The following is a 121,896-nucleotide window of genomic DNA, read 5'->3' on the forward strand; positions in this document are numbered from 1 at the left end:
AGAGCAGTTTAAGCAGCTTAAACTGCTTTATAAGCTTAAAGTGTCTAAGTCTTCAAATCTGCTTAAAGCTATTTAAGCTGCTTAAGACACTTTAGGCTGCTGGCATGTGCTTTGGACTGAATACAGCATCCTGGCCTACTAACCAACCCATTTGTCTTTGGGTTTTCAGGCCTGAGCAATGAGACCACTTCACTGAGGCTGCCATAAGCAAGCTCAGCTGAGATGAGATTGGTTCACTTAGGTCTCTTTGTCTCTCTTCACTTCAGGATTTAGCCTGCCCTTGACACCTGACAGGCTTGCCCAAGGATCTTTGAACTTCTGCAAAATTTTGCACTTCTGCAAATGATTCAACAGTAGACCTGAAGCTAGCCAAATTTGTTAGACCAGTATTTACCCATTCACACAGCAAAATTCACAAGTTCTGCTGTTTGTCTTAAGAGATAACCTTCTTGTGCACTATCAAACTGTTATTCTGATGTCTGAAAGTCATATCTACTTTTCAAAGAACAAAAGGCAAGCAGACATATGCTGAAGCATGGCCTAACCAGTGAACATTAAACCCAAATATTTCTGAATGTCTGGAAGGTTGCGTTTGTCCAGACTTTGACATTATACTTGGAGATAATGACTGTCTTCTACTAGACTGAAGCAATGAAAGCAAAGAAAACTGTGAGCACTTTGGGCTTTCACAGCCATGTTTGGATCAACACCATAGTACTTTGTAAAAACACTTTTCTGGTAGTTTTTTTTTTTGTGTGTGTTTGTGGTTGGGATTTTTTTTTTTTTTTTTGTTGTTTATTTATTTGTTTTTGTGGCTTTTGTTTTAATATGAAGCAGTAACTAGAGCTTATCAGAACTTTTACATGGGTTTGACTTTCTGCATATTTTCTGCAGGGCTTTGTTCTATTTAGTTTTCCTCTGGGAGTACAATCTTCAGATTTATTAGGAGGTAACACAAAATGTATCATACTGCAGGATGCTACTTTATTTGCACTGTAATTCTGTTTGGCATTTTCTTGTGTATACTAGGGTCCTTGGAGGGCTGTGGCTTACATAATGTTCATCATGTTCCCTTGCCTAAGATATATATGTGGTGTACTGCAACATTTTGGTTTTTGAATGTTGAAGTGTTCAGTTGCAATGCAAGCCTTTATGATTCTCTACCTTTCCAAAATGCTCACATTTTTTTTCTCATTCTCATTTGTCTAATTTTTCAAATTAAAAGAAATTTTAAAATTTTGAATAAAAACAATTACTGAAATTCAGAATTTCTCACAGATTTAGAGATCCTCACTTGATAGTTCTACTGAGCTCTATATCTGTGCTGTTGTTTTGCAGACTCACTGGCATGAAAACAAGATTTTGTCCTTTTCCATTGGCAAAGACAATTTAATCTCTGTTTATTTTGGATATGTTTGTTTAATTCCTCATTTTAGCACTATCATAAATTATTAGGTCATAACTGCCCTGGGAAAAGAGCTAGTTTAATAATTAACTTGTGCTTGCAAAGCTCTTCGGCAAATGAAAAAAATACTGTAGATTACACATGAATCATAGAAATATAGAGTTGGATGGGAACTCAAGGGACTATGTAGTCTGTTATTTCTCAGAATTTTTAATCAACACTGTAACTATCCATCCTGAGATTAGTTAGAACAAATCAACAGCAACAAAAAATCTGAGGAAAAAAAAAGTCTGGAAAACAATCTGTGCAGTCCTAATGATCCTATCTGGTACTAAACGTGGAATTTTCAAATGCTTTCTAAACCCAATCTTGCTATGGATTACCTTGTAACAACTTGAACGCTCCATTGTAGTTCTAGGGATCTCATCCACCAATATGAAATATTCATCTGGTCCATCTTCTCTCTATGAAGAAAGACCACAATTATCTTGATAATGGTAGTTGGCAGTCCCTCTGATTTATACTTAAAAACATTAGTGACATGGAATGTACAACCTTCTTGGGTAATATATTTTGGTACTAATCTTTTCTTCTAGTTACATCATGTTACTACACATCATGTCATATTAAAAAAAAAAAAGTCGTTCATATTCTGTCCACATATTTAACAGACATGAAAAATGATATTATCACTCTCTTTGTAATAGTCTTTTATGTACTTGAAAACTGTTGAATCCCACATAACCTTTAATTTTCTATATTAAAACAAATAATCCTTCAGTTTTTCTTTAGGAATCCAGTTATTCCAAACAATGTCCTTGTTGATTTTCTCTGATGATTTTCTCTGTTTCCAATGTGTCAATGTTCTTATTAAATTATGCTGCCTCAGATTAAGCTGAGTCCTCCCCAGTGCCAAAAAGAGCATGTTAATTATTTTCTGTCTTACATACAGTGTTGCTAGCAGACAACTCAAGAGAATCTAGGATTACATTTATCTCTTTTCCTCAACGACATCACACTGTTGACTCATTCATGGCCCTCATTAATCACTAGATCTTTATCTGCAGTGACATTTTGTGGTTGTGCTTCTGTTTTTGTTCTCCTTGGTGTAGTCCTCTACAACTGTCTTTGTTCAATTTTTCAATGCTAGATGTCAGAACTTTTCTAAATATATTTTTAAAAATTGAATTTTAATTCTGTCGAGCATATTTTACAAATCTTTACATGATGTCATCTAGAGGTTTAGATGATGGAATCTGATACATGCTTACAGTTTTTATTGGAATCTTTAACTTCCTGTCTTCCTATCTTAGGATCAGTACAAGACTTCTCTTCAACACCCTCCTAGTGCAAGTACCAAGAATTGAGTGCAAGTTCCTCTTTAGGAGTGGACTGATTTAGAGGTGATTATAAATGGGACAGTTTTCTCCAGCCCATTTATGACCACATCAGACACTACCAAAAATCTTACTTAGATCAGGATACATCTGGAGTCAAGATGCAGCCACTTCTTTCTGCTTCTCCTTATCTGTTGAACTGGTTGTCTTTTTCAAGAAGAAAATTAGATTACTTAGACAAATTCATATTGGCTATTTCTTATCACTTTATTATTCTCATGTACATGTTCATTTTTAGGTAATTCATCCCACTATTTTTCCAGGTATTGAAATTAGGTAGACTTCTTTGTAATTCCCTAGGTTCCTCCTTCCTCATTTTTAAAAGCAGAAATGGTTATAACCATGCAGTCCATGGCCCACAGCCAACGACTCTCTAGTATTGCCCAAATCTGAGCCTGTAATGAGCGTCACACTGAAGAAACCTTATTGAACAATTTCCATTAGACTTTTCTCTTTTTTAATTAATTTGTGCCACAATGGAGAAAAACGTAAGGAAAAGCAAAGCTTTAAACTGAATGGGTGTTTTCTTTAACATAATTTGCAAAACATGTGTTGCAATGTCAGATCTCTCATCATTACCAAAAATCACAACTGTGATCACCACCGCATTGCCATATCAGGCTCTTTTGTTGCTGCAGGCTCCTGTGACTTAACTGCTCTTCCAGGAACTTTCAGAGATAAGTTGAGAGTTCGGTATGTATTGAATGAATTTCAACAAGCTCTAGAGACTTGCATATATCTCATTTATTCAAAAATCCTTTTACTTTTTTTTTTTTTTTCCATTCTGGCATTATGCTCATTAAAAAAAAAAAAAAAAAAAAAAAAAAAGTGTTGTTAAATATCTATCATTAATGTTTATTTGCATGTAAAGGATGTAGCAAAATAAATAGTAAAAAATTTTCACTCTAGTCTGGGTATCCATTATTTGTGCCTCTGCACTTCTCTTCCTCTAAATTCTTGGTATTTATAAAACCTTTTTTTCTTCCATTTTATGCTGAAGGAGAGATGTAACTCATTTTGTGACTGAGTCTTCTCGGTTTCATCCCTAGATGCTTACACTACTGCTTTATTACTCATCTCACTTGTATGCCCTTGCTTTCACTCTTTGTAGGATTTCCTTTTTGATATTCAGGTCACTGGAGAATTCTCGAGGCAGGCATCCTGGCCTCTTACCACTTATCTTCTTTCCACATCAGGATGGTTTGCTGCTGTGCCTTCAGCACTGTTTCCGCTATTAACAACAGTTCCCCTAAACAGATTTATTTTCCTAATAACGTCTCCTCTTGGGACAATTCCTAGCAGCACCCTCAATGACCGTGTTAAATCATGGACATTATTTTTTAAATGATGTCTTAAAACTTCTAAGAAAAAACAAACAAACAAACAAAAATTACATTTTTTGTACATTTCATCTACACTTTTCACTCACACAAAAAAAATAGTTTTAAAGTAGATAATATGCGCCCTAAGCAACTTACTTATATCTCATTTTAAAGAACTATTTTGCCAATGAAGAAAGGGCACGTTGGGATTTCAGCACAGTGATTTACGATTCTGTCATAGTGACAGATGCTCTTCGTGTACCTCTGACATCGTGATCTGGAATCACTCTGCTTTTTTTTCCACGCTTGCACTACATAAACACTACCATTTATCCCCAAGGCCCTGCCCTGTGTTGGCTCAGAAAACTAGTATGCTTCTGAGTTCTGCAGTAGAAGTCACACTACTGGTGAGACTACAGCATGGAAACAGCACTGCAGACCTGGTTGGGCCCCTTACTGGATGCTTACCAGGCTGATATGCTCACATCCAGAGAGGGTCTGGCATGCTGCTCTGCTCCTCTGAATCTTGGCAGACTTCAGCCACCATCTCCACCTTCCACTTCTCGGTTCATCCTGTGGGCTGAGATTCCCAATCCTACACACCCTTTGTCGGTGTTCGGGATTTATTAGCCACACAGTTTGGCTGCTGAGATGCAAAATTTAAGCCTAGTGGGACAGAAAATAATTGAAGCAGTAATATAGAGAGGAGCTGACTCATGGAGGAAGAGAGATGTAGAACTGTACCAGTAAGGAACTTCTTTTGCAAATCACCACCTCAGCCCCTTTCCATGTCTTTTCTAGGAGCACAGGATACTTCTGTATCACCTCTCCTTCCTTTATACCACTCTATTTCCTGCCCACTAAGGTACAACCAGTCAGAGCAGACTTCGTCTTTCGTTAATTTACAGCTGGCAGGGGAAGGAGACTATGGCAGCCTAATGAGGCACTGGCAATTTGCACAGTTCACTGCTGGTTTCCTGGGGAAAGCTTCCCACTAAATGGCAGATCAGTCCAATTCAATAGCCTTCCATCTCTCGCCCTTTCTTGGTACAAGAATTGTTCTCAGCACCCATGCCTCTGCCTAAAGGACTGCTGAGAGAAGCTGAATGTTCAAGACATTTCTTCAGTAAAGCAGTGAAGTGACACAGATATGTGATATCTATATACTTCATGAAGTTTTGCTGATGCAGTGATGTTACACTGAGAGTTTCTACCAGCACAGCTGTATCAACCAGGCTTTGCACATCTTCATAGCCTCAACACAACCATGTTGGTGCCAACTTGTGGGATAAACATAGCTGAGGTTCAGAGGTATCTCAAAATGCATCCTGTCTTGGTGTGTCAGGGAGCTTGCTAACAAAACTCTGTTCCTGTTGATATCTTATTATGACAACATTGTTCCGCAGTCTACAGTTTTGTTATGCTATCTTCACCAGTTAGTAGTGTTCATGTTTGAGTTCTTTGAAAAAAAGTTCAGACTGGCATCATACCACAAAAGAAAGAAGTTCTGCTGGATATGTTACAAAGCCATTTCCTCACTAGAGGAAAAAAAAGAAAGCAACCAGATACATTAAGCGCTTTGAGAAGATGTAGCAAACTATAGATCTTGTAGATTAAATTTATTCTCCCCAAAGTATGTTAGGCTGGTATAATTCCCTTTCCAAAATGATTATTTAAATAGTTTTTATTCAATATTGTTCTGGACTTTAGAGACCATACCTTGAATATTTTATAATTACCACCATTTTTCTGTCACTCTTTATCCTTTGTTTCTTACACACTAAATCCTTGGTCTTCAGCCACATAGCTGTTGGGGCTTTGGTGTTTGGTTTTTTTTCTTCTTTTTAAATTTTTCTTCTTTTTTAATTTACCTTGCAGTCATTTTTCCAGGGCATAGTTCTCTCTCTTTTTCCAGCTGTCATAGCCAGCAGAGGAATGGACTTCTGGGATCCCATCTAGCTTGAAAGATCTATAGTCACATACTCTACTGACCCATTACAAAGTAATAAGTGGAATAAATGTAGTAGCCTTATCTCTTTCACTGCTGGATAAGACTCCAAATCACAAACACTACTCTGTAACTGAGAAGCCTCAGAAGCTTTTCAGAAAAGTTCAGCTGTGGAACAGTATAGGGCAACAGATTTTAAAATGGAAACATAAAGTCTTGCATGTTCATTTCTTCCCTGTGCTCTGCTTTAGTCAGCCCTGTTAACAGCCAAATGATTTTACGAGCTATAGATTCAGCCATTGTACAGTGATGAAATATTGCAACAAAGAATACTTATTCAGTTAACTTTCCAGACTGGAGCCTTTTTTATATGGACAATTTGAAAAGCACTGAAAACTGAGCCAAGCTCAGATTCAAATAGAGATAATAGTTCTGCACTCAGGGTGCAGAAGATATTAATGCATCTTTCTCATCTCTAGTTTCTATGAATGAGCTAGCAAACAGGTGTAATTATCAACAAGCAATCCAAATTCTGAATTTGAAGGTTAACTTCCTGATGATTAGCAAGGGAGATTGATTTTGCTGCATTCTGGGGCTTCCTGAGTACTACATCACAGGTAGAACTACACCAGATCTGTTCTGTTTATTTTTACCATATGGCTAGTAGTAGTTAAGATGCTCGACAAATAGAAGGATATCCACTGCAGATGATGTTTGAAGCTTTCATGATGGAGTTTCATAACAAAAGACTCAGCTACTGGATAAAGACTGACAGAACAAAACTCAACTGCATGCACTCAGGATTCAGGCCAGACTGGGAGCTACAGATGTGTAAGAGTTGCTCCTCATTGCTGCTGATATTCCCTAGTTTTCACTTAAACAGCCACATGGCTTCCAGACCATGGCTGGAGTACAGAATGGAGTGCAGAGCAAGGTCAGAGAAGCTTGCTTCTGCCCATAACTGCCCACGAGAACTTGGTTTGAGATATTCAATGACTAGATAAACTTTACAAGGTTGGAACACAAAAGAAAATAACTTCTATGAAAGCTACAAAAGTGCCTGTTTACAAAATGGTGAACTCATGACTATCAGTTCTGCAGAGCCTGAGATATCAGTAAAGTTGAAGGTTTAGACTCTATTCTTTAGAGTTTAGGAAATGAACAGGAGTTAACCTTCAGGCAATAGACATGCAAATAATTCAGTACTGTGGTGCATCTATGGAAATTAAATTTCACAGACGGTTACCATTTCTTCCCTTCCTCAGACCTGCAGATCTTTGAAATTATTTGGTCTTTCAAAAATAAAAAAGCAAGTGACATTGCTCAAAGATTTATATTTGCAAAATCAATTTATCTGTCAGCTACTACACAAACTTATTTGAGCCTGAAATATTTACAACATGGCAGAAAAGCTAAGTATGAGTGGAGTTTGTTATGTTATCACAAAAGTGCCCTCCTTCAAAAACGGTTTTTTCCTTTTCACTATTTTGGAGAAAGCCAGAAATGTAATACTAGAAGCAGTATCACGTTGTTCTTTCTTAAACATATACCTTTAATTAAGGAAAAAAAATCATCATCTGATAAAATTTCTTGATTGTACTCAAGAGCAGATACTGTTCATGTACTTTTAAGTCACAATCATTCTGCCTACCTTAGCAATTGGCTTCACAAACAGGGTAACTCTCCGTCCCTTTCCTTAGAAGAGGATAAGATGGCACGTCAATGTCTTGGGAAACTTTTCTTTTTCATTCTTCTCATTATAAGCATTGCAAAAAGAATTTACTGTTTGATCACTCTTTGTTCCACTCTATGTCTCCTAATGCCTAGTGCAAAAGAATGTCCAGGACACCACTGCTTTCCTGGAGCATCAGTAATCACAGAGATAGCAGGAGGTAAGGGGCATGCATGCAGCTGCCATGGAAACTGGTCTCTACAGGTCAGCTCAGATGGAAGGGCTCACCTGTACTCACCTGAAGTTCATACAAGGCTCAGAAAACAGCCATAACTGGAGATTATTAGGAGTGATGGCATCAAATCTGTTTGGTTTGCAAAGCTCATCACCCAGTAGCAAGGTCTCCAAAAGGTCCACCTAATTCCAGTCTATGGGCAGAAAAAGCAAAGTTAAACCTTGAAGGAGCACTCTTTCTGTTAAAGTATGTCTTTATGATCAAACAACTTAGGGCAAATGGTTTTTCCCACAGAGAAGGAACACCATGAATTTTCCCTTTTTGGTAACATGGTAACCATATCCCCACCATGCCACATGCCACGTCATGAGTCCATTTGCTGAATTCTGCTGAGAAATCTATAAAACTTATTCAGAGGTCAATCAAAGCCTTACAGTGTTTGTAGTTGCATGTGCAACATGCTGGAAAAAGGAGAATATGAAATTTGTCAGTCACCCCTCAATTTAGGAATCAAGAAAACCAAAGGCTCGGAAAGATCTGGAGTCTTGGGAAGGTCTAGAGGATAAAATCTCCATCATCTCTTTGCCCATGGAGGACTTGCCCTACCCAAAGAAAAAAGTGAGCAAACAGTGAGAGTCAGTGGCTGCAGGCTATAAAGGATGGTAGCTGCTCATTTGGGCAAGGCGATGGTTCATATGGGGCACCAACTTGCAGAAGAGGGCCTTGTACTTCAGCATCCAAAGGTCTTGCATATGCACTGGTTATCCTACCTGCCAGTCAACGTAGTCCCTCATGCTAAATTTACTTGAAGATTCCTATCCTAAATTTATAAAATGTTGTAATATTTGATTTTTGATATATTTGATGTTTCTTGAGGAATAATGCATCATGGAAGGAAAGAGACGTTTTTATATTTTTCCAGATCAAGTGTTTAAATGAGATCTCAAGGCAAGCTCTCCTAGAAAAACAGAACTTAAAATGTTGTCATTACAAGACAGGATCAGACCCATGACTGATCTGGTCCAGTAGGTCTGAGAGTTCAAATATCCATGAGTGAGTCTTGTGACTCAGCTGCTGCTTAGATAACTGGAGGTGGGTGAATACATGTTTGGAAATTAGTCAGGCAGCAATGATGTTTTAGCACACATCTGTAAACTTGTTAGCTCTGACACAATTGAAAATATTAACAACGTTATGCCAAATCGTTCTTTCAGCTACAACAGCTCAAATCTGTTACTGCACTGAAGCCCTGCTGTTTTCCTTTTTAATTACATTTAACCTATCAGCTGCTTACTGTTAACAAAATCTGAGAAAATGGCTACATTAAAGCTTTGTTTTTTTGCCTTTTGAACTCAGATGATGCTAATTTAAGAAGACAGCACACAGCAGCTTACCAACCTTCTTCTTTGATCACTTCTATATTTGTTTGTGGCTTCTTTCTCTGGAGTAATGGATGTGTACATTCACTGGAAAGGCTACACTCTACTCCAGCCCCGCTCCAGGTAAACCTTCCAGTTCAACAGTTACTACAGATACAAAAAAACATACACAGAAGATGTGTAACTGAGGCAAAATGACAATTTTTTGTTTCCCTGTAGATTGATATTTTTCAGCTAGATCTGAATCTGAGACATTTGGAAAGGGAAAAGAGATTTTTGTTTATCATTTGTGTCATTTTAAGAATATTAATATGTCCCTCCTCTGTCTTTCTCTCACCTTTATCATTTTGTGATTATGAATGAGTGGAAAAATAAACACTTCACTCTGAGATAATTAGTGCCATTTCCCAGCCTGATTCCTTTTCAGGGCTCTTCATTTCCCTTCTACCTCAGCCAGCCTCTGCACATCTTGTGCCCCTCATCAAAATGCAATTTTCTCTTCGTACCACCCTACACCTGCAGTATATTCACCCTCCGATCGGGGTATTACACATTGCCTCAGCAACCTCTTCTGTATGTACTACCCATATCTACAATGAAGTCCGCCATGCTCTCTGCATCCTTTTCTTTCTCACCTTTTGTTGAAGCCTGCGTTTATTTTCAAAGACTTCTCTACTCAGCCTTTTATGTGCTGTGCTTTAAGCCCTTTCATTCCCCTGAGCATTCCCAGCCATCCATTCTTGCCCTGAGAGGGAGGTGGGTCTTCCTTGAATTTATTATTCAGGGAAAGGAGACAGGCCCCATTATTTGAAAGGCTCTGTTTGATTTCACAAGTCATTTAAATGAATGGTACATATGTGCAACTAGACAGTGCTTGTTAAAATGGTTAATTTGATTCTTTCTTTTCAGAGATGGTGGGAGAACCTAAAATCATAAAATGAGTAACTGAGTAAAAAGGCAAGAATTATGTTTTGTCCTGCTTTCTTTGTAATAATATTCAATAATAACATAAATCTTACAGAAATACTTATAGGGTATCACTATATCTACCAAGAGTTCATTATGTCTTACTTTATCAGAATGAAAGGCAGAGAAATGAGTGATTAGATTATGACATTAAAGCTGCGCCATTTTTATTTAAGCAATTGCATTACTTGCAGAGCAGTCTGCCAGAAAAATGACTGGTTCAGTGACAGATCTCTTTTTCTATCACAAAGCCCCTTTTAAAATAATTAGCAACGGGACAAAGTAAAATACAAAATATAGGAAAAATGGGAAAATATTCAGATGTTCTAAGTTAACCTTTCTAAAGCATCTACTCAAATGACAAAATCCCTGCAATAATTAATCTAACGTTGTGATCTTCAGGCAGGAGAGGCTGAACACTTGCATAGGTGTCAGTTAGGACAGGAAGGACAGAGACAAAGCTCTTCAAACAAAGTCTCCCCAAGATGTGCCTCACCTCTGGTACTGACTGAAGCAATATCTAAGTCCTACACTTTACAGAGAAAATATTTTTTTCTTAAAAATAAAAGTATCTACTATCAACTTATTGAAAATGTAAGCAGCAACTTCCTGATTATAGGTCAATTAAAAGACACTGGAGAAATTGCTGCATTGGCTTCAAGGGAACAGAAGGCTGAGTTTCTGTTGCCAAATAGTTGGGAATGATTTCCAACGGTTTTATTGGGAATTACAATCATTTAATGGAAAGAAAAATATGGCAATAGCAAACAGAAATTCCATAGTTATGTCTTTTAGCATCTCCAAGTAAGCCTGTGGCAAATGCTGAAGTATGACTGGAAACCACACCACTAAATTTTACCATTCAAGTGTACTGGTGACAAGCATCCTGTGTTTGGAGATTTCTTCTAGGCATATACATATTTATTAATATGAAGGCTTTAGTCTTAATGTTTTGATTTCTTATCAGTTTGACATCTGTTGGGCTCCAGCCCTGGTACCAACCTTGTCTCCCTTCATTCAAACAGAGGAAATGGGTTGCACTTCTCCATGGCCAAGGATTGCTCTCCAACACATCTCCAGAAGCATTACACTCAGTGTAGTACCAAATCATTTACCATCACTTTTTATAGTCCTGTCCAGGGAGTGCTTCAGGGACAGCTTCTATACAGAAGTCCTCAGCTGCCAAAATTCTTCTAGAAGCCACATGCAGAAAAAATAGAATCATTTATATTGGAAAAGACCACTAAGGTCATCTAATCCAACTGCCAGCCCATCCCCCCCAGTGCCCACTGCCCACGTCCCTCAGTGCCACATCCACATGGCTCTGGAACACCTCCAGGGACGGTGACTCCACCACCTCCCTGGGCAGCCTGTGCCACTGCAGCACCACTCTCTGAGAAGAAATGTTTCCTAATATCCAACCTGAACCTCCCATGGCACAACTTAAAGCCATCTCCTCTCATTCTATCAAAGGTACAATATTATTTTAAGGATGAGATGGACATTTTTCTGAAGTCATGTTGCAGCGAGCCAGAGACCTGGAGTGCCATAAGTAAACCCTGTTTACTAGCATAAACTTGATACCCATGAGGAACTGATCCTCTGTAGCTGTTAATTCTTTGATGATGTACTCTCTATGTCTGTAATATTTTATTTATATATATATATATATCTTTCTAACAGAGATTAGGAAGCACCTTCAAGCTGGCTGCTATTAAGCCTGTGTTTATGTGCCATATTGCCTTTTGCTATCACCTTTCAGACCAGACAGCAATGACCCTTTTGTTTCAAGCTAAGCCTTGAGCTTGTCAGAACTGTGGTAATGAGTCCATCACACGTGTGCTTGTTCCTTAGCTGAAATTCCCTATTTTTTTCTGAGGAGTGCTGGAGATAGTGTCTGCAGTGAGAGCTCAGTCTTACTGAAGTCTATAGGAAACAGTGATTGCTGCAAAGTAAAATCCCTCATATCATAAGCACCTTCCATACACCAAGCAACACCAGCATCTTATATGCATGCAGAGATACGCTTGCATGGCTTGTATTATTTATGCTCTTAAACCTCATCAGTTTCCCATATTAAAATGTAATGATTTAATGTTCACTCTGTGGCAGCATATGCTGATCATCTTGGAAAATATTAATCATTTTTCTACATTTTCAATTCTAAGGAGTCATTGTTCTGCCATTTCTATCTTCACAGTGGATGAAGACTTACCCACTGGTGTCATTGCAACATGATAGACTGTTATCAAGTCCTTACTAGGGGCATAAAACGTGTTTAGAGAATTAAGTTAATAAAAAAATAAGAACTCAGTGGCAGGAAATAGCATTACAGACTTCAGAAAACCAGAAGCATAATTAGTACTGTGGCATAATGATGAAAGAAGGCAATAAAATTATTTTACTTCATTTTGTATTTCTTGGAGCAATGCAAATTAGTTTGTCAGCAGGGAAGAGTTGGTTTCTTTAAATTTCATCTGTATGCTGTCTTAATGTTGTTTTCTTTGTAAAAGATTTTGCAGAACACAGTGAATCCTATACAGCTGAATTTTGAATTTGCATGATGCATGAGCAATTCTCCTTTTTCAGGTTGGGAATCTCATCTGCAACACAATTAGGAGAGCTCACAGTGGCTGGAGAATCAGTAGTGCTCTGTTCCCAAGAAGAACAGAAGGGTATGAGCATTTGATCTGTGAACTCTGCAGAGCCATGAAGGCTCAGGATAGCAGGGATATTTCTCTGGCACTCCTATTCAAAACAAAGAAATATCATCTTGGTGGCAACCTGGAGAATTCAGTGAGGCCAGAAAAACCAACATGTTTAATTACATATATTTTGTGATGCAAGAGCAAGAGTCAAAAGACACCCAATTCTTTCTTTACATCCAAATGATGCCCATGACAAAACTCCTACACTACTTGTTACTTCTCCCATATATTAAAAAGTGATTTTACAAAGTACTGACTAGAGAGGTAAACTGCGGTACTGTTGATTTTTTTCTTCTCTTCCAGTCCTTAAATTTTTTGTCTCAGGCAAAACATGCGGAGCAAAATTCAGCTGGTGTGTGCTAAGCTGTAAACCTCAGAACTGCATTTGGTCTGTAACCATTTTACTATTGGAAATTAATTTCCTATTGACTGTGTACAATTACAGTACAAAATTGAAAAATATTTGGTTTGTCTTTTTAGATTGTAACTGAATGCATCTTACAATCATATAATCATTAAGGTTGGAAAAGATTTCAAATATCATCCAGTCCAACCACCATCCCATCCCCACCATTCCCACTGACCACATCCCTCAGTGCCACATCCACACGGTTCTGAAACACCTCCAGGGACAGGGACCCCACCACCTCCCTGGGCAGCCTGTGCCACTGCAGCACCACTCCTTCTGAGATGAAATTGTTCCTAATATCCAACCTGAACCTCCCCTGATGCAACTTAAGGCCACGACTTCTCATCTTATCACTGTGACCTGGCAGAAGAGGCCAACTCCCACCTCACCACAGCCACCTTTCAGGTTGCTGTAGGGAGCAATGAGGTCTCTCCTGAGCTCCTCTTCTGCAGATCAAACAATCCCAGTTCCCTCAGCTGCTCCCCATAAGACTTGTGCTGTAGATCCCTTTGGCCTTTTCTAAGCACGCTGCAGGGGCCCTGATGTCTTTCTTGTAGTGAAGGGCCCAAAACTAAGCACATCACTTGAAGTGTGGCCACACCAGTGCTAAGTGCAATAGAATGATTCCCATCTTGACTCTCTGCTTTTTATTTACGATTCCTGACTTCAGCAGTGTACTGGATTTCAGATTTCTTGAGGAAGAGAACAGTCACTATGAGTTTCCATATATAGTACGTTAGTTTGCTACTATTTCATTAAAACCTGATTTAAATTGAACTGAACGCTTCTCTGAACTAATTAGTCTGACATGGAAAATTGCAGAATATTAAATCACTCATGGTCTCATTTTATACTAGTAAGTGGAAGCAGATGTACTGGTATGTTACAGATTCACCTCTGTAATGTGAAAACAGACAGAAAAAAAAAAAGAGAAGGAAAGGCAAGACCAGGTGGGAGCATAAGTTTAAGAGAATCAAGGTTGTCAAGAAAAAAGTACTAAAAAAAGTACTAATTCTTTATTGGAAAAGTAGACAGGAATCACAGGCCCAAGAGACAGGATTTGGTGATGAAACTGAAAGTAACTCAAGAAGCCATTTAGTTTGTTCCAGGCAGCATGGGAGAAGGAGCTTACTGCCAACTGTGGTGAGACAAGTGGGAGATAGATAATATTTAAATGATTTCTATTGAATTACATGAGAAGCCTACCTTAAAAGTGTTAGAGTTGCAAAGTTAAGAACTCAGAAGATGGGAAATGCCTGATTTAAAGTTTCCCAAACAACTAAAACTTGTAACTCGTGTAGGCACTGTACAATCTTTAATTACAGGATCACATATACCTTTTTACACAAGACCTTTGGCCTTTGTCTGTGCATGGAGGGCATACAATAATGAGCAACTATTCATTACTTTGTTTTATCCTCATTGTTAAGTGTGTGGCCTCATGCCTTATTTACTACATGGTATTCAACCTCTGCCCTGAATACACAATTAGTAATATCCTCACAGGATCTGCCATGTAATTTATTGCTATAGTACTTAGTGCTTCACAAACGTTAATTAATGTTTCCAAACTCCTTGCACAGACAGGTCATTTTTCTTATTTTTATGGTTGGGAACAGTATGAAATGACAAAGTCTTTGGGTGAAGTTTTTTCAGGAAACTTGCATTTCTGTGTATCTCCTTGAAGAAAGGACTGTTCACCATTTTCCCTCTCTGTCCTCATGTCCCTTCCATATATTCTGCAGGAATACCATGCCAGCTCTTTGACATGCCACTGAATCTCCAGTCTTGACTGTTTTGGACCAAGTCCATCATGCTGGGCTGCCTGCAGTATGAACTCTGGGCAGTGGGGATAGGCAGCCAACAACAACCTATCCAAACTTGCTGCTTGAAGGAAAGAAGACCACATTGTGACAAACATCAGTGAAGTGGTCCTTCAAAATGAACCAGCAGCACCATGGGAGATGCCACTCTCACAGCTCCTCCAGCTTCCCACTTTTCTCCATGCATGAAGCACGACTGCTGCATGTAGCCATAACAGTATTCTCATCCTTCTAGTGAAATAAGCCTATCATGCTTATTTGGAATGTGCCTATAGACCTAGAACTGAACCTGCTGCTAAGAAGGAAGCTTCTCACTGTGCCAAGGAAAACGTGTCCCTCCAGCAGTGGCTGTTTACTATGGCTTTCCTGGATTCACCAATCTGGTAGAGTACCAATACTGATATATTCACTGGAATATTGCTCGTGGCGTGGGGAGATGCAGGCAATCCGCCTGATTTCCCCACACTTCTAGAAAGATGAGCAGCAGTACACAGAAAGGAGTTTGATCTCTCCTATGGCTCTCATTTGAACATTCATGGCCACCCCAGTGCATGTATACACAAGCTCATGAAAGTTATAAAGCTGTCCTGGGTATCACAGAGGTATGAAGCTCTAAAGTTGTTTTGATGGACTCCTCACTACAAATACCCTAAAAGAGACAGGTGTACTGAGGTCCTGTGAATTCACACAAGCTTTAATTTTACAAGTTTATACTGGCTTTATTCCCTGTAAATGAGTTAGAAACATGAGTTATTTCCATAGCCAATAGGAAATTATTCCTGTGGGAAATTGCATCAGCCACATTCCTATGTCCTCTGCCTACCCAGCCCCAATAGTTTGTAACCTAGGAAGATCATGGAATCCCAGAGAATCCCAGCTTTGAAGAGAGTACAGATTTTTGGATCATTTTCCAACTTTGATCAGGGATCAACTCTTGGCTCCACGCAGGACTACCCAAAATTCAAACATCTTTGTAATGGAAACAGATAAAATGTTTAATCTTCCACTGGAAAATAGGGAGCATTGTTTATGTTTAATCAACATGAAGGTAGAATTCTTTGATCAAATACTGTTTATACTAAAGCATGGAAGTCTTGGCCACTGATGTTATCTGATTAATCAAGTAATATTGTTGTTCATGGAAAGGATCGAGGGAAGTTGACAAAAGGAGAACTTTCAGCTTGTACTTAGGTAATGTGTGACCATATTTGGATAAAAGGAGAAACGGTGCTCCACTCAAAAGGACCACTAGAGACACTAAAGACTCCCAAAGAAAGGAGGAGATGCACTTAAATGCTTGAAGAGGCCAAGTTAGATGATTCTGCAGTGTAGATGGGGATAAATAGGTATTAGATGAGTGGAGTACGTGTAAATTTAATGTTTAAATATGCTGAAGAAATTTGCATTGTGTGCTTATTTTGTGGAAACTTCCACCAAGCACCCAAGCATGAATAACAGGCATCTCTCCTGAGTGTGTGGGAATTGGCTCATTGCACACTGGGTAACGAATCCACTTTATGGACAACACTATGTCTGAGAGTGTTGTCCAAATTCTCCTTGAACTCCTGGATAACATGCTTGATCACATGAGGAATGGGCATGTGATCTGAGGCAGCCAGCACGGCTTCACCAGAGGAAGGTCATGCTTGACAAATCTGGTGGCCTTTTATGATGAAGTGATGGCATCGATGGACAAGGGAAAGGCGACCGATGTCATTTACCTGGACTTGAGCAAGGCCTTTGACATGGTCACGCACCACATCCTTATCTCCAAACTGGAGGGATGTGGATTTGATGGGTGGACCACTCGATGGATAAGAAACTGGTTGAAAGGCCGCAGAGGGTGGTCATCCATGGCTCTATGTCCAGGTGGAGGCTGGTAACGAGTGGCGTCATCCAGAGGTCTGTCTTGGGTCCGGTGCTCTTTAACATCTTTATCAATGACATCAATGACGGAATCGAGTGCACCCTCAGCAAGTTTGCTGACGACACCAAGCTGAGTGGTGCGGTCGACACGGTTGAAGGAAGGGATGCCATTCAGAGGGACCTCGAGAGGCTAGAAAGGTGGGCCCGGGTGAATCTGATGCGGTTCAACACGGCAAAGTGCAGAGTTTTGTACTTGGGCCGGAGGAATCCCAAGCATCCCTACAGACTGGAAGGAGCGGTCCTTGAGAGCAGCCCTGTAGAGAAGGACCTGGGGGTCCTGATAGATGAAAAACTTAACATGAGCCAGCAGTGTGCCCTTGTGGCTCGGAAGGCAAATGGGATCCTGGGCTCCATCAGAAGAGGGGTGGCCAGCAGGGACAGAGAGGTGATTGTTCCCCTCTACTCTGCTCTTGTGAGGCCCCATCTGGAGTACTGCGTCCAGGCCTGGAGCCCCCGGTACAAGAAAGACAGAGAGCTGTTGGAGAGGGTCCAGAGGAGGGCCACAAAGATGATCAGGGGACTGGAGCACCTCCCCTATGAGGACAGGCTGAAGGAGCTGGGCTAGTTCAGCTTGGAGAAAAGAAGGTTGCAGGGTGACCTCATTGCAGCCTTTCAGTACATACAGGGAGCCTATAAATGGGAGGGGATTCAACTCTTTGCAAGGGGGTAGATAACAGCAGGACAAGGGGAAATGGTTTTAAGTTAAGGGAGGGGAGATTTAGGTTGGATGTCAGGGGAAAATTCTTTACTGAGAGTGTGGTGAGGTGCTGGAACAGGCTGCCCAGAGAGGTTGTGGATGCCCCGTCCCTGGAGGTGTTCAAGGCCAGATTGGATGGGGCCCTGGGCAGCCTGGTCTAGTACTAACTGGTCTAGTATTAAATGGGGAGGTTGGTGGCCCTGCGTGTGGCAGGGGGGTTGGAGATTCATGATCCTTGATGTCCTTCCAACCCTGCCATTCTGTGATTCTGTGATTCTGTGATTCTGTAATGGCACTTAAGTTAGTACGTTGTAAAGTTCCCAGCACAACTACCTGTAATCTCTCTAAACATCCGGATTGACAAAACAAAGGGCAACCTAAATAGGACAGCCTACACCCAGAAAGAGAGACAAAAGAACAATGAGTTAATCAGCTATTTTTGCCTGACTCACAAAGGTAGGACAGCTGTAGAGACAAACGATTCTCAGTCAGTGACTACTGGTACAAAAGGTGCAAGAAAATCCCCCACATTTAAAAACCAACATGGTTATCAGCAATGACAACAATCCAGAAGGCACTGTGAGAACAAAGTAACAACGTTCCCTCATTCTCTGTGTCACAACAAAGGATCGTGGACAGACGATACACAGGTAAATCTTTGAGCATCTTAGTATCTTTGAGCATCTTAGTGAGTGAGCAAAATCGATCAGAGAATGCCTGGGATTGAGTTAAAATACAAAATAAAATTACCTTTCTCTCCCACATTGCCTCTTGTTGAGATTTGCTCCACTACTTGAGCTTTGCTGAACAGTTCCAGGTGTTGGGCTGCTCCTGTTGTCAATCAAGCAGGAATTAATCTCTGTACAAGTCTTACATACAAGACATATGGGTACTCTTACAAACAGCAAACGTGTTTTTGTCTACAACAGAAGTCCATCTTGAAACTGTTAAAAGTGGTTAAGTAAGGGAATTCTTAATCGCAATTTGACTACTAAGCTTGCCCTTGGAGATGGGAACATCTTGGGAGTATGTGAAGATGAATTTAATCAGTATGACTAGAGTAGTCAGGAGAAAGGGAGATTAGCCCCCATATTTAATAGAACTCCCTCATTATAATATTAAAAATCACACCCATTGGCTTGAAGACTCCATCCCATCTGGAGATCCTCCCCAGTGAGCATGCACGATATCAAAAAGTATTATAACATGCAGACTATGTAACCAATCATAGAGCCAGAGCCTGTATCAAGCAATGGTCAAGTTATATGAGTATGTATTAAAAGCATCACAGAAAATCCCTAGCACATAAATTTGTGCAACTTTGCAATAAATCAGTATTTCATCTCTGTGTTTGAGACTGGCTCATTACATACCAGGCAAGGAATCCATCTTTTGGACAACACTCCCACCAGGTTGGTAAAGCTTCTCCTGCCAGGCCCCTGCATGCTCTTGGCCACTACTTGCAGGTCAGCGGTGAGCTGTGCTGGCCAAGAAGCAGCATGTGTTCCCAGGTGTGATTTCCTGGTGAAAATCAGTTCTGAGACCCAGGTGAGTTGATGAAGGGCAGCATACAGCACAGGGCTTTGAGGGCAAATGTGACTGGCTCTCACCAAGGGACAGAATGTACTCTGCCCTCGAGTCCAGCATTGGAGCACTGCAGTAGGAATACTACACAGATTGCTGAAAAGGATCTCACCTGTCCACCGTCCCTTTGGCACAGTCCTCACTAACCACAAGGAAGCTGTGTCTGCTGTCTATAGAAGGGTGCTATCTATTTACACTGCTACACACCCTTCTGTTGCAAGAGAAGGCTGTTATAGGCTATCAAGCACTCCTACCCCACTCAACTTCACAGAGAAGGGAGGAGATCTTAAATACCACAGCTAACACAGCTTTTACAACTGAGTCACTCCCCCCATGCCTGTTAATGGTTTTGCAAACTCTCACAGCATATAGACAGAGAACACATGTTTACATGTTTTATGAGCTTGTGATAGCCACCCATTCATCATTCATGGTAGAGCACCAAAATATTTTGCAAGCAATTGTATCTAATTCTAGAAACTTAATTAATATCAATTATGTTCTAAGTGTATAAGAAAGTTGTAATTCTTGTGTTTCAGCACAGCCAGCATTTGAATTTTCAAAGCACTCTAAACAAGCATGAATCTGTAAAGAATTCTCTTTGCAGAGGAAGCTGCTGCATAGAAATTAAATCTACTACATTTCTGTGCAGTACTGATAGCATAAAGTTGGGTTACAGTCTCATGCCACCACAACAGGAATCTTTGCTGACATGTACATAAGTAGTATATTCCATAGTTGTATTTTCTTGTATACAGTACTCTGCTTTCCTTACAGGTGATCTTTCAGTTTGGACTAGGTCCATATAGAATCGTAGAATGCCTTGGGTTGGAAGGGACCTTAAGGACTATCTAGCCTCAATCCCATGCCATGTGCAGGGCTGCCACCCAGCAGCTCAGGCTGCCCAGGGCCCCATCCAACCTGGCCTTGGACACCTCGAGGGATGGGGCACCCCCAGCTCTCTGGGCAACTGTTCCAGTGCCTCAGCATCTTCTGGGTAAAGAGTTTATTCCTAATGTCTAATCTGAATCTACCCACTTTAATTTAAAGCCATAATTCATTATCCTATCACTACGCTCCCTGGAAAAAAAGTCCCTCTACGCCTTCTTATAAGCCCCCTTTGTTATTAGAAGGCTGCAGTGAGGTCTCCCTGCTAAACAAGTCCGACTCCCTCAGCCTATCTTCATGTGACATGTACTCCAGCCCTTTAACCATCTTTGTGGTCCTCCTCTGGACCCAATCAAACAGCTCCACATCCGTCCTGTGATGGAGGCTCCAGACCTGGCCACAGTACTCCAAATGGGGCCTTACAAGGACAGAGCAGAGGCAAACAATCCCCTCCACATGCTGCTGCTACCACTCTGCTGCTGTAGCCCAGGATGCAGTTGGCCTTCCAGACTACAAGTACATGTTGCCAGCTCATGATGAGTTTTCCATTCACCAACACCTTCAAGTCCTTCTCCCATGTAAGAGTAATAGGATGAGAGGGAATGGCCTAAAGCTGCATCAGGGGAGGTTCAGGTTGTACGTTAGGAAACATTTCTTCTCTGAAAGAGTGGTGCTGCAGTGGCACAGGCTGCCCAGGGAGGTGATGGAGGCATTCAAGAAACATTTAGATATTGTACAAAGGGACATGGTTTATTGGAGAAATATTGGTGGTAAATGGACAGTGGGACTGGATGATCTTGGAGGTCTTTTCCAGTCCTTATGATTCTAGGATTCTATGAGGCTATCTGCAAAAAACATGCTTGGTTACATAGTCAACATTCACATAGAATTAAGTTACTTTCTACTTCTAACAATTCATCTTTTACTGTAAAACTATTCCTTGCCATCATTCCAAGCAAAGGGAGAAAAGAAATAACAGTAAAGTAAAAATATGGGGCTGGTTTGCTTTCTCTGCATCAATGCAGCAGTGCAAAGGGACTCAAATGGGAATGTTAATCCTGGCCAAAGCCATTACACAGCACAGCTGTAAAATTAGAAGAACAATCTGAGGCAACAGCTACACATGTCCAGCACGCCTTCAATAGTTATTTTTCAGCCTAATTAAATCCCTGATCTGGTTCACTGCACAAACAACTATCCGGGAAAAAAAAAAAAAAAAAAAAAAAAAAAAAAGAATAGTGGGAAAAAAACTACAGAGTAAAACTCTTCCTAAATCCTCATCACCAGCAAGTGAAGGTGCTTGGAGAGACAGCCTTGCACATGAATTTCTGGGGAGTTCATCTTCCAGTAGCAGTCTGTAGTGTCCTTCATAATAGTTGTTAAGATGAAATAGGTTTAGAACTAAGTAGGCGAGGGCCTGTGATAATACATTCAGGAGGAGGTCCAATTTTATGAAATGGTTGACAAAATGTAAACATTAGGTAACAGCTGCTCAAATAATCTATTTACACAAATCTAGTATCAATTCAACTACCTGTGATACAGAAAAATAATACTAAAATAGCTTTCTAGCATTATATAGCCACAGCTATCAACTAATTTCTGCACACACACAGTAAATGCATACAAAATTCAGAAACTGTGTGCTATTCAGATCTAAAATGAATACTCGAGCTATTTTTTCCAACCCTGAGAGTGACTATAAGAACAATGACTTCAAAAGTTATTTTGGTCTAATCAAGGAATCACAAGATGGTGGCCATTGTTTTCCCAGAGGTAATTTTGGTCTCACTTCTAGAAAATAGATTGTCCTCTTTTCTCCCAAAGCTGACTGAAAACCAGTTTATTTTTTAATGAACAGTTTGGGACCCATCAACCTGAGGATTCCAGGCAAAGTGTAACATCAACAGTCTCTAAAGTTCAGGTTATTACAACATGGCTTAGTCTTTTTCCACAGATATCATCAGATGAAAAGCTGAATTAATCGGCTTTATTTTGCAAAAGTAAATAACTAAAAAACCTACACAGTGAAGACCGGATACATAGGAAAGTTTGCCCACAACTAGCCAGGCTGGTGAGCCTAGAAAGCCATATTTACTATCTGATTATATCAGTGAGGCTACAGAGATTCAGATTCCAAATAAGCTGATATGAAAATAGATCGGAATAGCTATTTTGTTTTCTCCCAAACCACTACATTTTCCCTTTGAAGTCTGGAATTTTAATAATTTCTGCTTCAAGTTTCACTATAAGATTTCAGATGTGAGGTAAGCAAACTGTTCTGCTGCGTATTTGTAGAGATTTGAAACTACATACAGCATAGTTCTGATACTTGTAGAGAATTTTAACTCAGTTTTGCCACTTCTTACTTTATACTGCTTGATCTGATGAACCATCTCAATGAACTTCTCTATCAGCCTTTCAGCAGCTTCCATTATGACCACAATAATTACTATTACAACACTTTAGGAGTGCTTTTTTAAAAAGGTACTCAGTTCCTCATTTGTGATTTCAAGCATGGTCTCACATCAAGAGTTTGCAGATGATTGTGTGGTCTCTCCTTGGGCAGGCAGCCTATCAGTATTGCTAATTCTGTAAAACACTTGACGAAAAAGCCCTGAGTTTGAACCAGTTGAGTGAATTTCCTGAAAAGATAAAGGAGAGAGGAAACAGAATCAGGGTCTGTTTCACTGGTACTCTATCATGGAACTTTTACACTAAAATGGCCCTAGGAGCTACCAAAGAGTCAGAACATGCTGAGCCGTGTGGATGCAGAGCTGGAATGCTTTCCAACATTGTGCCAATACACCTTGTTGTTCATGAGATGCCTTGAGGCACACCTTGCTGGCAGATGAAGAGAGTAGACTGCATCATCAGAGAAGAAAAAGGTCCTAGTCCTCTGCTGTATTCCTATACAGCACAGGCAGAATTACACAGAAACCCTGGGCAAACACACCACAGCCACAACTGTGAATCTCTGACTTGAAAATTAGCAGTCTGTTGTGTACTGCGTTAGCCTTGGAGTAGAAAAAGAGTGTTGTCAAGCTTAGTGAAGACAGCCAAGAAACCGGCTGCAAATGTGTGGCACAGGGCATTGGCTCTTCTTGCCCATGCAAGGGATGGAGTCATGGCACAGAGGCAGTCAAACAGAAGATGCCATGGCTGGCAACCACACTGCAAACACACTGCTCAGTCACGTGTAAATGCAGCTGGAGAAATGTGACGAGATAAAACCAAGCAGGTCTGTCACATGACTGGCAATAACAAATATCCTGTTCTATAACCCCATCCCAGGTCCTCTTCTTAATTACAAGAAAAGCAAATAAACACTGGAAAGATAAGGCAGATGTGAACTAAGTTTCTAATGTCATGCCATCCTCAACAATTCCTGTTTAAACCTTGGCCAAAGCTCTGCTCATCTACCCAAAAAGCTACACAACTCCAACACCTACAGTTTCCTCCACTCTCCACGTGGGATGCTCCTGACACACAGTGCAACATTTTCAGCATATGTAGGTCAGCAAATGGAGGCACACATTGAGCTTGAAACATGGATGATGCTACTGCAAATGCGAAGGAGGGCATCTGAAGCAACTGAGGCTACTGACTGCCAGGGACAGCAGCTTTCTCCAGGCACCAAGTGTTTTCCTGGTCCTGCACAAGTTGAGCTATAATATCTGCTCTTGACCTCTTTCTTTGGCTGCTCATTTGTCAAATCTAAGCTCTACAGAAGCAGCCAACTAGAAATATTAATTTCTCAAATAAAAGAAGAGTTTTTTGATGATCTAAGATCCCAAGAGGCAGTTAGTAGCCCATCTCACACTTTCTTGCCCTCTTGCAACATCATCCCAACTGTTCGGGTTCAAGGATTCTGTTCTGATTCTGTTCAAGGATTCTTTGGGAATTTTGGATTTAAAATATGGGTTTAAAACAGGTTATTTGGTAAGAGGGTTTGTAAGAAGTGGTTCTGGCAGTGTCTGGGGGGACCAAGCTGAGCTTTGCAGAAGACGCTGCCAAGAAGCACTGACACGTTTGTCCTGGATGTACACATAGATGGAAGGAAATTGCCTGAAAACAAAACATGAAAAGCCATAAAGGATGTAGCTACACCCAAAAGGCGTCAGAGATGAGGCAACTTTTAGGTTTGTTAAGCTACAGGGGGAGATTTCTTGCAACAGAGAGCCTACTTGGCCAAGTGACTGAGTTCAGAGAGGCCCAGCAGGACAAACCCAGACAGACACATGGGAAAACTCCTCCTGAATCATGTTGTCTTCTGCCGAGAGTGCAGTATGACTTGTACCCCTGCTCCTGACCCCTGGCAATAAGGTTGCATAACCAGTAATAAGAAAGATATCCATAATATGTAAGTGGGCTGCCAGTGTACACCTTTGCTCCCTTCTCCCTCCTCTCTGGCACCAGGGCACAGGGACTCTCATTGTCAGGATGATAAAGGACATTCGAATCATAGGATCACTAAGGTTGGAAAGACCATCAATATCATCTTGTCCAGCCATCAGTTCATGCCTGTGACCACTCTAGACCATGACCCTCAGTGCCACATCCACACAATTCTTGAACACCTCCAGGGACAGTGACTCCACCACCTCCCTGGACAACCTGTGCCACTGCAGCACCACTCTTTCAGAGAAGAAATGTTTCCTGATATCCAACCTGAATCTTCCCTGACACAACTTGAGGCCATTACCAATAGTTACCTTGGAGAAGAGGCTGACCCCCATCTTCCTACAACCTCCCTTCTGGTCACTGTAGAGAGAGATAAATTTTTCCTGAGCCTCCTCTTCTCCAGACTGCAATCTCAGTTCTCTCACTGCTCCCCATGAGGCTTGTGCTCCAGACCCCTCACAGTTCTGCTGTCTTTCTCCGGACAAGCTCCAGGTCTTTGATATCTTTCTTGTAGTGAGGAGCCCAAAACTGAGCACAGTACGTGAAATGCAGCCCCACCAGAGTACAGAGGGACGATCACCTCCCTGCTGCTGCTGGCTACACTATTTCTGAAACAAGCCAGAATGCCTTTGGCCTTCTTGGCCACATGAACACACTGCCATTCAGATGGCTGTCAGCTAATACATAGATCATTTTCCTTCATGCTGTTTGCCAGCCACTCTGCCCCAAACTTGAAGCGATGCATTGACTTGTTGTGACCAAAATGCAGGACTCAGCACTTGGTCTTGTAAAAGCTCACCCCATTGACCTCAGCTCATCAACCTAGACTATCCAGTTCCCTCTGTTGGGCTTTCCTATCCTCAGGCAGATCAACACTTCCTCTCTTTTTGGTGTCACCTGCAAACTTACTGAAGGTGCATTCAATTCCCTTGTCCAAATCATCAGTAAAGACATTGAACAGGACAGCTCAATACTGACCCCTGAGGAACACCACTCATGACCATTCACCAGCTGGATTTAATTCCATTCACCACCACTCTCTGAACCTGGCCATCCAGTCAGTTCTTTACCCAGCAAAGAGAGTATCTCTCCGAGCCATGGGCTGCCAGCTTCGCCAGAAGAATACTGTGGGAAACAGTCAAAGGTTTTACTAAACTCTATGTATATTACATCCACAGCCTTCCCCCATCCATCAGGAGGGTCACAGAAGAAATCGAGTTGGTCAAGCAGGACCTGCCTTTCATGAACCGATGCTGGCTGAGCATCATCCCCTGGTTGTCCTGCAAATGCTTCATGGTGTTACCAAGTCCTGAGTGCTGAGTCTCTAAGAGTGTATGAGAACTGAGCAATAGGGTGACTAAGACAACCAGTATTATCAATATCCAGTTGCTGGGCTGCCAGGAGACGGTGACACTCACCCTGGGACAGGAAAGTGTAATGATATAGGGAGTACTGTCTATAAAACAAAGCAGCAGCCAGCCCTTACAGCACTTAGACCAGAACTGCCAGCGGATGGCAAAACCCATGATCCGCTGGAGGCCAGGAACACACCCACCACTGTCTTCTTCCTTTGAGGACTGAGTGAATGACTTACCTTTTACTTTATGTCTGAGTCTAAGTTACAACTGTATCGCGTGGTGATTGATAAGAAATTGACCCAGTCTGCAAAGAGTCCAACCAGCTGACTGAAAAGCTTGTGTAACTCAGAATGTGACACCCAAGAAGAAGTCCAGCTTTCAAGCACATTGAAAACCCTGGCCCCAGCAGTCTCATCACATACGCACATCATCAGAGGAGGTGCTACACCACCCAGGCTTTCTCAAGTCCATCCTTGATCCCTAATGAGATCAGAAATTGGGTAAGCGGGGGGCCACTCACATAAAGGGTTAAGTATACTAAACTTAGAAAAACAGTAAGGGAAGACCAGCAGGACATGTCAACCTCTTTGCAGACAGGACCAAAGGAACTGTGCGAACATAAGGGGAAGAACAGCCTAAAGCAACTGGTTTTGACAAGTTTGAATGGAGGACCTATTGTAAAGTAAAAAGGTCAGACCAAGGAAGACTTCTGACTTCATCCCCACAACCACCTAAGGGAGACCCTCGCTACAAACTGTGCACGCATCAGAGGGGGGGACAGCATGTAAATGAGCTCCCGGAAAAAAAATGAATATGTAGATGAGCTCCAAGAAATCTTCTGAATACGTATAAGATCTGCCTATAAATCTGTAACGCTTTTGCTTATCGGTGTGCAAGATAGGTGGAATGATTCCCCTTGCACCTGACGTTTGTGCATTCACCAAATAAATCATACCTGCTTTATAAACTAATCTCCACGTTATAGAGTTTGATTCTGCAAGTCACTAACACAGCTGGAGATGAGGGCTTCCAAACCTTATGTGGGACAATGTAAGATTGGGGTAGCACAGAATGTCAGAGCATGCAATGGGAAGAAAAGAAACCCTTGGGTTTCTCTGGGAAGCACTGCTCTCAGGTGAAACAGGTTTCTTCATAAATGTGCTAATGATGGCCCATCTCTCTTCTCTCAGTAAGAAACTTCTCTGTAAGAAACTGGCCTCAGTTGCTGCTGGTAAAGATCACAGAATCACAGAATGGCAAGGGTTGGAAGGGACTTCAACGATCATGAATCTCCACGAATCTCCAACCCCAGATCCTTGGTCAAGGGTGTAAGAGACTATTTCTGCACCTTTGTTGTTGGACAATTTCAGCAGGCAAGTCCTGGACAAGTCCAAGGTATCTTTTGTCTGAAGACTTGTAGGCTGGGGAAAATGAGACATATTTCAACTTCCCGTGACCCATCTAGAAGTGTGTTTTCATGCACATGACACATAAAATGAAGAGTTTTTATGGGTATATTTAAAATGTACTTTTGCAGACAAAGCAGGCATAAAAGGTCACACTTCAAGATTAGAAGATTATAAGGAAAGAGCATTCAACCTTTCAAAATGATTTCATTTAAATCGTGTTTACTGGATGCTTACAGTGCACAAGCAATGGATGGATGGAAAGATATCAACTGTACAGAACTCAGGGAAGAACCCCAGATTTTGGCTTTGGAGAGTTCACTGGAAATTCTTTCTGAGAATTCTTATTTCTGTAGTAAAACTAGAAAACAGTCACCTTCCAAGCACTCTGGATGCCCTACAGCAGTCTATGGCCACAAGTACATCTACTTTGGGAAGAGCCCAGATTACCAAGCTTCTGGGCCAAGGAACAAACAAACAGCAACAGAAATGTTTCTGGGCAAAGATGGACTCTTGCCTGGAAGACTGCAGGCTCCCCTGGCAGAACCAAGCATCCTCAAGTCATGATGTGTTTCAAGAGCATCCAACATGCCAAGCTAAACATGAATCCTTGATTCATCTCTCCTTCATCAGATTCATACTCATGCTTTCTCTGAGTGTTCCTGAGTAAAAAGGAAAGGTCTTCTGGAGAGAAAAAGGGCACATTTTCCAAAATTAACTCAAAGCAAGTGTATGAGGAAAGTGCATTGGCAGAACCACCCACTCTACAAGGGCAATTTGCTTCATTCTCCATTAGCCTGCAACTTTATTACAGAGTAAGCAGAGGAGGGCCAAAGTACAGCTAACCAAGAAACTCAACAACAACAAACAGCAAGAACTTTGCAAATTATGAGAGACCAAAACTGAAATGTTCTTTATCAGAAAAGAAAAAAAGCAAAAAGAAAATGTGTACAAATAGGACAATATTTGATTGATAGGACAAGAAGAAAGTTGAATCAGTTCAGTGGGAAGAGGAAAAGATCTGGGGGATGTTTTTCAACAAACAGTAACATTTGGGAAAAAAAATGGAAAGAGTAAGAAAATTCTGATTCGATTCAAGTAAATTCTTGGCTGAAAGTTGAAGACAGGAAAGATTATTGAAGATGGCGAAGCCTTCTATTCCAAAATTTTGCAAATAAAATTATGCAGTTTATCCATTCAGATGGCCATAAAATTGAAAAAAAAAAAAAAGAAAAAAAAAAAAGAAAGAAGAATTTAAATAATCCATATGTAAATCATTCCATTCAGATCCAATGAGGCATTTTGGTTCATTCAAGGTTTTGGCACAATAGATTTTTTTGTTTCATTTTGCCAAAGAAAACTTGAGCATATTCTGACCCAAAGCAAGATTTTTTATTTTCTTCTTTTTTGTTTATTCGGCATCTAAACAAACAAAAAAATCAACCAAACAACAAAACAGCATTTGTCTGGATTTGCTGGGGTCATGAAATGAAATTATGCCAAGGTAACATAATTTTATCATAGCAAAATGATGATGCTAAAGCATCCATTTAATCCAAAGCAGCTGTAAGCTGGTTTTATGCTTGCTGACTGCTGACAGAAATATAAGAATGACACAAAGAATTCTGCAGTACAGTCTAGAGATCAAAGACAGGTTTTCTATCCTTCTGTCCTTTGCTTTTTCCTATGATCTTGGCCACGCAGACCAATGGTCTACAGTAAGTTGGACAGACAAGAGCTCCCCAGAACTCTTAAAGAACTGACTTCATTGACAAACAGCATCTGTCTTGCTAGCACCAGATATTGTCTTGGCCTTCACAGGTTATTTATTGGTGCAGCAGAGCAACATACCTCATTTCAAAAGACATAAGTCATTTTAGCTGTAAAATTTTCTGAAGTCCTTTCAGAACTGTCTACCCTCATTTCTAACGCTGAATGTCCTTGGGGGGCATGATGGGATGGCTCATAAGACAGGCACAGCCTCCTGCTGCTCCCATTTGCACAGCTCCTGTGGCCATTCCTGCCACCACTGAGGCCACCGCTGGGACCAGTGAGCTGCTGCCAGCATCAGGAGGAGCTGCATGAGAGGAAGAATGTTTCAGTCTCTTTCATGAATTTGGAAAGCTTATATTTTAGGGCTCATTACTCAGAAAGAAAAATCCCATATTATCTTCGCCAGAAAATAGATGGGCACATAGCACAGAAAGAAAAATGAACGGGAGCTAGCAGGAAAGATATTAATGAAACAAGTGTCCTTACAGCACTCCTCTTCCAGCAACAACCTGTCCCTGCTGTGGCAATGAGCCGTGTCCAGGCCCTCTTGGGGCTAAGAGCTGCTTTGTGCCTCCTTCAGGATTCCTGTTACGACTCCATCGGAGAACAGTTCCATCTTACATACATTTACACTCATAAATAAGCACCAAAAAAGCGCCTAGTCAAACCTTCTTCCTGAAAAATTCAGTAAAACACAGTGTGAGTTATAGCTAAAGCAGAAATGGTTTTCCTGACACAATGGTAAACAACAGAAGTGAAGGAGCAATAATAGAAATGATGAATCAAGGGCAGGAAGCATTGCATTTTGATACTCGTGCAAGAATTGAGCAGTATCATTTTTATACTGGCACAAAAAAAGGTAACTAAAGTAATAGGGTGTAATATTTTCAGTGGTTATTAAACTATGAGCAGCTCATATGACATCCAAGCATTTTGACAATGATATTAGGACTTTCTTAAGACCACCTGGCAAGGGATAAAGCGACACACCGTAACCCCAACAACGTGCCTACTATCTATGTTTGGTTTGAAGACCCCATCTTGAAGAGCAGCAGCAATGAGCTACATTTAAACTGCTGCTTACGGAATTCCTGATAACAGGCACAAAGGCAATTTATATTCCTATTCATTTTGTCTTATTCAAAGTTGAGTGAGCCCAGAAGCAACCCTGGTATTTGTCCCAGGAAGAAGACAGGAGTTTTTGCTTTAACATCCTCCTCTGTCCCCTAGGATGTATTTGCTGTGTGGACAAAACATTCTCTGAATCCACAAGCTCTTCAGTGAGGGTATCAGGCAGAATAGCTATAAGGACAGGTGAGACATGAAGTTTTGGGTTTAAATGGAGCAGGCAAGAATCATAGAATCACAAAGGTTGGAGAAGATTTCCAAGATCATCCAGTCCAACCAGCAGTCCATCTCCCTCAGTGCCAAATCACACGGTTCTGGAACACCTCCAGGGATGGTGACTCACCACCTCCCTGGGCAGCCTGTTCCAAGATATCACTACTCCACTCTTTTGGAGAAGAAATTTTTGCTAATATTCAACCTGAATCTTCCTTGGTGCAGTTTGAGGCCATTATCTCTCACCCATAAAAAAAAAAAAGAGAAGAGCAACAAAGATGAGCGTGCATTGCTGGAGCTACAGAGTGACATATTCTTTAAAGCAAGTAGGTTCATCCTACTGGTACTGAGCAAGTATTTACCAAGTTAGTATCTGCAGTGCTGAGATGTTAACATCTGTGCATCAAGAAAAGAATCTTTAGTTCAGTAGCTGTGCATTTTTTTTTTTTTAAGTTCATATTTCAAACATGACAAAAATCTCTACTATAAATTATACATTAGCTTCCTGTGCAAAGCTTTTTAGGTGACAGGGGAAGCAGATGGTTTTCAAGTCATGTGTACATATGTGTCTCAGTGCAAGAGGTACATGTGGAAGCTTCTGGGCAGAAAGCATATAAAAAAGATAAGACAAAATCTTTTTAAAGGGGAAAAAGAAAGTGCCATGCCACTCTTTCAGTGACAATTAAAAAAAAAAAAAAAAAAAAAAGAATCAAAAACAAATACTGAAAAAGCTACTGGAGGATTTCCTGAAATGAATCTTGGCAAATTCAGTGGAGCTATGAAAAGAACAGCATTAATTCCAGAAGGTTCTGAATTTAACAGCTTTCTACCTTAACATGAGATGGGAATTATTATTCTGTCACTCTTTCTGGAATGGTATTAAGATTCAGATGCTGAGTGCAGCAATTGAGTGCAAAGGCTCGTGGTACTCCAAGCAGCTCCTTCTGCACCTGTTTGTAATCGATTGCCTCATTATCATTTTGCACAGCGGGAGAGAACACGGCTAAATTCTCCTTCAGAGAAAACTGAAAATTCACCAGGCTTATTAATGTCCCTTTCATCTGCAGCACTGCACCGCCCTAACAGGGAGCGTTATTGCCCTGTGCTGGATGATGACAAGATGCACCAGAGAAGCCACCTCACTGCCAACACAGTGAGTGCACATGATGCAACAAGGAAATGAGGGGCCGTGCCCATACCATCTTTCTTTTTCCCTCTGTCCTCTCCAATCTCATAGAAAGCAAGGTGGAGTAAGGAAGGGAGGAAAGCAGGAAAACTATTGCTTTTATCATGTTTACTTTCTCTGCCCTCCTGGAAAATAAAGTTATTACAACCAGAACACAGTATGACAAAAGCCACCATAGAGGTATCAATTTCTCTGGTACTAACATTCCGCCTGACAATATTTGCAGCCTCTTATCTCTGTTTGGTTATTACACACAGCTGAAAGAAAAATGTATTTGCACATAGGGAAAGCCTGGCAAATAAATGTATTCACTCCAAAGAGCTACACGTAAGACTCACATGTGTAGAGAATGGTAACCAGCACGCAGAAATAAGAGAGAAACCACATGCCCTGGAATAGCAAATACCCAGTGAAGTGGTGTCAGCACTGGAATACCTTTGCATAAATTATTCACAAATGAATTCTGAATATTTAATATGCAATGATAAGGTTGTCTGAATGCACACATGCATTTTTCTATTTTGTAGAGGTTTTTGTTTGTTTTTCTCTTTTTTACATTTGTTCTGCTGCTTAATTCCCTTTTTCCCTCACTGCCTTTGCAGACAAATGTACAGCAAAGTGTTCCTCTCCAGCAGAGCCCTCATAAGTCAGTCTAACCAATTCTGAACCGTAAGAGCAGTGGCTGATATAAGAATAACAGTTAAATGAGGATTCCGTTGTTATAGTGGCCAGTCTGCTATCAACTAATTCTGTCTTCTTTAAGGAAAATGAATGCTGGGAATTAACTTGCTTTATTCCCAGCAAGGGTTCTGCACTGGCTTTTAGTTGCCTAGATCCTATACTGTCCAGTCCATAGCAATCTGCCACTTCCTCAAGGACTGCTCAGATCTATAAAGTAAGAAAAGATGTCAATGGACATTAACACTTAAGCATTCCTAAGAACACCTCAAAGGTTCAAAAAGAGGTATCCTGCCACCATGTGTATTTCCTGTGATTGATTCAGCATTATATAAATGGTACCTTGCAACAAGTTCAGTCCTTCTACAGACTGAAAGGATGCAAGAAAAGTATGTATCCTTTGCTCAAAATTCACTGAAGCCAGGGAGGAGGAGTTTGTCAGTTTATCATGACTACAGCTCTATAAGTGTGTTAATTTAAGGCAATGCCTCTTAGGGATACAAGGCAGTTTCAATTTATTTATATTCAATTGTAAAAAAAAAAAAATAATAATTGCAGATAAAAAAAATCTATCATGAATTTTCCTCTGCTGATTCTCCAGGAGCAAGAAGAGAGTGCATGTTTTGTGCAGGGTTGTATACTCTCCTACTAATGGTGCTCCCCGTGGTATGTACAAACAGTGACACAAAGAGAAAGGAATGCTAGCTTGTGCTTGAAGGAAGAGATGGAAAATTAATGTCTGACAGGTAGGAGAGGGTAACCACAAAAGGGGAAGATGGTAAACACCGGAGGTCAAATGAAAGGAGTAAAACAACCAACAACTTCTAGGAGATTTCAGAGGCAAAAACCCTCTGTTTTTCTTTCAGTAAAGTCATAGCTTGTGGCCGCATGCAATCCTTATTTACAATGCTGAACTCCAACCAAACATATTCTTAGAACAAGTGTCTCAGGTTACTTCTACATGGCAAAATACCAGGCCACACAGAGACCCTGAATGAACTCACTCAAAGAACTAATGCAACTAAAGCCCCACTGAGAAGTGTATTAAGATGTCACTTTATCCTGGCTAGACTTCTTCTAGTCCTGAGAGGACAATTGAATATAAATCTCTCAAGCTCTAGAGAAAAATATCGCTGTGGGGCTGTCCCTCCTAATCCCTCTTAGCTTGTGTGCCATCTGCTTGGTGCAGTCATTTTCCATCCATACAAACTCATCATTGCCTTAACTGATGCTCAATGTTTCTTTTGTGTGACTGACTTACAGACTTAGTGATGCAGGCTTTATTTCAATTACTCTGGGAAGAGGAATATAAGTAACAATAAAACTTCTTAAAGAGTGAGTGGATCTACAGAAGCCAATAAAAAAATTTGCCAACGATCTCAGTATTACAAGAATTTTATCTTTGCAGCCAAAAACATCCATTCAAACAAGAGAGAAAGGTCAAATTAGCATTAGGAACCATGTAGTCCTATCTGCTGTGAATTTATGACTTCTATACCTATTAGGCATGACAACTTCACAATTGTTGGTGCATTTATCAAGAATATGAATCATTCCAGCTCCATTTCTCAGGTACAAACTCAAATGCCCCTCAGTGGATGTCAAGATACTTAGCATCTAATCTTAACAAATTTACACGGAAAACAAATAGGTGTTTATACCTTGAAGAGTCTGACACTAAATTATTTCCCTGAGGTCTCATAAGTAATCAACTGCAGAACAGAAATCCAAATCCAATTTCCCAAGTTAAAGGCTGGCGACAGAAACTTTGGACAGGTTCTCTGTCTTACGTGTTAAAACAGCAGCCTTGAAAAGGAGCCACGTGGTGCCATCGGCCAATCTCTTGACCTTGTCATGGCACAAAGGACTGGTAGAACCTCTTGGAGCAGGCTATGAGAAGAGGTCTTGCTGTTGTTGAGTCAACATCCATCATATGATCTGATTTCTCAGAAGTGTTTGTGCGAGTATTTATTGCTACCAACAGTATCACGAACACAGATTTTCTTTTGTTTCAAATCTCTCCAATCATATAACTGAGCAAATTCAGTGCTAGCACAGCTTTGCCAGGAGCTATGGTAACAACTCCATGGCCTCTGTGCATCGCAAGTACAGGCACATACTGATCTTACCAGCAGTCCCACAAGCTTTGCAGTATTGCTGCTAGGAGCAGCCACTGAAAACCTTGAAGGAAAAAGAAACTGTGCAAGAACAGATATCTTGAGTAGACAAGACCTGCAAGTTCATAGGCAGATCTATCTTTTATGCTTTTCTTTCCCCAGACCTCAGAAGATGCTTCTTCCCCACCTCTAACCCATAAGTAAGTCAGAAGTAGAAAAATATTTCAAGGTGAACAATGAGGTGTCTTCTATGCATCCTGCCCTACTTTGTAGTATGGAGGCTTTACTCAGAGTGCTGTAAAGCACTGAGTCTGAAAGGGTTTCTATAATTCCTGGGATTTACATGTCCAAATCCTATTAGGATTAGCTCTGCCTTCTTCATCTCTAAAGCAAATGTGTGAGACTTTGTGTTTGTGAACTCTAGGAATGAGTTCTTTAAACTACTGAAGCCTGTTTATTCAATGTGAACAAGAAATCTACTCCTCAGTGCATTTAGAGGGTTATCAAATAAATTCCACAAACAGTCCTTAATCTTTCATTTCCTGTTTCTCATCACAACAGGAGCTTTATTTAAATCTAATTAGCTTGCTTATTTTTAATTGAATTATTTTCTTATGAAAGGTTATAAAATCTGAATTATTACTTGACAGTAAGTTCAGAAATGACTTGAATGAGGGCTTAATCCCAAGACTAGAAAAATCAAGGGTTCCATTGAGTTTTGGATCTCTCCCTGCTCAAAATGCATCACGTATAAATATTTTAACACTAGAAATACTACTGTCTTCTTATACATTCATTGCATTACTTTCACCTGTTGCTTCCTCAGAAAGATTTGACATTTTATTTGGAAACAATACTTTCCCCATCACTTTGTTTCAATTACTACTAGCATTATTATTACTAATAAATCACAATTAGTTGCTATGGAGATAACTAAGTCTGCAAATAAAAGATTATGATTGAAATTTTCCTAGGTAAAAAAGCAACAAGGAACAGATTAACCTCAAATCTAACAATGGGTTTATTTCCAAGTAAGTCATGTAATCGTTAGAAAGAAAAGAGAAAAGAATAGAAAATAGCACTAAATCACTCCCCATATCCAGCACTTCCTGATGTCTTCCAGGGAACACCATGGCTTCTAGAGTTCTTCACTTCTAAATCTGAGTATTTATTAAACTACATTACAGCTATTCCAAGGGCCAGGCACTAAGCTGTTATTACATCTAAATGTTTACCACTGACAGTAATGGCAGTTGAAGATAAGCATTCAGTGTGCTGTGTATATGCACAACTTTGTGTATGCACTCACTTGAAATACAGCTGCAGAATCAGGGGCAAATATACTTTAACACTGACAGAAGTATAAGTTGCAGTGTGTGAAAAAAGGCTTTAGTCTTGAGCTATGACCGTGACTGCACCAGTCTGTATTCTTGAATACAAGAGTATTGAAGAAGGCTACTAACAGAGTTTCTTAATGATCTAGGCAGAAAATGGCTTCACCTCGCTCAAAAAAATGCAAGTATTTCTGAAAGTTAGGTGGCAGATGGGAGGCAATCCCTTGGGAAAAGATTGAAATCAACATTTTAATTAAATGGTTTTCTAAGTGGAACCACAGAGAATAAATTAGATGTAAACGTTATACCCAGAAAGAATCCCAAGAAACAAATCCCAAGTTCATTGAAGTATGGGTGGATAAAAGAATAGTTTTCTTCTTAGTTCTGTCTCTAAATTTATTGTAATTGTGTTGCCAGCATTTAAGCTATGTAAATAAATTCTCATTTACATTTTACTTTTATCTTTACTACTGTTAAGTGTGATTTCAGGAGCACTAGAAAGCAACAAAGTTTGGATGTAGTAACCAGCACAGGAAACTTCAAGCATTACTACAGTGCCATCCCCAGAGTCTTCAGGAGGAGAATGTGCTCTTCTGGAAGCCACAGGTTTCAGGGCCAGTACTGGACTCTCCTGGTACTCCAATATGAGCAGGTATTGGTGAGGCAGTGGCACAGGATGCCCAGGGAGGCTGTGGAGTCACCATCCCTGGAGGTGTCCAAGAACTGTATGGATGTGGCACTGAGGGACGTGGTCAGTGGGTGAGGATGGGCTTGTGGTTGGACTAGATGATTTTAGAGGTCTTTTCCAGCCTAGGTGGTTCTATGAAACATCCATCCATGCTGAGGATGGAGTGGGAGAGGCTAGACCCTATAGCAGGACATCTGAGTAAGACTGCCAGCCCCCTCTGTGAATTTATAAAGGATGTGCTTATTCCTCACGAAGCTTAAGGAAAGCAGACCTCTCTATTAACTCTTTCCTCCTTCCCAATTTGCATACTTAGTGCTAATGGCTTGAAGTACAGTCCCTCTCTCCTTCACAACGTTGACTACAAGTGGTTGTGGTCAGAATCCCATGTAATAGCACTTCAAGTGTGATTCCACTTCTGCTAGTGAGATGATGTTCTCAGCACCTCATGAAAACACAGAAGGAATTTTAAAATAATGAAGTCAACAGCTGAGATGCAACAGAGAATTCTGCTCAGCAAATCTGAGATTTTGAAGTTCAAAGTAACAAACTTACAAAGACTTGAAGAAATATCTGTAGAAACAGAGTCTTTTTCTTTCTCTACAGTCTGACTGATGAACTGTTCTGACTTCCCAGCTCATGAATGTGTTGTAGGAATATCACAACCCTGATTTTTCCAGAAATGTTAAATATCTACAACTTCGGCTAAACTCAATGGCACCTGGATTTGCCTAGCTCCTCTGAGAAGCTAAATTTCTATTTCTTCTCTTCTTTGCGAAGGCTTTGCAGCTCAAAATGAATTAAACAAATATAAAGATATATTTACAGCTGTCGTACTTTGAGAAATTCCAAACAAGGCTAAGTACAATGTTTTGGCTGATTGCAAAATGATTCCTTAGACCTTCTGACCTTTTCTGACCTTCTACTCTGAAATGGAAAAATATTTTGAATCATGGAATTTCCTCTGATTTCTGCCCAAGCCTTTTCCCTGCGGTTCTACGTGAAACCTAGGAAACCCAATCACTGGTACATTCCTCCTTTGCATCTCATGGCCTTGCCAGGTGGCTCTGACTGCGTTTTGTGCTACAGAAGAATAAGAGGCTGAGCTGCTTCTATCGCTGAGCACAAAGACTGATAGTTTAGCATATTCAGCTGCATTAGAGATTTATGATTACCTTGGTATAAGACCTCTGCTCATGGGCCATTAAGCTTCCTCCTTTATATCTAGGGCAGATAAGCAATTTTGTATGACAAAAAAAATATTAGATGAAAAAGTCAATTTGAAAGCTTAGCAAACATGTACTGTATGAGGGGAAAAGTCCAATGCCTTTTATATTTGGGTTTATTAAAAGACATGCAAATGTTTTCATGTTACTGTGACAGCAATCTCTGATTACCTGAATATCCGTGGTGTCCTGATAGAACTGATGTTCAGATAGCTGCAGTGTATTCCCAAGCACAAGCTCTTTGATTAAACTAACTCCCACAATGAACCCATTACTTGGGACAAAAACAGTGTTAAAATATTGAAAGCCCTCCAAAGATGAAACTCATTTACCCCTCCACCATCCAGAACAGCTTAGAAAAATTTTCTCTTTACTGAGATTTATTTTCATCAACCCTTTTCAAACCAAACAGGTTTGGTGGATCTTGAATAATATCTGTTTAGAGCCTCCAGCACCATAACTAGATTCCCACTATCACTACTAAACAGTTGCAAAATCTCATTTCAAGACTGAGCTTTCTTCATTACACGCACAAGCTACTTTTTTCATAGAGTTAGCAGGAAAACCCCTGAAAAATCTTTTCCAAATTTTTTACAAGTCTACACAGAACACAATCAACCACAGTACTGAGGCATAGTGAAGCTTTTCATGCTAACAGGAGCAAGTAGCAGCCATGCTTTTCACCCAGTTAATTTGAAGATCAGACTTTGAGGTACGAAGCTAAGGAAAAAATTCTACTCTGGAGTGAAACTCTGTGTAAGCATTTCTTATCTGCTTTAAGGATGCAAAAGTATCATCTGGTGGTTCAATCCCACCTGAATTTAACTGCCTGAAAACCAGATTCTGAATCTCAGCTCATCATCTAGTCTACTCCCTGATGTCTGTGGAGAGACAAGCATTTCTAGGAGTGATTCAGTTCACTTATCTGTGATGCCTAGAATACGCGCCTTAATTTTTTAGCAGCTAAAGATAGGACAAGTGACTCTGGACTAATGGAAAATTACCACCAAGCTTACTCAAGGCAACTGCTTAATGTTTGTGTGGGCATTAGTCTGTTTCTTTCTACTCTTTCATGAGTATGCAAGTGTCAGGCCTTGAAGGCAGCAACAGGCTTTAATTGCCCTGTCCGCTTAGTAACCATCTTTCTCTGTAATTCTCCTCCCTCTTCAGCATCTTCCCTTTGGGGCTTGGCTGGCTGTGGCCAAGGTCAGCTCTGGTGTATGTGGCAATATTTAGGTTGTGAGTCCTTGAGGCTAAGATGACAAACCACACACTGGATTGCATTAGCAAGAGCGTAGCCAACAGCTCAAGCAAAGCAATCCTCCTCCTGTTTAGCACTTATGAGACAACCTGTGTATTTAATACATTTGATAGCCAAAAATTAGTTGAGAGTCCTCAGCAAATTGACATTCTGTCTTTGGAAGGTTGTTTTACCTAGATAAGAAAGACATCTGGAGTCTAAAAGAAGAGTCTTGACATTCCACAAGCTGTGAGGAGGTACACTGTACCCTGCCAGGGTTGATAATAGTGGCACCATAACAAGGTCGATGTGATAATAGAAACACAGTCAGCAACCAATTCTGTAAATATATTTCTTTAACTAAATAAGGGAACAGGCCTCCTTAGCTTATGAACTTTAGGTTAAATAGCATCTCCCAGTGGAATCCAACAATCACCAAAGCTGCTTGCAAGAACCCCATAACAACACAGCACATGCGTAATATTAGATTTTATGATAAGCAATTGTCAAACAGGCAGGCACTTCACAGAAAATGTATGAATATTCACTTGTTGAATAGGAGTGCTTCAGTTCACCTATCTGAGATGCCTACAATAAGCACCTCAATTTTTTAGCAGCTAATGAGAGTTGGGAAGGAGGAAAGAGTTAACAGAGAGGTCAGCTTTCTAACCTGTCATTGGGATTGGTGAACTTTATTCCTGGATTTCAGTGATACATTCAGTCATGGTATCTCTAGTTAAAAAAAGTTACTGACAAACTGGAAACAAGTCCAGTTAAGAGCCAGCAGCATAGGAGAACTGGCAAGCTGGATCATACAAGTCCAAGGAGAGGCTGAGGAAACAGTTTTGTTCAGCCGTAGGAACTGGAAAATGCTCAGGGGATACCTAACAGTGTCTTCAACAACCTAATGGAAGAATGTAGACAAGGAAACCTGCTCGAATGTACACGGTGAAAGCATGAGAGGCAAAATTACGCAATGACGAATAGGTAAGTTGCAAGGGAAAATCCAGAGAGGTATTTAAAAAAGCTTTTCCACACCAATTGTGGTCAGTTATTGGAAAAAAAAAAAATGTTCTGAGAAGCCCCAGAACTCAATAGGGCAACAGTTGTATTGTAACAACCTGACCAAGTTGACCATGCCATGAGCAGGAAGTGGGGCTGGATAATATACCAATGTTCCCTCCACTCTGCACAAATTTCTGTGCACTTCAGACTTGACTCAGCTCAGACTAAGTTGATTCCTTTTTCCTCCAACTTCATTGTGGGTTTTCTATTCATTCCCATGTATGCTTGAAGTATAAGGATGAACTTCATGCTGACAATGGGACAGTATGACAAAAAAAAAAAAAAAAAAAGTTCCAGAAATAAAGAAATATTATTTCAACATTTCCCAAACATAATCAAATAATTTTATTTCAGTTAGCCTGTTTCTAGATGTAGTGAAACTACCAGTTTTTGTAACCCTCACTATCACATTCATTCAAAAATTAAAAATTATATTTTCAAACTTCTATAACTTCTGTGTTTCTGAAGGTCCTTCACAGAACACCTGTATACAAAACTGGAAAAAACTGGAAGGCACAAAAAAACAACTAGCGGCCCATAAACACAGTACCAAAACAAGATGGAAAACTAAAAATCAGTTTTCTACCCTGAAATAGCTCTCAGCAAAGACAGTAAGGAAAGAAGGGAAAGCTCTCTCTTGCATTCAAAGAGGCATAAAGGAGAATTACTGAACAAGCTGGGGTGGGGAGAGAAGACAGAGAAAGAAGTGAATGGGCTGAACAGCATCCAAGGCAGGAATGGTTTTGAATGCTAATGTTCTTGCTGCAATTTAAAACTAAGCCAATTTAATGTGATGACAAACAGTAATAAAACCTAACACTGTGTCGTGCTCCTACCATAATATCATGACACTGCACGCTGCAATTCAAAGATAATTAAATTACTTCATCATAAAATCTTTGCCACGCTGCCTGACCTTTAAGTATCTCAAGATAAGGAAGTTCGTCACCATTGTAGGGTTGGAGATTTGAAGCAGTTTCTCTCTCAAAACACCTTTGTAAAAAATAATGCTGATATCAAAGTACATTTTCTAGGTTTAGCAACGTTAAATCAATTGCTTTGTAGTCTTTATTGCAGCGCTCCTTTCACTAATTGAGGAAGAATATTTATGTAGTCTCTGACAGTTGCTTAGGTTATTAAATTTGTTCCCTATAGAATTTGAATTCTGCCACAACAAGAGGCACAGATTTGCATTATAAAGGTTTTTGTTCCAGTTATTCTCGCTTTGCAAGAAAACTCCGCATCCCACTCCTTTCTTCAGAGCATGGGGCTGTCCTACAGCATCTGAACAACTCTCAGCCTTCGTTCACAGTCCTCATAGCTAAGCAGGGCAACACTTTCAGTTCCTGATGTTTACAGAGCTTGGGTAAGGCTCACAGCTAAGTATCTTCAGTCTTCAGAAATGCATTCTCCTAAGCAAGCTTGATTAAAATTTGGATGATTCATGAAAGGTTCTGTGCAAGAGCAGAAGAAATTCCTTTTTAAACTCTATTTAAACTTTTTAAATAGATAAGTTGCTTGTTTCCCAGGATTATATGAAAGGGAGAAAGGATATGGTTCCTGAATCAGGATCAAGAGACAGGCAGGATTGGTTGACCTCCACTTTGTTTGTATCTATCAATTTCTCTTCTTTGCATGATTTCCTGCTCAGTTGGATTGATGACTTTGATATATATTCTTCAGAATAAAAATACTATTTTCAAGAAAAAAGCACCTGATGTTAATTCTTTTACTACTGTCCAAAAACAATGAAGATGAATCTCTCAGGTATCAATTCATCATTTCCAAAACTGTTGAAGACAGGTAGTGAACCTCAGATTGCTAACACAGGCTAAAATCTGTGCTGTTGTCTCTTAGCTCTTATGACTTAGCCATGCCAGAATAAAATCTGATTGCAGATATTTCTAGATCTGCTTTCAAACACAGAATATCTACCCTCTCTTAGAGCTCCCAAACGTTCACCTTGTTTTCATCAACCCAGTTGAAAGAACACAATTAATGTTGCAACAGAATGCCATCAACATTGTAAAGCTCAATTTAAGACCACATAGGGAGGAAAAGATGACTATTTTGAGACTCAGTGGATTTCATTCACTGAATGTCTTACCTACAAAGACCAAGACTCAGGTGCTTAAGTGTATTTGAGCACCAGGCTCCAAGAGATATGGCCAAGATTACTTGCCACTGCATGGAGAACAAAGTGTTTGGGGTTATCAAAACCTCACTGCCTCTTCAGGGTTTTTCTCGGTTTGGTTTTGGATACACATTTACTTCAGAAATGGACAGCAACTGAGATTCTCGGTCTCTTCATTCTATCTTACTTCTATGAGTGATTAGGATTTACCTACCTCTCCTTTTTGCAGAGGCAATACCTTGTTCACCCAACTTGGCTCCATGATCACATAACATCCCATAATGTTGATGAAATTTACATGAGATGTGACATTTCAATCTTACCAATTGTTGGTTTAAAACAATCATAGAAATAAACCAAAATGACAGACACTTTGTATGTACCCAAAAATATATGTTGAAGAGTTTACAGGAATTTTCATTTTGAATATGCACAAAGTCATGTAGTAATGGTGTCTAAACATGATTCACACATTTATTTTTACCTTTTTATGAAATGTATCCTCAGATGTTTCTGGAAACAGTTGTAGCTAGTACTAATTTCTCTTGAAATGAATGATTTTTTTATTAAGTATTTTTCCTGTGTCCGTCAGGGACCCAGGGTGTTCAGATTTGTCCTGTTACTGTTGATATTTTTAGTAGTTTCCCTAAGCTATTTTTTCTGGTTTACCCATTAGTTCATTAAAATCTGAATTTCTCCCTGTTAAATTCAACAAGCTTCCCTGCTATCTTTTCCTGCTCATTTATTCCATTTTTATGAACTTATGATGCTTCTATTTCCATTTTAGGCACTCCTCTGTGGTTTTATTTAAGGTGCTGACCTCAATGGTGTTATATATATTATAAATCTAAGCAAATACAGGACCAAGCCCTTTGTTCTTAATTATTTAGAGTTGGTACATTCCATTACAGAATAACAGAATCATAGGGGTTGAAAGGAACCTCTGGAGATTGTCTAGTCCAACCTCTTGCTAAAGCACATTGCCTACAGTAGGTTCCACAGGAAAGTATCCAGGAAGGTCTTGAATATCTCCTGAGAAAGAGACTCCAGCACCTCTCTGGGCAGCCTTTCCAGGTCTCTGTCATCCTTAAAATCCTTCTTCATGTTCAAATGGAACCTTCTGTGTTCCAGCTTGTGTCCATTGCCCCTTGTTCTGTCACTGGGCACCACCGAAGAGCCCGGCCCCATCCACTCAACTCTCTCCCATTACATATTCATAAACACTGTTAAAATTCCCACTCAGCCTTCTCTTCTCCAGACTGAACAGTCCCAGGGATCTCAGCCTTTCCTCATAAGGGAGGTGCTCCAGGTCCCTAAATATCTTTGTGGCCCTCTACTGGGATCTCTCTGGAAGTTCCCAGTCCTTCTTGAACTGCGAAGCTCAGAACTGGACCCAGATGTGGCCTCAGCAGGACAGAGGAGAGGTGGAGGTTCACCTCCTTTGACCTGCTGCACCTTAGGATGTCACTGGCCTTCTGGGCCACAAGAGCACATGGCTGGCTCACGGCCAACCTGTCGCCCACCAGGACACGCAGGTCCTTCTCTGCAGAGCTTCTTTCCAGCAGGTCAGCCTCTAACCTGCACTGATCCATGCAGTTGTTCCTCTCCAGGTACAGGACTTTGCACTTGCCTCGTGTTCATCTTTGCCCAACTCTTCAGTCTGTCCAGGTACTCTTGCACCAATCTTGAGCTTTGAAGAAGTGGTGCTTGGGTTTTCCTGTAGGAAAAAAGATGGATCTCTCCTAGAGGGAGTCCAGCAGAAGGCCACAAAAATGATTAAAACCTGAAGCATCTCCCATATGAAGAAAGACTGAGTAACCTGGGTCAGTTCAGCTCGGGGAAAAGAAGACTGAGAAGTAATCTGAATAATGTTTATAAATATCTAAAGGGAAGCAAGTGGATGAGGCCAGGCTCTCCCTGGTGGTGTGTAGTGATAGGACAAGGAGTAATGGCCTAAAACTTGAACATATGAAGTTCTGTACTAACATGCAGGAGAACTTCATTATGGTAATGGTGATGGAGCACTGGAACAGGTTGCCCAGAGAGGTTGTGGAGTATCCTTCTACAGAGATATTCAAGACCTACCTGGATGCCTAGCTGTGTGACCTACTGTAGGGTGCCTGCTTCAGCAGGGTGGTTGGACTCAATGATCTTTTGAGATCCCATTCAACCCCTGCCAATCTGTGATTCTATGAATGTCAACCAACTCTTTTGCCCCACCCCCCCCCCCACCTTCCAGTGATCTAACCCATGAGATACTTCCAAGTAGGTCCTTGAAGAGATCAAAGTTAGCCCTCAGGGTCACAGTTCTACTTATTGCCTTGTTTCTTCCATGCAGGACCTTGAACTCCACTATCTTATGGTTGCTGCATCCAATGTTGCCCCAAGCCTTCATGTTCCCAATCAGTACTTCCTTGTTTATAAGACCGAAGTCCAGCAGCACACTTTTCCTCATTGGCTTCTCCACCACCAGAAAGCTATACTTCATGCTCTGCATGGGCTGTGCGTGCCTTGCAGTGATGCTTTTCAAGCAAATATCAGGCGGTCTCCCATGAGAATCATTGCCTGTGATCCTGAGGCTATTTTCAGCTGCCTGTAAAAGCCTCATCAACTTCCTCCTCCTGAACAGGCAGCCTGTAGAAAACACCCACAACAGTGTCACCGAGATTAGCCTGTTCCTTAATTCTCACCTATAAGCTCTCCATACATTCATCTCTAGGCAGAGCTCAATATATTGCAGTTGTTCTCTTATATCAAGAGAAACTTTGCTGCCTTGCCAATCTGTCCCTCATGAAAAGTACATAGCCATCCATGAGAGCATCCCAATCATGTTAGCTGTCTCTATCACATTACCATGATTGCAATGAAATCATAATCCTATGACTGCACACAGACCTCTAATTCTTCCTGTTTATTCCTCATGCTGCATGTATTGTTACACAGGCACTTCAGAGATGAAAAATGAGCAGAAGATGTGGGTTGCAAGAGGTGCCTCCATGTCTGTACACACCCTTGAGATGGCTGAGCTTCTGGATCATGGCACGGGATGCAGCTAAGAAACATTTGTCACTGTTTTGGTTGACCTGGCTTATTCCCCAGTCACTTGCAATCACATGAGCATTGCCATTCTGGACCTCAATCTCCAAAAACTTCAGTTTAAAGCCTGCCTCACTAGGTTGGCCAGCCTGCAGCCAAATGTTGCCCTGCCTGTTCTGGATTCCATCTCTCCCTAAAAGGTTATAGTCTTTATGGAAAATCTCATTATCATTAAAACCAAAACTCACACTAGAACCAACCACATAGCCAGGAGCTGATATGTATTATACATGTATTTCTGGTTTCCCGCTTTCCTTTGACTGGCAAAACTGAGGAGAAGATAATTTGGGCTTCAGTGTTCATCATTTGCGCTCCCAGTCTTTTTTGATTCTGTCCATGTTCCAGCTTCGCTCTCTTTTATGCCCACATGAAAGAGCAGTAGCAGGCAGTAGTCTGTGCTCTTGACAAGTTGCAACACAACATCCTAGATCTTGGCTTCTGGAAGGCAGAAAACCTCTCAAGACTCCCATCACCCGTGAACAATTTCCCTTATCTTTGTTTATTTTGGTTTTTAAATAAATGACTATTGAATGTTGCTGAAAGAGCATCTCCGCTCTGGAGGCAAATCCCAAAGAATCAGTTTTCAGTTACACATTTGAACACATCTCCTTCAGAAAAAAAAGTAATATGAAAAAAAACAGAGTATGTGTATTTATTTTCTGTTGATCTTTTCTGGTGAATTTATTCTTTTTGTTATATTGTATGCAAAGCATCCTTCATATTGTATGTCCTCAAACTATCATCATCCCTACTTCTTCACTTGAGATAAAAATCCTTCCCTCACGTTCACAGTCTTTTTCTTAAATTTCCTTTTACTTAAAGAAATTGCACATACAATTTTTTTTAAAACTTCCCTACAATGGGCTGCCCTTTCTCATCTATTTATGCAAATGGACACGTAAGCCGATCTTCTACAAATTCATCTGTTAAACGAGTTGCAACCCAAAATCATATTTATTTTATTTGAGCTCCTCTTGTCATAGGCAATAATGAAGACCAGCAGCAGATACAGGAAATCTGATACAGGAAATGCATGTATATAACAATGCCAAATTTATTTCCCTCTCAATTGGGCATCTTTCAGAAAAAGAACATTTGACCAAGTGAGATCTCTTCAAAATGTTTTGCTATTTTTACCTTATCTTTGTTAATGCATTTTCCCCAGAACATCCATCCCAATTACATGAAATGCAAGTCTAGAAAAAAACAACAAAATCAAAACTAGACACCAGGGCAGCAAGAGAGGTTGTGACCTGACCAGTTCACATCAACAAAACCTTCCTTTCTCTTTATCGCCCCTGGTTCCTTTGAGGACTATCAATAGGTTGTTTCTACCTTTCTCTGTATCTGCTCCAAGCAAGAGGAAAGAGGAAAACCCACAACACTGAAGACAGCATTAACAATATACTTCACAGTACATGTTTTAAATTTAAGCCCATGCATGACTTATTCTGTCTACAGACAAGAATTACTGGATAAAATATAAGGTTCTGTTGACAGTGGCACTTGTTCCTCTTGCCTTAGTATCTACGAAACTTTCCCTTTGATCTTTCTTATCAGCGTTCATTGTTTTGTATGTGAGCATCATGACATACTCTTCAAGATCTTTGGATACAACCACTGGCTAATTTTAGCCCTTTTAGTTTGGTATCTTTGAATGTAGAACGCTGAATGCTAATGACGAGACTTGCCTTTCTACACAGTCTTACCATCACCTTTTCACTAGCTTGGGAGAACAGATGTTAAAAGTCTCCTCAACATCTGAACTAAGGCATACATTTCTCACATGAGCTAATAAAGACAACATCAGTGACGCAGCCAGAGTCAAGACCATAGTAGTCATAGCTGACCTCTTTATGCTCACAGAGCAGCTTATGGTTTTATGGAAAGGAATTATTTCTCTCTGTTTTTCCTTTCTTTGTTGACAGCTTCACTCAGTGACCTTTATGTTTAAAAAATAAAAATAAAAATAAAAATAAAAATAAATAAAAAATTGAGCACAAATTAAGACATCCATTTCTCGGCTTTGCCAAGACATGTCTCTGTGTGACAGGAAGCCCTCTATTGATGGTCTCCAAAGGCAGATGCTTTGACCATGATTTGCAGTGGAAAACAAGAGCAATAGTGAAGTTACTCCACAGTATAGACAGATGTTAGAAAGTAACACAGTAATTATGATCTAGGGGTCCAAAGAGCAAGAACTACCTTATTCTTCAGAATCACATTCTGTAGGAGAAGACACAGGAAGCAAAATGACATTGAAAGGGAGAAATAAGTTAACCACTATCTCAGCTAACATCTCTTCCTTTATGCGTAGTACCAGATTTATTTTCAGTCTTCATCAAGAACATCCGTCCTACCAGTATTACAGAATGAATGTCAGTGCAGCTGGATGGAGAATAATTGTCTTACCACCTTTGTATCTTGCAATATGAAAATAAGCTGCATTGTCTCTTATAAGTACAAAGGTAAATATCTTCATCAAAATACTCCACATATCTGGTGTATTTTCATAGTGGAAAAAATTGTAGAATCCACTTTTCTTTGTAGCTAGATGTTGTAAAGGCAAGGATGTGGTAATCAGTGTAACAAGCATTTCTAATTTGTTACTTAAGGAAAGTCCATTTTCCCTGCAAGATTGCTGCAGATTGCAGATACTCATCTTTCAGATCTAAGTCTTAAAAGCATCTGTGGCAACCTACACTATCAAATGCTTTTCATCAAGTTTGAGTGCTCTTGCAGCTTTTTGTGATTCTCTGTCTATTCCTTACCACTGTCTTGGGCCATCAGAAACTGAACAGTGTGGGAAATAGTTTAACCAAAGTGACCGGTCTTCAGAGGTACTTAGCTAACCAAGAATGTCAACTGAAGTCTTACCTAGTCTGTTAAGAAAGCATTTTCCTGGGCTTTTTGACTCAGAGTCTAGATAACCAAAGTAATCACTAACCATAACACAGACAGGCTTTAAAAAAGGACAGAAACATATTGCTAATAATCATTAGGTTAAATTAAAGCAACTAATTATGCTGTATTAATCTTTTCTGAGTTATCATCCACTCCAGTCATTTTATACTGCAGTTTATATCCCAAGAAGCCCCAGTCTGTTCAAATCTTTTAACAGTAGGTAGGAGAGAAAAGGGAGGAAAAAATGTAGAAAATAGGCAAGAAAAGACAAGGAAAAAGTCCTCCTTCACAAAGCACTTTGGACATTTTGACAATTAGTACATGATAACATCCTCTGGAATGACAAAAATTAAGACAGAGAGATTTATCGCATGATTTGGAAGAGCTACTTTTCTCAGATGGTGACTGAAATGAAAAAAAAAACCAACAACAAAAAACCAAATGCCACATCATCATTTCAGATTGCATACCTGCTAGCACTTCCCCGATGTAAACAAAGTCAATTACTTCAGAATATGGTACAAACCAATTAAAATCTTGAAGCATAAGCAATAGCTACAAATCCACAGAGAGAGGGAGGAACAAATCAACGCCTTTCCAAACAATGATGGAAGAAGCACAACTCACATAACTCCAGAAAATCCCTGTGCCAGTCCAGTGGCACCCGAGGACACAAGTCAAAGAATACTCTCCATATACAAGTTCAGATACGTAATCTCAGCAGAGTATTGATCTTTGCCAAAATCTCAATAAGGGCGAAAATGTCACAGATCAATATCATCAGAAACTTGGCAGCATATGCCAAGAAAAACACTTTGTATGCCATTACTTTAAACGAACAGGGCTGCAATGACTCTGACAAAAGGCAAGAGAGAAATTTCTAAGATGTTCTAGTGATACTACATTATGAAATAGAACACATCTTTTGTTGAAAGAAAAATAAGTGCCTGGAAAAAAAAAGCCAACAACAAAGGACTCATAAAATATTGGCTGAGTGAAAAATACAGCATACAGATGGAACAGTATGAAGTGCTGCAGGGAAAAAGGTGGATGGCAAAACCTTCGGTTTTGTCAATAAAAAGAATCATAGCATCATTTTGGCTGGAAAGATCCCTAGGATCAGCCAGTCCTACTGTCAGCCCATCATCACTGTGACTGCTAACCACATCCCTCAGTGCCACATCCACGCAGTTCTTGAAAGACTGTGGCTCCACTAGGAATCTGACCCATTCTCAGATGATAAGAATATTTTCTTGTAGGTTCCTTCTCACTGAAGGTAGAAAAAAAGTCTTCAAGCAAAGCATCTAGCCCGTCTTTATAGTCTGAATTTCTTTACTTACTTAATTACTACTGAACCTTTCAGTTACATTTGCTAATTATATGGGTAAGTTTAAGGTGCAACACTTTAGCCACAAACACTAAATAACAGAAAGTGAACATCCATTGTTCAATAACTAAACATTTAAATAGACAAAAAAAACTAAACATTTAAATAGACATTTCCACATACATGTGCATAATTTTTCAGTATGTTTTTTTCCTTCGTTATCCACAGACACCTCTTTATGACTGCAAAATCAAGCCTATATTATGTAACAAAGTTCACAGTACCACGGGCAAAACCCTCTGCACTGTGTTAGCCAAAGACCAAGGTAAGAAAACTGAACTTGGGCACACAGGGCTCTTGCAGCTTCTTTCTTATTGGACAACATGATTCAGGAGTCCCTTGCAATAGATTAAGCAATAATATATTTTGCAATGTATTCAGAAAGTTAGAAAATAAATCCAGACAAGATTTACTGATGTTGACAAAGTAGCAGGTTGCTTTGGAATTGATTTGTGCAGTACTGCAATTGGTTCAAGGTTTTGGTCTGCAATGCTACTAGAATTTCTGCAGGTAAAGAATAATCAGAAGCTGTAAAAATTCAGCAAAGGAAATTAAATCATCAACAAATCAACAAGTTGGACAAACAAGGAAACTTATCATGTATTTCAGAAATTGAGATTCCACCTTGGAATCCCATAGAAGTACAACTGAGAGCAACAAATGCCTGTTCAAAATACCCCTTCATAACAGCTAGAGGTGACTCAGCTATTATTTTCCATGTAAAATCTTCTAAAACCACTACAAGGTTTTGCAAAATACCAAGCAGGAATTTTATAGCTGAACCTGAAACATAAACCAAACGTACTAGAAACAAGAAGATAGAGTTGGAAAGCAAAGGGAACTTGGAGAACTGGCAAATGGTTTGATCACCTCCAATCAAAGCAGCCCTGAAAATCATGAAATACAACCACATCCACTACTGGCAGATCAGTGAATATGTAAAAACAAATTACTGACCTCCATCTACAGACTTGTGGTAAAACAGAAACCTGTAGTAAAGATTAACGATAAACAAGTTGATGATTGTGCAATGACTTGGAAGAAAAGAGAAAGGAGAATTAAGATACTGCTTCAGATACACCTCTACTGTTCTGCATATTGTGCAACATACTGTAAGAGCAAAAAAGGAATTATCAACTGTTTATAACAAAACTCCGGTAGCGTGTGCTATGCTTTTTTGGCTGGCAAGTATACTCCCTCATATACACACACTATTATCTACTGCATAATTGCAAAGTACTTCTTCAGCTTCTGTTGTACTGTAATGCCAGGCTTGCTGCTAGTGCAGCTAGTTTTGAGGGTTGCTTCTGTTCCATTCTAACAATACATACAATACTGTTAGCACTTCCCATTTAAATTGATTGTTCTTCTTATGATAAATAAGCAGCAAAATTAAAGGTGCAATGCAAAATATATATAAATATCAACTGGAGAATGTCATCATTGTGACTGATTAATCTGCATAAGGCAGTACTCAGCAAGAGTTCTGGAACCTAAATTGAGTACACACACTTGGATGTCTCCAGAAAAGTAAAACAGAATTTGCCTCTTCAGGTGGTGCCATCTGCTAAAGTTTCTGGCCTTGGCTCACTGACTAGAATATACTGTCTTTTGGAAGATGCCTTGACAGACATATTCACCCTCGCCATAGAATGAGACGTAAGAAGAAAACAGCTGGATAGACCAAGAAAATTTAATTCTTCTATTATCTTCTATTATCTATTTGCTGAAAGAGATATATATGGGGTTTTCCTATTTAAAAAAAAAAAAAAAAAATCCATTTTGAAGGAACTGTAAGCATTGTATGGAGAAGTATTGCATGACTTTGGCAAGAAGGTGCCAAAGTCAGCAACGTCTGTCTGCCAACACAAGTGGTGGGAAGGAGGTGGGACGACCTCCTAATTCATGGTCTGGGCCCTAGCATGTTGAGGTGAAGAAAGAGAAGTCACATATGGCCACAATATGAAAGCACTCCAGCACTCCTCAAGTAGCTGTGCAAGCATAAACCATCACTGCTGTGACCCCAGTGTCTGTCTAAAGTAGGGTGCTGTAAAATGTGAGGAAAGATACGGGAGAACAACCTTGAATGGCCCCAGGGAAGAAATCTGTTCTTGAGCCACCACTGGAGATGCAAAATATGAATGGTGCTCATTCACTACTTGGGTCCTTCAGAGTCTCATGACCCTCTGTGTGGCCTGTCAGGAAAAAACGAACATGATAACTCAAGCCTCCACAGTATTTTATTGAGTGAATTGGTAAATGAAGGCTGAATTATCTGAACTGAGAGGGGAGAAGAAAACTGACAAGTTGATTTATTGAGTTTTCATCAAAGAGCGTCTGATCTTTATTTTTAAGATTTTATAAATTTTAACCTCCCACCAAGGGCATATAACTGAGGTTAGGTAAAATTAAGTTTAGGTTGTCAGAAGAATAAAAACTGAATATGGCAGTGAAGGAGTGAAGAGCTGCAGTGCAAACAACTGCAGAGGCAGGACAGGATGTGGAGAGGACAGAAAACTGGAGGTGGCTAGTCATGAGGAGATGGGCTAAGAGTATGCATACATTCTTTCCTTCACAACACCTTCATGAAACAGTAAAATACTAAAAATAGATGAGCAAAGACCTCTCACATTCGTATTTAGAAATTAATGCTCCCTGAATAACCAATCCACTAGCACATGAAGTGGAAAACCACATTGGAGAGAAGAGCCTCCTGCCTGGAAATGGCAACTAGAGGAATTCCTGCTCCTCTGCTGAAGAGCAGAAATCTCTGACTCCATGCAAAGCAGCCTCCAAGCAGAGGGTTGCACAGTTGTATCCCTTCAGACTTACCACACCAATCGCTGATAACTAGGCGAGTGGGACATAACCCACTTTTGCAGAGATGTTTCCAATATAGAAAAGAAAAAAAAATAGCAAGGAATAAATTATTCAGTGAGTTGATGCCTATTAAATGCACACTGATTAATTTTTGAGTTCTGGGCGAATATCAAATGCTAACTAAATCTGGTAGGAACTTGGTATCTATACACTCTGTTGTAAGTATACTTGCCTTTGTCACCTCCCTTTGCAGCCATACTCTGACTGAGAAGACTTGCAGGCAAACATGGCTAATAACAATTCAATATATGCCACTTAATTCCACCAACCACCTGAAGCAGCTGTGCTCTGGAGTACACAGCTAACCCTGCAATTGGCAAACTAAAAGCTAACTTCAAAGGTGATTTCTGGAAAAAGAATTTTTACAAGATCCAAGATCTTGGTGGAACTGTCCACATTTCATTTTGATCTGTCCAACTGTTTTTAACATAGCAAGCCTGGACATTGGAAGCAATATAAACACGAGAGCTGGGACATTGTCTCTGACATCACGTGCACTGACCTGTCTCACCTGGCGGGTTTTACAGACTGTGCTGAACTCTCTGCAACAAACATACAAGGAATTTTTAAGTTAAATTAGCTTTAGATATGTCTACAGACCACTTTTCCTCAGTGTCCTGGACCCACTTGTCAATCTGTTGACTACCCTTGGCTGTGTCCCATGCTGAGCAAGGATACCACCATGTACTGTTGGGTAAGAATGCTGAGTAAGAAACCCAGGAGGGACACTGAGCATTTCCCCCAGTACAGCAGTAGCCCTTCACTTAATTTGGAGAGGGGGAAAAAGGAAAAAAAAAAAATCAAACCAGACAAAGGCCTTTGAAGATATGTAAGAATATAGGACATTAATCACGTACACGTTGCTGGAAAGCAGGAGATATCAATCAGAACTTTTTTTTGAGCTTGTCTGCGGCCAAGTGTCAGCAGATAATTATGACGTTTCTCAGAGGGTCAGTCTTGCCATGTCAGTGCAGATTTGAATTTGGGAGGTAAAGAGAAATAATAAAATTAATTCCAGAGCTGCTTCCAAGTCACAGAATCTCTGTTTTGGGTAACTTGCATACTACACCAAGTGCCCAACTTCTCTGCCTTCAGCCTCATGTTCAGTGACATCATCACAGTGAAACTGGAGTAGAGAACTGTGCTTTAGGCTAAGCAAAGAAAAGATGCTGAACTGGTCATCTGAGGGCCGCTGGAAACTATTTTACACAAGGAAGAACGATAAGCCACATTAATATACTCCGATATTTCAAAAGCACAACTTAATTGAAAATCCTTTCCCTCAGGGTAAGAATGCTCAGGATGGGATTTACTTGACCAGACATTACGGTGACTGTTATGGTGATTAAAAAGTCTGAGATAAATTGTGTCTGGAACACATGTTGACATTCACTCCTTTAATCAAAAAACAAACACATCATTAACAGACAATAACTCAGACTGATGGACAGTAATTATAGTTAGAATTAATTGTGGTGTACACTGCAGGAAAAAGTAGGAATTTTGCAGCCCACAAGTAATGTTTTTCATTTGGAATGGCTGTGGTTTCATGTCACTTGTAGGATTCAGAAAGTGAATTAGAGAGATTTTCTTATGAATACTCTATGTAGAGGCAAGCAAGTCGCTGAAAGCCTCAAATCAGTGTATTATACTTTCATAAATCTATAACTTTTGCCATTTTATAGAACACAAATATTCTGAAGTGTCCCAAAAAGTGATTCAGTCCAAGTGTAATTGAAATAAATAGGCCTAGAATGAAACTAAATTCATTTCCTTCTGACTTACCCAGGGAATTTGACTACAGCCCCCTTCATCAAATAGCATAAGAATTCACCCAGCCTTCAGCAACAGGGGGATTTCTGTATGTCCTTAGGTCAACAGGAGAAAGAGCATCAGCCCCATTATCAATGCTACAACAAATGGCTGTGATGACTGCATCAACTTTTGTACAAGAAAAGAAAACTCTATATGAGCAAGGACGTTAGATACTGAATCAGAGATGTGGACAGACTTTGCTGTGCTTTTTTTTAATATTTCAGCAGTTCCATGAAGTTCAATTAACACTGAACAAAACTATAGTGACCTTCATTGCAAACAGCCCTAGGCCTCTTAGGCTTGGAGTAGACACCAGAAGGTCTATTTCTGATTGGAAAATAGTCTCCATCCTCCTCCTGCCAAACCTGTGATGAGTCACAAAAGTGAAGGAAATAATACACTCCTGAAGCATCATGGTTTGTGCAGTCTGACTCTTTCTAGCTAAAGTCTCTGCATGATTTTCAAGTATAGCACAGTCTCTTGCAAGTCCGACTGTAAGCAAGCTGCATCCTGCACTAGCTTTTGGGTGTGCTCATCCCTCAACATCCATGAGAGCACCCCACAACCACAGACACACCACATACCCCTCTCCCTCACAATCCCAATGCAAGAGCTACCGCACATATCCTACACAGCTCAGAATCTTCTGACACAGCAGCCCCACCAGAAGTGACGGGACAACTATGAAGCAGGTTTGTGGCTTTTGTCAACAAGGCCTCTTTACCAGATCTCCGCAGAGATAATTGATTTTTCCTCCCACTGAAAACTTCTCTTTGTCTTTCATACCCACAGAAACTGCACTCCACGCACAAAGAGCATTTAGGTTCCCCAGTCACATCCTGAAAGACAGCAGCAGCCATGCTGCTGTTCCTGTGGGGCTGATTTGAGCCCATTCCAAACCAGTACCATGCCAGCATACAGCTCAAGGCCATATGTGAACTCAGCAAGGACAGAGTTTAGCAGCTCCAGCATACACCACATCCAACAGTCTACAACGATTCCACCCCAGAGCTGGCTCTCTCCTGGATAGCTCACAAAGAAGGCTGAACAAGCCCAGGTTTGCAGAAGACTGTGTGGACATACCCTAAGCCTGTACAGCCATTATTCTGAGTACACCACCTTTAGTCAAACAAGTTATGTAAGCCATGCAGCTTAGTTCAGGCCAGCCAAGAGCTTATGGCAATTCTTTTTTTTTATTATTTGTTACTGTTTCCTATTAAGTTAAACAAACCAAAAAAAAAAAAATGGTTGGGTTTTTTGAAGGTTTTTTTCCTCTGAGTGTAAATAGGAATGTTTGGAATGAAGGACAATTAACTTTCATGTGGTTTATGACTGTCTTGGGATCAAAGACATTAATGGCACCTAATAACATTTTTCATCAAAGTAAGAAGCAAAAATAAAGCCTGGAATTTGAGTTAAATTTCTGATTAAGAAAGGTTTTTGAAACTAAAATTAAACACAGAATACATTTTTGAATCATGAAAATTCAATCCTGAAAAAGATTAAATTAGCTGTATTCCAAGTGAATTAAAACTCTCTAAAAAAGTATTTTTCAGGGATGATCTATTTAACATTCGAGGAGATCTTTTTAGGCACAATGGATGAACCTTTTTTGTCAACAGAAGAAGAAGTAAATACACATTAACCTACAAATAAACAAACAAACAAAATAGTATATTTGACCCCTACAACCATATGCAAGTATTAAGTATTCTCATTCTATTGGGAAGGAACAAACAAACAAACAAACAAAAAAAAAGAAAAAACAAAAACAACTAGATTTCACAGCAAAGTATGAGCTACCAGATAGTACAGCACTAAAATATACATATTGGCCACTGAAATGCAAAATATGAAAAAATACATAGGTTATGATAAACAGAATTGAGAACAAGGACAATATGAGTCACAGGTCAGAGCAGTCAACTGTGCCTTAAAAAAATTTCAAATTTGGAGTATAAAAATAGTTACTGACCTACATACCAAGAAATAGCAGGTAACAGCAACCAGATCATCATCCTCCAGGGAATTGGATTGGGAACCAGCTTCTTACCATCTGAGGACCATGTGCAGGGCCAGAGCACAAAGGTAATGAACTAGGTCCTCAATATGGGACACAAACCCACGGGGCTAAACATGGCAGAACTAGTAATGGTTCTATTGACAGCAAACCAGGCACAACTGGATGAAAACTTTTCATGCCAGGAGCCATTTAGGTGTAGATACTAAAGACCACCACCCAGTAGCAGAGTTCAGATGGAAATAGCTCCAGGCTGAGCTGAACTGGGTCCTGGTGTGGGGTGGAGGTACCAGGTGAGGTTATTCAGGGCTGTTAAGGCCCATTAGTGTCCACAAGCTCAGCTAGCACTTCTACAGGTTGTTCTTGAAACTACAGAAGACCTTGAGCACACAATCATGGCTTGCAGCGCATGAGAAACTCTGCAGAAGTAACTGGTGCAAGACAGCTAAGGAAAACACACTCAGGGTCGAGGCCCATGAACATTTTTAGTCTTCTATGGTGCTCAGACACACGCATAAGGCCTCATAAGAAACTCTGAGTATAGAATAGGACAACTCTTATGAAAACCTGGGATGATGCAGTTCAATGACTCAATGAAAAACTGGTACCTTCTGTTCAGAATTTCTGTTTTCTTTTCATATATTTTAAGGATGTAATATTTCTTTTCTTCACATACAGTGTTCTCAAGCACTAACACCAAGAGGTCTCTAAACCATTTCTCTTTTCCTGGCACAGCAACAGCTTTCGAAAAATGATAATTCCAGAGGTCCCTTCTGACCTTAGTTATTCTATGATTCAAAGTGATGTGAAGTACTCAGCTCACAGCACTTTTAACTAAACAATTTTCAAAGACAGATGCAGAGAAAAATCAATGACTCCTCAGGACTGTTGACTTGGAGGCATGCAAAAGCATTATCTACTTCTGAATGTGCCAGAACAGGATTTTTCACCTGCATCATAAAGTCATGGAACTTGTTTCCTTTGGTCAAAACCAGCAAGCCCCATTATGGGCCCTAAATAACTATGCTTTAATGTTGAGCAAATACAGTTCTGACTAATTTGGTGACCTGTAAGCACCCTGTGAACCTAGGTCAAATTAGTGACCAACCTATATATATGGGTTTTTTTCTGAAGAGAGCATTAAATTCAATAGACATATGGTTAATGTATGCATTCATACAACAATAATTTCTTTAAGAAGTTTGCATTACAGAAGCTAGTAATTACGTTATGCAACATTTTCAAAACTTGTTCCGCACAGTCATGATTAACCACATCACCATGTACATGTGTCTATAATTTTGCTCTTTGAGCCATGGCTTTTCATGGGAACTACTGTTATTGCATCAGCATTTGTCACCCACGGCGAAGTGAGAGGAATCTGATTCATGAGCAGAATCTTGCACAGGAGCTGTTCTCAGTGCCCTGCTTTTCACCTCAGACTTCTAGAGTCTGAGAGACTACCAGCTGGAAGGTGACAATCCCAAATAAGAAGCCAATTAAGATGAAAGCAGCAGTTACAGAGTCCTCCAAAATCTGTGGCCCCAAAAGTTGTGCTTAACTGCAACCAGGACACCTTCCCACCAACAATTTCCCCATGCACTGCTGCTGCTATGTCATGGCAGCCAATTACTCCAATTCATCAATGCCAGCAAGAAGCCTCTTGTGTTTAATTTTATTCGTGACCTCTAAACAGCTATGGTAGGGCACACAACTTCAACATACAGTGGAAGTTGGGTGCCTAAACTGATTACAGAATTGGATATACTAGGTTGGATGGGGCCCTGGGTAACCTGATCTAGTACCAGGTTTGGAGGTTGGTGGCCCTGCCTGTGGCAGGGAGGTTGGAACATGATGATCCATGAAGTCCCAACTCAAGCCACTCTATGATTCCATTATTCTATGATCTCATCAGTTGCTCTGTTACGTCATCTCTCTCATCGTCACCTCTAAACAGATTCATCTGGTGAGCTTCAGAGCAACCCTCACATGACGTGTGTCACTTTGACAAATGGGTTGCACCTCCTCTGGTGCAACCCAAGAATGGACACGGCTGCAGCTGTGTCCAGGACTGCTGTAGATGCCTTGGAGCTGGTGCCTGGAGCCATCATGCTGGAAAGAGGCTAGCACCTGTTGTGGAGCCAGAATCACTGAATTTTCAAGACTTTATCATGATAAATGTGGGGCAGTTTGACAGATGAGGCTATAACGGATAACTTTTAACATCTAGGTTGTATTTTCAGGTGTAAATGGAGCCATCTTCATTTGAAAATTTTAGGAAATTCACCCCAGGTCCCCTGTCTTGTCCATGGCTGTGTATAAATGGCACAGTGGTGTTACTGCCATATCTGCAGCTTGGCAGGAGTTACTCCATTGCGCAGACTTTGACTCCATGGCCTTTGAAGAGCCTGAGAACAAAACTCAAAGGAAAACACTGATCATAACCAGTGTCATGGCAGGAAAATAAATAACCAAACCATGCAATAAAGCAGCCATCAACCTGCCTTGTGAAGGGAATATATATTCTGCTCTCACATTTGTTTTAAAGCGTTAGGAGGCAAAAGTAAATAGTGCAGTGCACCAGCCTGGCAAGTGAGTGCTCCCTAACTTCGTGAGGAAGGAGCTGCATTCCCAGGGGATGACATAGAATCATAGAACCATAGAATCCTTTGAGTTGAAAGGGCTGTTAAAGTCCATCTAGTCCAACCCCCCTGCAGTGAACATGGACACCCACAGCTAGATCAGGGTGCTCAGAGCCTTGTCCAGCCTGATCTTGAGTGTCTCCAGGGATGGGGCATCCACCACCTCTCTGGGCTACCTATTCACCAGTGCAGAGCAGAGCGACAGGATCACCTTCCTCACCCTGCTGGCCATGCTGTTTTTGATACAGCCCAGGACATGGCTGGTTTTCTGGGCTGAGGGCACATTGCCTATTCATGTCCCAGTCACCATTCTCCATTACCCTCTGTGAGAGATTACTTTTAGTCTCAAAGCTTGCCTGAGTGCTTGCAGACAGCCCCTGCTGGACAGGCCTCACCTCTGCCTACGCATGGTTGCCAGGGGCAACAAAGAATGTCCTACAGATAAGCAACTGGAAGAATGGATTTTGTGCCAAATCACTCTTGGGGGATGGGCTCAGAGGGGTCTAGCTACCCAAAAGTAGAAAAGCCTGTAGACAAGTGCTGTATGTGGCATTATCATATAAAACCAGAAAAAAAGAAAAAAAAGAAAAATAAGAAAAAAAAAAAAAGGAAAAAGAAAAAAAAAGAAAAAGAAAAAGACGTTTTGAAAGGACTCTAAAACAAAGGAATTCCTTCACCACAGACCTGAAGGCTATGAGCTCATGGAATGCTGTGAATCTACTGTGGGACTACTTCTGCTTTCTATGAGGAACTCTTGCTTTTATTTCCTATCTTTCTTCTGTTGCTTTCTTCTCTATTCTTCTCCCCCAAGTCTAACTGGCTAGGATATGCAATAAGCTGGTTGGGCAACATTTGCCTCCTTTAAAATCTTAATCTCACTAGGTATATATATATATCACAAATCTCTCTCTGCCTACCGGTGCAAGAAACCCACAGTTCCTTTCTGTCAAGGCTGTCCAGGCTCCATCCTTACATTCCCCAGCTTGTGGGTTGACAGTGGAAATTGCCACGACTCAGGTGCAAGACTTGGACCCTCATGAGGTTCTCCTGGGCTCACTGCTCAAGCCTGTCAGATCTCTCTGTGCATCGCTCCTCCATTTCCCACCTTCTGAACCACTCACTTGAGGGCTGTGTGTAGAGCTCTACTAGTGAAGACTGAGACAAAAATTTTGTTGAATACCTCAGCCTTCTCCTTGTCCATTGTTACCAGCCTATGTTTAATAATGTACATTTATTAATGAGGTACGCAATGAGAAAGGCAAATACTTCCCTCTTGCCTGGTCTTGCAGCAGCATTTAAGACTAAGATTTTTCCTACAAGCACGGTGTTGTCCCACGTGCTTTGTACAGGTCAAAGGGGCAGAGTCCCCAAAGATTTCTGGAGTCTGCTGTGTGGCACAGTGTTTTGTGTTGAATTCAAAGTTACTCAATGAATTATCTCATCAGAGCACTGAATCGAGGGCGCCGGCAGTACTACTTAGTCACACATATGGTGCTTTGCTGTGATTTCCATTTCAAAGTCTACTGTCACTTATTTCTGTTTTTCTCACAGCTGCCCACTCCCAGTCTTTGCAGGCCCAGAATAGATTGCTGGCATATGTAAATAAATAGGATTCTCTCTCTGCCACACATGGTGGCATTGCAGACTGGACCATTCCCATTTAATTTTAAGATGTTAATGTCGTTAACATTCTTTTGTCTTTTTCCTGTCTTGGTGTTGTTCATTCTAGGGTATAGAACAAATGACAAAACAAGTAGTTACATGCTAATTTAATCAGCAGGGAAAGAAATATTGAGGAAAAAATCATGGATATATAGTGATAGGACACTTTCACTATCACTATAAGAGGAGGACAGTTTTAAACTAAAGGAGGAGATTTAGATTAGATGTCTGGAGAAAATTTTTCACTGAGAGGATGGTGAGGCACTGACACAGGCTGCCTAGAGAAGCTGTGGATGTCCCATCCCTGAAGGCATTCAAGGCCAGGTTGGATGGGGCACTGGGCAAGCCAGATGTAGTGCCTGATGTTAGCAGTACTGCCCATGGCAGAGGGTTGGAACTAGATGGTCTTTGATGTCCTTTCCAACCCAAGCCATCCTATGACTCTGCAAATGGAAAAAAAAAAAAAAAAAAACCACCACTAACAACAACAAAAAACTAAGTCCTGACTAACTCCAAGAATCCTCTGCATAATTCTTGTGAGATTCAAAATGAGTACTTACCAAGCCAGCCCCCCATAGAGAGGAGAAATAAATCTTGCTTCAAAGAAACCCGAGGCTTTGGGCAACACAGTTCTACAAAGACAAACTCACGGTACATCCTTACCACATCTTGCCTGCATGGCTACTTTGGGCACTGTCACATTTTCCAGCCAAGAGCAATACTCAGCGTGGAATTCTCATTCAGTGTCACTCAAGTAATCGTAGCCAGGTCCTACTGTCCCCAACTATTTCACTTTCCTGACCTACTTTAAAGTGTTGCACAGCCTCTTGTGTCATAAAATGGGCAGCACTGCTATCTGCAGAGCCACTGTGGAAAGAGATGGTCACTTCACACCTTGTGCTGGTGTTAGAGCAGCTGATGGTAGCATTACTCCAAAAGCTTAAGAGGAAAGATGAAAGTAGAGCACGGTGTAAAAAAGGTGCTGTTATTGTATGAACAGATTCTAATAGAACATGGGGAAGAGGAACTGATAGGTTCCTGTTTTTTCCCCTAGCTTGATGTATACTTACCTTCACAGTACATGCTTGGAGAAAGCTTGAAAACTCAGTTTTGCTCTCAAAAGAGATCTTCCTTTTTCCATTTGGCAGATTCCTTCTCATGATGAACAAAGATGAAACAAAAAGAAGGATGAATAAATCAACAGCTCTTTTTCTCTCATCTCTGCCTTGACTTTTACAAGCACAGGGCATTACTCTAATAGACGTATTTACATTTTGTATTTCTACACTATCTTATATGGTATAGGTGTCACCACAATAAAAGTAACAAGTCAAATTTCAATGAGAAGTGCTTGAATTGGTTTCCTTCACATATTTTTAAATAAAAATTGCTTTTTGACCAAAATAATATTTTATCTGTGGTTTAAAACTTCATTTTTTTCAAACAATAAACCAATTTAAAATAATTTTTTTGTACTGTCAGCAAAAGTCAAGATTTGATTTTTCAGGAACTGAAACACACCAAACCAAAACCTTTTCTATTTTTAAAAATAGTCAAGAATTCTAATAATTTTAGACAAAAAAATATGGTCATGTTGCCAAGCACTTTGTTACATTAATAATATCATACAAATGCTCCCCCTGTTGGCTGATTTTTAAAACCTATTCCAAATGTAATAGCAGTGTTATGAAGAGCTTATTTCTTTCCTTGAAATAAACAATATGACACAGAAGAATAATTCATTCAAGTTGCTGCCAATCTACAAGGCAAGCTTAATTAAATTTTTACAGCCGTTAAGGCAAATGATTTATGCCTAGAACTAGATAATAGGCACACATTGGAACTCTTAAAATTTAATTTTGAAAGGTTTGCAATCTGATTTTTCCTGGACCAAGAAAAGCACTCTCTTGCAGTAGAAAGAATAATAACATTATTTTATTTCCTTGTGGAGTGAAAAGGCACCATTCTGTACCATTAAGAAAAACACTTCTTTATTAGCGTTGACGACAATAATACCGTAACACTGAGGAGGAATTTGGGTGTTTTGTTTATGCACATTAAATTTCCAACAAGTAGTTCTTTAGGAGCTGGAGTGGTTTTGAGCCTAACAGTTGCCATCAAGAAAAAAAAAAAAAAAAATCTGTTTCCATGGAAACATCCGAGGTGGACCAAGCATGGATTAATCAAAATACAATGAAGCCTTTTTGCAAGGTACCAGAAAAAAATCGAGTTTAAATTGAGCACCGCTGCTCTTTCCTTCCATTCACACTGGAAAGCATGGGAAATTCTCCCCAAATGCCTATGTGACATACAGTTTAATTAGCATGGTAAAAAGTTAGTTTTCTTTATAGTTATAATTACTGGATGGTTATGAACCAAGAGCCAAAGAAACATTTGCATGAAAAAAAAAAGAGAGGGAGCGAAATAAATAAATAATTGAAAAATACATTTACATTCCTCTTTTATTTGCAACTGATTGTATCAAGTGGTTCTTTTTATGTTTAAAAAAAAAAAAAAATTTAATAGCTTTTTCTGTATTCTTAGCACTGGAGGCTCATTCCTTAGCACTGCAGGCTCATTCTGGTATTCAAAATCTGAGCTATGGTTTGGGGATGTTTTTTTTATTATTATTCTACATGATATCGTATCATTCTCAGCTGCCGCAGACAAGAAATTTCTGCCATCAGAATTTAGCTGTGAATTCTGCCATTGCACAAAGATGGACAAAAGAGGCTATGTAAAAGCCAACCTCCCTCAGCCGACGTTGTCAACAAAGACCTCACTGAAAAGCTGCGACATCCTCCATTTTTATAAGAACATTTTCAATGAAACTCTTCTTTTGACCATTCTTGGAGTTGGCAAAATAAACACTTTGTTTGTTTGTTTTTGTTTTTACAATAACTGGAGTTGTTTTCTAATTATTCCATGACTGGAAAATTGTTAAAAAAATATGCTGAAGATAAAAAAAAGCAGCGCACCATAATTGCAATAGAAACCAATAGATGTCAAATGATTGCAAGCCCTCCATTCATACACAACAACATGATACTAATGTCATAGATACAAATGCATTTCCACTTCTAATCCTACCTTGGAGAGAGGCTCTGGTCTGAAGAACTGCCAGCAACAGCATTGGCAGGGTTCCACTTTTGTGTTTTTCAAAGGTTTGGTAGCAAATACATTCATGGATTTTGTTCCTCTTTATTTTATTACTTTCCAGCAGGGAGCTGAGCATCAAGCTGGGTTTTCCATTTCCAGCATTGCCATTAGTAATAAAGGCTATGTCAGCCAAATTATGATCACAATAATCTGCGAGTAGTTGCTCTGTTATTAAGAGATTTGCTCAGCCATTGCTTGGGGAAGAAGCCCCAGGCTGGCGAGTGGCACATGTGGATACCTCAGTGTGTGGGGAGGATGAGCACTACCAGCTCCCGCAGGTTTAAATGAAGTAGAAAGCAGCAAATACTTCATTTCAGTCATTCAGGCGGGTGTATGTGACTGAATACACAACAGCATGGTCTGTGCAATCACACACTGCAGCGGCACATCCTGAGAAACAGATTAGAGTAAGTTAGTTTTTAACCACACTTCAGAAATACTTGTAACATGCTATGGATGGACTAGGTGATTTAGTGGTCTTTTCCAACCTTAATGATTCTATGAAATATTACCTGGGGCTGATAACCTGGCTCAGATGCTTTCAGGGCAGCATGGGGACAGGCACATCCCCCCTACTCATGCAGCAATGGTAGGTGCACAGAGCACTATGGGGGACAAGGGCGAGGAGGAATCACTCCACACAAGCCCAGGTGAAGCTGTGCAAGGGCACAGGCATGCCGAGTGGCACAGATGTCCTCAATGAGATGTCAGCTGTGGGAGATAGGGCCATATGGAAACACAGCTTCCACTCCAGTGAAAACACGGCCACATGGCATGTAGAGGAATTAACTCTTGAAGGGCTGCAGGAGAGACCAAAACTGCCCTATTGCCAGGGCTGGGATGTGTAAGGAAAGGTTTGAGGATGCCAAGTAGGATCAGGGTAGGGGGGATTCCCCGTGCCCCCTTAGACACTGTCCCCTGCTCTGCAGATCTGCTCCTTAGTTCTTCCTGCTCCATGCTGCATGCCTCAGAGGCTGCTCCCTCACTCACCAGCCTCTTCCCCCCCTTTGTAAGGACATAATGATCCTTCCAAGCTTTGGTTGCACTGGTGGGGTAGAGGGGCAGAAGGAAAGAGGGGGCCCTGAGGACCTCCTCTTCCCCTGAGGACCCTGAGGACCTCCATGGAGCCTGGCATGCATCTTCTTCCATTCTTGCTGGCCAGCTCAGCTCTCCCAGCTCACATGAAGCAGATGATCTCCTGCTCTCAGCAGCCAACAAAGAGGATGAAGGGCTTTAACTGTCATTTGTTGGGTTTCTGTCTGAAGCAGATTGAGACCAATTTCTTTCCTTAAGCTAATGCTTAATGTCCAACATCTCTTCACAGAAGCAGCTTCTTTTACTGGTCCATTTCAATATAAAATTGCCCTAATGGTCAGAATTAATATGAAGGTGCAAGAAAATCCTGAAACTACCTATCCCTTCTCCAGCAGCTCTGCTGACACAGATTGCCAGATCCCATATCACTCTACCCAGGCCTATACTGGAGATGCAAAAGTTGTTGAATATCACAGTGTTAGGCTCAGCAACCCAGCATTTCCTAATGTGAGCATCTTTCACCAGGAAATTTGGGATGGCCCTGGTGAAAATACCCCTTCAGAACAAACACCTTTTCACTGGGGAGTCTCTTTCTGTGGAGAATTAAGCAAAAGAGATAAAAGAAGTAATTATCTCCTTGCTAACTATGACAATACCTTTCTGAGGATAACACAAGTCGTCTTCTTTTTGAGGCAGCCGCAACGTCTCTCCATACTGAATGCTTTAAACACTGTTTTCTTTACAGTGCTACATCACATAGCGCTGGGGATGTGCCACCAACATCACTTAGGTGACAAGGGACATCTAGTGGCACCACCGTGCATACTTGCAGTTTAGCTTTGCTGTTAGGAAAAATAATATTATATTTACAGTAAAAGGCTGGTTATTTTAAAGGCCTGTAATGGGTAATAAAGCAAATAAACCTTCCCCCTTTACTCAGAGAAATGTATAGCTTCACTGCAGCTCATAACTGTGTGCAAGCCAAATAAATCAGAACATGGCCATGGCAAGACTCTATTGGTTTGGAATAGGAATCATTTTACAGACCATGGTTAAAAACAGGAGAGAAAAACCAGGGAGGCTAAGGCAGCTTCTCAGAGCAAGATGGAGGCAGACGGGGGATGGGAGCCTCAGACTTCTAAAGGCAGCATGTTATAAGACTGCAGGCTAATTCAGGTGGGAAGGAACATCAGGACATCCTGAGTTCAGCTTCTTGCTCAAAGCAAGGTTAGGTCTGAGCTCAGACAAAGCTACTCTGTCTCTTGTCCCTCCTTCAGATGTTATGAGAAGAGCCCACTACCTAAGTCGAAGTGTTCAAGGCCTTTCCTGCCAAGCCAGTCCCCAGCCTCTATCAGCTCTAGGGTTCATCCATCACAGGTGCAGGACTCAGCATTCATTCTGGCTGAATTTCATGAGGTCCTTGTTGGCTCCTTCCTCCCAGTTGTTTGAATCCCCATTTGGGACTACTGACCCTGGAACATTTGCAACCAAAGTTTTATAGTATATTTTAGAAATTTCACATGCAGAGGGGATCTCGTAAGTCCCTCGGGAGTTTATGAACTCCCAGGTGATCTGTTCCAAGCCCCCAAATTGTATATGTAAAGAGAAACCTCTCTCAAATGTGTTCTCCTTTTCCCAGTAGCATTATAGACTACACTTTAAACAGGACACTGAAAATAGTAGTCACTTAACATGCACACAAATCTCATGATTTCAAATATCCCATAGGAGATAGGGATGAGAACATTCTCCCACAGCAATGTGGCATGGCATGACTTCTGTTGAGGTTTGTGCAACTGGATTCCTTCTCACACAGCAGCTTCAGCCTGGAGTTAGGCAGGCTCGTACAGTTCTTCCTTCCCCACTTTTGGTCAGGTTTCACCACTACAATGGTCAGAAAGCAGTCCTGCAAGAAAAGGGAGTGGAGTGAGAACCAGGATTACACCCAACTAATCTACTTACATCAGTAACAAGGAATCAAAACACTTTCATTACAAACCTAGTGACAAAATCAATTTCACAGAATTTTCTTCATAAGCAGCACCTTGTTACATTTTCATATCTGTGTGCTCCTGATGAGTGAGATTGGTCTGGACACCAGGCATGTGGGCAGTGACTGAATCGTGGAGACCAGGGGAAGAAAATAAGGGTGGCTCGGGGAAAGCAGGGATGATACAATGGCACCCAAATCCAAAGCAGGCCAGTCAGAGAGTATTTCATTGGAAGGAAAATGCTATAGGTATTCACACACAAATCCTAGAGATTGGTCTTTTAATTGGTCACCAGCAACCATGGAGCTTCATAAGGTTTCTGCAGTCTCCATGCAGAAGGTACACAGTAGTACTGAGTGCCAATGGCAACCTAATAGGAAATAGCCAGTCCTTATCTTTTTTTCCTTCAGGCCACGTACATTATTTTACCTTTGATAATCTTAGAAAGTTTGCTATGGGGGTTCTTATGGTGGAATAGCTCTGCTGGAGGAGACATCCTGTTCTCCTCCGTCTCTCATTGTCTCTGTGCTTTCCCTGGTGGCTTTCCAGACACTCCTGGCTCTCTCCTTCAGGCTTCCAGATGTGCCTTTAGTCTCTCAAATAAGTTCCTGCTGTTGACCAAATCCGTGTTTTTTATTTTTTATGAACAGATTTTAACAGTTATTTTATGGGTTCAGCCAAAATTGGTACCAATAAAATGTTTAAATTGCAGACCCTGGAAGTCTCATAACGAGCAATGTAAACAACAAAACTCTTATAAAAAAAAATCCTTTGTGAAATGAGATTATAGTGCTAAATAAAAACCTCTCTCTACTCTACAATTTAAAATAAAAAGCAGCAATTAGGTGATTTAAGCAATGAACACGCAAAGAAGGAATCCAGCTGAGTGCCACATAATACCCAAACTGAAAATGCAACGATTACAGTAATGCTTCTTACTTTAGAGCTTTATTCTTGCTACATGTCAACACACTGGGTTGCAGGGTGGAGATGGGTGAGAAAGGAAGGACAGGAAGACCAGCTGGGGTTTTGGAAGACCAGGTTGTATTTCTTTCAACACAGAGGTGAGGTTATGCATTAGGCCTCAGGTCAACCTGGCTGCTTGTTGTCACTGAAAGAGGACAGATGCACTTCGCTCTCCTCTACACACTTAGTGCCAGGTCTCCTGACCCCTGCATTGCCCATTGGCCACCTCAGAGCTCCCATGTGGGGCTGCAGTACTGAGTCAGCAACAGCCTGCCTGGGGACTGTTTTCATAGTGCTTATAAACTTCACCTGACAAAACCCTCCCCAAAAAATCTGAGGTTTTAGCTCCACTGAAAGAGCTTTGATGCTCCTGTCTTTCCAGGTAGCATCAATATAATATTTTTTTCTTTTTCTGCAGCTCTGACCTGCCTGTCTTAGCTGTTTCTGTGAAGGCATTAGGGAAAAATACCCATATAACAGAGCAACAGTGGCTGTATCCGGCCAGGTGGCCAAACTCTCTGACCTCAATGCAGAGCTCTCGCGTGGCTGCAGCCTACCTGCATCTCAGCCCAGGCTCCCCATATGTGGTTAAGAATAGCAGATTTATTTGTTTTCCTCTTATGCCCTGTTCCAAAATAATTGCAAAGAAAATTTGTGGCTGAGAGGGAGTAAAAAATGGCACTTTGGAAGGTGAGAGAACCACAGAAACCCTGACTCATCAAACTCACTTTCAGCTTGTTTGCCTGTTTGTCTCCTTCCATCCATCCCTACTATTTTTTTCTACAGATTTTCCCTAGTGATCTCTCCTAGACTACTTGCTTTACCCACTCACTTTCTTTTCCCTTGCTCTATTAGTTTCTCACACTTTCTCATTCTTTCCTTTCCTTTTTGCCCCCTTCCACCCTTCTCTCCTCCCCTCCCCCCTTCCTACTCCCCATTCATTTCCCCTGACTGCCACCTTCTGCAAACACTGTGATCCACTATGAAGCAAGGTGTTCAAGAACCGTGTGGATATTGCACCGAAGGACATGATTAGTGGGCATGGTGGGGATGGGCTGATGGGTGGACTATGTGATCTTAGTGATCTTTTCCAACCTTAATGACTATGATTCTATGACTGCAGGCTGAAAGGAGGAGAGACAGAGAGAAGACATGGCATTATGGATCAAAAGACTAATGAGAACATTTTTTCATGGGAAAAAGTTAGAGAAATTGGTTTGCCTTTTCCAGCTCTTGAAAAATAAGCCCATATGTTCTATTAAGCATTTCACTGGAATTCTAATTAAATTAAACTCCGGTGTACACCTGTACATTCTCTTCTCCCCCACATTTTTTTCTTTCCCTTTTTTTCTGACCAAAACCACCATGCAGTGCCCTGCCCATCAGCTGCCACCTCGTTTTCCCCAGTGCTGACAGCAACTGGAGTACAAATGAGAATCTCAAATTTGCAGCTGGCTGTGGCATGACTATCAGGTCCCAAAGAGCACATAACACCTTCACCAGCCCCTTCGCTGCCTACAGCAAAAAGTTCTCCTCCCTCCCAGCAGCCAGTCCCGGGAGAGAGGCTGGAAGAGGAACAGGGCTTTAAATAGCTTGAAGTGTTAGATGCGAAACGTCCCAAAGTAAGCAACCAGCATGGGCTTACATGACCCCAGAGGAGCCTTATGTTGGTACGGAAATAGAAGGGAGGAACTATTTCCGAATACACAAGCTGCAGCACAGGAGCGGTTCCCGGTGCCCGCCGGGGCTGGCAGGCCGGTGCCGCACCAGCAGCTGGCACTGTTGCTCCACTGGAGGAGCAGTGAGGGGTTCTGCACCCCGTGCACACAGCGGGGTGGTATGCAGTGCCTGTACGTGGGTGCATCACAGTGGATATACACTCTGTGCGTGTTTATGTATCGGCATCTCACAAGGAAGGAAAAAGCTTGCTAACGTGCATACATGTACCACCCTCACTTAAACCCTACACCCGCAAATCTGATCCGGACGCTGAGACAGGTGGGAAATAGTGACGTGTTATAAAAATGGGGGAAATTCAGGTTGATTTCCTGCATGTCCCAAATCAGCATGTAACAATACATTCTCTGCCTCCTGTACATCATCTATTCCTGGAAAACAGAAGGCTCAGGGAAGACCTTATTGCTCTCTACAGTGATCTGAAATGAGGTGTGGTAAGGTGGGGGTTAGCCTCTTCTCCCAGGTAATAGCAACAGAACAAGAGGGAATAGCCTTAAGTTGCACCAGTTGAGGTTTGGGTTGGATATTAGAAAACTTTTCTTCTCAGAAAAAGTGGTGCTGCAGTGGCACAAGCTGCCCAGGGAGGTGGTGCAGTCACCATCCTGGAGGTGTTTCAGAACCGTGTGGATGTGGCACTGAGGGACGTGGGCAGTGGGCACGGTGGGGATGGGATGGTGATTGGACTGGGTGATCTTAGTGGTCTTTTCCAACCTTCATGATTCTATGAAAACACTTCACAGAAGAAATAAGTCTTCTAAACTCACTCAAATAATAATGAGGGTGTGGAATCTTTCTTCCAAAGAGCAGGATCCTCTTCTGCTCATACAAAGAAACAGACATTTGCCTTCTTTCCCCATCACTTCACAAGACAAGGAGAAGCCACAACATAGCAAAAGATAAAAAAGGAATCAAGTTACTTCACAACTACTTCAGGATTTGTCAGAAGCTGAGGAGGTTAAAACCAGGAATGACTGCAGCAGAGAGAGAGAAAATTACTGAGAAACAGTAGAGATATGCAAGGAAATTGATCAGTTTGGGGGGTTCAGAAAGCTGGCCAAGGAGCTAGAGGAAGGGGAGGGGGAAGGAAAAGAGAAAGGGAAAGAGGCTTTGTCTAAACAGCGTGCTACAAGAAACAAGAAAAACACTGCAATAGCAGCAGTGAAATCCTTCCTTCCTGTGACTGCAGCAGCAGCAATTTCAGAACAAATTGGGGGGCATATATACAGTGCATTTGATTTATTAGCTTGAAAAATAAGTACTTCATCTACACTGGGGACCTATGCATTTCTTGGTGTGGGGAGAAAGAGAAGGCCATTCAGCAACACCTTAGCACATCTGCCTGTTGCAACAATCCTCAGCAGGAGAACCACACTCTGGGAGCAGCATCTGAGTTTCTCCATGAGATACTGGCATAGCCCCGGTGACATTTTTGCCAGAGAGAGAGTTTGTCCTCCAGTGAGCACATTAACTCAGAGGAAAGCTACCATGAACTGAAGACTCTTCAATCTTTGTAAACCCTGAAAGAACATAGAACAATAGCAATCCTCGTACAGTCTCCCTTCAGTATTTATTTACTGTAACCTGTAGCTCTGATATGTGTAACTATATACATTTGCAGTCTCAGCAGTCTATGTGTGTGGAAGAGAGGGATACGGTGATGTCTCTTTCAGTCTTACCCTATGTTACAGATCAGCAACTGTCTGAGGGGAGATGCTACGTGACCACAAAAAATGAATGCACAGCACTGTGAAAGTAGCAGCCAGTTTCTGAGTGCCTGTGCCACGTGAATATCTTATAAATAAGTCGGCTCGAATCACACTTGCCTATGGCCTGCATCCTCAGTGAGTCCATCAGGCCATGTAGGAGGACAGCAGTTTTGTGCCAGTGGCATGTTTGTGGCACCTGGAAGTGCCAGAGGGATCCTTGCATGGAGACAAAAAAATGGATTTTCATCTGTATCTAGTAATTGAATTTTAGGATTTCCTTCACAACACACCTTTAATCTCACTGCTGCCCTCCAGAAAACTACAGCAACAGTGGAACCACCAGATGCCTGTAGTTACGGGGAAAGCTGAATCCTGAAATGCCACTGCTATATGTCCCCTCAGCTCCAGATGACAGTGCGGAGCTGCCCCTGTGGCCCACTGGCCTTCTAGAGCCCACAGGCTGCACCAGTAGCCCACAGCACAAGCGAGGACACCCAGGAATGCTGCCACAGCCTAATGGCTTCCAAAGCATGGTTTGAGTGTTGCCAAGCAGACTACATAAGTGTTAGCACTTGGCTGAGGAGAAGAGATCCATTCAGGCCTGGTTGTGGCCTGCCTCTTCAGCCCCAGGACCAGCCACCAAGGTGGGCTTGCACTGACCCCGCTGGCGGGGATCTCCTTTGTGACACCTTCATGAAGAAGCAAAGGTTCTGCTAGGGTGAGGTGAAGCAGCCAGCAAAGGAGCAACGCCTGCACTGCATGAATCACCCTCACCTTTCGGAGGAGGAACCCATCTATCCCCCACATCCTGCCTGTGACATGAGGAGAGATAAAATATGCTGGGGAGGCATGATCTGGCCTGTGGCCCAGCTGTCTGACCACAGCAACCACACTCTTTCCTTATAAACAGGACACTGTTCCTTCTGGGTATCTGTGATTTGCTAATTCAGCCTTATTCAGCTCACTAGGCTTTTTTTAAAAATGAATTTTCCAAAATCAATGCAGTGGCTGTGGAATGCTATTGGAAAGTACCGCGTTTCCTGCAGTGTTGGTAAAACATGGAGAAATCTGCAGTTGCACAGCCACTTGAAGCAGGTTTATCAGACACCTGGAAAGGTGTTATTAGCCTGGCTCCTGAGGAGACTTCAGAGCTGAGCTCATCTCCTGAGACTGAAACTCACTGGCACCTTACATCATGGCTCATGAGAGTGACATCACCACCATCATATCAGGCACTTACAAGGGGAACAGAGGAAGCAGTTGATAGCTGAGGTAAATCTGCTCTAGCAAAGCATCTAGAGAGCAGAGTAAGTGGCCCCAGAGGGGATTTTCTTTCTTCTCTCTAGCTAAAGTAACCACCATTAACCTCCTCACTATTCATTTTTCACCTTCATTAACACCAGTGCAGTATTCTCTCTACACCAAGGGAGGGCCGAAAATAACTCACCATGTTAGTTACCTGGGCATGGTTATAAATATGCCATAAATAACCACTACAAGATTGTCTGCTGTCTTGCTGTGATCAAGTATTTTGCATTCTCTCTGTCATGCTCTCAAGACTGCTCACCCTCACCTGAACAAGGTCTTGGTTACTGCTGTTCCTTCTCTCTGAAAAGCAAACACTACATTAAAGCAGGCAAAGCATACATATGCAATGATGTTTTGGGATAGGGCAAGAATTTATAGTCTTTAAATGACAGAAAGATCCAGGTGAAGCCAAGGGCCTCCTTTCTGGCACCAGGGATGATGAAGCAGCAGTGTAGAGCTCATGGGAATGATATGAGACCTTGATCCTTGGTCATCCTTGAAAACAGCCCTGAGTGATGTTTGCCTGCAGTTGATTCTTCTACTAAATATGCCTTCCAGTCCTGTCACCCATGAGATCACAACTTCATGGAGTAGAAGTTCTGTTCCCCAAATTTAAGATGACACATATTCTTTGTGGGGACTGTGACTATAGCAGTTGCAGGAGATGCAATTCTTTCAGAATTTCCAGTTATTTTACAAGGACAACTCTCAGATCAAAAAGGGGCAGAGTTAACCCATTTCTCTGCCAGCTCGTCCCTCCAGAAGTAGATGCCAATCTTTCTTTGGACTTTGCCTCTGAATGAGAAAGGTAACCAGAAGTCATCAGATAAGAAACTGGACACAGCAAAATAGTCAAACAAACCTGAAGGACTTTGATAATAAACACACAAGGAGTTAAGACACTTTCACATAGATTCCTATGCTTCAGCATGTAGGAAAACCTGTGGCAGGGATTTCATTTAGAAGAAAAAAAATGCACCATTGAGATCTTTCTAACAACCTCCACCCACTCCTCCTGGGCCATTCCATCCCACAGGCAGACCACAAGCTGCAGAGGGGTGATCCTTTGGGCGCCACACAGGACAAGTGTAGGAGTGCCCTTGATGGCAAAATAATATAAACAGAGATAAGGGCAGCAAAACATGAGCGAGCAAATGAAAATGCACTCTGATGACCAGAAAAATCCTGGCTTTCTTCCTAGAAAAGCTGTGGTACTACCTGAACCACTGAGGCCTCCCAGAGCAGAGAACAACATCCACACTGGCTAAATAAATTGAGCAAGAACATCATCATCATGACAAAACCAAAGTGTCTAGATAAGTGCAATTAGAAGATTGGGTGTAAGATCGGTGTGCTCCCAGCAGTGGAAAAGGACATGCAAACTGAAAAGCAACAAACTGAAAAGCAGTTTAGCCGATGTAAGTTGTTATTAGTTTAAACACACCCAGCTGAATCCATTTGCCAAGATGTCTCTGCTGGAAGCCCCAAAGGGCAGCAGTCATGCCAGCTGTGCTGTGTGCCTCAATAGTGGTCCTGATGGGCACCCAGCACCGTGGTGGTGGGTCTGCTGCCCCTCTGGAAAAACAGGCATCCACAGCAACTGACACCATATCCTTCATCAGACCAAGTCTCTGCCAAATCAGCCCATACCAACAGCCTGCTCTGCATTCCCACTGGGTATTGTGTTGTTCTTACCTCTCCCTCTCTTTTTCCCACGCATACACACATGTACTAAAAATGCACACAATCCATTGTTCATTAAGTGTAATTTCTTAGGTTTTGCTTTCCAGCAGGCATCCTCTGCAGCTGCCAGCACTTTCTCAGGTTTAAATGTGCCTTTCACCTTGGTCACTGCAGAAAGAGAGACCACAACATGCAGCTACATCTATAGTGGTAGCACCAACACACAGGGGAATCAGAGACTCAGTGCAGCCTGTTGGCTCTTGGTGTCAAAGAATAACTCTGCTTGGACTCACAAAAGGAGCAATTTTTCCTTTGAAAAATTCTCTCTCCTATTTCTTTGATGCCCATCTGCCATCAGTATTCAAGCACGTAAATCTGAGCAATCCCCAAAAACAGGTGGTAAGAACCACCTGGAACAAAAAGCTCTGTTTGTGCAGCTCTCCCATCCCTCTGACATCCCGCACCCAGATGCTCCACTAGCAGGTGCTTGGAGGTGTTCTCCTGCTGAGTGGGAGCAGCAGCGTGACAGCTTATCTTTACACACCGTCTTCAGTGTCCAGCTGATCTGGGAAAGAACTGAACATCAGGCACATTCCCAGGCACTCTGCCAAGCTGGGGCCAAAGGGTAAACAGAAAGCAATGCGCAGGACGCAATGTGTCTTTTTAAAAAAAACGACACCAGGTGGTCGATGAAATGATCCAGAACAGAGGTCTGTGAGCGAACATTTCAAGTTCTGCTGTAGCACCTTATTAAGTGTATAGAGGTCTGTGACTTTGGAGTGGGCTGCATTCTGGGAGAGCCACGTCAGATGAGATGTTGAAAATTCTCCATCTCCTCCACAACCGCCGGCGAAACCACCGTGGCACTGAGACCCACACTGCCGGTCCTCCCTACCAAAACTCACTTCCAGTACCACTAAACAGCAAATTGCCACCAACAGATTTATTTTGTTCTTTAACTGAAGCCTCCTATAACACAGCATGCAAACCCTAACGAAAGGCATTTGTACGCCACTGAGGGTCGATACCATAGTTTAACACAGAGCAGCTTTGTGAAGGGAGAACAAGGATCCTGCAGTGTGCTTTTAGGGCTTGTGCTTCCTATGGCCAGCCCCGGATCTCTGTTCTGTGTTAATAAGCTGCTGCTGTAATCTGCACCAGGGTGGTCCGGCGAGACGGCAGCCGTGGGACAGCTCGGAGGGGAAGCGCCGCGTGCAAAGTTCCCCCACTTATCTGGCCTCTTTGCATGAACAATGCTGGCAAAATCACCCATGCGTATCACGGAGCTCTGGAAGTCATGCTGCATCTCTTAGGTTTCATGCTGGTTGCTTTAAAGACTCAGTGGGCGAGAAAAGGGCCCTGCTTCTCAAAGAAATAAGCTCCCTTATACCCAAGAGACAGCTGGCACAAAAGCTGCACCCCTTCAGCAGCAGCTCCAGAAGAGCTGTGGGGTATCATGAGGGTTTCTTGTGCACAGGAAGCCACCCTGCCATACAAGCTGATATTCCAGCGATTTCCCTTTGGCTTCATCAGTCTCTTAGCTACTTCAGAATATACACTTAGTTAGAATTCAAATGTCATAAATTTCCATGCCTTCATCCCTACCTTTTCCAACAGAGAAGTGTGTTTGTTCTCTCAGCAGTCACAAACTGAAAGCTTGGGAGCTGCTGGATGAGACTGCAGATCCAGCATCATTAGGAGGAGCCTGGGGAAAGGGAGACATACAGGAGCTGCTTGGGATTTACTTCGCAAAAGTCCAGTCCAGAAGACCACCATTGCTATAAGAGAAATTGATTTCTCTTCACCTGACTGGAAAGGAACCACGGGCTTCTATCCCACTCTGTTAGGGCAAAATTTTCTACAAGTTTAAGAACCATATCACAAAGCTTTGTGAGGAGGTGTGAAAATGGTCTATTAATTTATCTGTTCTTAATCAATTTACCCAAACTAAGCAAGCTCTCATCTGCTTGCTTGAGCAAGCTGTGCTGCTTCACTCAGCATACATGGAGAGCGAGTCAAGCCTCCCAGTCCTCAGAATCCTGTAGCTGCAGACAGCCTACCCTTACCTGCCTTCTTCTCCCTTGGGAAGGCAAAGAAAGCCACCAAGTCTCTTCAAAGCCAAACACCAGGTGGAAGTGAGGCAAAAACCACAGTGAACCAGATAATTTACAGAATCAGATCGGCAATGGCAATACACACCCAACTATGCTTTTAGTTACTATTTTCTTACCTTTTTGTCCTGTCCCTTCCCCTTCCCACTCCTTGGTTTGCATCCTCAGGCTGTGAGGTTTCCCCTAGTTTCAAAGGAGTAGCAGAACAGCAGTGTAAGTTCCCTACATGCAGTGGAGACTCTCCAGAAGATTCATAAACCTTTCCCTACACTGGCCAGAGCTTTCAACCAAAGGGCCAGAAAAAAACTTGTCTTCTTTCTCATTTCATAAGGAGATTCTACACAGTTCTAGCACCGGCACTGCAGCACGGACCTTTTGAAGTGGTTTCTGGGCATGTGTTTTCTGTTTATTTTCTAATAAAAGAGAATCATATGCACTGAGTTTTCTAAAAAGCAATTGCCCAGGGAAAAAGCTATAAAAACTGTAAAAGTCCCTGACGCTTTCTGTTACCACTGCATTCAGACTGCTTTGTTTACAAATGCAACCAACCTGTTACTTAATTAACTTTTTTTTTAGGAAATAAAATCTGGGAAAGTTTATTGCTCCACTATGGCAAATGTGTTTTCTGAACAACAAAGGGGACTGTGATCACTTTTACTGACATCCAGACATCTCAGAAGTGGTTGAGAGGATGTTTCTTGGTTTGCAGAGGGACTCATCACAGGTCATACACTGCTCCCACTGAAATGTGCAGTCCAAGGGTTGCCTAGGCAGGGAGCAGCCCCAGCAGACAAGCTCCAGGAGGTGTAGGTCAGGTCTGCACCACCCTTTCCTTACCTTTATGTCTCCAGTATCACCATGTTACCTGCTGGAATCTCTTCTCCCCACCTTTCTCTCCACCAGCACCACAAAACTCTCCTTTTGCTGTGATGAAGAATGAAAACCAGACATGCCATTTCTGGCTTTTTCACAAGGAAACCTTCCATTGCTCTTTCCTGCCAGCCCCTGGTGTTGCCCTGTTGGCATGATGGATTGGATGTGGTGCTCAGGGATGTGGTTTAGCAGAGAGTTGTTAGAGTTAGGCTAGTATGGTTAGGTCATGGTTGGACTTGATGATCTTTAAGGTCTTTTCCAACCTGAGTAATTCTATGATTCTATGATTCTATTAACACGTGCCTATTTCAGAGGTACAGGCTGCCCTCATAAGAGTGGAGATTTAGGTAAGAATTGTGGAGGAGGGACCCCGTGTGCAATGCAACAAGGATCTAGATAGGGTAAAAATTAATACTATAAATAATTGTACAAATGTGTTTCCATAGTATATATGAATATTTCTGCAGAACAGAGGGTAGTCCCGAGCATGAAATTGTCCAGAAGAAGGAAGTGAGGGAACGAGAAGGAGACAAAAGGAAGAGATTTATAAAAGAAAGGGGCATTTAAAACTACAGTGGTGGGGCAGCCTATAGAGAAACTTAAATATCAGCCTGCAGTAAAGTCTGTGTAATGGGATCTCCCAGCTCTGAGGGAGGTTTCAGCTCCCCTTCCCAGGCCTATCTCTTCGACCTTGCCTCTGTCACATAAACGAACAGAAATGAACATATGTTTTTAAGTTTGTTTCTAAAATAACCAGAGCGAAGCAGAAATACTGCACTGCCCACACCAGGCTCTCCTCGGGGGAAAGCGGAGAGAAAAACCATGCGTGCTCGTCACACCAGATGAAGTGCTACGGCGACAAGGGTTTATACAAAACAGAGCTAAAGCATGGTCTGTGGGGTGCCAGCTGCAGCATGCCACGGCTCCCAGCCCAGCCTTGCTGGTCCCTCAGGCATACATCAGCTCTGTGGAGTGGAGGTCACCAAGTGCCTAGTGAGGACATATCCACCACGGCGGGGTTGTGTCATGTCACGGCGGGGCTGTGGGTGGGCTGTGCATAGGCTGCATGCAAAGGCAGGATATTGCTGCCTTAGGCTTTGCTGGCCCTTCCAAGACAGAGGTAGGTGGGCTCCAGGTGCTGAGGACATGCTTCTGTCCTTCAAAGGATGCTAGAGCAGCCCAAGGGTGCCCTGATAGGCTTCTTCCTCAAAAGCAAGGATCCCGGAGCTTTAATCGCAATAGCAAAAAAACAAAAATGAAAACAAAACAAAACAAAAAAAGGTATCGAGAAGTAAAGAGACATGAATGACAAGAAACAAGCATAGGCAGGAGATTAAGTGTGGATGAAATCAGCTGCTTCCCAAAGAGGCAAGAGGGAGCAAAAAGAGTGTGCACACGTTTCATCCTGATTGATCCCAACAAAAGTAATTTCTATTTCAAAATCAAAACATGAAGGTAAGCATCAGAATGAAGAGATCTGGTCTTAAGAGCTGCTTCTTATTGTATATTATTCCACAAGTTTATAGCCTCAGGGATAGCCTTGTACCTAGGGGAGGGAGACAGGGAGAGCACAGAGCTCAAGCAGCCTCTTAGTCCGAGTCTGTCCCCACCCAGAGCCACATACAACTCAAAGCAAATCCTATGACCCAGCATCAATGAGTCCTGTAATTCCTCTACGTATTTTTGGTATTGTTGCAAGCACACCTTTACCTGCAAAAGCCGTCTGTGACTGTATCTACATTCATTTTTCTTCTTTCTGCCCCAGACTTTGAGTCCTGCAGAGCCTTTTCATTTCACGGAGCTGCTTCAGGCTAATGTTCTCCATAGAAGAAACAGGGCATGTCCACAGCAAATAGAACAATGTCAGCTTGGGTTTTTGTGCCCTTCTCCCTGAAATTCAGACACGCAGGCTATTCAGTAATTATTATTATGTTGGCAAAGGCATTCTCTCATTTGTCAATATGGAGACCTGATAGTTTTCAGGAAGGACAGTAATAGGACAAAGAGAAATGGCTTTAAACTAAGACAGGGGAAGTTTAGGCTAGATATTAGGAGGTAGTTTTTCACACAGAGGGTGGTGATGCTCTGCAGCAGGTTGCCCAAGGAGGTTGTGGATGCCCCATCCCTGAAGGCATTCAATGCCAGGCTGGATGTGGCTCCAGGCAGCCTGGTCTGGTGGTTGGCGACCCTGCACATAGCAGGGGGTTGAGACTAGATGATCATTGTGGTCCTTTTCAACCCAGGCCATTCTGTGATTCTATGATACGACTTTCTGAAAGACAAAACATCAAACTGGAAGGAGGACTCAAAACCTCCTAAAACATCACTTACTGAGACCGTGAATATGACTTAAAATACATCTACAAATGAAAAAAAAAAAAAAGCTGGAAAAAGTAATTCTCCTTTTTGGAAAATTTTATTACTTCTTCTTCCCACAACAGCATGTGTATAACTTGAATTGCCATCACAGAACACAGCCAGCATCAGAGAGCATACATTGCTTTTTTTTTTTTTTTTTTTTTTTTCAAAGTGATTAAAAGTTTCAGGATCGAGTACTTCAAAGATGCTTTGCCAAAAATGGGAAGAAAATATCACGAAACAATTTAAAAAGCTCAAATTGGCAATGTCTTCAATTGGTTTTAAAACACTTAATAAAAGTATAGTAATACAGTCCTACCCTAGGGCCACTATTAATCTATTATGGCTATGAGAGATCCTAAATAACCTGTGAAGCTAGAAAAGAACATATTGTTCTTTATTGATGTTGACTAAAGTAATTACAGAAGATTTAATAAATCATCTCAGAAAAACGAAGTTGTTGCAAGCTCCCCTTTCTTGTTATGACAGGCAGCCCATGAGTTATTCTGGGTCCATCCCTAGCTCTGCTCCCCCTGCTTTTCCACTCTTACGCAAACAAGAAATCGCTTATCTGCCTCCATTTCTTAATCCGAAATTGGATCGCCACCATTTAATTTGCAGAGATGCTACAGGAGGGTTTTGGGCAAAGAACAGTGTCTGCCTTGTGGCTCAAGATGGCACAAAGCATGGGAATGTGGCAGGGTGAGGGAACAGACCTTTAATGAGAGGCAGATAGTTGATCATCAGCTCATTAAACCTGCCAATGAGCTTCAAATGTGCAAGGTGGTCTGGAAGACTAGTGATAGGCTGGCAATGCTTGGCAGAATACGGTAAGCGTGTTACACAATACACCAGGAGATTTCCCAATCTTACAACGTGCATGTGAACATCAAAAATTCAGTGGCAACACGGGAAAAAAAAAAAAGCAGAATGATTTGTTTTTCACCTGCACTGAAAATCAGACAAAAAGAATGGCTGTTCTCAGCTGAGGGGTCCTAAGAGGACAAAGTAGGACAAACCCTCTGTGGTCAGCAAGCAGCACACTAGTAATCACAGAATATCCTGAGCTGCAAGGGACCCACAAGATCTTCAAGCCCAGCTCCTGGCTCCACACAGCACCACCCAAAATACAAACCCTATGTTTGAGAGCAGTGTCCTTGAGCTCTGACGGTCAGGGCCATCCCTACTTCCCTAGACAGCCTGTTCCATGCACAAATAATAACATGGAATGGGAAGCTGAGTGCACTTGCACATCCAGCCAACCAGATAAACCCTCTTTCCACGACACAGAGATACACAGAGAGCTCTTCCTGCACCTGTGGGCTCCTGCCCACACAAAACCAAGCTCTCTGGTCTCCTACAGTGTTCTGGCACACTTTATAAAGCATGCAGGTAAAACAAAATGCACCAGCGGGCTGCTTGAGAGCCAACCCTTCTAGATGCCCTGTTTTTACTTACAGAAGGTGTTTCCCACCAGCAGGAGACACCGGTAAAGCCCACGGTGTTGGTCATTTTTAAAGCATTCCCAAGCAATACGTGCAAACAGAGAAACCACCAGGCTGTTAGGCTTTACCTTCAGGAATTTCTTTTTGATCTGTTTCCTCCTTCTGACATTGGCTCTGGGGCAGGTGAAATGTACTTCAAAGGAAGAGCCTCCGTGGAAGAGATGTGCCGCTGGAACTGCTGTGAGCAGCCAGGCTGCACACTTTGGCAGCCTCATCTCCAAGCCTGTGTTGCTTTCACCTTGTAAAAATGTACAAGGTAGGGGGAAAAGTTCTTATTCCCTGCTTTTTTTTTTTTAAATCTCACCAGGTGTTGTGCCATGGAAACCCTTGTTGTGTTTTTGCATGTTGTCCTAATTGTAGCAAAGGTGCCAGTGTGGCTCTGCTGCAATTAGTCAGACATGTCTGCCTGTTGCTGAAGGCAAGGAAAGAAACAGCATGCCAGTGAGACTTAACACAGAAAACATCTGTTTATTCAGTACAAGGAAGTAAAATGATAGCTCATCACAGCTGAACTGGAAGACCTAATGCACAGCCCTAAGGTGGACCTGAGACATACATGTGATAGGTTATGTGAGGGAAATGCAGGAAAGTAATGCTGTGTGGAGGTAAGGTGAGCCCAAACTGAGCTCTGTATGAACTGGAGGCAAGGAAAAGCACAAGTCTGGGGAAAAAGCTGAGATCTGGTGGTGATTTCACCATTTCCTAAGAGCATGATTTGAAGTAGAATCATAGAATCATAGAATGGCCTGAGTTGAAATGACCATAATGAGCAACCCCCCTGCTATGTGCAGGGTCACCAGCCACTAGATCAGGCTGCCCAGAGCCACATCCAGCTTGGCATTGAATGCCTTCAGGGATGGGGCATCCACAGCCTCCTTGGGCAACCTGTTCCACTGCTGCTCCAGAAATAACCTTGGTCCCAGTGACATCTCTGGCAAAACAGTCTGGAGTGAAGCCACAATCTCACCTACAGCAGAAATGGCAGGTACCAGCATAATACAGGCTATTACATGCTACATAACCCTCCCACCTCCAACTTCTGATCGTCTAGGCTACAGATGATGAGTAACCACTTGTATGTAACAACATACTCCCAAGGCCCTCTTGCCCATCCCCTCCTTCAGTCTTTTTGCCAGGGCCTACCAAGAGGTGGGCACAATATGTGAGGTATTTTCCACCAGCACTGGGTAGACGGCACACTGGAAATCCTCAAGTCCTGGATTTACAGGATGCCAAAGGAAAGATACTTCTATCGGATAGGATCGAATAGTCAGCGAGGCTAAATGAGGTTAGATATGAGGATGCTCACTTAGAACCAAAGATTAATGCTTTCCTGCATGATGAGGGCAGGTATCTGAGGAGTCCAGAGGCCACAGTGCAGCTCCTGACATTTGCCTGGGGGAGCTGAGAGAGGGTGTTCACCAGCTTCAGGCTCAAGCATGTGCCACAGCAGACAGTCTGGAGCAGAAACTGAGATACTGCTGTTAGAAGAAAGTGATACCATCAGTAAACAGACCCAGGAAAAGCTAAGCCACTTTTGCTTAATTGAAGGCTCAAACCGAAGAATGAGGGCAGTGCCTGGTGGACAGCCATGCACAGAATCACAGAATCACAGAGTGGCCAGGGTTGGAAGGGACCTCAAGGATCATGAAGCTCCAACCCCCCTGACACAGGCAGGGCCACCAACCTCCCCATTTAATACTAGACTATGTTGTCCAGGACCCCATCATCTGGCCTTGAACACCTCTAGGGTTGGGGCATCCACACCTCTCTGGGCAGCCTGTTCCAGCACCTCACCACTCTCTCTGTAAAGGACTTCCCCCGACATCCAACCTAAACCTTTCCTCCCTCAACTTAAAACCATTTCCCCTTGTCCTGCTGTTATCTACCCTTGCAAAGAGTTGAATCCCCTCCCATTTATAGGCTCCCTTTAGGTACTGAAAGGCTGCAATGAGGTCACCCCACAGCCTTCTTTCCTCCAGGCTGAACAAGCCCAGCTCCCTCAGCCTGTCTTCATAGGGGAGGTGCTCCAGCCCCCTGATCATCTTTGTGGCCCTCCTCTGGACCCTCTCCAACAGCTCCCTGTCTTTCTTGTTCTGGGAGCTCCAGCCTGGACGCAGTACTCCAGATGGGGCCTCACAAGAGCAGAGTAGAGGGGAACAATCACCTCTCTGTCCCTGCTGGCCACCCCTCTTCTGATGGGTAAAGGACCAGTGTTCATGCTCATACAGCATCCACTGCAGACACGCTCAGCTCCAACACCCAAAGCAAGAGGAGAATCAGATGTGGAGCCAGCTCCTGGCACAGGATCCACACCAGCACGTGCTCAAAGTAACACCACAGCCCCCAGCCCATGCCAGACCCAACACACACAGGAATGAGAATGGGCAGAGGTGGCCGTGGCAGGGCCGGGCACAGGCGCAGTGCCGCAGTGCTGGAGGCAGCGGGAGGATAATGTGGAGCAGCTGCTGGCATTCCGTGTGCGCCCAGGAGCCATCCAACCCAGTGGTCGCCTGACTTTTCCAGCATTACTCAGAGTGATGGAACAGCGTCAAGGATACCTAGGAATTTCCCTTTTATCACAGCTGTAGCCACAGCGCGTTTATAGGAAGCAGAAGGGTAAGCGGCCCAGCCGTCAAGTATTTTCCTAATTCTCTCCACAGGCACAAGTGGTAGCCACATTTTCTCCCCCTCCTCACGCTTTCCTTACGGATCTAGCAGAAGTGCTGTACCAGTGCTGGAAAAATTGGGTTTTGCACTACTTTCTGGGTCTTGCAGAGAAGGGTTTCAGCAAACACAACGTGTATCACACTGCCAGTACTGCAGAGTTGCAAGGCAGGCAGAGCCTGAAAGCAAACCTTAGGCCTCCGAGGCAGCACTCACCCAGAACTAATCCTTAGCAGGCAAAAATAATTTAAATAAACCAGAACATGTCGCTTAAGTGTTCCATTGTTTGCAAAGCAGTTGACATGCAAGATTGGGAGCCAGGAAAAAGTGTTTGCACAGAAACTCCCAAGCTGGCCCATTAGACCAACTGTTATCCCGGCTGCAATCACGCGCATTATGCAACAAACACGATCAAAGGGAAAAGATCAGGAACGCTCCCATGCGAGCAAACCCTTGGCCACTGCGAGAGGGAATTACCCAGCAATATAAGGTATCGCTCATCTCGTTGGGTGTCCTTGAGAGCTCCACCGTGGTGCACGGGAAGATAATTAGAAGCTGGGACTGGAGATTAAATAGATGCTGCAACATGGTGGGTGCTTTGGTTTGGGTTGGTTGGTTGTTGTTTTTTTTTCCACAGAAAAATATTCTCAATCTCAGTCTAGAACATTTGTTACTGAACAAAGTGGTGAGAAAAAAAAAAAACGAAAACCCTCACTTACACTTATTTGTTGGGGGTAAGAAGAGAGACTGGAATTTTCTTTTTAGATGTATTTGTTGATCACACTGAGTGAGGAAAAAGGAAAAGAAATATCAGCCTTGACACGCCCTACTAAAACCTCTGCACTGAATGGTTGTAAATACACATTACAAATAGGTGCTCCGCAAGCATGACAGACATATGCTGGTTCATGTGAGTTATTAAGGAACTAGGCTGAAAATATGCAGGCTTTAAGATGAAGTTTTAAGAAATTTTAACTAAAAACACGTGGAGAGTGTGCAGATGATGGCACGTAGTGAAGCGCAGCTCCTACAGAATGTAGAAGCAGTGTGGCAACATGCTTTTTTTTTTTTTATCTCATCGAGAAACATTTTTAATCTAATGCTATTATCTCACAGAGAAACACAAGCATAATTATGGTACTTCCTATTTTCCTACAGGTCACCCACCTCTAGAAACTCACTAATCTAATCTACAATGTGTAAACATGCCCCAATTTACAAGAACTGAGAGGATGCTATTTTTAACGTCATCCCTTGTCCAAAACACTGGCCTGCTGACAACAGGAGGGCAACCCACAAATCTCAGAGAAAACATGAAACCTGAAGTTCCATCCTTTCCAGTCAACAAATCCTTCCCATTCCCATCTTTTGACTTGGGAGAACTGGGGAGTTCTCCCCAAAGAATTCAAAGAGGGTGGCCTCTTTACCTTAACAGACTGCTGATGAATTTTGTTCAGGTAAGGGACCACTAAGCACTTTCTTTACCCAAGAATTTTGTTATTTTTTAACAATAAGAAACCTCTGCCTGATCGACTTTTCCTTTCAAAACTTGTCCTGTTTTTTTTCTTTTTCTTTCAATTTTTGATACGTGTGTATACAGAGGAAACAAAGCATTGAAGCTGAAAGTGCTGATCTTGAAAACTCTATTCTCTACCACTCTGACCCTATTCTCTACCACACCGAGATGACTCATGTAACCATAAAACTACACCATCAGCCCAGGAATGGTGAATCCACCTCAGCTGTGTCGTAAGGTGTTTCTGCGTGCCTTGCAAGCCCTGCCAGAGCCTGCTGGCTGGTGCTGAGGTGATGGTGATTCTCAATACTTTCTGCTAAGGCCAGGCTGAAACCTCATTGTTTTTGTTTCCTAGAGAAAGAGCTGAGATCACATCTGCATCTTATAAAAGCTCCCAAATAGCTGCTGATCAACAACAACCGGCAGCCAAAGCTTTGCCTCGAGAAACTTGCATTGTTTTTCAGTGGGAGTTGCTAGATACCGAGTCCTCGTAAAAAGTCTGGTGAAGTCATCTGAGCTCTGAAACGGGGCTCTCTGCTTCCCTGAGCAGCTAACATTAATTGTCGCTAAGAAGAACTGCCTGCGAAGGGCTCGAGGCTGCGTCGTTTAGCTTCCTTTGTTCTTTAAAGGATACTCATCAGCGATCCTAAAGACAACAGCACTTCTAGCTGTTGTGAAAGAAAGCTATTTCAAACCAGTAACTAAGACATAAATGGGAGAAAAATGTGATCATCTACTTTCTCAGCTGTCATGGCTCTTTGTGCACATGCCCATGCCAGGCACCCTGGGCAGGGCAGTGCTGGGCTTTACTGGGATCGCGTGTAGCTCCAGTGCCAGACCAGGTGATGAGATGGTTGTGCTGAGCAAATGATCAAGCTGTGCTGGAATAGGGGGAGTTACTGGAAAATGGGGTTCTGGGGTGAGAAGGAGTATGGGAATGCAGGGGCAGGGGTGAGAAGGAGTGTGGGAATGCAGGGGCAGTGGAGCCTCCGTATGGGATACCTGGAGCTGGATAGCGCCCTGAATGCCCTTTGCCACGTCACATTCTCCTCAGCTCATCCCACTTCCATCTCACTTAATGCTTTTCTCTGCTGGGAACATAGCAGAAGTAGGAGTGTGGCTAAGAGCTGCAGCTGGCATCGGCATGCCCCGTAATCGTACTCAAGCACGGTGTGTACGAAGAGAGATCAGAGCTTCTCCTGTAGCCTGCCCATAGCAGCCAGTTACATGGGAGCACTGAGGAGGGTTCACCGGGTTCCTTTCCTCCTACCACAAGGAAATCCCTGCGCACAGGTACCCACAGCCTGAGAAACCACGAGACGCCTGCTCAGCAGGTCCACACTGCTGGCAGTACCTTCAGCCTCAGCTTTGCACTTGGACACCAGCTGCTTGGCAGGTCACTATCAGCAAAAGTGTAATTTTTTTCCATTTCCAGTGTGCAGGTGTCCTAACTGATGTAAGGGACTCTCCCAGCAGGGAGTTCTTTGCTCACATCCCAGCCTCGAGAGCCACTACCATTTCCCCAAATGCAAGCTAGCATGCACCTACAGATCTCCAGGACCCTGCGAAGATCGCTTGCGTGATAGATGCTCCCCTTTGACTCGCAGACGGGGGGGGCCCTGGCAGCCCCCCTCGGGGCTCCAGACGGGTTAGGAGTATCGAGGGGCCCCCGGACGCAGCAGCCGCGGGAGCTCCGGGCCGGGGCGGTGCGCGGGGGCCGCCGGTGGCCGCGGAGCCGGGGCGGGGCGCGGGGCGGTGCGCGACGGGGCGCGGTGCAGGGCCGCGGCGGGCACACGTGGCTCGGCCCCCCAAAAAGACGCTCCCCGCCGGCGACAGAGGGCAGTTCGCACCTCGGGTCTCGCACGACCGCCGTCGGTACAGCGCGGTGCGGAGGGATCCGCGGGGCGGCTGCGGAGGCGGCCCCGGGCTTGGGGCGTCTCTACCTGGCGGCAAGATGAGTCTGACGGCCGAGAGCCACCGCGTCCCGCTGAGCGACGGGAACAGCATCCCGCTGCTGGGGCTGGGCACCTACGCCGACCCCCAGAAAGTAAGTCCGGGTCCGGGTGTCCCCCGCAGGTGACGGCAGCCCCCGCTGCACAGTCCCGAGCTGGGGCTGCGTTCCCCTTCCTCTCTCCCCCTTCCCAGCTCGGTTTTTCTTTCCGCTCCTTTCCTTCGCAAACTTAAAAAGCCAGACTGCGCCCGTTAAGAGTGCCGGCAGTGCGCGGCGCGCGGAGGAGGAAAAGGTGGGAAAATAAAAATCCCGTCGAGTTCGCGCTGCGCAGTGCCCCTTCCCGCAGAACGGGGTTCGGGGCGATGGGGACGCGCACCCCCGGGCAGGGGACCACGATCCCGGTATTCCGATCCGCACCCCGCCTTACGCGGGCACGCCGAGTTTCGGGTCCCCCAGGCCGGCCCCGCTGCAGATAAGATGAGGGATTTCGGAGCGTCTCGCAGCTGGCCCCGACACTTTCCAAGGAATGTTCCTAAAACAAAGCCCCAAATTCCTGCATCTTGATTCCTGCAGCTCCCACAGCTGAGTGCCAGCGGCCAAACCACTCTCAAATATTCTGCATCCCTCGGTGCTGTGCGTCCCGGGCAGGCGTCCCGTGGAACGTCGCATTTGGCGCTGCGTCGGGGCGGTGGGAGAACACCTGATGCTTCTTCCCTCTGCGCACCTGGGAGCATGAAGGCAGCTCGCTGGTCTCGCTCCCGAAGGATCGATCCTTTCGTTCCCTTCTGTTTGTTTATTTGTTTAAAGAGTAGAAACAGTGAGCCTGGCCAGAGCCCTTCTTGTGTAACAGTATCAGCGTCGAGATGCAATGTTCTGCGCGACTCCACACGCCGCAGTGTATTTAAAAATGCCTTCGTAAAGACAGCTCTTAATCAGCACCGTTGTGCGCTACCAATAATGTCAGAGGATCTCAACAAAGGCTGCTGCAGGCAGCGCAGGAGTGGAGCAGAGGGCTGTGAGAGCCCCCAGCACTGCCCATCTCCATGCTGAGCGCCACGGGCTCACACATGGAGAACCAGTGAGAATCTGTGATTTCAGACGCTGGGCACCTTCCTTCCCCTGCATCCCTGATGTTTCTGGGGATATTTTTAGCGAGTGGTGTTCCTTGAACAAGGGTTAGCGAAACAAAATTAAGCTCTCCAGCAGGAGTTTTTATGTAGCAGAGCAGCATGTTGCATAATTTGGTGACAAAATAGCTCTGAGTAAACTTAAAGCATCTGGCTCCAGTCCTGTGCATCGGCATGCCCCCAAGCTCTACACTTGCAGTCTTGTGGGTTTGAAGCTGATGGGTGAGGCTGCTGGCAGGAGCGGTGCCCCAGCAGAGCCGGCAAATGAATCATTTGTAGGTAAGGGGGTTCCAGCTTCGGGATGCTGGCTTTTTGCACGTGCCTTCATGGCAGAATGGGAGTTGGGACAACACAGCACGGCACCGCTGTGGCAACCCTCATTTGGAGCAATTGCAGTTGCTGGTGGCTGCACCTCTGGTGGGGGGATGGGGATGCATCCTAGCACCCATTCTCCCTTCCCCGGCACTTGTAGGAGTTTGATTCTCTGAGCTGTATCTTTGCATGGGGTAAACAAGATAGAACGTTATGGGTGGGAGTAGGAGCTGCTAAGGCATTGCAGAAATCCCACTTTCCCAGCAGACCAGGTGAAGCATGACACACTGATCCGCAGTGCTGGTCTGCAGCCTGGCTCCAGGGTTAGGATACGGTGTTGGACGTGGGAAGGTGTCAGGGAAGGCAGCTGGGGAAGTGCGGTAGGAGGGTGCCACAGGATGTACTGCAGAAGTGTTGGCAGCTGACGAGCATGGGACAGGATGAACACAAGGGTCATGGCTCAAAAAGGCTGCCTTGCTGATAGTAGGGCTCCTGTCAGCATCCTTCCACAGTGATGAAGTGCGGCTGAGCTGGGACAAGCTCTGCTGAGCGCTGACTGTGCCCGGCACAGCTTCCAGCAGGGTGCCCAGTTGTGCTCCCATTCTGTGCCTCCTGCTTAGAGAACTGAAAGGAGCTGTGGCAGTGAGGAACCCCGCAGGATTTACCTTAGCAAGCAAGGCTATGAGCTAGCACTGGAGAGTCTCCCTTAAAAAGCTGCAGCCTTTCCTGGCTGAATTGCTTCAGCAGCAGCCTCTGAGCCACCCGCTCACTGCAGCGGAGGCAGGCAGCGGGTGGCAGTGATGGTGCCAGCAGTAACCAGCACGCTATTTCTGCTTGTGAGTCAGATCTCTGTGACACGCTGCCGTTCTGTGCTTTGATACAGAGTGCGGAGCCGCTCACTTGTCAGCTTATTCATCTTGCTCTTGGAGGCAGACTTCTTCCAAAGGTTATTCACCCTGGCATCTCTGTGTCAAACTGCCTGGTCCAAAATAAATCTGTTTTCTTAATCTTGAGCCGCAGCCTGGTAGCTTGTAACGAGCCCAGAGCGCCCTTCCTGAAGTGCAGGAATGCTTGCACTGGTTGAGCAAACCAGGCGTATCTCATTAGCCACAGAGCGGGGAAATGGGCTCTTCCGACAGTCAGTTACAAGAAAACTACAAGAAAATGGGCAGGAGGACAGCTTTCGTGTTTCAGGCTTTGTTTGGGTAAACTGCACTGCACAGCAGTGCCCTCAGATTTGAAATGTGTCAGCAGCTCGCCTCACTCATCTTAAATGACTTTATTGTTCCCTTGAAGACTCTTTTGGAAGATAAGTCACACTTCTGCAGTTGTGAAACACCAAGGAAAAAAAAAAAAAATCTTTGGCCAGTATTCAGTCCTGTGTGTAAGTTCACTGATTCAGTGAAGCACATCGCTCGGCTGGAGCAGCACTGCACTGTTGAGAAGGGGTCTGTTTGATGATCACATTACTTTTATAGAAAGCTCATTCCTCCCAGGTACAGGAGAGCTTTTCTTCTAGCCAGATGTTGAGCTAATTCCTTGAGACTGGCAGTGCTGGGGGAGGGGAGGTTCTTTCTGTTTTATTCTCCCGGCACAGCAGGAAAATGCAATGACTCCACTTACCGTCAACACATCTCTCAGCAAAAAGTGAAGAATATTCACTGGCTCTAACAACTAGTGATAAGTTCGGATTAAAAAAAAAAAAATCACTTAGAAATCACTTTTGCTGCTTTAATTGGTGTTTCCTAATATCTCTATCAACAACGTATTTGATGATACGTGATTCCAATGCATTAAGGTTGCCTCTGAGTAGCCTTGCCTACCAATAAATCCCAGCAAGGAAAATCCATCACTGACTCCTGCTTTTCTCTCTTCTACTCTTCCGTGTCTCTTCTCTTGATGGTTTTGGGAGGGAACCACAGTGGGACCAGTGAGTCTGGGCTATGAAGACCCTCCAGAAGGCTCTACAAGGTGGGGCCAATTCTTCCTCTTTCTGACTGCATGGGTCCTCCTAACAAAGCTCCACACATGCAGAAGTGGTTTTGCCAGGGCTGCACATCCCTCTTTCCCTCTCCTCAGAGACCCCCAGGCAGCCAACCCAATTTCTAGGGGAACAAAGAGACTGGCGCGTGGGAAGGAGAGGGAAGCCCCAAGTGAGGTGGGAGGGAAGGATACAAGAGGTAGGGCGAACCTTGTGTAGCTGCTGAGCTGGGTCATCCTCTGCACAAGAACTTGGTTCCCAGTGAGGCCAGTGAGTGGGACCTGAACCCGGCAGGGAGCAGATGGGGAACGGAGCTGAACAGGAATGGAGGAGAAAGGTGTGAAAAATGCTCCTAAATCCTGGAAATCCTACACCTCATTAAAACTACACTTACGCCCACTTCACTTCATAACTCATCCCTTTCAGCGCAGCTAGGATCACCAGCACGGTGCCGCCGCGTAAATACTCACTGTCTCTCTGGAAGGTCAAGGGGACTTGGCCACAGACCCTCTCTTGCCTTCCTGTTTTTCCTGAGTGAGGAGAGGGCTTGGAGGGAAGGTTGTGGCAACCACACTGTACAACAGGCATTGCTTCTGAAACATAAGATTGGGCAAAGCGCTCAAGTATAGCGCTGGGTGAGGGCTTCTGGCAAGTTGTGACTTCTTTGCTGAAAATGAGGTTCTGAGGTAGCCAAATCCATTTATGAATTGGAAGCAGTTTTGTGGAATAGTTTCAGGCAAAACAAATGGCAAAGCATTTCATTTTGGGCACTGGCAGTACAAGCTGAGGAATCAAAGGATTATTAAAGTAGTTGGAGGTAGTGGTTGCCTGATGAATAGCCTGAATAACCTACTGGTTAGGGAACCCACATGGGTGGTGGGAAACCAGATCAATCTTCTTCTCTATCTCTGGGGACCAAATTCATATCACAAAGCCTAGAGACATAACATAATCTTGGTGGGGTGTGATAGCCTGAGAGGAGCAAGAAGAACTGCACACGCCCTGCAGGAAAGCGCTCTTTCCGCTAACCCTACAGCTTTGGCTACTGAACAGCTCTGTGTGATTTCTACCAGGTAGGGGAGGGCTGTGCCCCAAGTCCTTGCCTGCCACAAAGTCACCCATGTGAGTGCGAGCTTGGATTCTGTTTAAAAATAAATGTCTGTGAAATCAGGGAGAAGATCACCCAGGGCTCCCACATCCTATCTTTTTGACCAAGTCAAAAATGTTTTGCATAAGTAAAAACACTGTTTCGGCACCCTGAATTGCTTTTTGCACCCAAGCTAGAAGCTGAACAAAGTAATCTTTCGTTGTTCAGTACTAATAGCCCCTAGTGCTTTTGTAGGACCTTTTATGCCAAAACTTCCTCACACAAGGGCATGCACACATGAACCGTTTTGATCCCTATTATGGTGCATCTCTGGTGCAGACTGCCCTTCACTGCAGCTGGGCATAGGCTACTCCGAGGGCAAAAGCTGATTTGTGACCACAGAGAGATCTCTGAACTGCAGTATGGGGGATTACATACTATTTAATTTGCCTTTTTTCCCTCCCGGCCATCACCAACTTCTGAAACATGATCGAACGGACACAGCAAAGATTTCAGGTGACTCACAGGAAAGTCACCTGGCTTGACCCAAAGCTATCAGACTGAGCAGGTATTGAACATCCCAGGCAGGAGAAATACCCGAGAGCTCTGGAGACAGGCTGAATTTCGAAGGCTTCCATTTCCCAATCTCCTCTCTCTGAATTTCTCCTTCATAAATCCAAACTGCCTTTGGTCTTCATCCTGAGGTAAACCTCCCACTCTGCTGCTAGATTTTACTTGAAAGAGATAATAAAGGCAGGAGAAGGAACTGCTGTAACATGCACACGTCCTAACAGCCTCAGCTCACTTCCCACAACACACTATAAAAAAATAAAAAATACCACAGTACTCTTAACGTGAACAGTTACACCCAGAATTGTATGTGAGCTCAGCAAGTACTGAGAGCTTGGAGTTAGGTCTGCAATGAGCCTGCACAAAATCACCACCTACACCAGGTGTAGGCCAGGGAAGTATGCTACCATTTTCGTTCTTAACATTGATACTGAGAACCCAGAGTGAAAAGGGGCTGCGGAGGAGTCAGCTGAGATAGTTGGCTATAGAGCCTCGTATTTATGCCCTGAACTTAAGCAAAGTAATCTTCCAGAAAAAAAAAAAAAAAAAGTTGCTGAATGATGCCATTGCTGCTCAGTCTCTCAGATTTCAATGCTTATGCCTCAACTAAGTCACAGTCACTGGCAAGACCTGGTTGCCAAGAGCAGATGAAGGCAGGGTTTCTTAGTATTTGGTCTCCAGATGCTGCAGTGAGACAGGAGCCGATGCCAGCAGTTAGCAGGCAGCAGAATAATAGGCTCTCAGCAGAAGAGTGGCTGCTGGCTTGGAAGCACGATCAAAAGCACCATAAGTAAGAAGTGACAGGAGAAAGAGCCTGCATGAGGCTTTGAGAAGCTGCAGTGACTCTGGGCTCTTATTATTGCCTGAGTCCATTCCTACTGTTTGCTACAGAGATGGGAAGTACACCAAAGGATGAGGGATGACCAGAGGAACACTTCAGGTACTGCTTTCGCAGCTCATCCTTCCCATCATCAGATGGCTCTCAACAAAATCCTGCTTTCATCACCGACTTTTGCTAAAAACCTTAGTTGCATGATGCATTTTAAAGTTCCCTATCATATATGATTTCAATATTTGCCACCAGTGAAAAGCAGAGTTCATTTATCTGGCAGGCAATCAGAGCCTTTCCCGCTCTGCCATACATCATCTCTGTAGCTGGAACAGCCTTTCTGCATTTCTGTGACTTCAACGTGTTCTCCTTGGTGCTCAGCCATGACCTTTCCTCCCCTGTCTGCAACCACCTTATGACGCCTCTGTTTCTGCTAACTCCTTGTAGCCTCATGTTATACAATGGAATGCTTACGGCTTGCATAAATGCAAGATTGCATCTTTAACTCATTAAGAAAAGAAAATTAAGTCATGTAATTAGAAAAAAAGAGGTAATCAGAAAAGGAAGACGTTTTAGTTTTTCTGATATGTGGCAAGCTCAGAAACTCCTATCTGTTGTGTAGAAACCGTCCTTTTACCGGTAAAGTTGGATTTGACAAAATGATTCATCGCCCTCCATCAAGTGGAAGGAAAGATTCTTGCATGCAAATTTCTTGAGGATGTAAGCTTTGTTCTTATACCTTTTATTTGCACAAAACCGTGATTCTAAGACACTGCTGAATTCACAGAAATGCCTGTTTACTTTCCTGTGTCTTCTCTGCTGAGATCTTTGTGGCTCTTCGTTTCTATGAATCATGAAGCTTAAGAGAAAACAAACTGATAGTATGACTAACCTCTGCTTCATGCCAGCAGCTTCTGTGGTGTTTCCAGCTCTCAACACAATTAGTGTCTCATCATACGGGGTGCATTAAAAGCTGCATTCACTGAAACGATCAACATGTGAAATGCCCAATGAGGATGGGCCCAGCCTCACAGATGAAGGTGACTGAAGGACTAACTTTCTAGCTACAAGGTTCATCAACCTATGAAGGATTTATGAGCAAAGCAGCCACAAAATTGCTAGTTGCAGAAAACTGTAGATTCCTTACTTTGCCCTGATGAGTAGACTGTATCATTGGTTAGTTAGAGTGGCTTACCCCTCAGCCCCAAACCTGAGCATGCCTTAAACTAAATACACCCTTCTTAAAAAGATAAGCCTTGCAGTCTCTACTGACACCAGAGCTGCTGTGTGAAAATGTCTCCACGTTCCTTCAGGAGCAGGATACATACCCCCTGCTGCAAAGCGGAGGACCTCAGCTGGTGGAGCTGATGACAGCCAGATAATCTCCTGGCCCCTGTGCAGCAGTGCCTGTGTAATCCAAGCTGAGGAGCCAGCTCTCACAGCCAGCCTGGCACAGCTTCCCTTGGCTCCCAAACACGGCACTGACACACACGGAGCTGGACACCGCCTGAGAGCTCCAGAGGGAAACGTTCCCGGAACAAGGCGACATTTAGGAGATGACAGTATTGGCTGGGTGCTGGTATGATTTTTGGATGGTGGATATCAGATGCTAATATCACCCACTGAGCTGGCTGTCTGACTGCGACGGAGGTTGGGATTGCATTTAATAGGTCCAGATGCAAAACTAATAGCAGGTTAATCCAGATAAGCTTTTAGGACAGTAGCACTACCCAAAAACAGTCTTAAAGATATTTGTTTGAAGAGTGACCAAATGGGAAGCAGACCTTTTCCGTTCCGTAGCTGTGCACTGCAGTGACGAGCACTAGCTGTTTCAATATATCCCTCTTCCAAAAACTACAAAGTTAGCTGTTACCGATGCAATAACGTGCAGCCCAAATATTGACAAAAAAAGATTATTTTTTCCTCCTTCTCTGGCATTCTAAAGATGTTGAATTTTTAACTCTGCTCAAGTACCTCAGGGAAAGCCCTTCCCTGTAAATCAAAGTTACGAAGACTGTTCTGCGGAAGAGAAGACAGGGAATTGCCGACGTTGTTGAAGAGCATGGAAAAACTGAACCCCTACAAGTGAGTCATCTGAATTAACACAACTGAAAGATATACTTTTTGGCAAGAACACTTAGAACCCAATTTTCCAGACAGACCTGCTCCATTTTCTAAAACGTCCCTGAGTGACTCCATACGTTAAATGTGCCTGTGTGCTCCCATGTGTCCCTGATTCCCCGCAGTTCCGCGAAGAACAGTGTAAACATGTTCCTGTGGCTCACGCGGGAAGCCAACATCTGGGCTGCGTCTTCAGTTGACCTGGGAGGCCACATTTGTCAAAACTTGAAAACATTGTGCAGAAAATGCCTCTCTAAGCTTCAACATAGCCAACTTTTGTTGGTTCAGCTAACTAGGTGGTGGAATTCCCCAAGCCTTACATCTGCCTTTGCAAATGCTTATGCCAACTGGTGCCAGAAACCTCTCCCCTTTAACTCTAAGGAATGAAGTGGAAGAACTACTGGCAACCTTTTCTTTCCCTTCCGCGGTTGCACAAGCTGGTGCTTCATCCTTCCCTTGTGCCTCTCGCATCCTTGGGATCATGTTTCTTGTTCGAAGGGTGTTTTGATAGCATCCTCCCTTGCAATTAGATATGTGCTTTCTAAGGCTGTTTGGATACGGTATGCTCCAGCTCTACAGAAAATTGCCCCAACCCAATTCACTGATGCTGAGAGAAAGGGACCCAGGTGTGCACCCCATTTGCTTGGTTTGCTTTAATGCTCTAACTGCTTAAAATTGAGGCATGGCAGCCCTTCAGCCCAGGTTTGCATTAACTGAAAAGCTGCAGTGATCCTAAAACAGAGGATTCTGCAATCAAGTGGTATGAAAAGCTCCAGCAGCCACTGCCAGCTACAATAATAAGGCTTTCCTGAACACAGCTTTGAGTAAATCCCAGAATAACAAAGTCAGAGGAATTCTAGAAATGCTAAATCTGTAGTTATGCAATCTAAGTTGCTGCTGTTTGGGCAATCAGATCTCAGGCTTCCAACCACTGATGGGACATCATGTTAGAGACAAAGGCACCCTTCATCCATGCTCATCTGTGTGACTGGAGGAAGAGAGCATCACCGTTCACCGCATCTACTGTGGGCACATTTGCTACCCTCCACTTTCTAAGGTAATGCACTCTCTTGCACAGCAAACCCCAGGCCAGCACAGCAGCTCCTGGCTCTCATCTGTGCTCTCTGCATCTGTTCTCAGCCCTGCTTTTGCAGAGATCCCTTCTCCGGATTTTGCTTCCCGGATGGTGGCTGCCAATACTTCCGGGGGAGGAAAGCCAGATTTTCCTGTGTACGAGAGAGAGATGTGCTGGCAGTTGCATTTTCCAAGAAAGAGGTGTACGGTACAGCTTCTCCTTTACAAGATTAAACAATTCTAAGAATGTACCCTTGTGTGGCTTATATCCTCTGGCTTTGTAAACTCAACCTGCGCTTTCCTGTAATGCCTTCAGCACACGTTTTCTACGCTCTTCTCCTGACATCTTAAGCCAGTCCTCGTTTCCAGCTTGTCCGGAAAACAGGCAAATGGAAATAAGCAATTGGGCTTCAAGAAACTTGCATAAGAATCTCTGTGTGAGTGCCGAGCTCTGGCAACGGAGGCGCTGAGCCCAGGAATGTACCTACTTTCTCCTTCCTGTATTTAGCTGACTAAGATTCCTAAACAGCAGCTTCACATCTTAAATTATAGGTTAGCACTGGAGCACTCAGCCCACAGTTTGGATCCCTCGTGTAACTCAGCTGCAGCTCAAGTCAGATTTTTCCAGGAGATAGCCCTCTTTCCCAACACCTCCAACTCTTCCTCCCAGGCTCACCAGTCCCAGCTGGGGGACTGGATACCACTAATCAGATGAGATGCTCAGCACTAAGGCAAATTACTCATTCCCTTCATTGCTGCTACCTCAGCTCCCATTGCAAAAGCTGGGGCAACTGCAAAGCTGCATGCATGAAGCAAAGCAAAGCAGAGCGTGGGAGCCTGTGTCAGACTGTAACTTTTTGCCATATGCACTAATAAGGAATAAATTACAACAGCGATGTTAAGACATATTAAAACATAAAAAAAAATCAGCTTGTGGCAGCTGTTGTATGCAAGATTGCTATCTGTCAGTGATGTGTCCCACTAGCTTTGTCTTCAGAGGTAACTGTAATCCCTTTTAAACAGCTGGAAAGCTGATGGAAATTGCTGACCAGAAAAGGATGTTATAGAAGAAGCAGAATGAACGGCAGGAAGCTGAAATGCAACACTAAATTGCAGTAATGAGTAGGACTACCACGAACACTGCTAAGTAAATACTGTTCTGCTGGACAGGCAGCAGCAAAATTTGTGGGTATGTCTGCACAATAGAATATTCTCCAGTGGTTTGATCACATGTAATCCTGAGCAAATTTGAAACTGTACATTTTCCATGGTAGGGAGAATAGCTTTTGACAAAATGGGATGTGATGGAAGGTGTCTGGAACAAACATTACAAAAAAAAAGTTGATGGTCTCAGAGGAAAAGAGAGCAGACCCTTTCAGACAGGCAGACCTCATGAAGCACATTGCTTTTTCAGACTCATAAAATGTGGTAACTGGCCAGTTGGCTACTTCAACTATGGAGAAGGAGCCAAATTGCTTCTTTCTCTTTCAATGAAGTTGCAGATTTGAGTCTGCTTCCCTCACGCTTCTGCCAGATTTATTTATCATGGATTTGAAGGAAGTGATTGCAGGTTTAATCCCTCATGCGTGCCGGTAAATCAGTAGGTTTACACGCTATTGACTGATGGAGGGAAAAAAAACTGTGTCTCATTTCTTTTAACTGTATGATTTTAAAAATGACTTAGGTGCTAGTAAAGGAGTTATTAGTGATACAGTGAGGGGTTCTACTTAACTTACTGGTTTCTCTTTTATCAGAATAGACGTAACAAATATAACGCCTGTTTTGGCACACATGAATATAAGAGCACCACAGATAAAATCTGACGTTCAGTGTACAAGGGGTTATAAAATTCTGGTTCTAAAATAACAGCCCTTGATCAAAGTAGCATGGGTGCAGGGCACGCTGATCAGAAGCTGATCAGAAGCTAAGAGATAAGCACACCTCTTATCTACAATTAAATAAAAAGTAATAAAGAAGTAAAAGATTTGTCTTAAGGCCAGTGCCTCCTGAATGACTACTGACAAAGCACAAAGGTTCATAGCACCATGCTGGGACATTTTGGTGCCTCATCATGCATTTGTATTGCTCTACACGTGACCCATGCTTAGTAGGGAGATGGAGCAAGAGAATAGGACAGCCACTTTTCGCATTGCCTGCAGCAAGGCCAATGAGGCCTAGCTCTCCCGGTGGAGATGCCAGACCTTACACTGCACCGTGTTTTCTCATGAGGGATTTTATCTCCATGAAAGGCTGAAAAGAATAAAACATCTCAGCCTGGGTAGAAAGGAGAGATCTGAGCTTGTGCCTTGTCTGTTGGAAAGACAGATAAGCAGCGTTGATCTGAGTCGGCCTGTTTTAATACGGTCTGTCAGGAACAATGGAATAAGATACAACACTTAAGGCAGCGCTTCTAAAAAGTGGCAAAACCACAACATGACGAGCCTGTGCAACTCATCAGCACAGTTTACCACAGCTCATTACTGCAGGATTTGGAAGGATTAGATATGTGAAATGCTAGAGATGATAGTTTCTCCATCAGAATGAAAATAAACATATGGTATAAAGTTTCCAGACTCGCAGATGTCCCAGGCCTTCAGCTCAGAGGGTTCAATAAAGGCAGGATTTTCCAAAAACTGTTCCCTAGGTTCCCCCGTGCATTTTTATCTGAAGCACCTTAAACCAGAATCTGTCAGAGCTAATATACCACATCAGATGAAATGAACTAGTGCAATGAAAACATTTGTATTTAATGTAAACCCATCTCCAGCCCTTGGTAATCAAGTCCTGATCCAAAAAAAAACCTCCTCCAGTCCCCAAAGAATAAGATTAATCCTTGAGATGGAGGAGTCTTTTACAAGATTATTTGTACAGATGTGTACAAGTCCCATGCAAAAAAAAGAAAAAAAAAAGAAATACATAGGAGTTCAGCACTAATATAAATTAGCCTATTCAGGCAAAGCCAACTGAAGTAGCTGCAAGCTTGCTAGTTTCCCTTTGTTACCCTCTCCTCCCAAGTCTGCAGTGATAACTGTTCCCCAATCTGAGAGGCTCTGTTCTTCATTCCATGTTCCTTCTGCTTTTATCATTGATCAGAAACAGCACTGATGTCTGAGAAATGATGGAACTCAGTAATCAACATTTCCCTGCTTTGTGAAGTTTAGTTTATAGTTTGAGGAAACAACTGGGAGCTGTGCTCATGTACACTCATAAGAGTGCAAGGAGAAAAGAGAGAGGAAATCTTGGGATCAGATCCGCACCCCATTTTTAGGCTCTTCAACAAAGAGGAAAACAAACAAACAAACAAAAAAAAAAAAATCAGGCTCTTTTTAATCTGTATTAAGGTAACGTGTCACTGTATTCTAAATGTTCTGCTTATACACACATTAATGACAGCAAACAGGCTGAAAATGTCTAATGTCGTAGTGTTTGAAAAATCAGGTTTAATAGGGAAAACAGACCACACTTTAAAAAATATATTTCTCTTTTGGATGACTACCCATTACTTGGTTATGAGTTCACAAGAGCCTTAAACTGAGCCTGCTTGCTTTTCTGGTCAACCCAAGCCATGCACCCATAGCTACAGCCCTATGCAGCTCATAGCTGTGATAAGTCTGATGTTGCTGCCATCAGTAACTGCAGACTCATAGCATCCAGTTTGGAGCTTTTAGTCTCTCCCTTTCCTCAAATCTGGCTCTATCAGGCTCAGGTAAGGACAAGCAATGAATGTGTTGGAGGTTATCAGTGCACTATGCCTCATGCTCCTAACATGTCCCAAGTGAAAACTAGAAAACTAGCCATTGACTGTTTCTGAAAGGCTTTTTGCTGCCTGATCTTCATTACATCCTATTAACAGCTCGGCAAGGACCCTGGTGGGGCTGAGCATGCCCCTGTGGGCTTCCACAGTGAAAGCAGCAAAGCATTCTAACAAGCATTTCGTTGTTTCCCTTAATTAAGCAGACAATATTGCATCGTGACTGTTCTAATTATTTTAGCTTGTCAAATTGTGTCTTTCTGCCTCTCAGTCCTCAGTCAGGTCTGCAGTAAATAAGGGCAAGCATGAGCAGCTTTGTGTTTTAAGTAAAGTTTAAGCAGACAGCTCCCCCCTTAATCTGAACAGAAGCCAGCTCAGTCCCATCCAACACGGTCAGTCTGGATGGGATGCTGAGAAGCAAAGTGAGCACACAGGGATACACTCCTGTTACTCCCCAATAACCTACTGCCAGCTGCAGCTCTGTGATTTAAAGACAGAGATGTTAATCCCACATGTCTTCAATAAGCCTTCATCAACCTTTCTTCCATGGATGTGAAAAAGATCATTGTCCTAGGAAGCTTCAACATCCCGTGGTATCTTTAAGTGAATCAGATGTCCCTGTCTCACCAGAGCAATATCAATGAAAAAGTGGGAGAAAAGTGTTGCCATGCATCACTGAGCACCCTTGGCCATCACTGCTTAGAGCTGCCCACTCATTAAGCAAACTGTGGCAACAATAAGATGGTTTTTGGTCCAGTGATCAGTCAGATACTTTGTGTGACCACTTCCCTTTTTTTCTTGCTTTGCCCAGCACGTATTTTACTTGCCACATCAGCTTATAGAAAATAAGGCTTTTAAAAAGCAACAAAACTAGCTCACTTTGAATTTCAGCAAAGATGAGTAATCAAAAGTGCAGCACAAAATACAGAAATGTGTCTTGGACATGCCAAGAGGCATACACTACATAGCCTGCTGATTCTTAGCCACACTGCAAAGCAACTGTCGATCCACAACTGGGAATAACAGTAAACTCCCCTAAACTGTCACCCTTTGAACTGTAATACCTCTAATGGTAAATTGGTTTGAAAAGAAAGAAAACACATCCAAACTTCTCCTTCCTGCTCTGCTGGGTCATATGCTATTCGTGCAGTTTCTAAGCAGATAGAAGACTGACCAGCTCTGCTCAATCAAAAAGCCTTCTTCCATTAGAGAAATGAATTTTATTAAACAGCTGTTGCAAGAAAATCTTTACTCTCTAGATGAGAAATTCTGAAATAATTTACATCGCAAGTACATTCAGTTCTTACTTTCTGGAGACTCTTATACTTCTCTTTCCCAGACACACAGCGAATATTCTGTTTTTTTTCTAGATCATTTTTCCAATCTAATTCCATATGTACGATATTTTTAAAGAAAAAAACACAGCATATTTTTGTTCAGATGCTGAAACACAGGTGTTTGGGCTCAGCTAAACATGAGCCAGCAGTATGCCCAAGTAGCCAAGATGGTCAATGGCATCCTGGCTTGTATAAGAACGTGTAGCCAGCAGGAGCAGGGAGGTTATGGTTCCTATACTCAGATCCAGTGAGGTCACACCTCAGTTCAGTTCAGTTTTGGGCCCCTCACTGCAAAAAAGACATCGAAGCCCTGGAGTGTGTCCAGAGAAGTGCCGCAAATCTGGGAAGGATCTGGAGCACACGTTTTATGGGGAGTGGCTGAGGGAACTGGGGTTGTTCAGTCTGGAGAAGAGAAGGCTCAGGGGAAGACCTTATTGCTCTCTACAGTAACCTGAAAGGAGGTGGTGCTGAGGTGGGGGTCAGCTTCTTCTCGTGTAACTAGCAGTAGGACTACATGGAATAGTCTCAAGTTGCACCAGGGGAGGTTCAGATTGGATGTTAGGAAATATTTCATCTCCAAAAGAGTGGTCAGGCACTGGAACAGGCTGCCAAGGAGGTGGCTGAGCTACAGTCCCTGGAGGAGTTCAAGAAATGTTTAAATGTTGTACTTAGGGACATGGTTTCGTTTGGAAATATTGGTAGTAGGTGAGCAGCTGGACTAGAAGACCTTTTCCAGCCTTGATGATTCTATGTTTCTCAGTTTAAAGCCGAGTTAGCAATGGGAACAATGCAATACACATTCTTCCTGGTACTGTAGGCGCCTGCACATTTAGACCATTGCTACACTCAGTGGTGCTACCTGAGCTGTTACTGTCCCACATGTTGTGCTGACATAAGGATTTGTATAGTCACATACTGAGCCAGATCTGGACAACAAGAGGGATGATTAGAATGGGTGAACACCAGCATAAACCTTGTGCCTATCTCAGTGACTGTAGCATTGCACAAGAAGCAAGCAGGAGGCTGGAACAATATTTATTCTTTTTCTTCTCCCACTAGACTCCCAAAGGCACTTGTTTGGAGTCAGTGAAGATTGCCATTGATACTGGTTATCGCCATATCGATGGTGCCTTTGTCTATCACAATGAGCATGAAGTGGGACAAGCCATCCGGGAGAAGATTGCTGAAGGAAAGATCAAGAGAGAAGACATCTTTTACTGTGGCAAGGTTAGAAGTTATGCTCATATTATTTACACTAAATCTGGGATTTCTGTGAATGGACTTTCTTAAAAATGCCAGTGCTCAACATCCAGTGTATTTCTAGATCCAACATTCTTTGTATTTCTTTCCTCTTTTCACCATGAAGTATTTTCAGCGTTAGATTTGCTAAAAGCACAGTAATCACTGTTCCCAGTTTAAAGGTGAGTTAGCAATGGGAACAATGCAGTACGTGTTCTGCCTGGTACTGTAGGCACCTGCAAGTTTAGACCATTGCTACACTCAGTGGTGCTACTTGGGCTGTTACTGTCACACGTGTTGTGCTGGCACAAGCATTTGTATAGTCACATACTGAGCCAGATCCGGACAATGATCTTGCAAATGAGTTACTTTCTGTTAGAGCAATTCCCCATAAAGATTTGCCCTGAGATTGCACAGTGAAAGGGGTGGGAGCAAACGCATGCATGCAAGTGTCTGTGTACAGGAGAACAGCAAGTGCTTATGTTGCTACTGCTGCCAAAGAATTACTAATCAAGCTACACCCTAGTTACTGTATCATCTGTCATTAAAGACTTCTATGATCATGAGTCAACACTCTGGGAGAGAAGAGGTCATCACACTTTCGCTTTACAATAATGAGAAGGGAGTAGTGCTGAGCAAGTTATTGTTTTAAAATCCCAGCTGTAAGAGCAGGTTCTCTGCTAGAAGAAAGAAATCCCCTGTCCAATAAAACATATGATAGAAGCTGCTACAAATACAGTGACCAGACTGTGGGCATAAGAGAAAGCACATTTCTAAAAAAAGATCAGATGACTCCCAGAAAGTCCATGGTTCCTGTCCAGTTTCTAATGGATTTTATGGCCTCAAGTTCCCCTTCCGGCAATGCTTCTTTGAATATAACAGCCTAATATTTTCCCTTTCTCCCTTCCCATATAAGACGTAATCCACAGGAGTTACTCAACAGCCTTGGAAATAAATATACAGTTCCTAGAGTGAAAGTTCTGATGGGATAAAAGGCCTGTTTTACTACGAGCAATTTAGCTAAGCTTTATGATCTGGGAAAATAAGCTTTAGATTGTGTAGTTTGCAGACCAAGAGGATTTTCAACAACTATAGAGCAACTTCCAAGTAAAGCAATTTCCAGTCTGTGAAGTATGTAACTCTTCTCCTACTTCCCTGCTCAGCACTACTGGTTACAGTCACAATTTTGCCATCCTGAGAAAAGCTTCAAGTCCTCAGTTTCCACTTTGATCAGGGTAATCTCTCAGTTTCTCATATGCCAATACATTTATTTCAATCAGTTAAAATATTTTATTTCAACTGTTTCATAGCGTCATTACTGCAAATTACCAGTAATATTTCAAATAAAAAAAAAAAAAAAATTGTACATAAAGGTTAGAGCTGGATAACTGCTTTCCCAACTGCTTCCCCCTTCAGCATCTCCAAAAGAGCACCTCTTGGCAAAAATTTATTATCCAAACTTTATTTATGAAGCCTTTCTATGTTCAGTTGTCTGATCTAATCACTAGATATATTTATCCACTACTTAAACACTGAGCTGTGAAATTTCACCTTCTGTTTCTTGATTATGAGTTCAACTGTACCCTGAACTGCAAGTTTTCTGCTAGTATCAAAGTTGCAACTTGCAGTACCATGGTAATCAATGCCTGTAGTTCCAGCCTTCCTTGGGACTGTGAGATAGGACACACGGATTTATCTTTCTGTTGTGCCCTGCTTGTGCTTGACAAAATGAATGTTTAATTTTAGGTGGACATGTTGATTAGAGCACCTCTGTAATCTTTAAAGTGATCAAAGGCAGAAGTGGAAAATACACTGCAAAAAATCAATCCATCAGTCCAGGATTTTCACAGGTTTCATTGGACATTTTAACAGCCACTCTGAGCCTCCCAGAAAGAGTGGGATTGGATGGCCTTTGTCTAATGAGCTTACATATCTTTAGCTTTGTGTAGCTCATGCATCTACGCATTGAACAAACTATAGGCAAATATCAAACCAGTAGATACATTAGACCTTCATAGATAACTGACCAACATTAACTGTTGCATCTTCTGGGAAATGTGGTAATAGAACATTCTTGAAAGTAGTAGGCACAACAAAAGTTGTGTTTGTTTTCAATCTCACCGAATCAGAAGTCCTGGAAATAAATACACAAGATTCTGCAAATGCAACGCCTTCATACAGGCCTTCTCTTAAACAAAGATGATGCCAATCAAAGGCTGGTCAATCAGCAGGGACTAACAAGAATGTCTCCACTGAGTGGCAGTGTTACTGGAATAGTGAGTTGGTGCAACCATGCTGCAACTGCCAGTTGAAATCATCGGCACTTGCACTTGGCTCTCGCTGCTGGCTGGCGGGTCAGGCACAGCAACTCAGCATCCAGAAATTTTAGAGGTTTTCTATCAGTTGCCAGCAGTTCTCTTGGCTTATATAGCAAGACCTTTTTTGGTCTCCTCTTTCATCCCAGGATATTTCTTTCATTAAAATAAAAGTAACATTTCCAGGAAATATGGTGGCCTGAAATGCCGAAGCCAGCTGGCAGCTTTGACTTCTCGAATGTCTACATGGATTCTACTTAGGTAGATAATACAATAACTTGTACAAATCATGAAAACAGTTGTGAAACTCTTAAGTTTCCATGGCATTTGTGTATTAAGGCAATACAAATGTTTGCTATTTCTAAAGGCTGTTTCCTTAGAATCTCTGCATTTTTTAAAAGTGATGGATATTCACTGGCAAGAACTTAGCTCAACAGCACTGAGCTACTAAGGGCACTTGGAAAAACAGCTCCCAAGCTGTCAATACACCTTCAGTTACTAAATTTCTAAATCAAAGTAACAAAACAAACTAAACATGAAGGGTATAAAGATTCACTTCCTTACCTATTTGAAGTTCAAAAGAACATCTCATTTTACTTGTAAAATGAAAATCAAAGATTGGCAAATGCTTAAATAGCATCCAGACCAAAGGCTTTCAGGAAAACCAGTGTAACAGCTTAAAACTGAGAGCATGACCTTGAACATGGTACTGTGCTATACCTCAACCCATGTAGTCAACACTTCACTGATCTTAAATTCTTCATTCCTTGCAACAGGATTAAGACCCAGTGTGAACTTTGAGGTGTTGGTGCCACTTTGGTGCATCAGCTTAGGGCAGGAAGATATGCACTGCTCTTAGGACAGCTGAGCTTCAAGATAACATTCTTGCTTTTGCTGGCACAGCTAAGTAGTTTACACTCTAAGTAAATAATAATTAAAATACTTAAAAACTTACTCAGGCTATGTCTTGACATCTATAATCCTTATCTTTTGAAAATTTCAGTTCAAGTGTTTCATGTCTCAAGAATGGTTTCATTCTACAACTTGGCATGCTGTGACTGTCTGCGTTGGTAGCAGAATTGGTTAGACAATGACTATACCAACAAACATCAGTTTTTTTCCAGCCAATGAAGGTGCCAAAAATCTCAACATGACTCCAAATGTCAGTTTGGTGCATTGAAAAACAAAAAAAAAAAAACAAACACCCAACCCTCCCCAATAAAGATAGAATAGCCCAACTTATTCTATGCAACTAGATGGTACTTTTAAACTTCTATTGTGTGTTAATTTCACTTTTTGTAGATTTTAGCTTCAGAGAATGGTTTACAAAGAGTCCTTGGTTACTAATTACAATGCTATGGTTCTATTCTTGCAAGAGATTTGCATCAGCAGAGTTCTGTTAGAGGTAGCACTGCAAGCTAATCAACTGAGCACACTCCATAGCAACATCAGGCCATAGCACTGGTTATGATTAAAGAGGTTGCAAAGGCTATCCTTTAACTAATCACACCTGTGTTATGGTAACTAAACAATAATACTTCTTTCAGTGAGGATAGGGGAGTAAGTTAAAACTTTGCTATGTCGGCAGTCACTCAGACTCCATGGCCACAGGAAAAAAACCAAAAGATCCTCTTTGTGCCAGGTGCTTGGCAATTCAATAGCCAGCTCACATGATCTGAACTTCAGCCTTCAAGCATAAACCTGACCACAGATTTCTTGTGGGAACAAAGTTTTCCAGTGAAAGCATATGCTTGGAAAGCTCATAAAACAAAAGGAATCTGCCTAAGTTCATTGAGCAAGAGTTTGCAATAAACACAACTCTGAATAACCTGTCTTGTACAAGCAGGTATTTGGTAGCTTTACTGGGCCAGCACACAGACAGTCCTGGGCAAGGATTCTTGTCTTAACTTCTACAAACTCCTGTGGCATAAGATGGGATAAGGCCCCTTGCATTTTTCTTGCAGTAATGTAGACCATGATGTCTTTGCACTGTGTATAATGGGCTCTGTCAGAAGTACAAGAGTGTGTGAGATAGGGGGAATTGGCTGGACAATGCTCACTGTCACTCATGACATCCTAAAAAGAGCCTGTGCTTGTTTCCCCAGCTGTGGAACACCTGCCATCCACCAGAGCTGGTACGTCCCACACTGGAGAAAACCCTGAAGATCCTGCAGCTGGACTATGTCGACCTCTACATTATTGAGCTGCCAATGGCTTTCAAGGTAAAAAGAAAAATTGCCCTACAAAGTACATGTTTGGCTTGAACCAAGGTTTCCATCTAGCATCGTCTTTGTAGCTTCCAATCCACATTGAAAATAGCACTTATGCAAGATGATGTTCTTTGTACAGTGCCTGCACATATTTCTCTGCATTACCCACACAGAGGGATTTACAGGTGTGTGAGATTCATAACTAACAGCTGTAGCATCAAGTCTCTCCACTGAAAGGACAGGACTCCTAACTGAGGTAGAAGACTAATTATGCTGAAGAACTCCTTTAGGTGAAGTAACATAGGCGTTGTACAAAGCAATGAGGGGTCAAGGGCAGAAAGTGGGGAGGGAGAAGATGGGGCAAGAGCTGATGTCCCTTACTCTATCTCAAAAATAGAACAGCCTCAGGAGCACTAAAACCAATGATCAAATCATAGCTGTGATCTTAATCTCCTTAAATGTAGTGGTCCTCTCAGACAGCTTTAGTAGGTGACAGCTGGCCCCAAATAAGGGTTTCTATTTCTTGCTCTCAAATATCTGAAAAGTTAAAGCATTGTATTTCTTCATTCTGCTGGCTCTTGGCAACTTCTTCTTGCAGTCACAAAACCTTTGAAAGTGAGGAGCTCACATCAGAGCTCTATGCCTTCCCTGCAACCAGCTCTTGTAAGCCTCCTTGAACTTTCTGGTTTCACAGACTCTTTGCTCTAAAATTTTCACTTGCAAGTACATGATATGAAGGTAAAGTAAGTAATACTGAAATCAGAAAATTGAGATTCAAAAAACTTTTAGAGATTTTTTAACCAAGTAAGTCCTTTTTCTTAAAGAGACTAAGGCCAGGAGATTATCTACCTAATTGTTTCTGTGGGGGTGTTAAAGTGCTAAATTGGCCATATCTTTTTTTTGCAAGGAAGGTAGTTCTTTAATTACTGAAATCATATTGTCCCACAGATTCCAAACTGCCAGAAGCATGAGATAGGAAGCAATTTAGCAATGGAGCAATCACCTTGGACCTGTAGTTCCTTTTTCCTGTTAAGATCTCCACAGCAATATTGGACTTAAACATCAAAACTTTATTTATCCAGTCCCACGTATGGAATTCTTTTGGGTGCATTTTTAAAAATTTCCCACCACTTGCAATTTCCTGCTTCCCCTTTCTTGTGTTTGTATTCTCTAGTAGTTCACTCTCCCACATAGTGAAGGTCATTGTCTCACAACATAAAGATATAGACAGCTGGCTTTAAAGTAATGTACATCTGACTCCACGAGGCTTGTATCAACAAGCTCTGCTATTAAAAGTGTTTCAGTCCCAGATTTACTCGTGCCCCTTTTGAAAGGAGATTAAAAAAGAAGTCACCTTCTGCTTAAAAAATGCACGTTTTTGTATGCCAGATGTTTCCTCCCTCACTAAATACACCCATCCCAAACACTACACTTGCCTTTGCTGAGGACTGCACAGGGTATAACATGCTAATAGACTCCTTCTCTGTCCTACTCTGCAAAAGCTGACACTTATCTGTCTCCTTAAATGCCTTCTAACAAAACTACTTTCCGCTTGGAGTCAGTGAAGAACTGGAGCCAAAACTCATGGTCCCATTCTCAAACCAGAAAGGAAAATGCCTCGACACAGCCAACTGGTGCAAGTTCTCACAGGGACTTTCAGGTAGAAAGGAATTTATTTCCTGAGAGTACCACTCATAGGAAGAAAGCCCCACTATGCCAGTACTTGTAAGTGCACCAAGAATGGCTGATATCTGGGGTAATGTTAATCACTGACCTATTAACTTAAGCCTGAGTCTCCCTTTTCTTTTTGTTCTCCCCCTTATAGGGATTCTCCATTCAGGACTTCTGTCCTTCCTCCCCTTAGCCCAGCGGTGGTGCTCAGCCCCTCTTCCCTGGTAAGACAGATTATCATAGAATCATAGAATCATTAAGGCTGGAAAAGACCTCTAAGATCATCTAGTCCAACCCTCCACCTACCACTAATTTTTCCCCACGAAACCATGTCCTTAAGTATCACACCCACACAGTTCTTGAATACCTTCAGGCATGGTGACCTCCACCACCTCCCTGGGCAGGCTGTTCCAATGCATCTCCTTCTGAGAATTTTTTTCCTGATATCCAACCTGAACCTCCACTGGCACGCTTAAAGCTGTTACCTCTCATTACCCAGGAGAAGAGGCCGACCCTCACCTCACCTCACTCCTTTCAGGTCACTGTAGAGAGCAGTGAAGTCTCCCTTGAGTCCTCTTCTCCAGACTTGAACAACCCCAATTCCCTCAGCTGCTCCCCATAAGACTTGTGCTCCAGACCCCTCACAGCTTCGTTGCCCTTCTCTGAGCACACACCAGCACTCGCGGGCCTTCTCCAGGTCATCACATGCCCTCTCCCTCAGGAGCTTGTATCCACTGGGAGGTTTTTCAGATGCCTCTAGTCAGAGGCGATGGGAAGTGTGGACCAGTCTCCCTACATTTGCGTTGGTGAGGAAATTATTAACATGGGAGGAGGCTTTTCCTCTCAGTTGTTACCAACTGCTGTGCTTTAAATATGCAAATTGTCTGGTAGCTTTTGGAGTGTCCCTGACTTTGAGAACTAAGTGAGCACTGCAGCACTGCATAGCAGCAGTGACTGTGCAGCGTTGTCCCAGCTGTTTCAGTGCTCACATAACAACATGGTAGAAAACCACCTTGTATTCAATCTAAGGTGTGTGGCTGTCTCCAAGACAACTACAAGAGAAGATGAATATTTGTGCCAATGATTGGTGATTATAGCCCGTAAGAATTCAAGGTGAGAAATGTGCTAAACTGCTGAGAGACTTCAAAGACTTAGCAACCACCATCACGCTACCTGCAAAACACTGTCAGCATGTTATCCCTCCCTATACATCTACTGTCAGTTCTGTCATTCAGGGACCTGCTTGCTTAAAAAAAACGTAGCTTGACAGAGGAAATCTGCCTGGAGACTACTGAGCAGAAAACTTGTAGTGTAAATCCCTTGAAGCAGAAGCAAGGAATTATCCTTGCGAAAATTCAGAGTAGCTGGCACCAACCTCAAACTTCAAGCTACCTTTATCCCAACTTTGTTGGCTTTTGAGAACACAAGAAATAGAGAAAAATGTTGCATGTCTGAACTAGTGTAATTGCTCACTCCTATATGTAATGTAACATTGACTACTATAGAAGAAGTAACATTGAACAGAATTTAATGGATTAAAACAGAGAAAAAACTCTTGAATTCAGAGCCATCCCCAGAACTCCACGAAATCCATACACTGAGCCTGTGTGCCCTGAGCTCATAGTCTCTGAATAGCTTGCTGGAATATCATGGGGATAACTGATTTGTTCCAAAATACATTAGTGTGGTTTTGTAAATAAATTCTCTCCATTTCAAATTAGAATGACAAATAGTTTCTCTTCTGGTAGAAAAATATTTTCAATAACCACCTGCCTCTTTCTAGGCAAGTTGTTTTTCTAGCAAGACACAGCAACAAAGGCAATAAGTCATCTTCACAGAATTCATTGAGGAAAGCCAGCACATTTGAAGACACATTTGTAACTTGGTGCTTGCAATCTAAGGCTGTGTTTTCGCTAGGCTCATTTGTCCTATGAAATGCCTTGAATTTGAACTCAGGAATCCTTTTCATAAGGAATTATCATTTCAACATCTTGCATTCAGTCTTTAGAAATGTAGCAGTTTGCAGTCAGACCAAATGTTAAACATCACTGAAGGACTTTCACGTAAAAATGGATTTGCAGTTAGACAAAAAGGAAGGTGATGTTAATGCATTGCCTGCAATATAAATTGCAGGAAGTAAAAGAAAGCTTATATTATGAGATACCAGCTCATAACTCATCTCTGAAGTCTTGCTTGTGGAACACAGACACAGGAAGAGTTCCAAGGAAATGCAGATAATGCACTTAAAAATGTGCAGCATGTACAATAGCTGTGCACTTAGATTGTTATAATAGTAAATAAAATAGTAAAGTAGTAAATCTTGGAAATGATCACTCCAGCTGGAGCTGGACTGAGATAGTACTCTTCTCAGGCACCCAGGACAAAAACAGGATCAGAGGAAGTTTGAGAAGAAAGGAAGGACAGAAAGAAGGGGGAAGGAATACAGACTGGCACTCTAACTCAGCTCTTTGGAAGCACATTCATTCTTTGTTTGCCTTACTGTAAGGGTCAAAAGTTTATTGAAAAATAAGGCCATCCTGGAGTTCCTAAGCATGCATTCATGTGACAGTCCAGAAGTGTATCCAAGGACTGTCTCGCAGTGGAGGATGTGGTAAGCCCAGCATGAATGACCTGTTGAACTTCGGGTGTTTCAGAAAGCTTTCGAGTGTACTTATTTTTGTATGTTTGCTGGTAGAAAGACTGGAAAAAATATATATATCTTTGCTCTGAGGAGTGAAAGTTTTTCTTTTTTCCTCTCCCCACCCTTCTCTCCCCCCCCTTCCCCCCCCTTTTTTTAAATAAAAAAGAAATCTATTTTTACTTTTCAGCCTGGAGATGCAATCTACCCAAGAGATGAAAATGGAAAATTTATCTACCATGAGACAAATTTATGTGCCACGTGGGAGGTAAGCAAACACAATATCTATATATGCTTAAAAAACAGCAAAAACAACAAAAAACCCAAACAGATCCTCATTCTCAGTTTTACTTGTGGCCTTCATAAGCAGAGCTGAGACTGACAGAACTGACAGAACAAATGGATCAAGTTCTACTAGCTTCATGGATAAATTTGACTCCTGTTTCTAGAGACAGAGCTTCTTTTCATCACTTAATTATTTTTATAACAAAATATTATTAAGGTATCTGATGTCTGCACTTCTTTCAGAGAGAACACATTTGCTAATTGATATACTTGTAGGGTTTTTTTTTTCCCCCCCATTGCCTCTTGTTTTTATCAGACCCTTACAGCAGCAGAAAGTTGAAGCCCTGAAGGAGTAAGCAACTGGATCTTCCTCAAAAAAGGAAATGTTTTTCCATCAACATAAACCAAATTTTTCCCTAAAGCCCCTCAGTTAAAAATAATAATAATGTAATAATAATTATATTAATTTAAAAAGTTGTCATCAAAACAAGTTCACTCCCTTGTAAATTTAGTAAATTCAGATGAGAATGTAAGAATATTCTGCTAAAGAAGCCTTCAGGAAAACAGCATTTCCTCAGAAGACTGCATCCTAAAATTGTTTGTGAGGTGTGTTAGTTAAGATGTCCTACAGCCACTTGGTCTCAGGTGAGGAAGAAAGTGAGATTAATGATTTCCTCACATTCCTGCCTTTTGAAGCCTTAAATAGCCTTTAATTCATAGCCAAAGATGTTCAACATTCCTTCCACATCAAGTGAGCTGCAAAAGCATTGCTAATTCAGCACAGCTCACACCAAGAGAGTCAACATGGGCTGTTCCACATTCCACTTCAGCTTGCACTGTCCAGAACTGGATAGTCACATCCCTGTTAAGCTCTACTCACAGTCTGGTAGATGAAGGTAAATAGAGTATGGATGAAATCCTGAGCAAAAGTTCAGAGTGGAAGAGAGCCCAGGGCCTTTTTTGGCAGCAAAGACATCCAGGCAGAATCTCATGGGGCTGAGGACTCCCATATTAGCTGTTTATTTCCCCATCTGGGGCTGATGTGATTAATTTCTCTTTTTCACAACTAATTGCTCAAAACAGCAGCTGTCCGAACACTTCAAGCTGGTGCTTTATTATAAAGGATATATTGTAGAAGGTCTTTCTTTTCAGCTAAAAGGCTGAGGTAAGAATAGGTAGTGGTGACTGCTTGCAAATAAGAGCATCAATCTAAATAAACCTGGCTAAACTCAATCCAGATAATTTCACTCTTTCAGCGTGGTGCCAGCAAGAAAAAAAAAAAAAAGTCTCCAGATGACTGCTGACTTGTCAATAAGTGATACAAAGCATATGGGGCCAACTAGAGGTCATCAAATACCTGGTGCCTCTTACCTCCCTGCTTTCAGCTCCTGTGAGACAGAAAGGAATAACAAAACTTGCGGGAGGGGCAACCAGCTGTGCTGCCTTGAACAGCCCCTAAATCACCTGTAAGCAGTATCTGGGAGCAAACGGAAAGACTGTAGGAAGACTGTAGGGAAGGAGCCTCTTTCCTCCTAACAACTTAGCAGACAAAGCCAAATGAAGAAGCATGTGTTCATATCCAGCATTCATAAAGTTTTTCCAGCTATTAGGATTTGAGACATACAAAATCTAGAATTCCCTTCTCCCACCTTTTTCTCCTACTCTGTATTCTTAAATTAACCTGTCTGCTTTCCAGACAAATTCTACCTTCATGGGAAAACATTAGGGTTTGGTCTGGAAAGCAGGTCTACATGAGACCAAAGTTTAAAACAGTGGGATAGCACCAGCCTTTGTGATAACAGAGCTGCTAGCTCTGCTGTTGCAAGTTTTCTGCACTTTCAAGAATGGACTGGCTTCTACTCCTCCAAAACACACGCTTCAAGGAATCAAGCCAGCATTTGATACTCCACTAATCTTTGCTGTCTTTGCAGGCTATGGAAGCATGTAAAGACGCAGGCTTGGCAAAGTCTATTGGAGTATCCAATTTCAACCGCAGGCAGCTGGAGATGATCCTGAACAAGCCAGGACTTAAACACAAGCCTGTCAGCAACCAGGTATGACCTCAAGCCAAGGGCAGCGCCTGCTGTGGTACCACTGCCCAGTAGGGAAGATAGAGGCAACACAATGCCTACGCAGCAGGGTGATGCTTTGCCACAGCTGCTGCCCTCTGTATAGTTACACTTCCTAGCTTGAAAATTTTACTCATCCTATCTAAGCTCAAGATAAAACTTGAAGGTACTAGAACAATCACTCTTCTCAGTTCCTGTTTCAGGATTATAAAATTGACACTTCTATGTCAAGCTCCATAGCCATGTTAAACCTCTGCCATGTACTTTACTTGGCATCCAAAAAGTTCCAACGACAAACCATTTGGGGTTAACCAGTCCTCAGTGCACTCACATTTACCTCAGCTGACACTAAGCCTAAACAACCCTGAATTTCAGAGACCCTGGGTCACTCTAAGCTTCCCGTGTTTAACAGCCATTAAACGTAATTCCTTTATGCCTTTCCTGTAAGAGTTTCAGTAAGAGTTGGAGAAAAACATGAATTAAAAGGGAAAAAAAAATAATAAAGCAACCAACTGGAGCTGAATAAGCCTATGAAGATGATAGATGATATCCAAGTTAATCACAGTAGTAGGGCTTAGAGCTGGAGGGAGGTGGCAGTGACCCATCCAAATGCTCAATACCTTTGACAGGCATTTGGCAGCTCACTGTATTTTCTAGAAGTCACTGGGAAACTTTTCAGACTCGTCTGGCACAGATGAGCATCCACATTAGCAATATCAGAGAAGAGGTCAGAGACCAGCTGGGACCAGCTTCCTATCCTCAGTGCATGGCCTGGAGAGCTGGAATTGGCATAGGGCAGAGCAGCCTGAAAGAGGAGGAAATTCCAGTACCCTCCTTTGGTACTAACATTCCCAGTGGCTGCAAAATTCAGTTGCTGCTCATTGAGTGCCCCTAGGACTGCTCTGAGCATTTCTGCTGCTTCAGGGGGTCAAGAAAAACTGGACAAAATATTAAACCCAGATTAAGGCAGGCAGCAAGAAAGCATAGATTTGCCAGCCAGCTCCAGACCGCTTTCAAACAGATGTTTCTCTGTCACCTTGTAGATATCCCTCTCCTAGAGAAGAGAGCACTTCCAGAAAATCCCTTCCTGTAAGGGAATTAGGGACAGTATTTGCAATATGAAAGGGCAGAGCTCATAATGAGATCACACCCATTGTGGAAATATCTCATCTTTTGCACATACCTGCTCACCTTTCTATACAGGACAGCTTCTGCCAACACTTACCCTAAAAATGATATCAGATTAGTCATCCTGATAAGACAGAGAACCAATGATCTGACCAATATGAGATGGGTTGCCTTCTCAGCCTAGTCAGTCTCCCTTACCTCCACCTCCCCACTTATTGCCACCTTTCCACTGAGACCAATACAAATGCCCTACAGCCAAATTATAATCATAGATGTTGATCTGCTGCCCACCAAAAAAAAAAAAAAAAAAAAAATCCATCACCCAGCAGTATACCATTAGTACTGTAATCAAGTTCCCATATTCATTAACTTACATATATCCTTTCCTGAAAGCCAAGAAGTCATCTTTAACCTGTAGCACTTACAAATACTGCAACATCATCTGCTTCCATATCTGGTCTTACTGATTAAACATTCTTTTTATGTTACTTTTGTAGGTTGAATGCCATCCCTATTTCACCCAACCCAAACTCTTAGAATTTTGCAGGCAACATGACATTGTTATTGTTGGGTACAGCCCTTTGGGAACCTCAAGGGATGAAACATGGTAAGTGCCCATGTTATTCTCAAATAGCAGGGCCATCATCCTGGAAAGAAATAATATATCTCCACTGATGGATCTGTGTGAAATGCCTTTTCAGAGCAGTTTTGAACTTGAGTGTCTAAATATTACAGTTGTGAATGTAAACTTATAACATTCCTGATGCATGTTGTCATCAAAAGTGCCAGGTGCCTCTATGGGAGGTCTCCTTACAACTCCTCTGCTAGAAAGAGTCTGTGGAAGTCTCTACTGAGGAAGTAGATAATAAGCCTATGTTAGGATATGACATAGGAAGTTTCCTTTGATAGTCAAAGCTTCTCTTCTATCCTTCAAGGTCAATATTGTCCAAAGATGCAATATTCTGCCCATGAATTAGTAGATGCCTGTATGTTTTAATATTAAAAATAGCAAGACTATGTTTTTCCTCAATTCTCTTCCAGGGTAAATGTGTCCTCCCCTCCTTTACTGGAGGATCCCGTGCTGAATGCCATTGGCAAAAAGTACAGTAAGACAGCAGCACAGGTTGCATTACGTTTCAGCATCCAGCGAGGAGTGGTGGTTATTCCCAAAAGCTTCAATCCACAACGCATCAGAGAGAATTTTCAGGTAAATTCACACTCTAATGGAACAGAAAAAAATCCATTTACTCTGACTTAGCCCCTACGAAAGGCAGTTTTCCCATCTACTTCTATAGATGGAAAACTTGACCAATGTCAGTTTGATTCTTTTTGACACCATCACTTAATAGCACTATAGTATGATAACAACAGAGCAGAACAGAGAAAGAATTCTGGTACCCACTACTGCACTAAGCAGCACAAGTGAAACAAAGTCACTTGGTAGATCCGTAGCTCAAGAATTGCTGGCTGAAGGATTCAGGAATCACTGATCTGTTCTGACTTATCTTCAGCTATGGGGTAGCATTACTGAGGAAGGGAAGGTGCTGTATATGGGCATGCCAAAAAGGCTTATAACCACACTACTTGAGAACAACTGGCTTGACCACTCCATCCACTCCAAATAAGTGGAAGTATTTTTTCCTGTGTCCCTTGCAGCACTCTACCTACACTGATATCCACTTTCTCTGGCAATGTATTCCTTTCAAAGCTAATGGCCCACTACATGCCAGACTAGCTTTCTCTTCTTGGAAAAGTGGATAAGTTCAGTCACATTCGATTACGTATGACCTCAGGATGTCTGTATAAATGCAAGCAGGTATAGATTTGGGAAGAAGAAAGGGGAAAATTTTTTCTGGACTTCTGAAGTCTGGAACATATTAATGTTACCTGTGACAAGAAATTCTAACTTATTCTCAATATTTCCTTCCAATAGATCTTTGACTTCTCTCTCACTGAGAAAGAAATGAAAGAAATTGAAGCCCTGAACAAAAACGTTCGTTACGTGGAACTTTTAATGTAAGTCCAGGATGAGTCTGAAGTTCCCACCAAACATTCTTGGGTTTTTTTGAGAAGATTTAAAAGGAAAACACTTCCTATTAATATTAATTTTTGTATAATCAGCCTTGTATTATGACAAAACTTGGAAGTGGGAGCTCTTTAATGCCGTCTGAATATGTCTCAGATCATTCACAAAAATAAGTTTGCAACACTTGCTGAAAGCTCAAATTTCAAATGCCCACCTAAAGGATGATGTCTGTTTCTGGCTATTCCATCTCTACAATTCCTTGATCACTATGTGTTGTGATAGCTATCTCAGCCAGTCACAAGCGGTAGTACTGACATTGTTTAACCACCAGCATGAATACCAGCTCTGATATTCAAATAGGAGTACTTTCTTGTCTTTCCCCTCCTTCCCAACTTCTCTCTCAGTGCTCAGCAAGCATTCAAGTATTTAAGTATTATTGCTTATGAATTGTAGCCCCACTATTTCCAGACACAATTTATCCTAAAATAATACACAGAAGAATAATTAAGAGCAATACTAGAAAAAAAAATAAAAATATGCAGTATAGAGCTAGTTTAAGAAGAGCTCTGCTCCTTCTCCCTTAGTAGCTTCCCAGGATACCATTAGCCTTCTTGGCCATAAGACCACACCACTGGCTCATGGTCAACCTGCAGTCTATCAGGATATCCAGGTCATTCTCCATGGAGATCCTTTCAAGCATATCAACCCCAACCTGTACTGATGCAGATGGTTATTAATCCCCAGGTGTAGGACTCTAAAATTGTGCTTTTGGAACTTCACAAGGATCCTCCGCCCAACTCTCTAACTTGTCCAGGTCTTGCTGAATGGCGCACAGCCTTCTGGTGTGTCAGCCATTCCTCCCAGTTTCATGTTATCAGCAAACCTGCTGAGTTTACATATTATCCCTTTATCCCGATCATTGATGAAGATATTAACCAAGATGGGACCCAGTACTGATCCCTGGGAAACACCACTAGCTACAGGTCTCCAACTAAACCCTGTGCCATTGATCACAAATCTCTGAGCTCTGCCAGTCAGCCAATTCTCAGTTCATCTCCCTGTTCACTCATCTATCCCATACTTCCTAACCTTACCTAAAAGGGTGTTATGAGAGACAGAGTCAAAAGCTTTGCTAAACTCAAGGTACAACATCCACTGTTCTCCCCTCATCTACCCAGCTGGTCACAGTGTCATCAAAGGCTACCAGATCAGTCAAGCATGATTTCCCCTTGGCAAATCCATGTTAACTACTACTCTTAACCTTTTCTTCTTACACTTGCTTGGAGGTGACATCCAGAATAAGTTGTTCTATCACCTTCCCAAGGACAGAGGTGAGGCTGAATCTCCTGTAGTTTCCCAGCTCCCCCTTCTTGCCCTTTTTTGCCTTGCCTTGACTTTCCTCCAGTCTTCAGGCACGTCTTCTGTTCTCATGTTGAGTTCTATCCTCTTGTACAAAAAGGAGAAAGCCACAAAGCTTGTTTGACTGCTAGACCACTTTCTAATTAATTTCTTGCTGCTTATGATCTAAATCTTAAAATCCAAAAGTAGTTTATCTTCACCTGAAGGTTGCACTGCCCTAGAAGGCTCAGGCTGACCCAAATCTCTTTTGGAGAAAAAGGCCATTAGTTTTACCTTGAGTTTAAGAGTATTCACAATTTATGACTAAACTATGCTTTCCCCTTTTCAGGGCACTCAGTGTGTAGCCAAATGCTAAAGAGATTCATATTCATGTATTTCTCTTGTTAGCCTGGGTCTTGCCAATGTGCTCAAGCACTAATAATAATGAAAAGCAGGACAGCAGCATCAATAGCCCTCTAAAATGTTGACTGTTGCTCAAAAGATAGGGAAAATGTTGCAAAGGAACAAATAAACCACTTACTGTGATAAACATGACAGGAAATATTAACTAAGTTAAAAGCATCATAATAGAGTTCATCTTTCATATTTAAGCTCTGCAATGTGCTCTGAAGCTTTAGTTTCTTACAACTTAAATTAGCCTTCCATTAATTAGCAGCACTTAGTTCCAAAAAGCTTCTCACAAATGGCCTAGCAAATACTAATGCAAGTTTTGGTATTGGAAATCATTTGATTTTACAAGGCCAGGTTAAGTTAGAACATCATTTAACCTTTGTTAGTGAGAATATACATTAAAAGTAACCCTGGTGCAGAAAGAGATTTTTCCAGAAGCAAAATTAGAGGATGTAAATGCCCATGGGAAGAGAACTTACAAGGTCACTAATCCAAAGCTAACAAATGAGATGTTTTGCTTTATTAGACTAAATTTAGTCACAGAAGGCTACTGAGGACAAGGAAAGCAGCATGTATGGGATAGACACTAGCAACTCTCTTTTTCACAGAAGTGCCATGTTCACTGCTACAGTACAGTCTGGCCTCAATCTAAAACATAATTTATTGGAAAAGTAACTTTGCTATGTAAGGAGCAATTAAACCTATATCTACCCACTAATATGTTCTTGAACTAAAGCATCTGGAATTGATGCTGCAACAGATGACTTACAAGCCTAGACAGATGCCTTATTCCATCCAGAAATAGGTATTTGAGGAGGTTAAACCACCATATAGAAAAATTTCTGGTTAGCCAGCTTTGTGGAAAGCCTTCCACTGTTGCAACTCAAACACCAGCAAATGGAAAAATACAACTTTCTTGTGGCTCTTCCAGTTATCAGCTACCATATGCAAATCTTTTGTCCTGATGGTGTGAGTAAGCCAATCGGAAGGATATTACACTAATTGGAATGAGTTAGCAAGTTAGACATTTGAGCAGAAAAAAAAGATAGGTATAGTCCAGAAAGTCTTAGTCTGAAACGGTTTCTTCATCCCTTGAGAAATCTAAAAGTATTATTTTGGCAAGATTGTCATTAATCTATCTGCTGAATTTATTTTGTCCAAGAAGAGACTGGGAGGACATTCTTCCTTACCAGTTATTCCAAGCTACCTTATCTCCTTGGGTGAATCATTTTGGTACACAAGAGGACTCTGATCTTTGAACGTATGTGATTTGAGTAGAAGCATGCTCCATAGATGGAGACTAGATAATATGACAGTGGTGGCTGAGAGATTGTCAAATTATGCTGAAACCAAAACATGACAAAGTGGTTTTTTTGAGCCATCTCAATCTGTTAATGTGTAAACAATTCATCTTGGCTGAATATCAGAATGAAATGTTTTGACACAACCAATTCAAAATGCTTGATGTCTTCCAGTCAGTTAACTTCAATATTGTGAAATGTATCCTTCCCAAATTGGAACAATTCACATATGGGATAAATGCCAGTATTTGTTGTGCTCTGTTGTAAGGCAAGGCAACCAGCTGCCATGGTGCACCTGACAGAGTTCTTCAGAAATTCTAGGTTTTGCTAGTGGAAAATGTTTGTCAAGCCAGGACTTGTGGTTTAGCACCATCTTCTAAAATAAATAAAAATAAAAAACATTAAAAACCACACTTCCTCACTCAACTACCTCTCTCTTACACTGGCCATTAGCAAACAACCAGTGCTATTTTTCACTTGCACTTTACCCTCAGAACTTACCTCTTGCCTTTTATAATGTTCCTGGACCGCGCATCTTCCTGGAGAATGCAGCATTTAAGACGGAGCCTGAAGTGCCTCTACCTTTGCTGCATGCAGCCACGAATATCCTCATTTTTTTCCTGAAAGGAGTCATCCCAAAGCTTCTTCATACACTCTGTTACTGGTGCTATTAATCTGGCAGTGCATCTGCACCTCAGCCTAGCTAGTGGGTTTTGAGGAACAGGGACAGCCAGATTTAGTCTGGATATGGCAGCCACTTGAAGAAACGGCCAGCTAGACCTAGATCTGAAATGTGATGTATAGACCCGAAAAAACGGTCCTTCACTATCCTCTCCTTAAATGCACAGGTATACCGTCAGCTCTGCAGGGAAGATTATTCAGGGCAGACAGTATCAGAATCACAGAATGGCCTTCCACTAAGGCTTGCTCTCTTCAGGAGAGAGAAGAGCTTTGCTCGGCACAGCATGAATACATCAGTGATGTGATATCCCAGGAGACTCACTTGTTCAATCTGACCTCTCCACAGGTGGCGTGACCATCCAGAATATCCCTTCAATGATGAATACTGAAAACAAAGCGTCCAGGCAGGTTCCTAATCCAACACAAGATTTGGCTGAAAGAGACCCAGTGTTTGGTGCTTCCTTTTTCTGGGAGACTGTTCAAATCAGCATTAAAACTATGAGATCTACCTCTTGTTGTCTTATCAGTTGCTTTTTTATGCTGAAGAACAGATCTATGTAAGCTGATGAGTGTAGGTTTTTGACCTAAGAGGCTTCAAAACCATGAACACTGAATTTGCAATGCTGACAACAAATAAAATGAACATCTCTCGAGAGCAAACTTATTCATTCAAACCAAAGTCTTCATTCAAGGGCAGATTCTCCATCACATGTGAAACAAGAGTTTCTATTTCAGTAGATGTAAAGCAGCATCATATTTTTTCACAGCTCAGGTGAAAGCTAGAGGGAGGGGGTTAATTGGATTTCAAGTCTGTGTACATGTGAATATAAGTATCCATTCATGCATGAAATGAAGCATATTTTACCCTGACCAGAGTATTTGATGACATTCCATTCAACTAGTTCAGACCCAAACACATAAGCATGTTCATTTCCCTTCTACCTAAGCTGAGGAGCATCACTGAATCACAGACCAGCCTGTGGTTTTACATTTGAGCTGCTATGCAAGGATGGTATTGCATAGCATGCTGCCTATGCATCTTACAGCCATCCTGAACCTAGCACTACCATAAATACTTTGCAAGAGCCTTGTCTCCTTAAGATAAAAATCCCTGAAC

At 42.3% G+C, this 121,896-nt stretch overlaps 1 protein-coding gene and 2 long non-coding RNA genes across 3 annotated transcripts; 1 reads left to right on the forward strand and 2 right to left on the reverse strand.

The window, feature by feature from the left end:
- Positions 1-9,393: 9,393 nt before the first annotated feature.
- Positions 9,394-49,118, reverse strand: LOC149919638 (uncharacterized). Its single transcript, XR_016463663.1, has 4 exons — positions 48,934-49,118; positions 18,638-18,718; positions 11,327-11,517; positions 9,394-9,505 (listed from the first exon to the last, which is right to left on the reverse strand). It is a non-coding gene; the product is annotated as an uncharacterized LOC149919638 (long non-coding RNA).
- Positions 49,119-57,388: 8,270 nt separating this feature from the next.
- Positions 57,389-85,195, reverse strand: LOC149919639 (uncharacterized). The gene is made up of 10 exons (XR_016468301.1): positions 82,454-85,195; positions 78,992-79,171; positions 77,246-77,332; positions 76,528-76,591; positions 75,903-76,002; positions 66,207-66,812; positions 65,563-65,748; positions 63,803-64,261; positions 61,783-61,864; positions 57,389-61,155 (listed from the first exon to the last, which is right to left on the reverse strand). It is a non-coding gene; the product is annotated as an uncharacterized LOC149919639 (long non-coding RNA).
- A 1,913-nt stretch (positions 85,196-87,108) lies between these two features.
- On the forward strand, positions 87,109-121,287 carry AKR1D1 (aldo-keto reductase family 1 member D1). The gene is made up of 9 exons (XM_031589776.2): positions 87,109-87,374; positions 102,527-102,694; positions 107,127-107,243; positions 111,731-111,808; positions 113,757-113,879; positions 115,520-115,629; positions 116,064-116,229; positions 116,956-117,038; positions 121,126-121,287. The coding sequence occupies exons 1-9, from the start codon at positions 87,282-87,284 to the stop codon at positions 121,166-121,168; spliced, it is 981 nt and encodes a 326-aa protein (XP_031445636.2). The 5' UTR covers positions 87,109-87,281; the 3' UTR covers positions 121,169-121,287.
- Positions 121,288-121,896: the final 609 nt, after the last annotated feature.

Source organism: Phasianus colchicus, chromosome 1 (assembly GCF_987193195.1).
Source record: "Phasianus colchicus chromosome 1, bPhaCol1.hap1.1, whole genome shotgun sequence".
Lineage (NCBI taxonomy): Eukaryota > Metazoa > Chordata > Aves > Galliformes > Phasianidae > Phasianus > Phasianus colchicus.

Coding starts and splice junctions, on each gene's coding strand:
- AKR1D1 (XM_031589776.2), top strand. CDS start 87,282: ATGAGTCTGACGGCCGAGAGCCACCGCGTCCCGCTGAGCGACGGGAAC. Junction 102,695..107,126: donor ACATCTTTTACTGTGGCAAG/GTTAGAAGTTAT, acceptor TTGTTTCCCCAG/CTGTGGAACACCTGCCATCC. Junction 117,039..121,125: donor CGTTACGTGGAACTTTTAAT/GTAAGTCCAGGA, acceptor ACCTCTCCACAG/GTGGCGTGACCATCCAGAAT.